Below are 107,121 nucleotides of genomic sequence, written 5' to 3'. Positions count from 1 at the left end.
GACAGGCCGACAGAGGAGCGCAGTCTGAAATCGCACTTACACTAAATGTCTAGAACAGGCTCATCTACAGAATCAGCTGGTGGCTCAGGGGCTGCCTACGGATGGGGAGCGCTGACTGCAAACGGGCATGAGCTTCCTTTTGGGGAAACGGAATTATTCTAAGGTGGATTATAATGATGGCTGTACCACTACGTACCTATGTTAAAAATCACTGAACTGTACACTTTAAACGTTATATAAATCATCCCTCCGATAGCTATTTTTAAAAAATGAAATTACAAATCATTCTGTTAGGCCAACTTTCTCAAGGACGTTAATTTCTGTGCTGAGGGGATCAGCGCCCTGGAGGGAAGGTGAAAACAGACAGAACGTCTTGAGCCAGCACTCGCCCAGAGCCAGCTGCCACGTGCCAGGAGTGCGTCAGATACCCTCTAGAAAGATTTCAGGAAGCTTTAAGGTCAATCTTTTAAAAAATTTAATAGCAAAAAGAAATAAAAGAACACCATCAACAACAGATAATTTGGGCTATTTTAAAAAACTAACTACTGAAATATTTACATTCTGAAAAAAGACGCTTTCTTGTCAAGATATTATTCAGCAGTATGTACACTGACCCGGAACCTATACATCTTGATTTAAAAATAAAACTGAGTCCCAACATGTGATAGCAAGGCTTGAACTTGTATCTACTCTGAACTTGCAGGGAACACCCAGAGCCTTGAAAGGGCCTCCGACATCCTTAGTGCTGTTTCATTTCTCTCCTGCTCTGCAGCGAGGCAACTCTAGAGCCTGAAGGCCTGACGGTGCCCGTTCTGTTGAGGGACACCACAGTGACAAGGGCAGACCTCTGTACGGATAACGTGCTGGCTCTGAAGCTGAAAACCATTGAGAGACAATATAACAGCTTTCCTAAAATAAACCATTTATTGAAAAAAGAACCTTTTTTCTTAAAATTTCATTAATCGGCCTTTTGCAGAACAAACCTGTGGCTTGCCAACAACAACAAAAAAGGTACGGTTTCACAGTCAGTGCACTCGGCAGACAGGAGATTAACAACGAGGCCTGGGACGCCTGATAACACTACGGCTGCTTTGGACCTAGAGAGGTCGACGGTGTTACCCTGATGCCACGGTTCTCCGTCGGCGGGGACACGGCGGGCATGGCGGCAGGGGTCCGTGTACAGTAGTAATGGCACTTGGCACGCAGCTTCTCCACCTCGCGGACGCCCCTCTCAGGGGGGCCCCGGGCCATGGGGCGTGGACAGGAGCAGCAGGAGGCGGACGCTCGTCACCGGGCAGCCGCTGTCTCAGAGGGTCAGCGAGGGCGACGCCGCTTCTGGGTGCGGTCTTTGTGGAAACGTTACGTACAGTAGTGATCGAGGGGACTCTCCGAGTACAGGCGCTCTGCCAGGCCCCAGGCCCGCCAGCTTCACTCTTCATCCGTGCAGACCTGTGAGGAAGGCAGGACAGTGCTGAGCCCCCCTCGTGCGTGCCGCATGCCAGGTTTAAGGGTGAGTCCTCACCGGTGTCCCCTGATGCTCCAGCATTGAGCCTGGCCCAGGGCAAAGGTGTGATCGAGGCAGTGGGACGTCACCGCCAAGCTCCGGCTTTACGAACTGACTACTGACAGCATCTGCCAGGATGTACCTGTACAGGTCACCAAAAATTGTTTGTATACCTTATAAATGATAAACACATTTTTATTTAGTTACAAATCCCTAGTATCTATGCAGCAAACCAAGCTACTGGCTCCTTGATTTCACTCCCCCAGGAATAACGTCACCATCCCCCCAGCCTCATCTCCCCTAATCAGGACCTGTAAATGTTTTCTCAGGGTTCCGCTCTCTTTCCATTTTGTCTCCAAATACTGTCCCAGCAGTATTTCTGTCTCCAAGCCTATCTCCTACCCCAATTTTCTCCTGAGTGCCAGTCCAAAGTATTCACGTGCTCCAGCAGGCATCCCAAACACACCTCAAACTGCTTCTACCAGAGAAAACCGTCACTCTTGGACCCACCCCTCAGCCAGGGGCCCTCCTGACCTGTCCTGGTGAGTGGAACCCGATACCTGGTGACGCGAGCAGGGCCTGGCACTGTCCTGGGCTCCTGCCCCCATGCACCTCCTTCCACACCCCGTCAGTCACACACTCGCGGCCACCTTAACCTCTCAGTTCAGTTCAGTCGCTCAGTCGTGTCCGACTCTTTGCGACCTCATGAACTGCAGCATGCCAGGCCTCCCTGTCCATCACCAACTCCTGAAGTTTACCCAAACTCATGTCCATTGAGTCGGTGATGTCATCCAACCATCTCATCCTCTGTCATCCCCCTTCTCCTCCCGCCCTCAATCTTTCCCAGCATCAGGGTCTTTTCCAATGAGTCAGCTCTTCGCATCAGGTAACCAAAGTACTGGAGACCAGTTTCAACATCAGTCCTTCCGATGAACACCCGGACTGATCTCCTTCAGGATGGAGTGTGTGGCTGATCCCTCACCCTGACCTCCCCTCCCTGCCTATCGGCCGTGTCACCAGCTTCCTACCTAGCCTCCTGCCTCCACAGTCATCACTCAACAGCACAATCACCGTGTCGTGCTTGACAATAAAACTGATATCCCTGCTCACAGTTCCTGCCCACCCTCAGGCGCTATCGCTGGCCGCCATCCTTGCCCTATGCGCCGTCAGCTCTCACTGACACCCGGCTTCACCCCCTCGGGAGGTGGACTCCCTTCCACTCTGTCCCCCCGACCCCTGCCTCTGCTCCCTGAGCTGGCTAATCCCTCCCCCGTGGCTCTGGCGTCTCACTCGGAAGGAAGCCGGAGCCAGGGTCACCTGACGGGTGAAAGTCCTCTCCTCGGTGACGCTGCAGCGTGGCACACGGCCCACCGTCACGGCTCTAACACGACCCTTGCTCGGTACTCGGTCTGTCTCTGCTCCCTCAGTAGAGACTGGCTGCTACCAACCCTGCACTCAAGCAGACTGCATACTCTGAAGGGAAACTGCCTCTCACCCGTCCCCCTGAAAATCCCATTTCACGGTCCCAAGTGCCCCTCCAAGCACCAACATGGGTCAAGGAGAACCGCAACAAACATCTGCCCAAAGGAAAAAAACATACAAAATTCCCCAGCACCGTTCATTTTAGCTCATTTCCATTTCAGGTACAGGTATTTTCTATTTAAGCTTCCAAAATTCATTCACGTGCCAGATGCGAACAGAACACACACACTTATTCAGCACTCTGCCAAACCTTGACGAAGGAGTGGTCGAGGAGCTGGCTGGCTGTCCACCGCATCCGGGGCTCGCTCTCCAGGCAGTGAGAGAGGAAGTCCTTCCCTTCGGGGCTTAATCGTTCAGGGATCGGCGGCTTGTGCCCCATTCCCACTTTGTACATAATCTGAAAGTTGTGTTCATATTCATGCCAAGGTCTCTGAAAACAGGAAAAAAAATCAGTTTTCGACACTACATGACCATAAAGAAAAAGCAGCTGCCCCATCTCTTTTTAGGCATCTCAGTATCGATACGTACCAAGGCTGGCAAACTTTTACATAAGCTTGCAAGCCAGGTGGTCTCTGTCACAACTGTTCAATTTTCCCATTATAACATAAAAGCAGGCTTAGGCTACAATGTATAAATGAATGGGTAGAGCCGTGTGGCAATAAAACTTTATTTACAAAACCAGGCGGTGGGCATAGTCTGCCTACCCCTCAAGGTGTCCTATCGTCTAGCATTACCTAGATGTCATCGTCATCTAAGACATAAAATAATATAAAAAGTCAATAAAACAAAACCCAACAGTTATCTTACTAGGATGTTTAATATGCTCCCTTGTTGAATAATCGGCATTAAATTCTACTAGTGCCAAGCTTATTTTATTACAGTTACAGGGAAATGAGACTCATGGGGGAAAGAACAAAGCCTCCCAATTTATGCACCACTGCTTAGTATTGAGATGTACAGTCTTCAGTGTGAGAACTCGCTCTCTTTCCAATGTATGGCTTGATTGAAATAACAGGTACTGTGGGCACCTATGTCAATGCTAACAGAAATAATACTAGCTAAATATTATTGAGTGCTTATTCTCAGTGGCTGCAAGCTGTATAATAATTTAATTTCCTACTAATAATACTTAAGAGGTTTATAACTTCCTTGCTTTACAACTAATGCTATAAACCTCCCCTGCCAAACACATGACCTTTATACATTTGTACAATTGTTCATCGGCAGTATCTACATTAGAAGACCAATTTTTGAGGATTTTCAGATATTATGTCACATGTGACAGTTTCACTGCCCTTAAAATCGATATGCGCTGTCTGTCCTTCCATCCGTCTCCCAGTGCTCAGTTGCTTCAGTCGTGTCTGACTCTTTGCGGCCCCATGGACTACAGCCTGCCAGGCTCCTCTGTCCATGGGATTCTCCAGGCAAGAACACTGGAGTGGGTTGTCATGCCCTCTTCCAGGGGATCCTCCAGACTCAGGGATCGAACCCGCAATTTCTGCACTGGCAGGCGAGCTCTCTACCACGAGAATCACTTGGGAAGCCCTGGCAACCTCTGATCCTCTCTGACTTGCCTGTTCTGCCTCTTCCGGAACGCCAGAAGGTTCAGAATCATACAGGATGTGGGGTTTTCAGACTGGGTTCGTTCACTCAGCAATGAATACGCGTTTTCAGGTTTCTCCCTGTCGTTTCATGGCCAATTTCTTTTTGTCACTGCGTAATATTCCGTTGTGTGGATTATCACAGTTTATCCATTTATTCAATTATGAATAAAAGATACAGGCATTCACATGCAGTCTTTGTGTGGACAGAAGGTTTCAACTTCTGCTGCTTCTCGTATCTGCTTACTTTTCTGTTTTATTTGGAGTTTTGTGCTTTTTCTTTCCTTGGAGGAGTCCTCTGAGTCATGCATCTGATAAACATTTGGTTCCTAGTCTGGCACTTGTTTTAACTTACCATATCTTTCGACAGGTCATGTTCTCTATTTTGCAGGAAAGATGTTCCCAGTATTCATAATGGGAGTGAAGCCACATGACTGCTCTGTTAATGCAAAGTGCCCCCCTCAAGGCTTTCCACCAGGCATGGGCTCTGCTCACCTTGCCAGTCACCATCTCTATGACAACACACCCCAGGCTCCAGATGTCAGCCGCACGCCCGTGGCCTTCTCCTTTGGCGCGAGTGATGACTTCCGGAGCCATGTACGCTTAAAAGCCACAGATAAGAGAGGAACGGGTTACAAATACAGCATTGTGATTTAACAGAACCAAACAAAACATTAATATTATCTAATATTTCACAGAGAAGAAACAACTAGTTTGTTCAGGGGAAACTTTCTCTCAATTACATAATAAAAAATATTAAGACTTCAAAATAAATATCTCAAAATAATTTCTTGAATGGATATTTTAGGAGCCAAATTAATCTCCTAAAAGAGATTTTGAATGTGCAAATATTCAGATAAATTCTATTTGTGACGAAAAATATGAAATTTAACCTGCAAAAGAGAATGTGAAGTTTTATGACATGTTTCTAAATGATCAAAACAAATAATCACCATTTAAACATAATGCTGTTTTGACTAGGATAGTTTTAATAAACCCAGTGTGAAACACAAGGCTTTTCTGGGAAGGAAATGAGGCCTTTCTTCCCTGCCGTAAGTTTAAGGGAGATATGTGACTTCCCAGTCTGATGAGCACTTTCAGGCGTGGCTCCTCCCGCCTGGCGAGAAGCCCTGACCGCTCCCCATGTCCGCCAACCAGAAGGAGGCGGGGGGGGGGAAGGGTCCCAGCACGCTGGAGGGAGTCCAGGGCAGAGCCGAACCTCGCTGGACCCACCTGCTGTCCCCAGCGTGCTGTTCACTTCACCAGGCATGGTCTGCGCATTGTTCTTAAGCTTTACTGAGCATCCGAAATCCCCCAGCTTGATTAGTCCAGACGAGGTCAGGAAGATGTTGGCACCTAGGGAGAAATGAGCAGTGGTAAGCCTCTGAAACACAAGGCAGGCGCTTTGAAGCTTAGGTGGTGACCTGAACCATCAGGAACTTGATTCGCAACATTATAAAGATTGGTGAAAGTTTACTCGCAAAGCGTTATCATTAGAAAGATTTTAAGCCTCATTCACAAATGGTAATACAAAGTAAAGAAATTTTAATAACAGTGCAGACAGCTTTGACAAATTCTGAACTGAAACACATGCATAAATTCCAACATTAAAAACGCAGGGAGAGGGACTTCCCTAGTGGCACAGTGGATTAGAATCCACCTGCCAATGCAGGGGACATGGGTAGGATCCCTGGTCTGGGAAGGTTCCACCTGCCATAGGGCAGCTGAGCACAACTGCCGGGTCCGAGCGCTGCCACTGCTGAAGCCAATGCCCCCGGAGCCTGCGCTCTGCAAAGAGAGAAGCCACATCCACGAGGCACCCACGCACCACAAGGATGGGCAGCCCCTGCTCACCACCGCCAAAGAAAGTCCTCGAGCAGCTAGCCAAAAATAAAGTAAGTAATTTTTTAAAAACTCAGGGAGACACTTAAAAGAGAAATTACCTATAAATCACAAATTCCTGTGGCAGCAGTTCTGAAGGTGAAAGCTGGTGTACACTCAGCAGTGGCCGTAGCAGGAAGCAAGTGTAATCGAGACCACACACACACACACACACACTCACACACACATGCTCTCACACACACGGTCTCACACACATGTGCACACACACACACACACACACTCTCACACACACACACGCTCTCACACTCACACACACACACACTCTCACATACACATGCTCACACACACACACTCACGCTCTCACACACACACTCTCACACGTGCACTCTCACACGCACACTCACACAAATACGCACTCACACACACTCACATTCTCTCACACACACACACACATACACACTCACACACACACTCACACACTCTCTCTCACACACACATTCTCTCTCTCTCTGCTAGTCTGCAGAGATGCATCCGAAGCCACCATCAGACTGAGTCCAGGCTGATGGAAAGAATGTTCTGTGCGTGTCTCCTATCTCAGGAGCAGTGCACACACCTGGCTCGTACTCCAGTTGGAACCCGGGGTCACTGCTCATCTCCCGGGGTGGCTCTGCCTCCTGCAGGCTACAAGGCCTGAACCCTTTTGACCGAGCCACACGGCTCAGCCTTCTGTCCAAGGTACCTCCCTCCAAAGGCCATACAGAGCCCTCACGTTAGACAGCCAGCTGCACAATGAGCTGCTGACCCTCCCCGCGCCCAGGGCAGGCGGTCCCCCAGAGCACACTGCACTAATGCATGGTTCTGGAGCTGACTCACAGGCCCTCTCAGCCACACTGAGCTCTAAAGATTATCACACGGATGCACAGGGACGGACTTGATTCAAGGACTCTGAGGGATTCTCTTTATGGCCACAGCCAATGACACTAAGGTACCACTTCCTGAGTGTGGTGTTTGTTAGAACAACTGGAAATGGGCTACGCCGTGGCCTCACCCAGAGCCGACGAGGCAAATGCCCAGACAACAAAGCAATGTGGCGGACGGGGTGGGCAGGCAGCGAGACGGGTACGCCGGGCATGCAGGAGCCATTACAGAGCACGGGCAGTTCTTCCACCAGCGAAGCAGGCCCTGGGGTGGCCCAGCCCCACGGAGGCTAATGCCTGGTTGCAAGTCCCGCCATCTACAGTGATGTGTAGGTTGTAGGTTGTAGGTTGGCCTCAGGTTAAGGGAGAGAATGAAATCCTTCAGTCTGGGGTCAGTTAGAGACCAACCTAATTTGTCATTCTACTTATCCCCGAGACTCCCAAATACACACATCAGGGGCATGGTGTGGGTCAGATAAACACAAGGGGGGAAGTTCTGGGATAAGATGGCTGTTCCCCTCACACGAGAAGGGCCAGCACTTCCCTTCAGTTAGTGTGACCAAGCTGACCTCGAGCAGAACTCTACACTGGACGAGGGTGGTGTAAATAAACCCTGAAGTCAAAGTGTTTGTCGCTAGGTCACGCCCCACAGTTTGCAACCCCCATGGACCGTAGGCCCCCAGGCTCCTCTGTCCACGGGATTCTCCAGGCAAGAATACTGGAGTGGGCTGCCACGCCCTCCTCCAGGGGATCTTCCCAACCCAAGGATCAAACCCAGGTCTCCTGCATTGCAGGCAGATTCTTTGCCATCTGAGCCACCAGGGAAGCCCCAATACACTGTCCTCTCCCCAAACTCAGCTGCAAATTTTAACTTAGACCAGCATTCCTGATTCACCATCACTTTACATGTTCACAATGGTCACATTCAGATTCAGAAGGGAAAGAGAGGATGTTCTGATCACAAGCCAAGCTCCTGGAAGGAGATGTGTGTCCTGTACAGCTTCTCAATGTTGGGTTCTTTACAGAAGAATGTTCAAAGTAAAGCTGTTTCTGGAGAAGTGAGGGCAGCCACCCTGTGCTGGGCACGGCTGACGACCTGGCGGGCAGGGGAGCGCGGGATCACCTTTAACGTCACGGTGAACTATGCCGTGCTCGTGCAGGACGTTGATGGCCACGGTGATCTGTTTCGAATACAGCCTGATGACGTGTTCTTGAAGCCCCAGCCGCGACACCTCTTCCAACGTGCCCTCGTCACAGTACTCCATGAAGATGTACATCTCCTCCTGCGGGAGGAACCACACAGGCCCATGTCCACCTGGGCGCTGGGTGCAGAGCCTGGAACGCTCCACTGGCCACGCCCGAGGACGCTTCCTTCTAAGGGTCAGCTACACTGGTCATCCTCAAGTCTGAATTCGTCTCAAAACGGTCATTTCTAACTCCTCTACAAAGAGCGGTGTCTCTGCCTGCCTCCTCTGTCTGGAATTATACAGCTTGTTGGGATAAGACCATCGCCGAATCACAGGTGATAAGTGTCTGTAACCCTCTGAAATTCAGTCTGCTATATAATCTCAGACAGGGACCAACAGGACTGTCCCTATAAACGTATTATCAAGTACTGAAACACATCCTTTTCAGATATGAATTTATCCGTGAAAAACATTCAAAACTGCCAGTATCCAAATTCCCCAGAAGCTCATATTCCACTAAGAAGCTCCAGGTGATCCTCTTTCCCTCCAAGTGTTTATTGCTAAACACACAGGAGAAAGTAAGCTGAAGTCTTCGCTTTCTCTCATTTTACAATGGTTCTTTAAATACAAACAAAAGGGAAAAAAAATTACTGAACAGTGTGTTCAACAGTGGCTCGGCAAAAAAAAAGGGGGGGAGGGAAAAAAGCAACCAACAGCCGTGTCAGGGGGGCACTCGAGAAATCTTCTGATCGGCAGGATGGGTTTCAGTGCTTTATAATGTCGGGTTAATGACTACGGTCTACAACTTACATTTCAGGAAGGACTCCTCTAGTTTCAGAGAGAAGGCAGAAATGGTGTAACTCATGGAGATTTCCTGATAATTAGGCAAAGTTACTGTGCTCTGAAATGAGAAGACCTGTGATGTAGGACAGGACTCCATCTGCGCCCTCACTGACCGCTCACACCACACAGTGTGATCAAAGTTGGCTTACTCTATGTAGCTCCACACCAAAATACCGAACCAGATTGGGGTGCTTGATGCCTTCAAAGATTTTCAGCTCGTCTGCAGTTTCCTTGATGGTTTTATGGTCGTTGGGTTGAAATCGAATCTGGAAAAGGAAACCGGCTGGTTACTGTTGGCACGGGCAACAGTGAAATGTGCCCCCCAACTTCCGGGCAGGCTCTCTTCCCCTTGCTGATGAGCTAAGCTCGCTTGCTTTAGAGTACATGCTCAGACAGCAGCCAGCAGGATCATTTTCGTAACTGCAGACTGAATTAACCAACCTAAGTGCCCCTTGGCGAGGATGAGGAGACGCTGCAGGGGTTGACGGGCGGAGCTGCACATGCCTGGTGCCCCACGACGGCTCGGGGCACTGGCCTCACCCACCACAGCCCTCAGTGTCTCCCAGGGGTCCTTCCTCGGGTGTTTCTGGCTCCTGCCACTCTACCTCCAGCAGTTAACAGGCTGCTCATTTCTGAACCTTATCACAAATGTCCCCCAAGCCCCCCGACCAAGTGCCCCATGGTCCCAAAGGTGTAAATGCCTAGACTGTGGGAAACATCAGTGTTTCAGACATCTGAAACGGTGCACTGGGGGAGCACTCGGGCCAGCCCTCAGCTAGTGAACCCAAGCCTCGGTCCAAGTGTCCAGCACACAGAGGCTGCAGGGCCGGGCACGCACCTCCTTCATGGCCATCAGCTCGCCGGTGTCGACGTTGATGCAGGTGTACACCTTCCCGTACTGCCCTTCCCCTGTGAACAGGGACAGACGTGCCGCTCTCAGCCACCAAAGCCAGGCCACTCCGACTCATTCAAACGTATAATGCCGTCCTCCCGTCCCGACTCCACGTTCACATGTCCAGAACCGTGCTTACCACAGCCTACTACTGCAAGAGCCAGACTATTTCTGAATGTCCCCTGATAACCCAAGTCTCGGGCAATCTTTTCACTCTGTCTTACCTGTAAACACCTGTAAACAAAATAGAACTGACCGGCAAATCCCAGAAGGGGCCTGAAGGCGAGTGCTGAGCCCCTGGTGCATACTCCGGAGCCCCTTATGGCCCTGGGGGAGGTCTGGGCTGGGGTAGGAGGCGTGGCCAGGGTGGGCCTGGCTGCCATCCCAATGGGCCTCCCTGCTGTCCGTCCAGGCGTGTGGGATGCCGGTAGGATATTCTACTAAGACACCTTCTGAAACATTAAACTAAGGGGCCATATGGCTACTTAAGACTGACAATGAGAATTCACACCACTTATAAAGGATCTGATTCTGTTCAGTGTCTTCTGTCCTGACAGCTCTACAAAAACTTCCTGAGGCTCACAGAGTCCTATGTTACAACTGTGTTCGCGTCTTCAGACCTAAATGCTCAACAGATATACGCGTTTGAAAGGGGGAAGGTCTGAAATTTAATCAGCTCCTTCTCCACACAATCTATCTCTAGTTATTTAACAGGAAACTGTTTCATCTGGAAATCAATTAATGTTTTTGAAGACATCGTCCCATTGGCATTTGTATTCAGTCCTGCTTCAATAAGGATTGTGTGGGAGTAAGACGTAAAGAATACAGACTAGAACAAAGGAGTAAGATTTACGCAGTTCTCCACTGGCAATTTCTGGAGTTATCAAGCAGAACTATTCCATTTAATGAATCATTTAAACATCTCTTTTACATTGTTCTTAGAACATATCTTACAAGTGAAACCAAAAAACCAGAACCGTGTGCAAACGAGAGGATGTATACTTGCCACGCCTGTCAGAGAAAAAGACCAACCATGGGAGACTTAACCTAAAAAGTGTGACTGTTGTTATTTCTAACAGGGACCATCTTTGTGTCGTGTTCTTGAGTTTCTTTACCGATTTTGTTTCCTCTTTGCCACTTAAAGGTCACCTTCCTCAAGCCAACGTGCATGACGTTGTCGTAAGACTTGGGGGTGTCACAGACTTGACCAATGATGTTTTTCCTCCTCATTTCTCGATACCGCTTTTCTTCAAACAGCCGGACTGACTTCTGAATGGCTTCTATGGGTCCTTGCTTAGAAGCGGTATCTGCAGGGAGAAGCGTAAACTCAGTCATCCCAACAACCATAATCAAGTCGACTTCCAGCAAATAATCATAAAAACAGAGCAGCAGACATTAGCCCTCCAATCAAGCATCATCTATTCAGCTATATAGCACCTGAATTAAAGTCCCCAAAAGCTAACATCTTCAGAGCATACCATCCACTATAGGGAAGTGCGCACACAGACAGAAGTGACTCAGACAGAACCAGTGGCGTCCTCTCCCAAGGCTGCTGAGACTCTGCAGTAACCACCTGTCTGCCTCTAGTCTCTCCCCTCCACTTGCTCTTATTGCTCAGAATTTTCTTCTTGTTTAGCCACTCAGTCATGTCTGACTTTCCCACCCCATGGACTGTAGCCCACCAGGTTCCTCTGTTTGTGGGATTTCCCAGGTGGGAATACTGGAGTGGGTTGTAACTTCCTTCTCCAGGGAATCTTCCCCACTAAGGGATCGAACTCACATGTCCTTCGTCTCCTGCATAGTGGGCAGATTCTTTACCACCAAACCACAAGGGAGTCCCCCAGAATTCTCTTACTCAAACGTAAAATCTGATCACATTGTTTACCCACATAATTTATTTCATGGTTTATCCCAAGTTGCTGATCAACAGTCCAAGGCCATCACGCAGGGTCTTTCCAGGCTTGCTTCTCCTGGCCACTGCCCCTGGCCCCACTGCAGTCTCCGGACCAGCCTGACTGAAGAGCCTCCATGGAGCACACCACACCGCACCTCACTCCTCGCCCGTGCTCATACCTCCCTGTCTTCCAGCTGTCAGAGCTCTACTCCCCTCCAGGAAGCTGTCTCTGCTATCTGCTGGGAAGGGAGTAAAGCTTTCCTTTCTCTAGAGTCAGAATGGCTGGAACAAAACCCGGGCTTCACCTTTCTCTAAGTGTTTGAAAATCGACAAGCGAATTACCTTCTTTAGCCATCAAATCCCAAAACAAAAATACCTCATTCAGAGATACTACGAGAACTTAATGAAATCACACACATAAAGCATTTAGCCCAGTGCCTGGAACATGAAAATACTGGGTAAATTTCAGCTTCTGTTATTATCTTTCCTTATTTTTCCATCTAGCCATCTCTATTTCTCCAACTTACTTTACCATGATTTATAGAAAGAAGTATCTTTTACATAGAAACCTAAAACAACTGTTTCATGAAACACTATTACTCTTTCTACACGTGACTGGGTCTCCATTCAATGTGTGTGTGTGCTGATTTTACAACAACCCACTAACAGGTCACAATCCATAATGTGAAAAGCTCTCGGCCTCTGCGGTTCTCACATGCAGTACCCTAAGGAGGCATCTAAGAGCCTGAATGTTCTATCGAAGCGATCACTGAGGACTGGGGCGACTGAAAGATTACTCTGAGAAGAGAAATTCCCAGAGATTTATAAAGTTCCAACTACAATCATTTCCTACAAACAGGGATCCCTGTTTCCCTTACCTCACTACATGACACATCGAGTCTACTTGGCAGTGACCGAGGTTTCGTGGCTGTCGGGCCGTGGGCTCCACTGTTAAATGCTTCTGGGAAATAGTCTTTTCTTTTACAGTAAACATTTCTCAAGATTTCCTAGTCTTTTAAGATGTCTGTGCAAACTGTAACTCTTCCAAGAGTTCCCGAGTTTACTTGACCACAAAGTATTTGTTTTGAAAATTATCACAAAGACCTGGTATCCATGGGAACCACTGATGACGTGAGAGGCCCTGGGGAGACCCCGTTCCCCGCCACTGGGCTCGAGCTGACGAACGCCTCCTGACCCCCAAACCCTACAGGCGCCTCACCTGCCTGGTCTGGCGAATGCAGCTTCACGGCTGCTCCTGCCTCCTGAATGCCCCATGGCCAATGTGAATACACTGCCCGCGACGGCGCTCAGGCCCGCTCCCCAGCTCCCCCGCGACCCAGGCCTGCCCCGCCGTCCTCCTCACCCCCTGCCCCCCACTCCCTGAACACAGGAGACTTGCACGCTGCAGAGGCTCAGGGGCCGCCCGTGGTCTGCACGCAGGCCCTGGACCACAGAGCCCACCGCTGAAGACTGGCTGTGCAGAGACCTCCCGCACCCTTTCAGGTCCGCCTCCACTTACACCCGTGCTCGCCAGGCTGGGCCGGACCCGCTGGTCTGCTCTTTAGTCACCGGGCCTCCAGATATGTTTCTCCTTCTGTACTTTCCCTCCTGGCTGGACACAGACCTCCTTCTCCTTCAGGGGCCAGCCCAAGCCTCGACCTTCCCTGAAGCCCCACGTGACCGCTCCGGGCCTGGTGATGACCCTCCTGCTCAGTCACACATGTTCCAGAAGGCACTCTGGGGGCAAGCACGGGCGACCTTGGCCAAACGTCTGGCCTCTCAGAAACTTGGATCATTTAGGAAAAGAGACCAGGATCCATTCTGCCTAGGTATGGCTCAAGACTGTTGTGATGAAGAATACGCGAAAGCATTTTGTGCTAGACCAGGGCCCTTTCTGCTATTTATTCTTCTGGTTCATACGGACCGATCACCTGCTGTGTATGACAAATGCTTTCTCTCAGCTTCTTAACATAATAAATAAGTGGTTATTCATTTCACAAGTATTTATTATATTCCTACCACGTACAAAGGGCTTCCCAGGTGGCACTAGTAGTAAAGAACCCATCTGCCAACGCTGGAGACATAAGAAATGCGGGTTCGATCCCTGGATCAGGAAGATCCCCTGGAGGAGGGCATGGCAGCCCACTCCGGTATTCTTGCCTGGAGAATCCCACAGACAGAGGAGCCTGGTGGGCTACAGTCCATAAGGTCGCAAAGAGTTGGACATGACTAAAGCGACTTAACACACACACCACGTTCAAAGGATTATGCGAAGGGCCCACCCACGTGACACATAAAATGAACATCAACCTGTTTAAAGAATACAAAACTGAGAAACACACATTCCTGCTCCAGAGGAACTTATAAGAAACAGGAATTGCACACACACAGCACAGACAGGAAGTGATGCCAGAGGCACAAAGGGGACCATGAAACGTTAATGCAGAAGGTCGCGTAAGTCATAAGCTGAAGCGTGTTTTAGCTGAAACTGTTTGCTTTATGCTTAAGCATTCACCATTCTTCCTCTTACCCTTGGTCTGACTGATCAGCGTCCGAAGTTCCCAACTTCTTCGAGTTGACCCACTTGAATCACCTTTTGGATATGCTGGTTCTGCAGAAAGTGTTTTTTCATACAAACTAATAAGATTTATAAAACAAACAGGCATATTTGATTCAGAGCCAGAATGAAATGCAGGTGACAGTGATGATTAGTGAACCACCAGCCTGTCGTGCCCGGTGATTGATCTGTTTGCTGTGAGTGTGAAAAGCTGTCTCTACAATCATTCAGAGCAAATGGCACCAAACTAAGGAGCTGTTCATGGGTTACAAGACTTTAACTACATTAAGCTTCCACAAGTAACAGACAACAGAGTACTGAGCAGAAACTGGATTTTGTGGGGGGGGTTGGGTGGGAGGGGTCCCCCCTTCCCAAGGTCCTACGCAAGAGCACAGTAGGGCCACAGGAGCAACGGTGTGGTTTCTGGGCAAAGACCCTAGCTCTGCATCCTAATAACACCTGTCACCCACAAGCACAGTGCCACTTTACATTTTCAAAGTGAGTTAAGAGCGCTCAACAGTTAAAATATCAGCAACAATAATTCTCAAAAATTATTTAGCAACAGAGGGAGAAAACGCACATGTAGAAAAACACCTATATTAAAAGGCCAGCGTGCCCAGCACTGAACCTCTCCCAGGGCTCTGTCACTCCGTGTTCTCAGCGGGAGCCAGTGGTCTGGGACGAGCGGTGAGGCCGGCGGGAGAAGCAGGGGACAACTCTCACTCACCCTCGCGCTCCTCGGTGGGGCTGGAGTGGCGGCTCAGCGACCTGAACTGCAATTCAGCTGCGATGGAAGCCAGGCGGTCATTTTCAGGGACGCTGGAACCCCTGTTTTAACATTTCAAAAATTAAGCTATCAATTTGATAGAACTTGAGAAATCTGTCAGAGTCTTCTAGAGCAGCGATTCTCAACTGGGGGTGAATCTGCCCCCAAGAACATCGGGCATCCGTGGGTAAAGGACTACAGGAAGGACAGCCCCCAAACCAAGACCAATCCACCCAGAGCGACAGCGCCCCCACCGAGACCCCTGTCTCTGGGGCTTGGAAGGAGAACACAGGAGAACTGCCTGCACAATACATGGCTTCATGTTAAAGACAGCAACAAAAATAAAAACAAAACAGTAGTTACTGAAGTATTGCTGACGTGTGTGGAAAGCTCTCTAATTTAGGCCCAGGATGGATTAAAATTAGGAGCCAAATCTGGCTGATATTTAAGATGATCATCACATTATATTCAAGTACTTAATTCTATTTAAAGTGCTAAAATCATTACATGATTCACAAGAGCTCAAGTCTCTTCAGGAGCAAGTGGAAGGGAATGCCTAACCATTTCTTAAGCAGTAGCCAAGCAAAAGGGCAGAAGAGCAGGAAGCTTAACATGTAAAGGGCAAAGCTAAGTTGCGGCTTTTCCAGAAGTGTTCAGCAATCCAGAGTGAGTCCACAAAAGGGTAAATCAAGTCCAGAATTAAATAAGGGCAAGCGTTAAATTATAATTCAAATCATCAAAAATAAATACGGTGTTAGTTTATTAACTAGTTTAGTGCATATTTTTTTAAACGAATGATATAATGAAGTATGGTAGCTTTTATGCTCTTTTTTATTACAGACTGAGTAGGTTTAAAGCAACATGGTCTACTGGACAGACATTCACAAATTATGAAGTGTGCAAGGCTTTTTTTTTTATCTCCCTACACTCTCAAATCTAGTGCAGTCCGTGTTAAGTCTGGAGTGAGGAGGACATCTCCTAACATCAAGAAGTCTTAGTATCGTTTCATGGAAAAAAACACCGATGCTGAAGTGAAGAAAAAACACCCTCCTCCTAAGCTGTGCCAATCCTGGGACCACGGAGAAGCCACCAACATCCCTATCTTCCTGCTTTCCCAGAGAGGAGGTTAGCCAACTCCACATCCTCAGATTTCTCCCAGGGCAACAGGCAAGAAAACACACTTCAACCAAATGGTGTATGAGTGAACGCCTAACGGCTTGCTGCAGGGGGAGCAGGAGTCTGCAGACTTCAACAGTTTCTGTGGTCTAACAACTGACTTGCACAATTCCTGAAAAATAAACCACCGGGTCTCGCAAATCATTAAGAGATGCCCCAGCAAGCAGAGCACTGGAAGACGACTTTCTTGACAATGCTAGGATCGCGGAAGCCCATTTCCTAAGTCAAACCGTATCGAATCAAAGTGTTGATCGGATGCCGTGGGGCAAAGTAAAAATTTCCCTGTGGCTGACATCTCTCTAAGGCAGGCTGCCGAGGTCAGGGAGCCCGGGAACCACCCTGCTTCCCCAAGCCCATCCCGGCCCCGGGTAGTGCGGAGAGCCCGTCTGGAGGCACCATGCGGCCCCTGCATGGAAGCCTGGGAGGCTGCGGCAGAGGTTCAGGTTGGAGGGCTGCAGGGGGCTGGCCCCGCGGCCCCCGACCTCCCGTCACACACACTGCCAGAAGTTCAGACCACTTGACTCCTCGGTGAGGAAAGGCCTTCAGGATGGCGCACTGACGGTAGTAAAACGTCTACATCTCAAGGACTGTCTTAAAGGATAAACGAAGAACACTCCTGAAATGCTGCTCAAAACATGCTTGAGAAACCACCAGGGCAGGGCCTGAGACTAAGGGTGGGCACAGGCCACCTGCACAACAATCTGCTTCGGGGTACGCACCCCTGACTGACAAAAGCCAGAACCCAGAGTTCATGAAACCTTCAGTTCTGGAGACATCGGTGGGAAGCACAGTGCTGGCTGAGTGTTCTCAACTATGACTGTGTTTCAGGGCTCATCGCTTCCCTAACTGAACCAACAAAAAAGACAGCTGCAACCCCCTACACGGCCATGAAGCACACGTGGAAACGTCTGCTGTGAAATGTTCTAAACATGAAAAAGAGAGGGTCAATGGGAATTTGTTCAATGTTAATTGTTAACTTTTTTTTTAGTTGACTGCTTAAGCTGTAACATACTTGGGCTTTTTTTTTTTTAGGTTATAGACAAACATTTATTACTAAAAATTAGGGAATATTAATTATTTTAATGCATGAGAAAATGGGAAATATCTGTAGACATTTTAGACTGCTATAAACTAAGTCTAAAAATATCTTCGTCTTCATGTTGATGTATGGCAGAAACCAACACAATATTGTAAAACAATTATCCTTCAATTAAAAATACCTTAGTCTGTTTTAAATTCTAAAACCACGTGTCACCTTTCTGCCAACACGCTAATGTTTCTCCTTGGGAGCAGGATAAAGAGCACCGAGATCTTTCCCAGTGTCATCGTTTTTGTTCAGTTTTGTCTGACTGTCAGCATCCGTACGGGAAGATGAGAAGACTGACCGTCCGTTCTGTCACCAGGCACAAGGGTTGATTAAGAGCCACCAAATGTCCTCTCTCCTTTAAGCATCTGAGACCTTGATGAGATCCCCTACACGCCGACCCCCCTGCCCCACCACCAAATAACTCGGCAAAAATGGGAAAAGCTGCCACGGCCTCAGTACTGACACACAGGCAAGAGGCTCACGTTTGTCTGGAGCTTGCCAAGCGTCTGACAGCTCTCTCTAGTAATGATCTAGTCTCCATACGAGATGCAAAACAAACCTCATGAAGTGGTTTTCCACACCACTATAAACTACTTCTAATCCACGACTGTGGAAATCAGGAAACTGGATTTGAAAAGTGATTTAAAAAAAAAGATTAAAAAAACAAACACAAATCACCACCACCACTTCTATCTATAACCTAGACAGAAGTCACCTTTGAGTGACCCGAGAAACTCCTCAGGAAGGCACTGCATCTGCCAGAACTCTCCTACCACTGGACCAGGCTCTTTTCACTGATACTCCCTGCATGGTTATTATCGGCAGAAACTCGAGTCATTTGGGTTAATGTTTGTGCCAAAGAAATATAAAACTTGGGCAGATAATCTACTTGTGCTGGAGCTTTGGGGCCACGACATCCCAAGGAGGGCCCCTAAGCATCGCCCGACCGCACGAAAGCAGCCCCACGAACCCTGGACACATCCCAGAGCCGAGGTCACTGTAGGAGTGCGGGGGTTGGGGGGTGGGGGGCGCGGAAGCCACCCAGTCTCATGGGCACCGCACCAGGGCAAGGGGTGGGGCAGACTACCTGGTCTCATGGGCACCGCTGATGGGCTTGGGCGGTGCTGGGTCGCTGCCCGAGGGGCCAGGACGAGCGGCGGCAGGCGCGGGCGCGGGGCTGCCGAGGCTCCGCACATCCGCGGGCACGCTCCGGGCGCTGGGAGGAGAAGAAAAGCTTCAGGAACACAGGCGAGGAAGGGGATGGGCTCTCACGTGGTTTCAGGAAAAGATAACACAGGGTGAGGAAGCAAAAAATCATGTTCAGACAGAAATGCAAATTGCTCTTTGAGATTCAGGTCAGGTAGCTCAGTGGTAAGGAATCGGCCTGCCAATGCAGGGAACGCAGGTTCCATCCCTGGGTCGGGAAGGCATGCACCCCACTCCAGTCTTCTTGCCTGGAGAATCCCACGGACAGAAGAGCCTGCTGGGCTACAGTCCCTGGGGTCGCAAAGAGTCGCACACGACTGAGGCAACTGGGCATGCACGCGCATGAAAAAAAGTAACCGATTTCAAGCTAGCTATTTTTAGCAATAATTGTCCTTTCCTAGCCGAGCACTGTGAAAAATAAAACTAACTTAAAAGCTGCTTGACCCTCAGGGGGAGAGCAAGGCTCACCACTCCCACATGCAGAAAGGCCACCACGTTGGAGGGAAGTGTTCTGAATGCACGAGAGTTTCCAACTCACTCAAAGTTTAAGTTGCTTCATAGTTACACACACACATAGAAGTCAAGACTGGAAGGGTCGCTCTAGTTTTTATCTCCAGCTTTTAAAATGACATTTAGTTCTGCTTTTCAAATGTTTACCACGCTATGCACACTCAAATTTGTTTTCCTAAAGTTATTTTTCAAAGAAAGGAGAAGAAAGAATTATTCCAAAGCTGGAAAGCATTTAGTAGCCGGCAGTTAAAAATAAGCTGAGAAACAAAGTTATCTTGAAAGGTGTAAGTGTGCTTTAAATTTGCAAGTCTTATTCTTTTGTAACTAAGGCAGAGTGGTGTGTCTTCAAGATGAGGAAAATAAGAGCTTTTAAAAATGTATAAACAACACAGAAAACAGTATCTGGTATCAGAGCAAGCATCAGCAGCTCTCAGATCGGCATGCACATCAGAGAAGAATCTGTAAAGCAAACAACCACACAGGCACCAAATACCTGAATCCCTCTGGAGTTGGGATAATCAGGTGAGGGTTAGGAGGGTCGCTATGGCATCGAGGTACCTTCACAGGACGGGGGCTATTCCGATGAATGGCTGTCAGAGAAAAGAGTGACAAAAACAACTTGTTAAAGGAACCAGCAGAAAACTGTCAGAGCAGGCAATTCAGTGGAGACAGGAGGCGGCTTACTTTTGCTGGTGACCAAAATAGAACCATTTAAGTAAGTAGGAAAATCATATTACACATACAAATGCTGGGAAATGTCACTCTTTGGAAGCTAATAAAGTTATATTACACATTCAAACTTTTCTCCACCAAAACCATTTTTTAAATCCTGGAGTGAAATATATGTAATATATGACATGCGACCCATTGAGGAGACAGATGAAAATGTGGTTTATGCAGCATTTCTTTACTAAAGAGGAGTCAAGTCGTCCCCACTTTTAAAGAGAGTCTGGTCGGGTGACTCTTCAATCGGCTCTGAGCTGAGGGCAGGTCACTGTCATTTTCCTGAATACAGGGAGTTTAATTCCTTTAAATCAAACCAGGAGGATGCGCACTGGTTTAAACTGACTATTCTTTTCTTCTTTTAAATATTCTGGTAGAGGGTAAATGGGGATAAAATTTTAAACACAATTTAAAACACACCTTACCTAGTAACTACAAAAATGCTGACAATTCTTATTTTCCCAATAACTAAATGTAACTAGGCATGAATATGATATATTTTGTCTGCTTGTCCCTAACAGGCTTTCTTCTGACTTTTAACTTTGTTTTAACCTTCCTTAGTTTTTAAGTGTAAGTGTGTACGCTGCTCAGTCGTGCCCAACTCTTTGCGACCCCATGGACTGCAGCCCACCAGGCTCCCCTGTCCATGAGATTTTCCAGGCAAGGAGACTGGAATGGGTCGCCATTTCCTTCTCCGTTAGTTTTTAAAAACACCATATTTTCTCTTCATATGCTAACGATTTTAGTCTACATATGTTTTATTCCAGTAGTCATGTACAGATGTGCGAGCTGGATCATAAAGAAGGCTGAGTGCTGAAATATTGATGCTTTTGAACTGTAGTACTAGAGAAGACTATCGAGAGTCCCTTGGATAGCAAGGAGATCAAACCTGTCAATTCTAGAGGAAATCAATCCTAAATATTCACTGGAAAGACTGCTGCTGAGCTCCAATACTTTGGCCACCTGATGTGAAGAGCCGATTCACTGGAAAAGACTTTGATGCTGGGACAGATTGAGGGCTGGAAGAGAAGACGAGAGGAGACAGGGGATGAGATGGCTGGATGGCATCACCGACTCAATGGACATGAGTTTGAGCAAACCCTGGGAGACAGTGAAGGACAGAGAAGCCTGGAGCGCTGCAGTCCAAAGAGCAGGACACGACTTAGTGATGGAACGACAATGTTTTATTCTAAATATGTTTCACCCTAAGTGACATGACTTCCTTTTTCATGGTTTCTGTTTACTTTTAATAACATTACACAGGAAAGAGAAGTACCCAAACTGGAGACATCTAAAGGGAAAATGTGAAAAACAAAAATCAAGGAAATGTTCAGAAGCAATTTGTATCTATGGCTCATTATCTCAACTATTATAACCCTAGATGGAAGAAACTCCAGGCAAATTCAAAGACAAAAAGAAAAAAAAAAACAGATCTGGTAAGAATGGTGATGTCTTTAATTCAGCAGACATACTGAGAACCACTGAGTCAAAAATTACTACAAAAATTTCCCATGAAGGTATAAAAGAGACATCATTAAAACACAGACAAGTTTAACATTCCCCCTGCATGAAACAAAACATTTCTTTTAAGAGTATGTGTATCTCACTGCTATAAAGCTGCTATTTCATTGAAAAGAAAATTCAAATGGCCAATAAACACAAAAGAGATGCTCGGATTTCACAAGTGGTGAACATTTATGATAGAGATGCTCTTCACGGCAAAACTAACAAAACATGTCAGGAAATGATGGGAAGACTTGCAGCAGTCTTTCCCTGATGGATACAAGGCCACTGAAGAGAGTGAGCTGGACCTACACGTGCTGACGTGCAGGGATTTCCACAACTCTCAGAGATTAATATCCAAAGTGATCCAATTTTTACACAGTAAACGAGAAGGGGAAGAAAGCAACAGTGTATATGCTCGTGTGATTACATGAGCGATAAAGAAAGGTGCGGTAGAATGCATCTGTGTACTTAAATGAGTGCAGAGAGAAAAACAGAAGGTTCTACACCAGATTGCTATCATCTGGTTGCGATGACAGAGCATCCGGCCATTCTCAGGGTGACAGAGTCGAGGGGGAGGAGAAAGCAAGGGACGATGGCAGTGATGCACTCTCACACTCATTCATTTCTCATGAGGACAGAGCACACGACCAAAGTGTAAGAGTCCTGCCATGTGCAGAACAGTACAGTTCACAGAATGCCGTCACCTCACCGAACCCTCCTCAGCAACCGATTTTAAGCACTAGAAGAGGAGGCTCAAAGATGTTCAATAAGCAGCCCCAGGTCACTCAACTCCCGTGACCCCTGGGGCAATCTGGCTCTCAGGCCAGTGAGGGGCAGGGAGGACAAAGAACACCTTGTGTCCACAGACAGAGCCACGAACCGACTGTCCCACCAGCGGCGCGGGGAGCAGCGTGGCAGTGACTCACACCGACAGCCCCTGCTCCACGGGGAGGAGCTTTCCTCTCTTGTAACGTTCTTCTACATGTTCATTTTCTACATGCTTTTTTTGCACTGCAGTTTTCTTCTTCTATAAATAAAATGATTCCTCATGCAATAAAATATTTTGAAGAAGTAATTTTTACTTCAATAAATCTGATAAAAATATTTTAGAGAGGTAATTTTTACTTTTGAGCAAACTCTGAGAGATAGTGAAGGACAGGGAAGTCTGGCATGCTGCAGACCACAGGGTCACAAAGAGTTGGACACGTCTGAGTGATTGAACAACAACAATTTTTACTGAATTACTGATCATGTATTCTTATGGAAATGTTTTAGGAAATCAGAAACTCAAAGTATTTATGATAATATGCTTAATGAAAATTTTGATGATAATATGGAATGTTTTATATAAAATGTTCAAATGATTTTACAAATGATAATTCATTTCATAGAAATGAGAAAAAGCCATACAAATTGGGTGAATTTTAAAGATACAGAAATCAAGCATTAAAACCTAGTCTACTAACTTTTAGTAGCTAGCAAGCACCCTTTAAGATAATGCTTTTGCTTAATAAATTTACCATTTATGAATTATTTTACTTTGTGTAATCGAAATTATTAAAAATGTCTAAGTTTTCTTTTCTGGTTATTACACATAAACATAGCTTTGCTTTTGTTTACTATCTCAAGAATGGGGTAAGATAGCTTTTTACTGATATTCTGCTTTAAAGTTTTAACATACACTGCAAGACTATATATTAACTATAACTGAAAACTGTTAATTTGAGTATATTATTGCATGACAATTTTTTTTCTTTTTTAAAACAAAACAGGAGTGGGATAGGGGGTGGGGCAGCAATTAGGAATCTTCTAGTTGGGAAGATGGGTGAAGAATGTGGGTATCTGGGAAAGCTGTTAAGAAAATAAACTCATCCTCCTTCCAAAGGTGAGGAAGCAGGGGCAGAACAATCACACTCACCACCTGCGGCAAGAAATGCCTTGCTTCTTAACAGGAAGTGTTTCTCCAAGTCTCTCCTCCCCAGAAGGAAAGAGTTTAAGGGGGAGAACGGAATGAATGGTGATGTAAAAAAAAAAAAAAAAAAAACACAATTATTTAATACTGCAGCAAGCACGGACCACCTTGGGTTCACATTTTAATTTTCTTGTTAAATTCAGAAAAGCTACTGTGGAGTTCTATATGTATAACCTCATTCCTGTAACTTTCATCGTCATTTTCCTGAATGTTCTTAGTCTCCAAAGCATTTTAAATGTCTGCCGTATCGAGACAATGTGCTCGTCCCAGGAGAGGCGCTTTTCCTGCTTTCTTACCAAAGTACAAACCTGTAATAGGGCTGTGCGGCTTTCCTATCACATGGCCAATGCACTCATTCATCAGGGCTTGCAAACTCTAGAAACCGAAGGAAATGGGGAGGAGAAGAGAACAAAACGTACACTTTCTCAATCATATAAGTACAGGGCACAGATTAAGCATTCGGCATATTTAAAACAAACATGCTTTCCTCAAGTAAACATTTTCAAAATTAGTTTAAGAGAAAACAGGTATGAACACAAATTAAACACACACTGAACGTAATTTAAGATAACACAATACACAATTCCATTTTTATAAGTGAAAGCAAACTGGCGTGCAACTCCCCACAGTGCAATGACATGCACAAGCAGAGGGCTTCTCCTGTGATCGTTCTATGTGGAGGCTGAAATGAACAAGTCTGAACAACGTCTTCTTGATCCGATAGAATTTATTTGAATACTGGTAATAACATTTAACATTTGGCAAGATGCTCTAAAACACCCCACGTGGGACTTTCCTGGCAATCCAGTGGTTAAGAATCTGCACTTCCACTGCAGGGGGCGTGGGTTTGAGCCCTGGTCAGGGAACCAGTGGGCAGCCTGGTGGCTCGGACGGTAAAGAATCTGCCTGCAATGCAGGCAAACTGGGTTCGACCCCTGGGTCAGAAAGATCCCCTGGAGAAGGAAATGGCAACCCACTCCAGTACTCTTGCCTGGAGAATTCCACGGACAGAGCCTGGCGGGTTACAGTCCATGGGGCCACAAAGAGTTGGACAAGACGGGGCAACTAACACTTTCACCTTCAGGGAACTAAGATCTCACAGTAATGCATGGAAGTCAAAATAAAAAAAAGACACACACTGAACTGAAACAGCTATTCCTCGCTCTTCATTAAGCTGCTAAAAAGCAGCACTTTATAAAATACAAAACTCACACATATTTTGTAGGTGCCAGGCTGCATAAACAACTGTATACTGACTTGGTCAGCTCAACAGCACTGTTATAAAAAGAGCAGGGAACGTCCTTCTCTGCTATTAGAGTGCAGTAAGGTCTCAGCATTAATATTACGATTAGGTGAAAATATTGAAGAACCACTCTCTATGTTAATAAAAAAAACTACACAATCAGAAACAGAGAACGATCGACTTGCTTTTTAAGGAAAAACGCTTTAGAATATCCCATACCAGGAAGTCGTCTTCTGGCAGAGCAGAGATGAACGAAGGCTCGATGGCTTGCAGGAAGTCAAAACCTTGAGTTGCCCACCTGTCACGCAGAAAAGTTCAACAGTCACAAAACAACCGAGCGAGCGCCACAGCCGTTTTAGTCTACTCAACGCTGAAAAGCAATCCCATTGGAAAATTATTACCTAGGACAAAACACATTCGTCTCTATCTGCCTTGTGTTCAGTACAATTAGAGGGCCTTTTGAGAAAGACGAATGGCTTCTTAGTAAAGGAACTGGCTACTGATTTCTTTTCCATTTAACACTAAATAATGGGTGTAAACTTTATGAGGAAAGAAGGAAAGAAGATTAGCAATTAAAAAGACCTGTCCAGGAAGAATGTGAACTGCTTAAAGATAACTCATTTTGGAACGATTACAAAAGAAAAAGTATTTCAAGAGTTATCGGAGTTTCTTTGTGGATAGGTTCATTAAAAAAAAAAAAAAAAAACTGATTGTCAAAGAGTTCCAAATGCTTTCCCGTCATGTGCTCAGAAACCCCCATAAGCATCAGAATGGGGTGTCTCCAGCCCATACAGGGCTCAGGAAGGAGCCATCCTGCGTGGTCATTACCTGGGTCTCGTCCCTCTGCCGCTCTCACACTTAGTCAGGACGTAATTCATCCATTTCCGGGCAAAGCTTATATACTTGTCTCCTATCTTCTGTTTAAACTCACCAGACATCAAACGAACAACTTCTTTATGATACTGTAAAAAGATTTCATGTATATCAAAATTAAGAAGAAAACAATTACACAAATACTTAACACACTGTATAATGCTGTTTAATTTTTTTTCTAAAAACAAAAAGCAAAAGCCAGTGAACTTTACATATGGTAAAAAGAGTATGAAGAGTTACAGAGAAAATAATGTCTTCAAGTGCAATTTCAAAAGGTCTTACTCATAAGCTTAAATCTAAAAACTGGGTAACTATCTGACAGTTTAAAAGTAACCCAACATTTCTGACATCCAGCAAGGGTGTAAGATGACATTCTGGACTAAGCTGTGATTACAATCATGGGATCATGAGATGTGCCGTGCAAGATTCCCAGTGCTTTCTGTCAGTAAGTTACAAAGCTGTGGCCAAACTGTACCGTGCTTTGCCTCTTATTTTGTACCTACCTCGAACCCGAAATTGTACCCTTGGATCATGGCTTCTCGGTAATACTGCTGCAGTGTAGCAGACTCAGATTCATCAACTTCAGCATCAAATTCTGAAGTGAACATGTGGTCCACTCGGTCAATGGCATCACTTATTCGGTTGCAGAGCTCTAAGGCATCATTCTAAAGAATCCCAAACCATGATTAATCCGAAATGGAACAGATCACACGTGTCTGTCCTATTTTAGAGGAAGATTCCTTTCATCATCACACAGACACTGACCACTGTGATACGGTACAGTCATATTTATTTTGGTTATTCAAAAGTAATGACAGAAGAAGAAAACAAGTTTGGTGTTTTTACTTGTTTTAGGTATTCTTAAGGCCTGATGAAATACAAGAGCAAAACAACCCATTTGAAATACCATGCCTGATTATATGGTGGTCTTTGAATAGATGCTTACAGCCCAACATTTCTGCACATCAACCACAGCTGTGTCTCCCCTTGGTGCTTGCTCAAGTGTTAGCAGGATTTCAGCGCCATAGAGTAAACTACTGATATGTTTCTAATAGACCTCTACAGTGTTATGAGTCACACTGTCCTTCTCGTCCCCCTCAGGGTGGTTCTCAGCTGGGACCAATTTTGCCACCCCAGGGGACACGGGCGATGCTGGAGATAGTTCTGGCTGTCCAATGTGGGGAGGGGTGGGCAGAGACTTGTGAAACCTACTGGCATCCACTGTGCAGAGGTCTGGGACGCTGCCAGACACCCTACAACACACAGTGTGTGCTGTGCTTAGTCACGCCTCACTCTTTGTGACCCCGTGTACTATAGCCCGCCAGGCTCCTCTGTGCATGGGGGTTTTCCAGGAAAAAATACTGGAGCGGGTGGCCCTGTCCTCCTCCAGAGGATCTTCCCAACCCAGGGATCGAACCCAGGTCTCCCGCACTGCAGGTGGATTCTTTATCATCTGAGCCACAGGACAGTTCCCCAAACAATTACTGACTGGCCCCAAGTGTCAACAGTACGGGGGTTGGAGAGCCCTGCCCTAGCACAAGTTTTGTTGTCTTCCCTAATCAACAGTACAACAGCTCCAAACTCGGTTCCCTTTCCACTCACCCTTCAGTTCAGTCGCTCAGTCATGTGCTCAGTCGTGTCCGACTTTTTGCGACCCCATGAATCGCAGCACGCCAGGCCTCCCTGTCTGTTACCAACTCCTGGAGTTCACCCAGACTCACGTCCATCGAGTCAATGATGCCATCCAGCCATCTCATCCTCTGTCGTCCCCTTCTCCTCCTGCCCCCAATCCCTCCCAGCATCAGCGTCTTTTCCAATGAGTCAACTCTTCGCATGAGGTGGCCAAAGTACTGGAGTTTCAGCTTCAGCATCATTCCCTCCAAAGAAATCCCAGGGCTGATCTCCTTCAGAATGGACTGGTTGGATCTCCTTGCAGTCCAAGGGACTCTCAAGAGTCTTCTCCAACACCACAGTTCAAAAGCATCAATTCTTCGGCGCTCAGCCTTCTTCACAGTCCAACTCTCACATCCATACACGACCACAGGAAAAACCACTCACCCTTAAACACACACAAATGTAATGACCCTTTCCCAACTGGGACTCCAGATGTGCTGTGACACGGGATTTCCCAGTGCTGTTTAAGTCTGGATGTTGGTCAAAATTCAATTTGGTGATGTACTCTCTGCTCTTTCTCTTTTCTTTTAATGTTAGCATATTGAAAATAAGCTAGATAACTCTCTAATGAATATCTGTATTATTTATTTGTACATAACGAGCAGCTTATTTTGTTAACAAATCCTTTGAACTTGAGACGAAAAGTGAATGCTTTCGGCAAAACATTAATTGGCGCTGTGAGCAGGGTTTGTGAGACAAATGCCACTCTCTAAGGAAAAAGAGATTAAGCTTGATAAAGTTTTTATTCCCAGTTGGGATGATTCACCTTATTGCTCGTTAACTAGCGAATGGGACGTATTCACTAGATTATGTGAGAACGAACCTTAAATTAAAGCGGGCCAAACTTTTAAAGGGCTTCCCTGGTAGCTCAGCTGGTAAAGAATCCGCCTGCAATGCAGGAGACCTGGGTTCGATTCCTGGGCTGGGAAGATCCACTGGAGAAGGGAAAGTCTGCCCAATCCAGTATTCTGGCCTGGAGAATTCCATGGACTGTATAGCCCATGGGGTCGCAAAGAGTTGGACATGACTGACCAACTTTCACTTTTCAAGCGAGTCCCCTATACTGTATTCCAAAATCTTCGATGACTCTCTGGGGCTTAGAATATGAAATTCAGAATCTCCCAATGGTCTGATTTTTGCCCACCTGATTTTTTACCAGCCGCATCCCCCACTCCTTCCCACTGTATATATCAGGATCCAACCAAACCAGACTGATGCTCTGTGAGTGTTCTCATGACCCTGATCCATGGACACCACGCCCCAATGTTTCTCTCACTGGTACCTTCCCAACCTACACCTTCAGAAATCCTCCCCAGCTGCAGTGCCTCCACGGCAGCAATCCCCAGCTGCTACTGGGAGGACCTAGTCTCCCCTCCTCTGTGCTGCAGTGTGACAGGTCAGATCCTTAAGGCTACACACTTTTCAAGCCCAAGAATAATCAACATCGTATACAATTCTGTACTCTCCAGAATTCATTAACTCAAACCAAGAGAAAAAACAAAAGTCCCCTGCCCTGGTATTAGAATGGGGTGATAATCTATAAAGGGGCCTTTCCTGGTAGCTCAGTAGGTAAAGAATCCGCCTGCAATGCGGGAGACTTGGGTTCAATTCCTGGGTTGGGAAGATCCCCTGGAGAAGGGAACAGCTACCCACTACTATTCTGGCCTGAAAATTCCATGGACTGTACAGTCCATGGGGTCGCAAAGAGTCAGACATGACTGAACGGCTTTTACTTCACAACGTATAAAGGAGAATGTTTACAGCTAAATAAGGCGAAACAGACTGGCAGAACAAAAACAAACGTTTATCAAACTACTTGTAATTTCAAGAAGCGCTTCTTCAGGAAGCAAAGCTGTGATGTGACAGAAAACTGATGGCTTGTGGGACAGTGATGGATGAAGTACAAAATAAAAAGTGGGGGAAAATGGGAAATAATGGGAAGAAAAGGCAAGGCTCTAGCTTGTCATGAACTCTGAAGGCCTTTCTGCCTGTCCACAAGCCACAACTGGCTTTCTCTATTATCATCAATTTGACTGAATCATCTATTAAGTGAAACAATAAATATTTTTTTAAATTACACATTTTTGACAGACGGTACCTCTAGTAAATACTGGTAACTGCTAAAGGAGAAATAAACTGGGTTAGGAAGGAGGAGACCAGGTCCAATACTAACCAAACACGTGACCTTAAGAAGTCACATAACTATTCAAATTTTCACCCTTTCCAATTCTACTGTTCCACTGTTCCAAGGAAGATGCAGGAAAAATTTTAACTTAGACGCGGGAAAAGTGGGAAGAGGCAGAGAAGGGGGAGGACAGTTTAAGAGTTCAAGTCCCTGGAATACTTAGGTTAGAACACACCAACTCTTCCCTTGCATTGTACCAAATACAAATAAACTACAGCTAAGATAGAGGTGAGGATGAAATACCTTCAGCTGCTGCAAAGCTTTGGCGATGACGGGCTGACTGGAAGTCTGCTCCTGGCGTAGGGTCATGAGTCCTTCGATGGACTGCTGGAAAGCTTTTCTATGGATTATGAGCTGCGCAGAGTGCATGACAACTAGTAGAAGATTGTCCACCTGGGAAGAAAAGCCAGCACGGGGCTCAAACACAGGCCCAGTCAGCTGTCCGCTCTAGTTCAACCCCCAGGCCCCAAACACCACCAGCCCCGGGGCCCCCCAGCCAGCAAGCACCTGATGAGAAAGTACGTCTTTGGACTAGAGCCGTTCCCCCGGAGCAGTGCAGCGGGCACCGACAGCTACACTCTCCAGCACGACAGGGAGAAATCCCACGGGATGGTGGGCAGGCAGTGTCTGAAGTATGCTAGAACGCCAAGACACCACCCTCCTGGAGCAGAGACTGAGAGCGTGTGTATGCACTGGAGCAGCGTGTGAAGATGGGAAATGCAGGAGTAAGGATGGGACAGGATGAGGGGCCTTGTATAAAACAGAAACCAAGACTGAACTACTTGTGCTCTTTTAAGCGACGGTCACCGCGGTATTCGGAGTAGACCTGTGATGAGACGTGTGAGAGTGAGGACCACTCTGGAAGTACCTAAACGAGCGCCAGACGACAGGGGTGGAAGGCGAGGCTCGCAGCAGGGAAACCAGAAGTGGGGCCCCACGCAGTGCAGGAAAGGGGCGGTCAGCCCCCACCCAGGAGCCCGGCCCCACGCAGAGCAGGAAAGGGGCCGTCAGCCCCCACCCAGGAGTGCCTCCGGGGAGGCAGAAGGAGCCCACTGACTGGAAAGGCTTCGGGCCGGGGGGAGCCGCCTAAGTGGAGGAGGGCGGAGGCTGGACGTTTATGAACGGCCACATCCTGGCTTAAACACCGGAATGGATGGAACGCCAGTCACTGAGACAGGCGGACACGTGGTGCTGGGGGCAGTCGGCCGGGCTGTACAGGCTGAGCTCAAGGCGCAGGTGTGCACTCACCGCTGCTCCAGAGCTGAGCACAGAGGTGGGAGGAGGCTTCTTACAGTTTGTGTGTGTGTGTTACCTGGAGAAGAACTGCTGTCTGATGCTGGACGGCAAGGTTCCGCTGCTCGACAGTGTGAACAGCTATGTGTATGCTCACATCCCCTCCCTCTGGGACCTCCACGCCCCTATCCCACCCTCTAGGCCATCACGGAGCACCGAGCTGAGCTCCCAGGGCTACACAGCAGCTCCCCACTAGCTGTCTGTCTTGCACACGGAAGCGAATGTATATCAGTGTGATGCTCTCTGAACACAGCGGCCTGAGAGGCTTCTTACAGTTTTAGTTACTGAGGCACACAGACTGTCATAGGATCACTGCCAGGTAGGCAGCTGACAACCTGACTACACAGAAGAAGGGAGTCAAGCAGCCAGTAAGAAGGTAAAAAGTTTGTCTTGTTTAGAGTGATTAGCCGCTAAATCAACACTTGGAGAGCTGAGATGTCTGCAACGACAAACTAAATGAGGGAGACAATTCCTTCCGGTCACGGGTGGGTGCCTCTAACTTACGTACGTGGCTGAAGTGAGGAAAGATAAAAACATCTCAAATACTTCAGTACAACTAAAGAATTTCCCAGAATATTTTAGTACAGTAAGGAAACAAAATCATCAAAACATCAAAATCTAAGCAATACGTGTTTCTGGGACTTCCCCAGTGGCTCGGGGGTAAAGAATCTGCCTGCAATGCGGGAGACCTGGCTTCAGTCTCTGGGTTGGGAAGATCCCCTGGAGAAGGGAATGGAAACCCACTCCAGTATTCTGGCCTGGAAAATCCCATGGACAGAGGAGCCTGGGGGGCTACAATCCATGGGGTCAAAAAGCATCTGGGACGTGACTGAGCGACTTAAACAACAACAGTGACAATAACAACACTGCCTCCAGGCAGGGCGGGGAAGGCGCGGCAGCGAGACGGACCTGCATGCTTCTCAGGGTGTCCACCGTCTCCACCGGAGGCACGACCTTGACAGGCTGCGCCTCCCAGGCGGCCCAGCTGGCCTCCGAGTCTGGAGTGCGGTCACCATGCTTGGTCAAAAGTAGATAGTCGTCAATTAGTGCTTCATCTGAATCTTTGGAGCAGTCCTTCCCTGTAGCTGCATTGAGTAACTGCAAAATAATGCTCTTCTCCTCAGCAAGAGCGTCTGGAACAAACACCTGCAAGTTTTCTAAGCCAGGAATCTGTACCTGGAAGAGAAACAATCCAAAATCCTGAATTAAAGAACACCATCTATTATAGAAATGTCACTGTGCATGTTTTGGGTTTTTCATCTGTAGCCTTAAAACAAGTTAGTAAGCATGAGGAACTCTGCTTCTCTGCTTATAGTACTGGGAAACCATGGGGCAGCCTTAAAACGGGGCCCACACATCGACTGCAAAGCCTACCACGTTTACTACCTACGTCTTTAAGTTGAATTTCTGTTTAGAGTAAGAAAGGTAAAATAACTCTGCCGCCTGAACTACGCACCTTAACGTACTGCTTTGCTTTCAGAACGTCCAGAAGGTCTCTAACCGGGGCCGAGAGTATGAACTCCGCAGCTATTTCCAGGTCCTAGGATCACAGTTACAGAGAAACTTCTTTAGGGTTAGCTTTTAAAAAAATAAACAGAGTTTGACAGAAAACAACAAAATTCTGTAAAGAAATTACCCTTCAATTAAAAAATTAATTAATTAAAAAAAAAGATAAAAGAAAAAAATAAGTAACAGCTCGTCAGGACTGTGATCGCACCTTTCTCAGCATCTTGGCAAACCCCAGTGCCTTGGAGGCTCGTTCCCTGGCCTCGTGGAAGAGCTCCTTCAGTGCTCGGCTGACCTCTATAACCGACCTCCTGCCAGGCGGACAGAAACCCAGTTAGAATGCACGAGGGCACGCCAAGAAATACACAATAAAGACAGAGCAAATTCCAACTCACGTTAATAAAGACTGAAGATTTTAGAAACAAGCAATTATTACGAATACACTCGAAATATGCTGCAGCTTGCTCCCCCAGTTTTCTAGAAAGTACTTCCAGAGACCAGGTGCACTGAACAACCTGCACAGGGCAGTGTGCCCCATTTCCTCAAAGCTTCACTCAGCTCCGTTCAGTCGCTCAGTCATGTCTGACTCTTTGCGACCCCATGGACTGCAGCACGCCAAGCTTTCCTGTCCATCACCAACTCCTGGAGCTTGCTCAAACTCACGTCCGTCGAACAGGTGATGCCATCCAACTATGTCATCCTCTGTCGTCCCCCCGTCTCCTCCTGCCTTCAATCTTTCCCAGCATCAGGGTCTTTTCCAATGAGTCAGTTCTTCGCATCAGGTGGTCAAAGTATTGGAGTTTCAGCTTTAGCATCAGTCCTTCCAATGAATATTCAGGACTGATCTCCTTTAGGAGAGACTTGTTTGATCTCCTTGCAGTCCAAGGGACTCTCAAGAGTCTTCTCCAACACCACAGTTCAAAATTAACAATTCTTTGGTGTTCAGCTTTCTTTATAGTCCAACTCTCACATCCATACATGACTACTGGAAAAACCACAGCTTTGACTGGATGGACCTTTGCTGGCATTTCATTAGGGTTTCATTAGGATACATAAAATACTTTTGCCACCTGATGCAACTGAGAGCTGACTCACTGGAACAGACCCTGATGCTGAGAAAGACTGAGAGGAGAAGGGGATGACAGAGGATGAGATAGTTGGATGGCATCACCGACTCAATGGACATGAATTTCAGCAAACTCTGAGAGATAGTGAAGGGCAGGGAAGCCTGGCGTGCTGCAGTCCATGGAGTCGCAAAGAGTCAGACACGACTTAGCGACTGAACAACAACATTAGGGTAACTCGTGGAGCAGGAATTAGGTACTGGACTCTCGGCTCATAATCTAACTAAAAAGGAGCAGTGAGCCAGGAAATGTTTAACACCAGCACCCCCTAAACTATTATCTTGGGTGGTGTTTGCCAATTTTCTCAGTGTGGATACACCCATCATAGCAGTTTTCCATCCACCAATAGGACGTCACTGAGCTGTGACTTGGGGGTGTGCACGACCCACAGGGGTGCCCTGGAGCCGGGACAGTCAGCCCCACACATCACTGCGTGTGAACCCCCTTTCTTGATCCATCCCCAGTAAACGATCAGAGCACTGTAAGAGCCATTCTCTAGTTCACCACCCCAGTGACTGAACTCGCTTATTCTGAGTCTACCATGTCAGTGCCCCAAACTGCAAGACCTTCTACGAACTGATTCATTCCATTTCTCAATAATTCAGCATTTTCCCAGGTGAGAGCCTATGTAGTAACTTCTTTCTTTAATCCTGGTATAAAGACATTCCAGTGTTCTGAAGCCCCCAAATGTGTTTTCTATCAAATTCTGGAAGGCGAGAGAAAACACCTCTAGAGAAGTTAGTTCTGCCTTAGCACTTCTTCACGTTGACTCACAGGGTACCGTTGATAACTGGCCACAAACAGCTCTATGAGTGGCACATAAGCCACAAAAACAGCACTTGAACGCGGCTCACCCTCAGCACTGTGCGCACACCACTGAAGAAAGCGCAGCAGACGAGCCGGCCGCGGCTCCACACGCTCAAGCTTCAAGCCCAACAGAAGGGGCGAGGCAAGGACAGAACAACAAAACGCACCAAAGGTCAGTTATGTGTTCACGGACCACTACAGAGGCTTTAAACGACAGAAACTAGTTAACTAAAGACAGTCCGGAACACGTGAATGAATTCTACCCTACCAGTTCTTAGTCAACGTAAACAACACCGTCTCTAAGGATTAAACAACAGTCACCTTCAAGGACAATTTCACGTAAAACCATAACTAACAGATCACACAAAAAGACAATACAGCAGTCGCACATAAATCCCTTTAGACCTAAAACCCACATTCTTCGAGCCCAACATGATTTGGCTTCAACAAGGGGCATATTGTAGGCTCACTGCCAAGAGTAAAACTACACGAAATCAGGAATGGGAGAGGAAAGGAAACGCAACTTCAACCTTATTTCATCTGAAGCGCTGCTGTCGTCGGCACTGGTCCAGAATTCCGCACAGCTCTCCTGTAAGCCAGACTCTAGAAAACTTCCTGTTGATTTCAGCAGCATTCCTGCAATGTCACTAAGGGAACAGAAGCAACAGATGTAAACCAGAGAAGAAAAACCGTCCCCACTCAGTCTAACTGGAAGGAGAAACTGCGAGATTGGGCTGTTACGTCAACAGTTCAAAATCAATGACAGTGAGGCATCTCTTTTAACATAAAATCATGACTAACATGAAAAAGTAGAAATCGCGATTGTAGATGTATCTACGTTTGTTCAACCACCAGTTTTTCATTATAAACCGTAAAGTCTTAAATTACATTCACAGTAGCTATGTAATTATCATGTTACTTCCATCTTAAATGTTTGAAATGGTATAAAAGTGGGCTCAAATATATATCAATGACAAAATATTTTTAAAGGCTCAATAAACTAAATGATAGCATAAGAAACAAAGTGAATTCCTTAAATGCAATTGCTTTTAAAACTTTCCATCACAATTTTCATAGTCAATGAACATGAACTACTGCAATCACTGATGCTTCTCATCAAGTGTACAGTCTAAATATTAGGGTTAAAATGCAAACCCAAATGTATAAAATAAATCTAAATGAGTTCAGTGAAAATTCAACAACAGCTTACCGACCTCTATGATGACAGGAGCTTATAACCTAGTGAAACAGAGCAGGTAAGTCCACAACCAACATCAGATGAGGCAGAAGGTAACTACTGGGGGAGCTGTCTGAGGGTGTGGGTTCAACAGGCCCTGCAGAACTGCAGGAACTAGAACAGCAGAGGGAAGAGGGGTTCTGTCAGGAGGAGCACGGACGAGGGAGGAGGGGGAAGGCAAGTCGAGGAAGAACAGGAAGGATGATCGAAGGGCACGAGGGTGTGTTAAGCAGGAGGCGTGTTCGTGAAGAGAAACTGCAGAGCTGGAAAGAGGGGAGTGAGGACCAGGATGGTAACCCAGCCGTGCCGGGGGAGGCCTTGGACGTCCTGCGACTGTGTGATCGCCCTCTGGTAGGCAGAGAGGGTGGGCTGTAACAGTGACCAAGTGGGAAAACAGCCTGATTAAAAACATGCCTGTGTACCAGGATATTCAGGATCAATTATTCAACAACTAATCAGGATCTGTTATGGAGTGATGAGCAGCGAACAAAAGAGATAAAATTTCTTCAGTAAATGGAGGGGAAAAAGAAGCAATAAATCAAATAAAAAAGAAAAATAGAGTACTTCAACTATTGATATGTGCTCTGGAGAGGAAAAGTTAAGGAAGAACACTAAGGTGCTCTTGCAGGTAGGAGTTTCAACTTTAAATGTGGAGAAGATAACATCTGGCCAAAGACCGACAGGAAGTGGGGAATAAGTCGTAGAAAACAGTCCAAGCACAGGGATGAGCAAGCGCAAAGAGCCTGAGGCAGGAGCAGGCCGGGCCTAGGAAGAAAAGGCAGGAAGCCACTGCGGCCGCAGAGGATGCGCAGGAGAGCCCAGGAAATGAGGACACAGAGCTCGTGAAAAGCGAGACTGTACCTGGCCTCCCGGGCCACTGTTTAGGTGCTCTCACTTTTACTTAAGTAAGGAGAACCACTGGCGTATTTCGAACAGAGGTAAAAATGGTCTGCAAGGAGATCAAATCAGTCAATCCTGAAGGAAATCAATTCTGAATATTCACTGGAAGGACTGATGTTGAAGCTGAAGCTCCAATACTCTGACCACCTGATGTGAAGGGCATACTCACTGGAAAAGACCCTGATGCCGGGAAAGAGAGAAGGCAGGAGGAGAAGGGGACGACAGAGGATGAGATGGTTGGATGGCATCACCGACTCGATGGACGTGAGTTTGAGCAAGCTCCAGGAGATAGTGAAGGACAGGGAAGCCTGGCATGCTGCAGTCCGTGGGGTCACAAGGAGTCAGACACGACTGGGCAACTGAACAACAGGAACAAAAAATGGTCTGATGTACAGTTTAACAGGATCACTGAGAATAAGCCTTAGAGGATGCAGGGCAAAAACAGACTCCTGAGGGAGCTGCTGCAGCAATACAAGAAAGAAATAACAGGCTGGGAAGAGGGGAAGCGGGCAGTGGTGAGCGGAGGTCAGATGCTGGTTACACCCCAGAGGGACAGCCACGGGAATTAGAGATGGCGCGTGAGAGAAAAATGGGGCAGGGTTAACGCCAAGACGGCTCCAACCCGGGAGAAGCAGAACACCGCCGCAACGCGACGAATACCCAGAACAAGAACCGTGCAGGTGGGCAGCCCCTCAGCACAGGCAGTGATGGGGCCCCGGAGCTTCCCAGAGCACGGGACGTGAGGCTGGCAGCCACAGACCGTGCTGAAAAGGAATCGAAGGACAAGCCAAAGATGAAAACGAACACTGACAGGTACATGAGAGGGTACAAAGAAATTAAATAACAAGAATGGGTAGTGAAATGAAACAGTAACCTTTTCAAACATCTTTTTTTTTTTTTTTTCCAGCAAAGCTTGACAGACTGAGAACAGAAGATACAAATAGAAGAAATTATAGGTGAAACAGAACAATGGAAAACTAAGGGGCAAGAGACTTTGAAAATGGCAGTGAATACACGTTTCTGTAAGGCTGACTGTGGAAACCAACATGAATAGGAAACCAGGACAGACTGGGAACCCTGGCCTGAAGCCAGCTGAGCTCTGAGACAAGAGCAAGTTCACTGTTCACTCAGAGATGGAGGAAAGCGTAAAGACCAGGTGGTCAGGGCGGAAGAGTCAACACAACATTCTGAGATACAAAGAGACCTGCGGGCTGAAGACAGTGACTTTCTGCAGGGAGAAGAGAGCTCTGTAACAGCCGAAGTCCTGAAGGGTACACACAGAGCCGGGTGGGGGCGGGGAAGGAAACGTGAGCTGGGTATAAAAGAGCTCCTAAAAAGGCAACAGACGAAACGGCCGACGCGGCAGCGAGAGAAGGGGGCACCACGGGGCGGCCGCAGGTCTTAGAGCCAGGGAGGAGGCCCGGTCCCCAGTCCCTCAGCAGGGGAGCAGCCTACCACAAAGACCACATACCTGACACCTCGCTCTCAACACTCAGGTGCCTGCACTCGAGAAGACACATTCGTGTCCCAGAGCAGACAGACCAGTGAGCACTCCCCCTTGCTTCATGCTTGTCCTCTGTTTACGGTTCGATTCTTTCATCATATATAAACACCCAGTTTATAAAGAGCTTCTGTGATTAGCATAACATTCCCAAAACAGTGTCGGTGAAAACACCTCCTTGGTAGGCTGCAGAAGTGCCCACCAAGACGGACACAAAGACTGATACTTGCAGGCCTACTCCACTCATCAGGAGGCTTTAAATTCTTCCCCTTTTATATAATCAAGCGGGTGCATCCTGTGGCAGGATTTCTCTACTTCAAAACTGCCACGCTGGGTGGACAGCTTTTCTCGGGGGGCGGGGGGGCACACTGTCCTGTGCATCATGGGATGTATCCCGGCGTTCCTGGCCTCCACCCAGCAAACACAATCAGAACCGTTCCGACACCACCACACGTCCCGGGGGCAAGTCACCCCCGGCAGAGAACCACTGCTCTAAGGATGACAAAGCCCAGGACAGGGGCACACAAGAGGTACGAATGTTTGTCATTTTCATGTAATTAGACACTCGCACGTGTAGAACAGAACCGGGGAGCAAACCAGGAGCGAGAAAGGAAGGCAGCCACGCAAGGATTCCTACCAGAAAAGCTTTCCAGCCTGTGCTTCTCCTCCCCGGATGTAATGGGTTATTTCTTTGGTGAAATTCCATTCTTCTTCTAACAAATTTTTTAAACTATGAGATGCTTGAGGTAATTGCTGTAGCATTTGGATCCAGCTTCTCATGTAATCAAAATATACCTTAAGATACAAAAAACGCAAAAGGAGATATTTGAGAACAGGATTCAACAACTCACAACTTTCATCCCTGTTAACATGAAAATTTTAAGTTGGACAAGAGGAAGGGGGACCACTCAGGCATGAAGTGAAGCGAGATTCTCCATCACTACTAACTGAGGTCTAAATAGGATTTTTCTTTAATTGTATAACTCAACTCCTCAGCAACTGAACATATTATTCACAATTGCTGCAAGTTACCGGAGAAGGCAATGGCACCCCACTCCAGTACTCTTGCCTGGAAAATCCCATGGATGGAGGAGCCTGATAGGCTGCAGTTCATGGGGTCGCTAAGAGTCTGACACGACTGAGCGACCACTTTCACTTTTCACTTTCATGCATTGGAGAAGGAAATGGCAACCCACTCCAGTGTTCTTGCCCGGAGAACCCCAGGGATGGGGCATCCTGGTAGGCTGCCGTCTGTGGGGTCACACAGAGTCAGACACTACTGAAGTGACTCAGCAGCAGCTGCAAGTTACTAAGAAAATAAAACATTCACACTGTACAGAAAAATACAATGAAGTAAAAAAAAAAATCAAAATAATAACACAGAAATTTTCATGTTTAATATACTGTGAATAATATTCCTTTAAGAGCGTGGGACCTTTATTTCTTTAATTACTTAAGTTTTAGATGGTTTCTTACATGTTGTTGCTGCTGCTGCTAAATCACTTCAGTCATGTCCAACTCTTAGCGACCCCATGGACTGCAGCCCATGAGGTTCCTCTGTCCATGGGATTTTCCAGGCAAGAGTACTGGAGTGGGGTGCCGTTGCCTTCTCCATCTTACATGTTAAGAGGAGGCAATGAGCACACTTCTTCCCACAATTATGTTCCAAGCATCCACGTTCTCATGACATAATTTTTCAAGGTTTATGACATATAAATTATGATCTATAACCAAAATACTTGATTGTTCTAAGGAGGAGTTCATGTCCACCACAGTTCATCTTCCAACAGCTTTCACAGTGCTAAAATTCTTGTTTTATCTGCTGCTTAGCAGGGTTTTACTATGATGTACTTTTTTTCTCTCAAGACAGGCTCACAACTGTTATTGTATAAAACATCACTGTCTGTGGATTCTTTTACTGAAAGGATACCTTGACTGGGTATAAAATGTTTGAATTACACATCCTCTCCCTCAGAGCCTTGAAGACTTTACCCCGGTAGCTTCTAACACGCGAGTCATGTTAGAATAAACAAAACTGCTGACAGACTGATCTTCACCCTCCCCACCCCCTGAAGGCAGCTTCCTTTCCCTGCCTGGAGGTTTACAGGCTCCCTTCTCCAGGCCTGGATCCCAAGGACCTTAGCAGGCTACACCTTAGGGTTCTCTGAAATGAGGGTTTTCTGAGATCCAATAATAATTTTCAGTAGGCAAAAACTCTGGAGTTTTTCACTTAAAGAAAACTATCTTCTGTTGTATCTTTGGAGTTTCTGGGTCCTCCTCCACCTAGGCACTCGGCATGAATCGCCAGTCACAGGTCCATTATGAACATGTGTAGTGGAACCTGCGACTTAACAGGTCTATGCCCATCTCATCCCAACGAAACAGGTCTTTTGCACATCAGGCTCTGGACCTCCCTTTCCACTCCTGGAGGGCAGCTTCATCTCCCTGGCCTCCCTGAAACTGTGCTGTCCTGAGAGCCTTCTCAAGGGGCAGCTGCCTTACAGAACACCGCAAGGGCTGCCAACGGTCGCATCTTTGGGTATCCCGTTGCTGCTTTCAAACCAGCATCCTCACACAGCCTTATTTAAAAACAAAAGCAACACTCTGCCCCTTTAAGGTTTCCGTGATCAGGAATGCCCTGGACACCCCGTGTCCGCACCATCATCTACTGATTTTCCACGGCCCAGAGGCAGCCATCACACAGCAGCCTGCGCTGCGGCCTTCTCTCCGTCCCAGGCTCAGCTGTGTGACTTAAATAACATCTGGGGCGCCCCCCCCCACCGATTCAGTTCCATTCTCCAACTGCCTCTGGTTCCAAGCACCTTTCCTCCTCTCTGACGAGCTTTCCTTTCTGATCCTAGCATTTACCAGAACCACCCCAAACCCAGTTCAAACGTTCTGATGCTGAAACCTCCTCTCCTCCCTGCAGTCTGCTTGCCCGGCTCCCCTACTACACTGCTCCCCTCACTTCATCGGGAGCTCTGGCGCCCTGGCTCCTCTTCTTCTTCAGACTCACTCCTCTCTTCCTCAGTTCCCTGTCCTCCTGCCACAGTGCTCCTGTCGGCACAGCTGTGTCCCTGCCACCTCCCCACACCCTGCCACCCCTCAATGCCTTTTCATGTGCCTGTCACAACCCCAGAGCGAGACAAGCCCAGTGCCCTTCCCCATGTCCACTATCCTCCAGAAGCTGAGGTCTCCAAGAGCCACACCACGGGGAGGGGCTCTCTTCTACACAGTCACATCTGCCAAGCACAGAGCACACGTTCCTGGTAATACCTGAACCTCTGCTCAGCCCATTCACCTTCTCTCTACAAACACAAGTTTGAAATTTCTCCATTTTCCTCACATGGCTAAAATCCATCGCAACCCATTCTCACAGGTGATGTCACCTCTCTTCATTAAAAAAAAAAAAAAAAAAAAACTCTGTTATTAGATATAAAAGCTCTCCTCATCCTGAGATAAATAACATGAACGTACATACTGTTTTACCATTCTTCCCTTTTTAACAGTAGAGGCACTGGGCTTCCTGCCAAGCCCAACACTTGTGTTTTGAGACCCATTTCCTTGTGGAACCCGAGGAACCTTGCACTCTCAGTCTTCCCTTTCCTCTCATGTACATGAGATTTTTTTTTTTTCATTTCCTTCATTCAACAAAATCAATCCCAAAGGCTTTCAAATGGTCTCAGCTATCTTCAATTTAAAAAGCTCACTGGACCCATCATCTCCAGTACTCATCCGGCTGCAAGAACTAGATACCCAGCAACCTCTCTCTATACCCGCTCCATACCCAACCCATCCCTGAGTTCTGCCAATTTCGAGGGATTCAACCCCTGTGCTTTTCCCTAAATCTATGCTTTTCCTCTGTAACCCAGGGACTAGCGCGCGCACCACTAGACGAGACCCTGCGTGGTCTTTCTCCAGGCTTGCAGGACAGGATACGCTGCAGACAACACGACGGTTTCTGCACACCACACGCCTTCTATCCTCCTCGGGGCATGAGCTCAGGGTGTCCTCCTCGGGGCCATGCCCTGCAGCCCTCCAGCCTGGTCACACCCCGAGATGCCACAGCTCTAATTCATCACTGTACGAGCCCTCCGTGTGGAAAGGAGGGCGGGATGGTGCACTAAATGATGTGCCCGCCTCTCTGAAGGCCACAGTCTCCTTCCTTCTTGACGAAACACTGGTTTTCTTTGGGTTCCACCAGTTCTCAAGTTATGCCCCTGCACTACTTCATCTAGGACACTCTGGGACACAACTTTTAAAATCACTGATAATTTCTAGTCCTTCATCTGTAGGATTACGGCAATGAACTAAGGGACATGATGACTCACACAGAAAACTAGAAGCAAAGTCAAAACTAACTCCCAGTACTGCTAGGGTCCTCTAACCAGCTGAGAGTCTCGGGACTTCCCTGAACCCAGGCTGTCGACCTCTCCCACGCACACGATGACCTGTACGGCACAGCTCACCCACCCAACGCGCACCCTTCCTGCCTCAGTGAACATCCCATAAAAGATGCGGCAAGTGCCTTTGTGAGGCCATCAAATACAGTTTGGAAAGCAAGGCACTTTTTGTCTTTTTAAACTTCTGGTTTAACTACTCACAGAGACAATAACTAATTTGCTTGCTGTTTTATCATAACTATTCAACAATAGGCTTTTCCGACACAAGGCATATATAAAGTATTTCAAAACATAGCCACATTTCATACATTTTCTGTATTCTCCCAAACAATAAAAAAAGTCACTTTATAGTCAAAATTATTTCTTGCAAGATGCCAGATGTAGTAAGTCCTCCCCAGCCATACCCTTTCTTTTCTCCTTCTGATAGAGGCTGAAAAACTGAATCCTTGAGGCCCAGCCTGCCCTAGAGAGAGGCAGCCACCCAGCAGGTCTCGTCAGGAGGATGTAGGGGACTTCTGCTGACTGGGGCTTCCAAGGGAGGTTTTGCTCTTCTGGACCTAGCTGACAAGGAGACTTGTCCCTCTGCCCCCTTCTCATCTCTTCCAGCCTAGAAAGTGAGGGTGGTGTGTCTGGAGGTGCTGCAGCCATCCTGAAGCAGGATACAGGGAGCTGTCAAGCGAGGGTGACGGCTCTCCAAAAACAATATGACGACAAGCCTTGCTATCTTCTATACTGTTTCATCAACCTGCCACGTCACGTAACCATCTGTGCACCTACTCAAGCGGCGCTAACACGGGTTTACTATATACTAACACTCCACCAAACACTACGGAAGGCAGAAGAACCCCAGTCACAACCCCTGGCTCATGCAGCTTTCAGCCTAAACTGGGGAAACCCGAGGACAGATGAGCAGAGCATTACTAAGTATTAGACAGTTACGATCGGAACCACCGGAGGAGTTCAGAGAAGAAGTGCACAGATGCACACTCGGAGTGAAAATTGTCAGCTAACACTCGAAAGTAAATCTTCAATGGAAGGATGAGGAGGAGAGGAGACACTTAGAGCAGGAAGGAATAACAGGAGCACAAGCAGAGAGCTTAGAAGAGCCAGGAGAAGACACACAAGTCAGACATCGCCCGCACCCCGGGCCCGCCCTGACCATCAGCATTTTGTGCAGGTCCTCCTCGAAGGCGTCGATGTTGCAGTCGGTCTTCTCCAGCTGGTCTAGGACCTCGTGCAGCATGAACTGGTAGTACTGCTTCATCAGGAGGCCGCCCTTCAGCACCTCCTTACACTCTCTCACCAGCTGCAAGACAGCAGGCACAGTTCGACCGTCACACACATGCTACCAGACGACCAGCTGGTTCTCACACAGTTCCCGCGCAAATTCTCAAAAAACTCAGAAGTGAGCAGTGCCTCTGAGAACCCTAAAATACTTTCCAGATTCTTTGTCCATTCGTTCACAGTGAAAATAAAAGTATTTAATATCACAGCGAGAGTACACAAAGAAAATATATATGCAGGAAACTGATATGCTAAAATACATTCTTCTACAAATAAAAGTTTTACAGAAAATAAATTCTACAGAAAAAGATTTATTTTTCTTCTAGCTCACATTATGAGACAAGGGATATAAGACAAAAAAAAGTTCCTCATGAGACTGGTCCTTTTTAACAACAACAACAACAAAACATTAATAAAGATTCAAATGTACTCACATACCACAGAGCCCGGGGGCCTTTGTAATAATTTAGCACAGTTAACTACTGTGATTTGTGGCTTTTACCATCAAAAAAACTGTATCATCATAAAAACAAACAAAAAAAAACCACCTAAGATAAATCTGATGGAATTAAATAGAAGTGGTGGGGGGTGGGGGTGGCGCAAGGTGGGGAATTTTAAAGAAAACAAAAGGATGAGTAAAACCCACTGCCACCATGTGCAGGCCCCGGGAGGCACTGTGAGAACGGAGGTGAGACGGAATGACAGGACCTGTACAGTCCTTCCGTTAATAACACGCTGGGCACATTCCCCCAAATTCTAACCAGCAGGGGCTGTGGGACTAGATCACAGTTAACATTAGCCTTAAGATGCATTAATCAAGACACAAAAGGAACCACAGCAGTGCTACAGGGAAAGTAAACTGGTGCAAACTTACCAGAATCCAAAAATATGTGACTCACTAGTTAGTTTTCACAGTTTATACTCAAACAGTAATCAGAGATCCAGGCTAAAACTGGCCCACAAATATACTTATCACAATATCATTGAGAACAATGAAGATCAGGTACACTGGCGCTAATGCGGTAGGGCACCAGGGCAGTCATTTACAGCCTCATTTCTGAACGTTTATGGTGAAAACTCATATTCTTTTCTTTTTAAAATCATTACATGTGTAGAAAGCATGTACATATAGAAAAACAAATGGAGAGAAATATACCAAAATGTTATAGCAGTTACCTCTGAATAGCAGAATAAGAGGATAGCTTTCATTTTTCTCTGTACTTTTGAAATTTTCTGTACTTTTCAGATTTTCTAAAATAAACATGGATTGCTTTATAACAAGATCCCCTTAAAAATGTTTTTAAAATAATTACTCACAATAGGGGAGAAACGGTTAGAAATAAATCTATTAAAAAGTATTAACGTAAATTTCTGTTACGGATGTCACTTAGGTGCTTTACAACTCAATCTGAAATCATTATAGTCACAATTTCTATTTTATTTTTACTCTAATAATGCTACACTGGGCTTCCCAGGTGGTTCAGCAGTAAAGAACCCGTCTGCCAGTGCCGGAGACACAGGTTTGATCCATGGATTGGGAAGATCCCCTGGAGGAGGAAAGGGCAACCCACTCCAGTATTCTTGCCTGGGAAATCCCAGGGAAAGAGAGCCTGGCCGGCTACAGTCCATGGGGTTGCAAAAGATCTGACATGACCTAGCAACTGAGTAGCAACAAAGCTACATCAATCCAAGTATTGGTTTTTTACTTTCCAAAATGTTTTCACATAAATGACTGTTTAATCCTCATAACAGACCCATTAGTAAAAGGTCAACTCCCCCGTCTCACCTGGTTACATTCCCTAAGTTTGTATTTGTTCCGTGGGGAGGGGAGGTAAGGTATTTTTACCAAACGTCCTAAGTAACTGCTGTGATATGGAGGACAAGTGAAAAGAACGGCCCATGTGGACCGTAGCCAGTGACCAGAACCAAGACGGTGAGAAGGAAATAGCACAAAGGAGGACACAGAGCTCGGGCCGGTGCTGGGCGGGAAGAGAGGTGATGAGCTGCAGGGCCGGCCTCCAGTCCTATCAGCCACCGGGAACAGACCACGCCAGGGCCTGTTCTGTACGTCTCGCCCCGCCTGTCCTTCAATCGTCCCCGCTGCCCGTCTGACATTCAGGGCCAGTGAGCTCCCAGACCTAACTCCTGGGGATGGACCATCGCAGGCCACACACACACAAAATCAAAATCCAATGTGGCTATTTCATATAATGAATGTCAATATGGGAACATCGTGAGGCATCAATATAAACGCTCAGTCTGGTAGATACAACTGCTTCCAGCCATTCCTCTATTACCTGTGGAGCAGCAAACTCCATGCAAACCCCACCCAAATTAATAGTAACTGAGAAAGCAGAAGCTGCCATTACTGCTTAAACTGTACCAGTGCCTAAGCAAGCAAAATGTCCACACTCCCCCTCCCTGCATACCTCACACCTTCACCTGTCTACACAAAGCTTCAAAAAGAACAAAATGATAAATTAAAGAATTGAAAGTCTCTCTTATGAATGAATTTTAAGTTTCCAGTCTTCAAAGACTGATGGGATGAGGACACAGAGGGTCATACCAGCGTGGGCAACCCTTTTAGAATGAGGAAGTGGAAGACAGAAAGGGTGGAACCACCACCTCATTTTTAAAGACTGCATGGAAAAAGAACATTTTAAATTACCCAACAGAGAGCAGCTTAGAAACACTAACATACACTAATTTTCACTATTTGCAACAATTAGAGGAGGAAAATCCTAAAAAGAAAAATTTGAGTCTATAGAAAAAATATAGTAAGAACTCGGCATTTTCTGAAAGTCCTTGAGACAAACCTGCTTAATACTCAAGAGGGATGGCTCTCCAGCGGGCCTCTGTTCCAGCCTTAACTTGAGACATTCGTGAATGACGTTCAGAAGGACTCGACAGAGGACCAGGAAGGCAGGCTCGAAGGAGGGTAAATCCATGGACCTCAGCTCCTCCCAGGACACGGTGCTGCACTTCTGCTCCGAGGAAGGCGGCGTCCTGGACAACTGCACATAATCTGAACCCCACATGGGATCTGGAAATCCAGAAAACTGCAACGCAAATGCAACAAAGCGTGAGACAGCATCCAGGAGAACTTCCTAACGCTGCACTCACAAACTACTGCTCTCTCAAATTCGCTGACAAACCAATAAAACCGTAATTTTACAGGAGAGATAATCTTTAGAATAATTCACCATTTTCAACACAGAGCGAAAAAGCTCTGGGAGTATTAGAAAACAGTAACAAGAACTAACGCAGGAGACCTAAGAGGCACGGGTTCGACCCCTGGATCCCTGGAGGAGGGCAGGGCAATCCACTCCAGTATTCTTGCCTGGAGAATCCCATGGACGAGGAGCCTGGTGAGCTGTGGTCCGTAGGGTCGCAAAGAGTCGGATACAACTGAAGAAATTTAGCACACACACACACAAGAACTAAAAATAAAATTGTGTAACACCTTTATCAAAAAAGCAAAGTAGAAAAAGAATCAAGCTCATCTTTTTCATCACACATTTTTTATCGTACTTAACTGGAGCATTTAGTTCTGAGGTTATACACAGTATTATTTACAACTATCTCTAGACTGAGAAAACCAGAGAATTGTTAAATTTGAGAGAAGATTACAAAACCAGATAGCCATTTGTGAAACATAAAAACTGTGGGTTTGATCAAGTCTTTTGTCCATCTGTTCTCCTGAGTTACATCAAAGGCTAAAAAAAAATCATAAAATGAACCTGGTCGGTCCCACTCAGAATCTGTCTGTCTTCTGTTTCCTAGGAATCCTGCTGTTGCTCACCGTTCATACAGTTACCCATCAGATTCCTCACACTCTCCCCCTGAAACTGCAGATCTAAAGCTCTCCCAGTGTTCTTAAACCTCTGGCAACACCATCCTTGCCTTCTCCTTTTATTGAGAAAACTGAAGCCATCAAAATTCGAAAATCTCAACTTTTCTTCAACTTATAATATCACTAATTACAGCTACTCCTCTTAACTGGTCTCCCAACTCACATTCTTTTATTGTCCACACATATTTTTGCATTTAAATTAATACATACTTTTAGTTTCCCGTAACAGGCAACAATTTCTAAAATAGCTGCATAATTTAAAAAAATGATAACTTGTGATAAATGTGGTCAGGGTTAAGACATGTCTGTGTGAACGCTTTTGGCGGTATAAATGCTCGTTTCTTCTGGTGTGGACAATGACATCAGATAAAATGTTTATTTAGAGCTCTACAAAACTCGGCAAACTTTCTAGGATAAAATTCTGAAGAACAGTCTTGGCGTTCTCTGTAGTTCCAGCCTGCTGATTCATCTGCTTCAGGCTCACTGGGAAGGGACAATCCCTCCTTCTCAACAACTGTAAGACAGTCCGGAGATCCAGCGGCCAGGCCCACCCAGCTCGAGGAGACGCATTCCTGCTGGCGCTGCCTGCTGCACCAACCCATCCAGAGAGGAAGAGACGTTACAAAGCTCCTGATCATGGAAGAGGGAATGGCGGTTTTAACGAGGGAGACTGAGGTGAAGAATCAGAAAAGCTGACACTGATTTAATAATGCAGGACACAGGAGAGAACGGCAAAAATACTCCTAATGCAAATCTCACTAAACTCCTCTGGGGGAAAAAAAAAACCCAACCAACCAAGATTCCTTAAATAAAATCCTCGAAGGCAGTGAAAATAGGAGGAATTATGTTAAAATCTGAATATACAAATTAGAAATAATTTAGAAATTAACTGCAGAAATGACCACTACAACCTAGGGCAAAAGAAGGAACAGAAATTTTGAGTGACAAGTAAGACACCTGGAGGGCAGATCTAGAAGCTGTAACACAAGAAAAATGGGAGTTCCAGAAAGAATGAAAGGAAGAGGTGGATGAGAGATTTCTGCAGAGTCAAGCTATCCCTGATTTGTGAGGAAAAAGGAAAACACCCTCTGAATAGGGAAGAACTCGAGTATAACTCATTTACCTTCTCTAAAAAACTACCCGAGGAAGAAAAGGAGATTGGAGTCAAATCAAAAGTGGTAAGAATGGATGCCCAAGGAAGTGAGAAGCCGTGAATCTAAAAGAGAGAAGGTATAGGACAGATACAACTCCATGAAGGTAACTCGGCTAAGGACTCCAATTCAAGTATTAGCAAGGAATACTGGAAACTGCAAAAAAATTTAAAAGCATATATATATATAAGGGAAAACTTGGATCTTAAAATTCCCAATTGTAATAAAACACGGGGAGGGGAAAGGGCAGCGAGGTACAAGAACAGCCTAAACCCTCTCCTATTTCTCTGTTTCCCGAAAGTTCTGAAAACAAACATCATGTTTAAAAATGAACAACAGAAAAGGATCATGTTGGAATCCAACACACAGTTACTGTAAGCTGAGAGAGGAGGGGCAGAAGAACCCTACAGGCCATGACAGGAGCCAGAGAGACAAGCCCACCAAACACGTGAGACAGGCCCGACTCCCAAACGACGGGCGTGTGCAAAGCGGGGACGAGCACGCCACGTGGACAGGGCCGGTGCTGACAGACCTCCCGGGATTTCAAGGAAAACAAAGAATCCAGATTTTCACGTGACTTTTTTTTTTTTTAAACACTGGCCACCAAGTCAAAAAAACATTTAAAGGGACTTCCCTGGTGGTCCAGGAGTTAAGAATCTGCCTTGCAATCCAAGGGATGCAGGTTCGATTCCTGGTCGGGGAACTAATCCCACATCCCACGGGGCAACTAAGCCTGAGTACTGCAACCTTGGGCCAGTGCGCTCTGGAACCTGCAGGCCGCGGCCAGAGGGTCCGTGCACCACAAGGACAGGCCCCATAGGAAACAGCGAAGACTCCCCATGCAGCAGCTAAGGCCCGAATCCACCAGATACACAAGCGTTAGGAAAAACATTTAAGGTGCTGTGTGGAACCAAGCGTAACTTGGGGAGGCAGTACACAGTAACAGTGAGGAGCAGGGAGTGCTGGTTTCACACCTCGACTCTACCGCTTACTGGTCTTGCAACCTTGACCAAGTTACTTGACCAACCCCCCTCTATAAAACGAGTATTCAAGACCAGCTACTAGTCTAGTCACTGTCAGCACAGATTCAGTTCTCCACTACAAGCTGGTGAGTTCTGTTCTTTCATCTTACATCGAGTTTGATTCAGCTGGCTCATGTCGGTCAAAAATAATACATCTCAACTTCCTATTCTGTCTCATGTAAGTGTGCTTCCTTTAAGAAAACAAAACAAAAAACCTATAGGCAAATAAGCAAGCATGTGCTTATTATCTTTCCAGTTATTCAATTAGAAAATTCATGTATGTGGGTGGAAATTGGTACAGCCACCATGGAAAACAGTATGGAGGTTTCTCAAAAAAACTAAAATAGAATCACCTTACAACCCAGAAATTCCACTCCTGGGTATATATCCAGAAACAAAAACACTAATTTGAAAAGACGTTTCTTTTCTGTTCTCTAGTCGCTGAGTCGTGTTTGACTCTTTTGCTACCCCATGGACAGTAGCTCGCCAGATTCCTCTGCTCACGGGATTCTTCAAGCAAGAATACTGGAGTGGGTTGCCACTTCCTTCTCCAGGGTATCTTCCTGACTCAGGGATCTAACCCACATCTCCTATATATTGGCAGGTGGATTCTTTACTGCTAAGCTACCAGGGAAGCAATTTGAAAAGACACACACGCTCCAATGTTCACAGCAGCATTATTTACAATTGCCGAGACACAGAAGCAATGTAAGTGTCCATCAACAGGTGAATGGATGAAGAAGATGTGCTACATATATACAAGAGAATACTTGTTGCTATTGTTCAGTCACTAAGTCGTGTGTGATTCTGCGACCCCATGGACTGCAGCCCACCAGGCTCCCCTGTCCTCCCAGAATAGCATCCAGCCATAAAAAGAGAATGAAATCTTGCCATTTGCAGCAACACGAATGGACATGGAGGGTATTATTCTAAGTGAAATAGTCAGACAGAGAAAGACACACAGTGTACGATGTCACATAAAAGAATCTAAAACATACAAGAAACTAGTGAATGTAACAAAAAAAAGCAGACTTGCAGATACAGAAAACCACCCACACAGTGGTTACCAGTGGGGAGGATGAGGCGGGAGGGGCAACGTGGGGGAAGGGATGGAGAGATATAAATTACTTTGTATAAAATAAATAAGCTATGAGGCTACGTTGTACAACACAGGGAATACAGACAGTATTTTATAAATGGAGCATAACCTTCAAACACTGAAAACCACTACACTGTACCTGCGCAACAGATAATATATACATCAGCTATTCTTCAATAAAAAACAATCTCCTCCACATACTGTAAAAAAATAAATAAAAGTCAGAAAAAATAAGAATAAAAAGCTTTTTTTCAAAGCAAGTATACTCCAATAAAAATTATTTTAAAAATGGGTTAGGGCAGCTTTTCTTCAAAAGTTCCTGTAACTTTACTAACAAAGTCAGACAGGTGATGATTACAACAAATAAAAAATTAGCTATGACAACAGTTTTACTGAACACTGACCTTGGAGATGGGCTACGGGAGTACTGTAGTCTACTTAGGGTGTTTCCAAAGGGCTGACTCTCAGCTGCACTGGGGCTGGTCTGGATTCATATAAAGTTCACTCGAGGTTAAGAATATCAGTGCGTATGTCCTACCATGAGAGAGTCTGACCTGCCCTCTAGCCCAGAAGGGCAAAGGCAAGTGTTTTTAAAAGCTCCTGAGGTAATGCTGCTGTGTAGCCAGGCTTAGAAGCCATTGGCACAGTTTAAAGTCCGGTATCCCCAAATCCTGGGTGTGAAGCCCTCCCACAATCTACAGCTTCTGTGCTTTGGGGCAACTTAGCCCCCCATCTCCTTCTCTGAAAAATAACACCACCATTTCATTTGGTTGTTGTATCTAGCACATGGTAAGACTCAATAAATGATAATAGCTTATATATATCCTAGTTTCTAGTTAAAGAGTTGGACTTCCCTACTGGCTCAGTCGGTAAAGAATCTGCCTGCAATGCAGAAGACCCAGTTTCGATCCTTGGGTCGGGAAGATCCCCTGGAGGAGGAAACGGCAACCCATTCCAGTATTCTTGCTTGCAGAATCCCATGGACAGAGAAGCCTGGTGGGCTACAGACCACGGGTTTGCAAAGAGTTGAACACGACTGAGTGACTAACACTTCCCTAGTTTCTACAGTCTTCTGCCCATTCTGAATATAAAAGAAAACCTCTTCAGGGTTTCTTGTGCTTATGGGGAAAAAAGAACATAATTATAGCCAGATCCAAAAGATAAACAATATTTCATTGGTCACTAAGCTTATAATAATTACATGATCCATTCCTAATACAAAAAAGTAATAAAGTAACCAAAAATCTTCCTGGAATTTGGAGTAATATGCATGGTTATACACAGTCAAAGTCAGCTAATTTTTTTTGTACATTACATTAAAATATAGTTTTTCATTTTAAGTTTCATAAGGCAGAACAAAAACAGAGGAGCATAAAATAACTGTATCACAGTCTAGAGCTTAGACATTTTATAGGTGTTCACAAATTAAATGCACAGAACCCAGAGAGTTATATAAGCGAGAGTTATATAACACAAAGAATGAACTTTATAGTAAACATCAGCTAGGACACCAGGGGACCCCAGGACAGACTGAGATCACTGTATTACAAATGCATGCTATAACCGCACTGGAGAATGTGAAGAGAAAGGTGCTCACCTAACTGTAGAAAACTACATTCCATCTACATGCTCTGAGGCTAAAGACACAGAGAACTGTGCGTACAGTTAAACACTACTCTAGTTGGTAAATTTAGTCCTTGGAGGGGTCCTGGTTAGCAATTCTAAGACTACCTTAATGTCAACTAGGCTTGCACAAACATAATAAATCCACTGCAGTAATGGGAGCCAGGCTTCTCACTGCAAGAGAAGTTACAATAAGGCACGGGCAGAGGCAGTGGAGCCGGATCAGCACCTGAGACTTCAGTACGAACTCATGTTCACTTTTAACAGACAGGCAGAAAGACACATATGGAAGTAACTACAGATCTGTGTGTGTATACATGGATTAGAAGATAGATCTATATTTTTTAACTCGATCACTGACAGCGCCTAGAAGCAATGATACCCCAGTAGTAATGAACACATCTGGGGCCCAGGGCTCCGTTCCTAAATACCATTCTCCAATAAAAGGAAGAAGAGCTCCTTAGAGAAAAGGCTGATTTCAGGACTGGAACAGGGAAAATACAAGATGATGCCAAAAAGCAAGAAACTGCTCAAAAGCAAAACCACACACACAAAAAGGAGGAGCAAGTATGACAAGGATACAGAAGCCGCTTGAAGGAGCTCCAATGGCCAAAGCAGGAACAACCTGAGCAAGACAGTAAGCAGCAATACCACTGAACTACAACCCGAAGTAGAAAACCAAGATTTATGCGTCCATACTGAGGTAAATACATAATTGAAAAGACGGGACAGGAGAGGCAAACCTGCTTTACAGAAGAGTTCCAAGTATACACGCCCATACTCCCCACTCCTGGAGGCGGAGCTCAATTCCCGTCCCCTTGAGTGTGGCTTGCACTTAGTGACCTACTTCCAAAGAACAGAGCGTGGAGAGGGAAAACTGGTCACTTGTGGAAGAACCTGCAGACCCACGTGAACCGAGCAGTCAAGGTCGACATCAGCACGAGGGCACTTCACCTTTGTGATGCTCATACAGAAGCCCGTTACACACAGAAGCTCATCCAGTCTAATCGTGAGAAAACATCAGACAGACCCAAATTCGAGAGTATCCTACAAGCCATCCAGGTCATGAAAAATAAGGAACGTCGAGAAACTGCCACAGATCAGAAGAGACTAAGAGGACCCATTGACTAAATGCGGTGGGGTGGCCTTGACTGGATCCTGGAACAAGCAAGGGACATTAGCAGAAGAACAAAAACACGAATAATGTCTGTAACTTAGTTAACGGCATTTTGCGCCAATGTTAGTATATTAATTTTGAGAAGTGGACCAGAGTTGATGACGATGTCAATATCAGAGGAAACTGGATGAAGAGCATATGAAAATTGTGTACTATCTTTGTAAGTTCCCTAAAAATCTGAAAGTATTCATGATTACAAGTGTACTAAAAAAAAAAAAATGCAATTGCATGTGGGTAGTTTTGAAATGAAGGATCAATCTTTTATATATGTTTACATAGTCTCTTGTTTTACTCTTTAAGCTAAAACTGAATTATAAACAACATAACAAAACCTACAGCTGGAGTAGCTGTAGGAAAGGCTACCTAGGAACTACTGGACTGAGACGATTCCTATTAATTTTTAAGGAAAGCTGGGACAGATACTCTACAAGCAGCATCTGATGGAGAAGGAGCAGAAATCGGAGGCTAAAAAATCTCTACCGTGAAAGGACAGCAGCACACACTGCTATGAAGCGGCCATCAGGACATGTATTCCTAAGACTCGAGATCAACCACACTTAGATTAGAGCAGCTTCCACTGCAGCAAAGAAGGGGAATTAAGTAGGACTGCGATCCTGGGATGGGCTAAATATCAAGAAAAAAGGAAAACCAGGACACAAACGAGTAAGCATGAGAAAGAACCAGGTTCATCTCTAGGTCCACAAGCAAAGTGGGGGGGGCGGGGACGTTTTCTCTCATTTTTGACTCTGACGTTATGTTGTCCTTGCTGCCAGGAATAAAATTTTAGCTGGCCTTGTTAGTTCAGTTACTTAGATTTTCCTAAGTTTTATTTGAAGGCCTGAAGCTCATTTACGGCACTTTCTCTGAATAATTATTTTCGAGATTGAAACAACTGTCTTAAAAACTGAACTTCAGAAATGAACTCATTTGTTAACCAGAGACTGCATATGTAATTAGAAACATGTCCTGAGAAAATGAATTTATGGAACTGGGGAGCTACAGGGGCTTCCCAGGTGGCTCAGCAATAAAGAATCTGTCTGACAATGCAGGAGATGCAAGAGATGCAGGTTCAATCTCTGGGTGGGGAAGGGCTCCTGGAGTAGGAAATGGCAACCCACTCCAGTATTCTTGCCTGGGAAATCCCGTGGACAGAGGGGCCTGGTGGGCTACAGTCCCTGGGATCGCCAAAGAGTTAGACAGGACTGAGCAACTGAGCCTCAACAGCACAACAGGGAGCTGCAACGTTACTTGATCTTTAACAAACCATTAAGGCTATTTATGATATCCGTTTTATTAAAACAATTTGCAAATAGATTTTTTAGTATCACTAGTTACATTTTTTAAACTTAAGGATACTGAAATATGTTTCTTTTTAGGGAAAGCTGTTTTATAAATAAAGCATGTTTACAAGCCAATGAGAATTAAATATTAGATGCTATTTACAAACACAAGTTGCAAATAACTTAATCATGAGAAATAAAAATACAGTCATATACGAGAACAATCAAATATCATAATTCTTCTTTTCTACAGAATCCTTCAGCTGTATTCATCACTATTATCACATAAGCCATAGAAACCGTGCAGAGCAGAAGACACGTACTGGGCGCGGTCTGCAGTGCCAGTCAGACAAGACGTTTCTAACAATTAGAATGAAAACAAAACTGTCCTCAAACCTAAAAGGTCATCCATTGCTTAAAACGTATGCCCTTAAAAATGTACGATTATTTGAAAGAGATTAAAAGCTAAAATTAAAAAATGCTTACTCCTTGGAAGGAAAGTTATGACCAACCTAGACAGCATATTAAAAAGCAGAGACATTACTCTGCCAACAAAGGCCTGTCTAGTCAAGGCTATGGTTTTTCCAGTGGTCATGTATGGATGTAAGAGTTGGACTGTGAAGAAAGCTGAGCACCAAAGAATTGATGCTTTTGAACTGTGGTGTTGGAGAAGACTCTTGAGAGTTCCTTGGACTGCAAGGACATCCAACCAGTCCATCCTAAAGGAGATCAGTCCTGGGTGTTCATTGGAAGGAATGATGTTGAAGCTGAAACTCCAATACTTTGGCCACTTGATGTGAAGAGCTGACTCATTTGAAAAGACTCTGATGCTGGGAAAGATTGAGGGCAGGAGGAGAAGGGGACGACAGAGGATGAGATGGTTAGATGGCATCACCAACTCAATGGACATGAGTTTGGGTAAACTCCGCGAGTTGGTGATGGACAGGGAGGCCTGGCGTGCTGAGATTCATGGGGTCGCAAAGAGTGGGACACGACTGAGCAACTGAACTGAACTGAACTGAAAAGCTAAAAATACACTTAAAAAGTAAAAATATAGACTTGTCTAGCCCCTACTACCGTACAGTCAGCTTCAAGAGGGAAAAACGTTAACAAAACTTCTAAAAAACAATAGTTTATATTTAATTTCTATAGCATTTTACTATTTACACAAATATCTTTTTAAGCCTCACAACAACCCTGTGAGGTAGGAAAGTATTATTATATCCATTTTACAGACGTGAAGACTTGGGATCAGGAAGATTAAGTCATTTACAAAGTTGTGTAGCCAGAAAGCGTTGCATCAAGAAATGGAATCCAGTTATTTGATTTTAAAACTGTGGCTCTTTCCCAGACATACTTCGTAAAAAAACTAAAACAAACCCAGAAGGGGAGTGTACATATTCATATATATACATAAATGTACACTTCCTTTATGGAAATTATGTCCCTGAAATAGGAATAAAAATAAAGTTTTACTTTCCCATTGAGTTCATTATCATTTTGGAGACTTATCTTTTATCAGTTTGGATTAATCTCCAACACAGAATTTTAGCTCTTGGTTATTTCCTCTTTCATTATTTGACAAACACAACATTTTATAAACCAAAATTTAAAACAAGAGGTGTTTCTGTACTTCATTTCTTTTTGAAAAGCAAACGATCCCAAATAATTCTAATAAACATCTTTAATTCATACACTTTGATTTTGTATGTATCTCTTTTCTGTAATAAAGATAACCTTTTCATTCAGTTAAGTCTCAACTGGTCACACCAAAGGCATACAACTTAGAATTCAAAACTATGAGCTACCCACTACTGTCTTTTTTCAATAAGTGTTCTAACAGAAAATGCACTCATTCACAATCTTTTTCTTGTTCCAACGCATCTAAGTGATGCAAAGCTGTGCCAGAAGCAGCAGGGATTCAATGCCACAGAGGTTCCAGGGCAGGGAGGAAGACAGTCTGCGGGCAGGAACGCAAAGCAGTTTTAAGAAGCCCCAACACGCCGCTCTGAGCCCCCCACCATGAACCCTTCTCTCCTATGAGCGCTAATGAATCCAAGGGGAGGTAATAATGCCAGGACTTTTTCACTGATATCACTTCAAAAATAGTGCTTCATGAAAAAAAGATTAATCGGGTTTCCCTGGTGGCTCAGTGGCGAGGAAATTGCTTGCCAACGCAGAAGACACAGGTTTCATCCATGGTCTGGGAAGATCGCACAGGCTGCAGGGCGACTAAGCCCGTGTGCCACAGGTACTAAGCCTGTGCTCCAGAGCCTGGGGCCACAACTAGCTGAGCCAACGTGCTGCAGCTGCCGAAGCCCGTGGGCCCCGGAGTCTGCGCTCTGCAACAGGAGGAGCCACCGTGATGAGAAACCCGCTCGCCACACTAGAGAGGACCTTACTTGACGCAACTAAAGAAAAGCCCACAGAGCCAAAAAAAAAAAAAAAAAAAAACACCAAACAAATTAATCAACCCCATCCCACAGGTGTCCTTGCTGGAACTGAACTCCAGCCGAAAACCCAAACCAAGATAAGCTGCTCACTAGTTGAAGCATATGCCAAATCTTTATTATGGATCTAGTTTTGCTCTACTGACTTTGAAACTTCTACTATAATAAATTATTATTATAAAACAGTTATTCATGGACTAAACGGGAAAAACATCATTTGCCCTAATAAAAAGATATACATAAAAAGTCATTCACAGAGTCAAAATACTGCTCAAAGAAAATTCATTTTTGAGATTTCTAGTCAAAATAATCCCTGGAGAAGGAAATGGCAACCCACTCCAGTATTCTTGCCCAGGAAATCCCATGGACGGAGGAGTCTGACAGACTACAGTCCATGGGGTGGCAAAGAGTCGGACACAACTGAGTGACTTCACTTAATCAAAATAATACTCAAAGTAAACTAACCTCTTACAGCTACAAAATTGATTCATTCTGCAAACATCTTGCTATATTATGTGACTGCCTGAGCCCTTCTCCTAAGAGCTCATAATTTGGCCATCAGATTAAAACTTAGAATTTTGCAAATTGGAGTTCTCTTCCGATACTTCCCATCTTAACGAATAAAGAATATCTTCTGTTTTATCATCTCTGACTCCAAAGCAAGCCAGATGGTGTAATTAAGCTTTTTAAAAAAGTAGATACACACACACACACACACATATATATATGTATATAGCTGTTAAAATTCAGAATCACAGCCTAACTCTGGTAATTAGGGATCTCAAAGAGCTGGGTGCTTTTGCTTTTAGCCAGACGAACATGCAAACTCACCACAACAGAAGAATTCCTTATACTCTTTCACTCTCGAGAACAATATCCAACAATATACCCTCTGCTAGTTTTGCCACTTTTTAACTGTAAAGAATTTCTAAGATATCAAGCTAATAAAACCAAATCTGTACCATTTTCAAGCCACTTCCTCTGGAGACATTTTCCTCTCTCAAAAATCTTCACATGCCAAAACATATTTGATAATACTTTCAATAAACTTCTACCATCTATGCTGACCATCTATGCTTAAGCTTACCCAACAGCATATACTGTTTCCCTATGACCATTCTTAGCCTTCTGTATAATTCATCTCTCTTTATAATCCAGTGATCAAAACGGGACATGCGACTCAAAAGAAGTAAGCTATTGCAAAGAATAGACAAGGAACTACATCTGTGACCTCGGATGCCATACTCATTTAAAAATATTTCAACATCATGTTGACTTCTTTACTGACTCATATTCAGCCTGTGGTCACCCATGATTGTGGCTTTCTTCCCTCTTTATTTATACCTAGTCTGTCCTTCTCCATCCTATATTTAAATCGTTGAATTTTTTTTCCCCCTCCACACACTTAATTTCACCCAATTTCATACAGTTTTCATAGATCCATTTTCCGATTTATCACAATACTTTATAGAAATGTTTATGTCTGCAGTTTATAATAACTACCGTTTTATGCCTTAAAAATATCAAGACTGTGAACACAATACTGTAAATCCACTATACTTCAATTAACAACAACAAAAAATCTAGGCTATGAAAGTACATATGTAATACAACATACACTGTAATTTACAAGTAACAGCAGAACAAAGGCTAAGCTCACTGCCTTCTGGAAACCTACCTCCACTGGACCGTCGCTCTTAACTAGCGCTATACGTGCCCGCTGCAAGGAACCGTCCATCAGCTTGTGAAGCCTTAGAATCAACTTCCTTAAGCCCATCTGCTTCAGCGCTTTGTCTACAAAGGGTCTGTAGATAGAGGTCAGACAGTGCCCACTAACGCCTGCCTCGGCGCTACAGTCTGGGGCTCCCCAGCCGACACACTCGTCCTCCGACTCCAGCCTCTCGAGCTTCTTCGGGACACAGTCCGGGGGCGACTGGACGTGGCGGCTGTGGTCGGCGGGCGGCCTGGGCTCCGGTGCCCTCGGGCCGCAGCTCTGCTCTTCCTCACTCTCCTCCGTGCTGCTGTCCAGCTCCTTCAGCTCTCCTTCTGTGTCCTCCGCCTCATCCTCGGGCTCGTTGCCCCTGGATGATCGCGGGGAGGGGATTTCAAACACCGGCCAGCCAATGTCTGATAAATTCTTGATGCCCAACACGGTGCCCATAATCCTTAATTTCTGATTTAAGTCCTTTGTGATGTTTAACCACAAACAGAGCGCCTGCACCCTGTCCTGGAAGTCCTTTGCAGCATACTTCTCATAATCCTTTTGAAGAGCCTGCAGCGATGGATAAAGTGCCTCTATGTACTCCAGCAGCTCCATTATCCGTTTGACCTGCTCGAAGGACACCCTCTGGCGTTGGAGGTGCTCGTGATAGGTTGAGTAACCCGCAGGCTGCGTCCCGTGAGGGGCTCCGAACTGCCCTTCTACTGAAGTACCGTTAAGACTAGCTCCGTTTCTAACGAAGGCGAAGCTCCCATAGTTAACTTTGAAGGTAAGGATTTCGTTGATAATGTCTGGGATGGCCTGGCGGGCTGTGTATAAAAAGAGGTCCTGGTCGTTAATGGTCCGGCCGGCGTGCCAGGCTTGCAGCTCTAACCAGATCAGCTCGTTAGATCGGTTAAACCAGAACGCGGATGTGCTTTCCTGGCCTCTTTGCTCCCTGTCCTTCTTCTTTGAGACTGAGGTAAGCTTTAGCAGAAGTCGGAGAGTTTCAAAAAATTTTAAGCGATCTGCCGGACAGTCAGTCCTGGAAGTCTGGCGGGCGGTTCTGGCTATCGGCATGGGCACAGAGACCGGAAGCTTAGCATTGCTGCAGCCGAGACTGAGGTAAGGCTTATTGAGATCCACATCCGGGATGGACTTTTTGGGCAGAGAGCCCCCCACTGAGTCCAGCATGAACGAGCACTGCACATTCTTCTTATGATCCCGCTCCGTGGACCTGAGAGCCGCTCGGATCTTTTTCTCCTGCTTATAGCTGTATTCTTCCACATTCTCCACAGTTTTTCCAGTGTCTCTGTGTGGAGGTTGGTTTGATGCATTCATTTTTTCTATTAAAAAAAGAAGAAGAACATTAACGTTACTCTAAAAGATCAAGCTGTTCTCAATATTTTCAGTAAGACTGATATCCACATGTATTTATAGGTGCAGGCTGCCACTGGAGAAAATAATCATACCATGTGCTGAAAATTAAGAGACTACAACACACAAAGCATTTCTCTGTAAACTTTTAAAAAGGTTTTAACCCATTTTTCCTGTTACATAATACTTGCTATATTCTCTAATGTCCTCCACCACTAACCTAAAAGCAGCTGTTTACTTGTCTACTACAAAGTGCAGTCATCCAGGTAAACCAAACCTTCCTGAGTTATCACCTTGGACTTAAGAGCGGAGAAACAGCACAGCAGGCCCGAGAGCACCCAGCTGAGAGAACACATCCGTCTCTTGCCTTGGCCACGAACCGAAGCATCACCTTAGAGCAAATCGGTTAAGTTTTCTGGGTTACTCCTGTCATTTGTAAAATCAAGCAGATGGAGGAAAGAACCCTTAAGGCACCTTAAGATTATTCTCATGAAACACTGAAAGACACGTAAGCAAAAATGCTTACCTTAATTTCTGTTCCTTGATTTCTTCTTTGCCACAAACAAGTGAGCAGTAACATTTCTTAATTTAACATTAAGGAAACTGAAGACATACAGCCTAATTTAGTAAAATTTGCCTAGTCTATTATACTGACACGTAAAAATCATTCAGAATTAATGCAAAAAAAGCAAACATCACAATTCTCCTTCAAAGAACTGTGAATAGTTCTATTAACTGAGTTCCCAAGCTTTGAAACAAACACACGTCTTCTTTCCTGTTGGGCATCTCTGACCCTCTGAACCATCTCTACCTCACAGAAACCCCTGCACTCTCTCATCTTCTAGACGCAGCAGTCTCAGGGCTGTCTTCTGCTCCTGAAGTCACCCCTTTCCAAAGTCCCTCCTGGGACCTCAGCTCGCTCCATGAAAAGTGCGTGTTTCTCCAAGTCCTCCTGAGTCTCTCCTGCCTCATCTGCCTTCTCCCTGGGTGACCTTCATGTGCCCTTCACACACTGATGACGCCCAAGCCTACAGCACCACCCCCATGTACCCTCTACTCTCAAGGTACAGTTTGTCTCCTTGAATCTAGGACACACATTTTGTATTTCAACTGCTTTGAAATTAGAATATGCTTTATAATTAATGGTAACATAAACAACTTTTAGGAAAATATTCACTAATATATTTCATTTACATTTTCCTTTATATACATATGCACAAAAGTAATAAATGGCTTTTAAAAACTTATATCTAAATATCAGAAAGTATAAAAGAGTTCTTTAGATAAATAATTAAAAATTCTAAGTGTAAGAATATACTGTGAATCAACTATAAGCATTTTTTCTTACTATATAATAGCACAGTATGTCTTTAGATTTTATGAAATAGGGTGTATTTATATGATTACAGACTAACATACCCAAAATCAATTTACCGACTAATATACCCAGACTAATATAACTTTGTTAAAGTTAATTTAACAAAGAAAATTTGTTCAAAATCAATATATCTCCAAATCAATTTAATTTAGTTTTAAAGTAAGGATTTTTCAAACAAGTATTTCTAAAAGCACTTCCAATTTGACTTACTTATATTCAATTCATTTTATAATCCATCAAAAAGGATTTTATCTGTCTATAAGATTTGCTATATTTTAACATAAAACTATTATTACTATATTTTAAATTAGCAATACTTTTAAACAATGGAAATTTTATCTGTTATTTTAATCTACTTTACTCTACATGTCTTAAAACTTTTTATACACTCCATTCAAGAAATTTCTTCACTCAGAATGGCTACCATCAAAAACAACACAAATAACAAACGTCGGCAAGGTCGTGGAGAAAAAGGGATCCTCGCATACTGCCAGTGGGAATCTGAGCTCGTGCAGTCACTGCAGACCTTTTCTCAAAAAACCAAAATCAGAACTGCCGCTCGGCTCAGTAATTCCACAGGAGTATAGATGTTCTTCTAATCCATGATTTAAGGATTCTAAGGGAGACAAAGAGTTAACTGGGAGTTGCTGCTGTTTAATCGCCAAGTCCTCTGTCGATGAGATTCCCCAGGTAAAAATCCTGGAGCAGCTTGCCATTTCCTTCTCCAAGGGACCTTCCCAACCCAGGGATTGAACCCATGGCTCCTGCACTGCAGGTGGGTTTACCACTGAACCACCCGGCAGTGCAATAATCTAACAACACAGAAGGCTGCATTATGCACTTTAAGCCCAAATCTGTGCTAAACTTACCACAGAGCTAACAATCATCGCGTGAAAATACCAAGAGATGAAGCTTCTCAGCCTTGATCTTTATTCTAACAATTAAAAGGACTTAAGAAGAGAAATGCTATAATCCCACTTTTCTGTAAATACAGAATCAAATTTTAGCAAGCCCAGAGACCTAAGTTTTGCAGATCACATACACATCTTGTGAAGCCTATCTTATAGCATACAAATGGCATATTAAACATTTTTTTTTTAATTTTGTACTTACAAAAAGCAATGAATGGTTCAGTATTTGGATCTACAATGTGTATAAAGGAAAGTAAATTGGGAAAAGAGGAAGATAAGACAAAGAAGCTATATTTTTTTCCAAAATAAAAAGCCAAATTGGTTTAAAAAAAACACAAATGGAAACTGATATACCATTAAAATGACATAATTTAAACTGAAAATAGATTCAAGCTCTAGTCTAGCTACCGTGCAAAAAGAAAATACCAATCTTTGCTTGTTTAGTTTTTTGCCCATGCTAAATCCCTCTGCAATGAACAGAAAGTCAAACAGAGTTTCTGGAAAGGAGAATGGATCAAAAGTATACAGAATGCTTTATACAAGTTCTAATTACAGTACTACAGAACTAATTCATAATGACTTAAATAAGACTAATGAATAGCGATCTCCCAATTGGCTATAAATTGAGTGCTGTGATTCTGCAGTACCGTTAAAACAAACCTTCCAAGAAGTTTCTGCTTCCGTTGGCCAATTACCAATAACTCCTGCCAAATCAGAAAAACATGAAAGGAAAAGAACAAAAAAAAATTGTATAATAAAACCGAACACAAACAAATGACAAGCAATATGAATCACTGGTTTCAACAGATCTAAGACAATCAACTGAATTCCTTGCAATTCACACCTAAAAATGACTCTTTAGAATATGTATACAATCTAAGTTCTATCAAGCCCCTGCAATTCTTATGTTCTTTCATCTATATATATCAAATTCAAAACACCGGCCCTCTGCAATCTCTCAAATAAGAACACAGAAACAGATGCCTGCTCTTTAACTGAGAGATGATATTTATGGCAATGATGTGCTAGACTGTCAATATCAGCAATCCGAAGGGACTTAAGAGACCCCCTAATCCAAGGTTCTCAAACTTCAGTCAACATTAAAGAATCACTCAGATTCTTCCTACAATTCAGATTCCTGGGCCCACTGCCAGGGCCTCTGATTCAGCCTGGCTAGAACGACACCACATTTGGGAAAACACTGCTTTATTCAATCTCCCCATTTCCGAGGTTAAGGGCTCTATAGAAATTGTCATCATCTTCACAACAAACACGTGCTGGAGAGGACCACATCACACAGATGATCACACAGATGCGAACGTCCCGACGGGGATCCTACTATAACTCACGTTTGTGCGGTCAAACACCTTTACACCTGTCAGAGCTGCTCCCAGGGCAGGACCATGTGACCAAGCAAAGGCTAAGATGCTGAGTGCCATAAAAGACAGACTGCAGAGGGCTACAGGACTCATCTGTAGAAGAGTTAAGCAAGACCAGGTACTTACCTGGCTGACGGCCTTAAAGAATGGGGTCACCTTAAATAAGGGCAGAAAGGAAGGCAAGAGAATATTTTAAGCCAGACAACAAACATGCAAAATGACATGAAGGCAGAGAAGAAGAGACTGTGGCTACAACAGTGAGCCTCCAAGTGTAGGGTAGACTGTAAAATTAAACCAGAACTTTGAAAGTTGGGCTAGATTTGGATTAAAGAGCTGAAATACAGATGCAAATCCACTCTGGTTCACAGTGAACATTCCTCTAACTATAGCGACTGAATCTCATTTATAACCATTTTAGCAGATCAATTTTATAGCAGTATGATTTTTTAAAAAAAACTTGCTAATCTCACCATGTTAGCAAAAAATCACACATACAGAGACACACACCCCCTGAGATACCTGCTAATGGCAAGGAGACCAATGTGTGTACATGTATGTGCACACGTGTGTGTACACGTATGTGCACACGTGTGTACAGCGTGTACAAATTCTGGTACACGGGTCTCTGTAACCTGGCTCTCACAGTGTTACATCACTGCCGCAAAACGGAGCCCATGGCGGTCACAGGGCAGGCTCGCCCTGAAAAGCACTCTGACCTGGTGTCTTCATTCTCATCGAGCCCACTTACGCTACGGGACCAACTCGACTTACTTCCTTTGCTGTACTGAGGGATGTAGTAAACAGTGGGTATGATTCAGGCCTGGGACGGAATTTCTAGTTATAAAAAAATCAGTCTGTAACAGCAGTAGTTATTCTGAGCAGACGATAAGAATAGTTAAACAATCAAATCCATATAATCAGCGCGTGACAACGGTTACTGTCTAAAGAAAACGGTGTCAGTGGTTCCTCTCACCTGCTTCCAGCACACAGGGGCCTCAGTCACCTCTGGGTGACCTTATGTTCCTCCGAGGATGCTCCTGACAGCACTTCCATTTATAAGGGAGTGGGGACGGAAGACGCAAAGACAGCGGGACTGAGCAGACAGTAAGGCCCAAAGCCTCACACGCAGGGAGGAGCAGGTCTCTCAGGACAGCCACGGAACCACAGCTCCAGGCGCGGCCCCACCCGCTCTGGGTGTTGGCTGGCCCCACAGGGCAAAAGGCAGCAGCCACGATGCTCTGGGGCCTCCCAGGCCTTTCAGATTCCACCTGGACCTCTTGAACTAGCTGAAGGAAGCTAGCTGTCACTTAAGAAGTCCAATTATCTGGGACCAGGGTGCTGTGAAGAAGACCAGGCCAGCCAGATGGAAGGTCACGTGGAAAAAAGGACAGTGCCAACCAGCTCTCTGCCCAGGTGGCAGAGTCATCCCGGACATCAGAGATCCTGCAGACACCACGTGGAGAAGACACGGGCGCCCAGCCGGGCTATGAAGGCACGTCCAGTCATCTGCACTGTGCCAGCTAAAGCCCGAGACATCAGCCAGTAGAGGAGCTGCACGCTGCCCAGACACCTGCCCACAGGGCCGTGGGCACAAGAAAACGGGGGCTCCTTCGGTACACCACGCTTTGGCGCGGTCTGTCACACAGCGACAGATGACCGGAAACGTGAAAGGGCCATTGGTGACGTTCTTTAAAGAGATGAGCTCCACTTTCACGCGGTTCTAAACTGAAGGGTATGGTCCAGGCAGCCTTTGCTAGTCACAGAGAGAAAGAAAGAAGGCATCAGTTCCTATTTCCTTGGGAAGCTTTGAAAATCAGTCTGGCCAATCTAATTAACTCTAAAAAGCCCTTGAAAACACTGAGAGACCAATATACTCTGATGAATGACAAATGCATCTGAAATCCTGGTCTCCCAAGCTCAGCCTTCAGGTCACAGCAGGAGTGCCGCTTGTTCCTGAAACCTTCCCAGGCCCAGGTATGCTCGGTCCCTCCTGTGGGGGCCCGCAGGAGCCCCCTCACTCGCCTGCACCCCAGCTCGACCACACAAGGTGGGGCAGCCTGCCCATCTCCGTGGCTGCGACTGGAGATCAGCAAGGGCTTATCCATCGTCCAGCACAACACCAGCCTACGCAGTCACCAAAGTTCTGAGTCAAAGAAAGGAGGAGGGAGAAATAAGGGGGGATGGAAGTGGGGGTGGGGAGAGAAGGGGGCTGAAAGAAAGGAGAGAGAGGCAAAGGCACAAAGAAAGGGAGGGAAGGGAGGAGAGAAGGACCGGAGAAAACGTACCTATGACGGCAACACACGCAGTCAGAGAAGGCAAGGGGGCTGGGAGGAGCTACGGAGACGGGCAATCCAGACAGAGGCCCAGCTCCACGCCGCAGCAGCGGTGACTTGAGACTTGTCCTGAAAGTGGGAGCACCGGCTAACAAGGAAACGCTCAGTGTTACAATTATTCAATTCTACCTTAAAATTTTAAGGCAAACAGTGAGAAGGAAATCTTCAGCTCCCAGTAATAATAATGACAGCCAGTGCTTACTGAACATACAATCTTCACCACACTGGAAGGCATTTATTTCTCAGATGAGACATGGAGGTTGGAAGCTGAGAGAGCTAGGATGAGAATCCAGGCAATCCGGGAACCGAGTCTGTGCTCCCGTCCACCACACTCTGCTGCTGCAAGTTCGCAAAGCAGCCGAGGTCTCGAAGTAGCCGAGGTCTCGAAGCAGGCGAGCTCTCAAGTGCTCTACTGCTCAAAATGAACACCTCATCACCATAAGGTAACACGGCCCACCCGCCCAACGTGGGTGCTTCCTATCCATTTTTCTTTGGTTTTCATGACCAAAACAGCTGACCAGATGGCAAACTAACTACTTTCTAACGTATGCATGACAGGACAGTTAAAACTACACACCCTAGAAACTGTGTCATTTCCTCAACCGTAAGCTGCATAGTAATATAGAGAACCTACATCTCGTTGGGTTATTATGATATTTAAAAGGTAACTCCTTTGAGGAGCCAAGCACAGTGCTGAGAACCGTCAGTGATAACTGGGCAGATGCTTCCACAGACGATTCAGCAGCCATTTAACTGGGTTACTCAGCACGGGTTACTCCATGACACAGAAAGTTCACAACATAGGAAATGAAAACAGAAGCCAGCTGTAAAACAATACAGTACAGCAACACAGATATTGCTATATGTAAGCAAAGAGACTGTGTTATACATGGAGAAACAGTGGAAACAGTGACAGACTTTCTTTTCTTGGGCTCCAAAATCACTGCAGATGGTGACTGCAGCCATGAAACTAAAAGACACTTGCTCCTTGGAAGAAAAGCTATGACCAACCTAGACAGCATATTAAAAAGCAGAGACACTACTTTGCTGACAAAGGTCCACCTAGTCAAGGCTGTGGTTTTCCCAGGAGTCATGTATGGATGTGAGAGCTGGACCATAAATAAAGCTGAGCATCAAAGAATTGATGCTTTTCAACTGTGGTGCTGGAGAAGACTCTTGAGAGTCCCTTGGACTGCAAGGAGATCCAACCAGTCCGTCCTAAAGGAAATCAGTCCTGAATATTCATTGGAAGGACTAATGAAGGACAGCAATCCTTTGGCCACCTGATGCGAAGAACTGACTCCTGGGAAAAGACCCTGATGCTGGGAAAGATTGAAGGCGGAAGGAGAAGGGGACGACAGAAGATGAGATGGTTGGATGACATCACTGACTCAATGGACATGAGTTTGAACAAGCTCTAGGAGCTGGTGATGGACAGGGAGGCCTGGCGTGCTGCAGTCCCTGAGGTTGCAGAATCAGACACAACTGAGCGACTGAACTGAAGCAAAAAGAGACTACAGGGCAAAGATGGCAAAAGTTATGTTTACATGTTGGGTTTACGGCTATTTTTATTTTCTTTTTGTCAGCATTTTCTAAACTCCCTAAACATGTCATCTTTTGCAACAAGAAAAAAAAATAAGTTGATGCCTGAGGTCTGCTTTCAGGTAGCTACAAGTCAAAGGTTAATGAGCATTCCCTCTTCACCTGCAAAATGGCAGGAATTAAAGTGGTCTCTGACATCTTCCAGACCTAAAATTCTGTCATTTCATGAAATAAACAATTGAAAGAAGCTGAGGAAGAAGACAGACAATCTCTCCTCTACCTTCTATCTCTGGCACAGCCCAGAACAACAGCAGGAGCTCAACAACTATCCAGTGACTGGTTTTCTGACCGATAAGGGACAATGCGCAGTAATCTCAATGGGCTTCCCAGGTGACTGCATGGTCAAGCATCTGCCTGCCCAGGCAAGAGATGCAAAAGACGTGGGTTCAATCCCCGCATCGGGAAGAGCCCCTGGAAGAGGAAATGGCAACCCACTCCAATATTCTTGCCTGGAGAATCCCGTGGACAGAGGAGCCTGGTGGGCCACAGTCCGTGGGGTGGCAAGGAGCTGGACACAACTGAGTGACTGAGCACACACAGCCATCTCAAGCAGCACATTCAGAGCTTAGCCCCTGCTGCTCGAACTGGGAATAAAGTCCAAACTGAGGCCCAGGAGAGCTAGCGCTGAAATCAGTCCTGGAAAGTCCTTGGCACCAGTGGGTTATCATTGCCGAAGACTTGGGTTCAATACCTCGTCAGGGAACGAAGATCCCACAAGCTACACAGAGTGGTCAAAAAAAAAAGCACCTAAAATCAGTCCTGCCGCTATCTCAAGCCTTCTGGCCGTTCAGTCCTGCCGCTATCTCAAGCCTTCTGGCGGCTAAGAAGTTGCTTTAAAACCCTGGGCCCCACTTTCTTAATCTGTACAGAGGGGGACTGTGTTCTCAACTCCTGTTCCAAAACTGTTGCTGTTGTTTAGTCACTCAGTCATGTCCAACTCTTTTGAGACCCTACCGATCCATGAGATTCTCCAGGCAGGAACACTGGAGTGGGTTGCCATTTCCTCCTCCAGGGAATCGTCCCCGCTCAGGGATAGAACTCGTGTCTCCTGCACTGCAGGCGGATTCTTTACTGCTGAGCCACCAGGGCAATGCCTCCAGAACTGTATGAACCAACCAGTAAAGAAAAAGCAGATGTCCTGTTGGCATCATCACGTTTCAGCACCACAAAGCAAGTCAGTCATTAACAATACTGATCAGGAGATGCTCCTTCACTAATACTACTTTAGATAAGGCCCTTCTGTAGGCATCTGAGAAATTCTTTTGAGAAAATGGATAAGGACTGATTTTAAAGATACTATACTGCAATAGAAAGCTATTACTTTCCAAACGGGGTAAATACAGGCCATAGGTTAATATCCTACTACAAATAAAGTTTTAAAACAAAGTAAAAAAAAAAAAACGTCTTCCTCATAGGAAAGAAAGGGTATTTACTGCCTAGGAATTCCTCCCTGGACAAGAAGTCATTCAAGCACACAAATACAATAAAGTCCACCTCTCCTGCCTCTCTCCTTTCTGGGAGAAGCTATATATAACAGGGACCCAGAATGGACTTGCGGACATCAACCATGAGAGATCAGTGTACGGAAGAAAGGTGTGGGACAGGGAAGCTGACCAAAAAGGGCAGAAGAACGCAGGCTACAGAAAGAGGGAACCAGAAATGAGGCTTTCCAGTAAGGAGAACATGTGACAAGCGGAAATTTCTCAGAGGAGACAAGGAATGAAATCTCGACCTTGCATAGTAATAGGTGGATGAATTCTAGGAAGCTAAGAGATCAGCTTTAGGACCAGTGGTTTTCTGAAATCAAGACAGTTTCTAAAACCGTAAGGCCTTGGTGACCCGAGGTTCCGCGTTAGAAAGTATGTACAAGGTAGCCAGGTCTGCACGCTTCAATTCTTCCACCTCAGAAATGAACAGCGGTGACGTGCTCCGAGGAAGGAAGAAATGAAAGCAGAGAACAGTCTCCGTCTCCAGGAGCAGGACGCTATCTGGGCTTTGGGATTTCAAAAACAGAGAAAGGCGAGACAGAAGTTCTGAGCCTGGTGACAAGGCACCATCTGGTGCTGTGCTCAGGATGCAGGAGGGCCCCACACACGAGGGAACAGCGCACGGGGCTCAGGCCGCCCAGAGAACCCTGGAGGAGACGCCGGGCCCTGCCTCTCCCCACCTGCCCAGGACGTCACACCCGGGAGACAGATACGAATCCCCCAAGAGATACGAAGAAGGAAAGAAGGCCACAGATCCGCACACCCGCAGCCAGCCGTCCGGGACGCGCACGCCGACGGCATCCCCACCGCCTCCTCCACATCCTACAAGGAACGCGAATGCCTCACACGCTGACCTGAACGAACACTCAGGACAAGCCTTTCCACCTCTGGAGAGTCAGTTTCTCCTTTACTAACAACGTTGCTAATGATAATAACTCAGAAAGTATCAAAACAAAACTTTCAGGCAGCGTAAGATCAAACTTAAAGGAAGGGGAGTAACCACCGCTACTGTAGAAGGCGTGCATCACAGCGCCCTGTGGCACAGAGACGCTGAACCGCGCCACGCCCTCGCACGTGTATCTTCTCCAGTGCAAGACTGACCTTTCAGATTGGCGCGACCGGCGGGCCTCCCGACACTATTCCTCTGGTGCTTGGAGGACATGCGTTTCATCTGCCGAGGCGTGCTGGGAGGAGAGGTGCCATAAAGGTTCTCTGTGTTGGCTTCATCTGAAAAGTCCTCAGGATCGGATTCGGAATTCTTGCAAGCTGAGTCTCCCAATACGCACTCTTGCCTGATAAAGACAACAAGCGAAGAAAACACTCAGTGACAGAGGAAGCGAATTCAAACTTAAACCACTCCAAGCTCCTTTTAAGAACTCTCTGTAACACTTTTCCATGGCTCTGTCATCTCCTTAGCCTGGTGTATGTTGCTCCTCTATTGTAGCTGCAGAAACTCACAAGGAGAACGCAGCCACTGTGTTCCTGCTCTCAGCACGCACAGAAACTAATGTGCAGTTTCTGTTGTTTGGAGAATTCTTTCCAACATAAATGAAGTTTAAAACTAAATACTTGAGGATTGGGGGGAAAAAAAGAGCAAAGAACTGAAAGATACAAATCCGACTGAACTGAGCATTGCTCACGTGCTAGGTGCGGACAAGCTAAACCTGAGTGGACAAGTCCTGCCTGGACTTCAGAGGCCCGCTCCTTCCTTTGTGAAGCACACACAGACAGAACAGAGAGCAGGAGCTGAGCAGAGAGCTCTGATGACGTGGTAGGGACCGCAGTGCAGTGCCGGGGAGGGGCGTGCGGGGAAGATGCTGTGCAGGAGAGAAGGGAACGACTTTCTCCTGACCTCCAAACGGCAGTTCCCCTTAACCTGGTCTCTGGAAACTTCCTGCCAATTCTCTGTCCCCAGGAGACTTCCTCAACAATACCACTACTTGGATAAAGTTCTATTTTTTGCAATGCTAACGAAAATAAAATTTAATATATGAACTGAGAACAGATACAGTTCTCAAACAGCAAACTGTAAAGACACAATCATGAAGTTCCTTTCAAATAGGGACCCTTACAATCTAACCTATTCTGAATCTTCTTTATAAAATATACTTCATATTTTAAAAATAGAACTCTAAACTAAATTCAAGATACAACCAGTTTTCTCCCTGGAGATTTACACATCCTGTTAGAAAATCAAAGCTATTTCAAAATCATGAGGGGGAAAAAAAAAATCCCACCCTAAAATGTATGATAACATTATAATTGAATAGACTGACAAAAGATCCTTATCTTTCAAAAATAAAAATGCTGCAGAATTATTCAAATTTACAGCACTGAAATATTTAAAGAATCCCTGGGACAGGTCAAAAACTGATTTTTAAACCAGACAAGACCACTCTAGATACCGTGAGCGCACACGCCCTCCACACACACAGGCCCACACAATCAGACACACAAGCAGAATATTCCAAAAGCTAACTGAATCAAATTAAACCCATAAGCAAATTTAGACATAAGTTTTAAATGTACCTATTCCCTCAGGCTAGCTACCTTTATTATTTAAGACTTACGAAGTCACACAGCAAATAACAATGTGGGATTCCCAGGCAGCACTAGGGGTAAAGAATCTGCCTGCCAATGAAGGAGACATAAGAGACATGAGATCCATCCCTGGGTCAGGAAGATCCCCCGGAGGAGGGCATGGCAACCCACCCCGAGATTCATGCCTGGAGAATCCCATGGACAGAGGAGCCTGGCGGGCTAGTTTATAGGGTCGCAAAGAGTGGGATACAACTGAAGTGATTCACATGGACATAAATTATTTTGAAATTTCCCATATTCATTTCTTCCGCACTCACTACAAAATAGTTGATTCAACTGATAAAAACAAACACGGCTATCACAAGGTTGCTGATTTCATTCCCATCTGGTGTTGTGATTACTAGCACAAGCTTTCTAATGAATAACACAGGCTTCCTCACACAAGGGACTTAGGTTCAAATCCTGACTCTGCCAGCTACTAGCTGTGTGAGCCTCAGCCAAATTATTTAAAATCTCCGCAATGCACATATATAAAATAAGGATGATAAGTATTTGAACTCCATACCTGTAAGGGCTAAACCCTATAAAGCATGCTCAACAGGAGCAGTGTGAGCAGTATCACTAAATGATTGACATCACTCAGCATGCATCTGCCCAACTTGGAAAGAGAATCTGCCTTTGACTTCAGCATGAACACCACCAGAAACAATTCTAACATTTTAACATCTTCTGAAAGTGAAAGTGAATTCGCTCAGTCATGTCCAAATCTTTGCAACTCCATGGACTGTGGCTCTCCAGGATCCTCTGTCCATGGGATTCTCCAGGCAAGAATACTAGAGTGAGTTGCCATTTCCTTCTCCAGGGGATCTTCCCGACCCAGGGATCGAATCCAGGCCTCCCGCATTACAGGTACCGCTATAAACTCTGAGCCATCAGGGAAGCCCCTTTAACATCTTCTAACTCCTTTCAAATTCAATATTATAACTCTGTTTTTCCCCCATTAAGATAAAGTCAGTGGTAAGGAAGGACTTTGTATTTTACTATTTTTGTATCTCCAATAGTTTTCAGGACAATGTTCAAAACCATTCATTGTTTTTCCACGATAATACATCTCATATATTACTGAACAGAGTCAGGTATGAAAGAGCAAATCAGACCCAGCTCAGAACACCCCTCTGCGGTGGAGAGCATGAACCTGGAGGCAGAAGACCCAAGGCTGAGCCCCAGCCTTCCTGGATGGGTGACTGCACATAACGTAATCTCAGACTAAGAAGAAACAGTAATTCAGAATTTCTAAGGTCAATATTCTAAAATATTTCAGGAAATTCAGTTGTGAAGACTCAAAAAACAAAACAAAATAATGGTAGTAAAAGGCTATGCAGAAAATACTAAAGCATCAGACAGGCATAAAGAAATGGAACGTTTCACTCGCATCCAGCAGTATTATGTGGATGAATGAACTAACGCAACGTAACGTGCAGGTAGAAGAGGAATTTTTGAAGAGGGACTAACAATGTCCACACGTCACTAAGCCAAGTCTCCAACGGCAAGGCCCCAGCCCTGAGGACAGAGTCAAACTCAAGACAGGAGAGGTCATTGTTTTATCTACAAGGTCCAGTGCTTTTAGCAGATAAAAACAACCTAAGAAAGCACTGCTGCTGCTAAGTGTCACTTCAGTCGTGTCCGACTCTGTGCGACCCCACAGACGGCAGCCCACCAGGCTCCTCTGTCCCTGGGATTCTCCAGGCAAGAACACTGGAGAGGGTTGCCATTTCCTTCTCCAATGCACGCATGCACGCTAAGTCACTTCAGTTGTGTCTGACTCTGTGCAACCCCATGGACAGCAGCCCACCAGGCTCCTCTGTCCACAGGCTTCTCTAGGCAAGAACACTGGAGTGGGTTGCCATTTCCTTCTCCACTAAGAAAGCACATATTTTGAAAATGTTAACTTTTATGAAAAATTTTATTTGGGGAAACAGAAAAAGGTATCTGTGCTGTACTGTTCTCCAACTGTATTTCTCTACACATGGAAAAATTCATTTGGCTGCACTTTCCAAATCAGAGTAGAAGACTAAGTCCTTGTAATAATTCTACAGAAGCTGAATATCTCTTGTTTTCAAATCTACATCTATTACAAAACAAAAAGTCACAATAAACTACTGATTTCAAAGCATCTCCAAACTTTAATTATTCTAACAGCAAACATACAGAATGACAAGGAAGTGAAGATGAATACTGTCAAACACTATATTAAAATCAATCAAACATAATATAGTTTATCCCTTATTCATTATGCACCATAGAAAATGAGGTAGGAAAAACGCCATGTGCTGCCAGATACTATATTTATTCATAATTAAAATAAATCTTAGGAGAAGCATTATACAAAGATGAAGATATGCATTTAATACTTTCTTAAGGTTTACTTAACTCTGTTAAGATGGTGGTCACACCTGTCAGAAATGTTATTGGTTTACATTCCATCCAAGTAACTGTAATTTAATTAAACGTTAGAACAAAGTCCAACATTACCTAAAAGAATTTTAAGTCTAACACCCAATAAATAAAATTCACAATATCTGCCATCCTATGCAAATTTACAAAGAAACAGGAAGATGCAACCCAAACCAGGTGAAAAATCAATAGAGACAGACCAGAAATGACTCAAGTGGATCTTGCAGAGATAAAACACACATGAAATGAAAAATACTCTAGAAAAGATAAAAGCAGATTAGCTACAATAGAAAAAAAAGATCAATAAACTTGAAGATATAGCACTAGAAATTACCCAAAGTTAATCAGAGTGAAAAAGATTGAGAGAAAAAAAGGGAAGAAAAAGAGAAAGACCAGAGCATCAGTAATCCACAGGATAAACATCAAGCAGGGTGATACACACAGGCTTCCCTGGGGTTCAGCTGGTGAAGAACCACCTGCAGTGCAGGAGACCCGGCTTGAATCCCTGGGTAGGGAAGATCCCCTGGAGAAGGAAACCACTCCAGCATTCTTGCCTGGAAAATCCCATGGACAGGGGAGCCCGGTGGGCTACAGTCCACGGGGCTGCAGAGTCAGACATGACTGAGTGACTGACCCTTTCACGTTCACTTTAAAATTGATATAAGTAGAGTAAAATTAATACTCTAAAACTAGCTAATGTAGTCTAAAACTAGCTCATCAGAAAAAAAATCCAATTTCTAAAAATTCTATTCCATTTAGCAAGAGTTGGACACAGCTTAGCGATTGAACCACCACCAGTGTAACATATGTGTTATTGGAGCTCAAAACAAGAAAAGCGAGGAACAGAAAAAATTCTCTGAAGAAATAAGGCCTGAAAATTTTCCAAATCTGAAGGGAAAAAACAACAAACGCAGCAGCTCAAAGATACAAGAATGTAAGAAAACTACTAGTTTTTGATTATGAGTATCATAATCAAATTGTTAAAAAAAAAAAGTGATGAAGAGAAAAATCTGAAAAGCAGTCAGAGAAAAACAACTTAATTTGGAAGTTTTAGCTAAGAATACAATGGGGGGTGGGGTAGGAGGGGAAATTGAGCAAAAGTTCATTCTTTTTTTTCTTTAAAATAAATCATGTAGACACAAAATCTAGGAAAATAAATACTAGTGTAAGTTCAAAAGAACTTGCATCACTTCAAGTAATTGACCAAAAGCGTCCAAAACCTCACTTGGTATTAGCTCATGTGAGATGAGCTCATGTGGCCAGTTGACTGGTTTAGAATGTTTCCATGGATACCAATTATTTTGGATAAGGAAAGTAGTACAAGGTCTACATCAGCTGCCCTGAAACATTTTTTTTCTTTGTGTTTAAAACATACAAATGTGAAATGTCTTTCTGGTACTAAACATCTGACAGTCACATAAAACAATGTTGCATTCTTTTAACATGAAACCTTGCTCAAGTACCATTCAGGTTGACCAGGAATCCGGTCTAAGAAAGGCACCACTTAAATTCAACCCAAAGGGGTTTGGTGTAGTTTTTAAATGAAGTATGTGAAAGACAAAAATTCAAATAACTTGGGGTTAAATAGTTCTGCTCTGACATCATAGGTGAAACCACATGGTGCCTGAAATAGCTCATCTATAAAACGATAGAGCTGGATTAGATGAGCTTGAAAACATCTGTGGTTTTGCAAAAGCCCTTAAAAAAAAAAATTAACTTCACTGAAAGTTCTTTAGGAAAGTCCTTAAACATAAAATATTTTATTCCATATTAGTACAGTTCTCACCTGTGTGAGTTTCTCTCCACATCGTCACTGACCTATTCTCTGTGAAATAATAATTAAAGGAGGGCTTTTACTACTGTTGGCAAAGGGGCTAGATTTTCTAGGTTTCTTTTTTAGATACCTTACATAGTTTGCTTGGCCTGCACTATAAATTAAAAGGAGCTAAGTTTGAAGTGGCATGGTTGGCTTGTACTGTAAGCGCCAATTAAAAGTTAGCTGACCAATCAATCGGCTTGTAGTTGAATGTCTATCATCAGCTTACATACAGGTAAGCTGTTATCAAATCTCAAGTTTGTCCAACATTCATGACTTTACTTTTGCATTGACTCAGAGTGTAGCTCTGTGCAAAACCAGCAAGCCTTCATTATTTTTCAGTATAGATATTCAAATTCTTTTTAACTATAATTCATTTTTTAAACACAAGCAGACATTCTAAAACAAGATTTCCTATGGAAATGGTAAGAAACTATCCCCCCAACTAGACTCAAAGCTTCATGAGGGCAGGGACCTCATCTGTCCTCTGTTTGTCCAGGGTGGAGAACAGTGCCCAGGGCAGATTACGTGGCCACTACTATCTGCTGAATAAATGGATTTGCGAGGTTAATAATTTTATCTTTTGATACTTTAGACTTAATTATCTAAATTCTATTTTAATAAAATCACATTTAATAATCTGAAGAATGCAAATTTTTAAAGGCTGTAAGAATTAAAGATTGCTGACTTCTGACAATGTTGTTGAAGTGATAGCGTTACCCCAGGTGCCAAGATGACTATCTCCTGACCACAACAACGGCAGTGGAGTATGGGATAAGGGAGGGTTCTGGAGTCAGAACACCATGCGCTGAAATCCCTGTGTCCCCACACTTATTAGTAAGAATACAAGTTTTAAACAAAGTATTATGCTTGCTTACACTGTCACTTATTTGAAGTCTTCTGTCCAGTATCACTGGGTAAGTGATACTGGTGAGTCAGTTTTTAAATATATATTAAAAGCATTAAAAATGAGATCCGCAGGTAAAAAACCTGCCACGCCTGTGGTGGCTGTTGCTCCTGCTGCTCTGTGGCCTCCCAGTATCACATCCTTGAATAATCATCTCCTCTTAATGAAGGTCAAAGAGGACAGTGAAAAAGCTGGCTTAAAACTCAACATGCAAAAAACTAAGATCATGGCCTCCAGTCCCATCACTTCATGGCAAATAGATGGGGAAACAGTGGAAACAGTGGCAGATTTTATTTCCTTGGGCTCCAAAAATCACTGCGGACAGTGACTGCAGCCATGAAATTAAAAGACTCTTGCTCCTTGGAAGAAGAGCCATGACAAACCTAGACAGCGTATTAAAAAGCAGAGACAGCACTTTGCTCACAAAGGCCCACAGTCAAAGCTATGGTTTTTTCCCAGTAGTCATGTCTGGATGTGAGAGCTGGACTATAAAGAAGGCTGAGCGCTGAAGAAATGATGCATTGAACTGTGGTGCTACAGAAGACTCTTGAGAGTCCCTTGGACTGCAAGGAAATCAAACCAGTCCATCCTAAAGGAAATCAACCCCGAATATTCACTGGAAGGACTGATGCTGAAGCTGAAGCTCCACCACTTTGACCACTTGATATGAAGGGCCGATTCACTGTAAAAGACCCTGATGCTAGGAAAGATTGAAGGCAAGAGGAAAAGGGGGTGACAGAGGATGAGATGGTTGGATGGTATCACCAGCTCAATGGACATGAGTTTGAGCAAGCTCCAGGAGACAGTGAAGGACAGGGAAGCCTGGCGTGCTGCAGTCCATGGGGTCACAAAGAGCTGGACATGACTTAGCAAACTCAACAACGACAACTTGAATGTGGGCTGACCCCGTTATCTTTTTAGTCATCAGAATGTAGCGGAAGTGACTCTGGGCCAGTTCTGGGCCTTAGCCTTACGAACACCACCCGTGTATCCAGGGCACGCTAGCCACCAGGTAAGAAGTCCAGCCACCCTGAGACTGCCAGGGTCTTCAAAGCCTCATAAGCCAGATGGAAAGGCTGCATGAAGGAGAAGCCAGCCAGGCCAGAGGCCTCTGAGGTCCCACCCCAGCTGACGGCCGGTGCCAACTTACCAGCCTGTGTGTGAGGCTATTTCAGACCTTCCAGCTGTCCCTGAGACCAAGCCAACACCATGAAAAGCAGAAGAAACATTCAATACCACAACAGATAATAAATGGTTTTAAGTCACTGAGCTTTGGTATAGTTTGTTAAGTTACAATAGAGAATTGATACACATACAATACTTAAACACTTTATTTTTGCTTGAAGCCCAATAATGGGTTTAAATTAGTTAAGACTTTGATGAGGCCACAGCCTTGTCTTTAGTGTGGGTCCCGAGAGAAGCCAGGAGTCCACTTCATCAAATACACCACAACCAAAGGACAGCATCTGCCATCTCCACTCTCTGGTTCTTTAAAATGCAACAAAATTTAAAGGTTTTCATAGGGTAATTTTTATGGATTATCTAAACCTCAACAGTGCTTTCCTATCCCTAACTTAATGCTAATTTTCTTTTGGTGACCTATCTTCAGACTTTCCCAGGCAGTCCAAATTAGTTTATACAGAAACTGCAATTCCCTTTTGCAGTCACATCTCATATATTTATATAATCGTTTACTAAATTCTGCAATTACAATTAAAATGTACAAGAGACCTAAAAAGATTTAGGAACAGATGAGGAACTCTTGATAAATATATAGGAACAACTGGTGGGAACAGAAAACCACAGGCATTTGAGAGAGCAGTCTATCAGTCACAATCATTCATGATGCTGTGAGCATCAGCTGATTACAGAAGAAATGGGGAGGGAGAGGTCTTGGGAAGGGTTAGGCAGATGAGTGTGCAGGTCTAGCTGGCTTAGATCTTCTAGAAGTCTTACTTCAGTCATGAAAAAAGTAAAGTGTTAGTTGCTCAGTTGTGTCTGACTCAGGGACGGTCAGTCCAGGGACTGTCTTCCACCAGGCTCCTCTGTCCATGAAATTCTCCAGGCAAGAATGTTGGAGTGGGTAATCATTCCCTTCTCCAGGGGATCTTCCCAACCCATGGATTATACCCAGGTCTCTTGCACTGCAAGCAGATTCTTCACTGTCTGAGCCACCAGGGAATTAGATTTTTGCAAAGTATACTTTATCAGTCCTGAAGTACATAGAATAAAAAAGAACACAAAGATAGAAAACAAATATACGAAGAAAAATTACCCCATATGGATAAAGTTTATTCATCATTAGAAATAAAAATAAGCTATTTTAAAAATACTGTCATATGAAGGCTTTCAGAAAAAAATCATACAATCATATAACAAAATGCTTTAAAGATTTCACGTTATTATTCTTCACTTCTGGTTAACCAGAAGACTATCCAAAAGGAACTAGACCCAAAAAAAAAGAGAGATTTTAGGTAGTTAAAAATATATGAGTTGTGATACAGATAAAAGATAAATGTGATTATTTCTATAGTTTCGGCAATTTCACGGCAAACAGGTGAGTACTTTAAAACAATGGGACAAAGAATAAGACATTTTCAAGTGTGCTTTCTTATTTTTGCCAGTTCTAATGCCTCCAAAAAAATGTGAGCGCATCTGTATCTTTATCCCAAGCTTTGCAAATTGATCTCCGACTGTATGTGTACAGATTAACAAGCAAACAATCAGAAGGGAAGAAATTCCTGAGGCGCACCCGCTCATGCCGGGGTGGTGGTGTCAGTAGGGAGCACGTCTGTAAACACAAGAAGTGAGGATAAGCAGCCTGTGCTTCTCGTCACAGGTGCAATTTACCATGAATGCCGACCACGGATGTATCTAAAGAAAAGCAACGTAAAACCCATGATTGCTGCAAAGCCTGCTTCAGGCTTAAGTAAAGAGAACTCTGGAGCTAAGGCAGGGAAATTGCAAAGAAGAAAGCTGTGCCAAAGCTGGGAGGAAAAGCCAAGTGGTCCACACCATACCAAGAGCACACAACACATTTAAGAGTTTAAAGAGAAACAAGACCAATGTTCAAAACTTTAAAGACAACAACAAAGAACTGTGACCTTCTACTTACTCTCTTCCTTACAAGTGAGAATATTTTCAAAACCCCCTTATTCTAATCCAAATTTATATGTGGAAAAAGTGTTGTATATCATGAATTAATTCCCATGTAATTCTCAGAAATCAAGTAACTAAAGAGCTGCTTTCTGTAGCAAACAGATGAGCTGTCTCAATTGCCTTAACTCAAGTTATTTTTCTAAGTTAAATTTTAAAAATTGTTAACTATAAATATGCTCTATGACACACATATACTTTCAAAAGATGAACTCCAACTGTTGAAGGGATGAATTGAGGAAATACAAACATATGAGATGCTCTCCCAGGGTCTTCAGTGAAGAAAAATGGAAAGAGAAGTGGAATAAGGACAATTTGGACATTAAACCTCTGACCTCGGCTTTGACATTAACAGAGAGAGAGCTCATTGACTTGGAGACCAGATCTTGGTTTCCAACACCACACTCTCAACAGAAGAACCAGGACTTCTTGGTGAAACAGCCAATTCCTGGACTGACTGGAGTGAGGAAGACATAATATGAGCTGGGTGTATCTTGTACGTGCAGCACGCTGAGGAAGTGTTGAAAAAACAAAAAACCAACAGGAGTACCTTAAAATGACCACAGGAGCAACTGAAAGAATCCCCACTGGCCAAAGCTGGAACAATATGAACAACAAAATAAATGACAAAGCACTGGATTTTACTGCTGTAAATAATTACTATATAAATAAACAAGAGAAGGGACAAACCTTTATGGAAAAAAATCCAAGTAATTTACATAGACAAATGATCAAATAAATCAACATTATCAGTAGTAAGTCAGGTTGAGAACATGAGCTTTCAAATGACAAGGGCACTTCACCTCTGTGGTCACAGTCCCAGACTCCAGTCAAAACATGAAAAAAAAAGTCCAGACAAACCCAAACTGAGCGACAGTATACAGAATATCTGACTGGCCCTCCTTAAAACTGTGACAGTCATCAGAAACAGAGTCTGAGGAACAGTAATAGCCAAGACACGGATGAGGAGACATGGTAACTAAATGTAACGGGGTGTCCTGGCTGGGATCTGGGACATGACGTGCCACGCCATGGGATTCCATGACAACGCTTAAGAAATTTACTATACAGGCATAAAAGACTACAAGCCAGGACGAAAAGAAAAATGTTAACGTTAATTATAAAACTAAGCCGTTCTGTATCACTCTAATTGATGATTGCAGTTACAGAGCAATTTTTAAACAGCAGATGAGGAAATCCCACTTAAAACAGTGACTTCCAAAACTGGGACACGCATCAGGTTTGTATGTTTTCCATCAGCTACAGAATGCATCACACAGTAACAAACAACTCCCACTGCGACAGTGTAACTGCTGCCTTACAGACTGAACACCAAGGTCCGTCAGGCACCACGGTAAACACCCCACAGGAGCGCATTTAATCCTCCCCAGAGCTTTCTGGCGCCATTTTCAGAAAGGATACCTTGCCCACAAGGCCCATTCTTGTTGATTATGGAAATTATCACACTCTCGTTATCAAATACCTATCACATAGCAGGGAACTCAGTTGGGCAATCGACAGATGCTGTGCCATCTCGTCCTCCCAACACGCCTCTCCCAATCCCTATTCTGCACAAGAGGAAAAGCAGACGTTAAGGTAACTGACTGCTCCCTGGAATGTGTCTGGGCAGAACTGGAGCCCTGGTTCGACCTCAAAGCCGAGGACTCTCCCACCTTGGGCCCACCTCCTGTCCCAGGTCCCTGGGGTGTCCACCTCCTCCCAAAGGCAGACACAGAGCCCTGCACCCCCTGGGAAGGAGGTCCCTGTCGGCTGGAGAAAGCGCCTGCAGGGAGAGTTCAGGGACCGAGCTCTCTGGCCAGCGCTGGGGTTCCCTCCTTTGGCGAAGCCTCTTAGCTATTCTAGGTCTACATTCCTCACCTACGGGCATGGGTAAGAGTCTGAACTCCGCCCTGGGGAGACACAGTGTGGCTACGATATAGATGAGGGGGGAATCATGAGAATTTCATCTTATTTCTGTATGTCAAAAACAAGGTGTAACTCAACTCCACTCTCCTTCAGGTAGCTGCCTACCTGCTTGAGTATTATTAACTCCACCCTGGGTAGACACTGTGTGGCTACAGTATAAACGGAAGGCAGAGGGGGGTACGGGGAGATGAGAATTTCATCTTATTTCTGCATGTCAAATGTAAGGTGTAACTCAACTTCACTCTCCTTCAGGTAGCTGCCTACCTCCCCTACCAAGTACAGGAGTCACACCCCGTCTTCTGGGAACATGGTTAGGGGAACCGAGAGCACTCAACAGATCAGGCTGGGGTTTCACTTTCATATAAATCTGTGTGTTTATGTCTAAAAAAGAGCGTAAAACCACCCCCTGGAGGGACAGGAAATACAGGCCTTTTAAATTAGAGACCAGTTATTTGAAATCAACAATTAACTTTGAGAATGGGATTCTGTGTAAGAGCTGAGACAGAAGAAGAAATAAAATTTTAAATGTATGTTATTTCATTGCCTTTAGGTTTTTTGTTTCTTAGGTCTCCATTTCAATGATTTCCTTATTTACAGTTGAAAACTGCACAGTAACTGCTTCATACTGTAGTGTAACTACACCATCAGACCCTCAGTTCACTCAGCATCGGCTCAGCCAGACAAGGGCTGCGCTAGCAGTTGAGGAAACACACATTACTGAACAAGAGACTCACCCTGCCTGCCCTCCTAAACTTTTCGATCTACACAGAGAACTAGGTATTTAGCAGGTCAGTTCAGTTGCTCAGTCGTGTCCGACTCTGTGCAACCCCATGGACTGCAGCACACCAGGCTTCTCTGCTTCACCAACTCCCGGAGCTTGCTCAAACTCATGTTCATCCAACCATCTCATCCTTTGTCGTCCCCTTCTCCTGCCTTCAATCTTTCCCAGCATCAGGGTCTTTTCCAATGAGTCAGTTCTTCTCATCAGGAGGCCAAAGTATTGGAGCTTCAGTTTCAGCATCAGTCCTTCCAATGAATTTTCAGGACTGATTTCCTTCAGGATTGACTGGATTGATCTCCTTGCAGTCCAATCGACTCTCAAGACTCTTCAGCACCACAGCTCAAAAGTGTCAATTCTTCAGCACTCAGCTTTCTTTACAGTCCAACTCTCACATCCATACATGACTACTGGAAAAACCATAGCTTTGACTAGACAGACCTTTGTTGGCAAACTAATGTCTCTACTTTTTAATATGCTATCTAGGTTTCTCATAGATTTTCTTCCAAGGAGCAAGCATCTTTTAATTTCATCGCTGCAGTTACCATCTGCAGTGGTTTTGGAGCCCAAGAAAATAAAGTCTCTCACTGGTTCCATCATTTCCCCATCTATTTGCCATGAAGTGATGGGACTGGATGCCATGATCTTCGTTTTTTGCCTGTTGAGTTTTAAGGCAGTTTTTTCATTCTCCTCTTTCACTTTCATCAACAGGCTCTTTAGTTCCTCTTTGCTTTCTGCCATTAGGGTGGTGTCATCTACATATCTGAGGTTACTGATATTTCTCCTGGCGATCCTGATTTCAGCTTGTGCTTCATCCAGCCCAGCGTTTCTCATGATATACTCTGCATAGAAGTTAAATAAGCAAGGTGACAGTATACAGCCTTGACGTACTCCTTTCCCAATTTGGAACCAGTCTGTTGTTCCATGTCCAGTTCTAACTGTTGCTTCTTGACCTGCATACAGATTTCTCAGGAGGCAGGTAAGCTAATCTGGTATTCCCATCTCTTGAAGAATTTTCCAGTTTGTTGTGATCCACACAGTCAAAGGCTTTACTGTAGTCAATAAAGCAGAAGTAGATGTTTTTCTGGAACTCTCCTGCTTTTTCAATGATCCAATGGATGTTGGCAATTTGATCTCTGGTTCCTCTGCCTTTTCTAAATCCAGCTTGAACATGTGGAAGTTCTCAGTTCATGTACTGCTGAAGCCTTGCTTGGAGAATTTTGAGCATTACTCTGCTAGCGTGTGAGATGAGTGCAATTGTGCAGCAGTTTGAATATTCTTTGGTATTACCTTTCTTAGGGATTGGAATGAAAACTGATCTTTTCCAGTCCTGTGGCCACTGCTGAGTTTTTCAAATTTGCTGGCACATTGAGTGCAGCACTTTCACAGCATCACCATCATCCAGGATTTGAAATAGCTCAAGTGGGATTCCATCACCTCCACTAGCTCTGTTTGTAGTGATGCTTCTAAGGCCCACTTTGCATTCCAGGATGTCTGGCTCTAGGTGAATGATCACACCATCGTGGTTATCTGGGTCATGAAGATCTTTTTCGTATAGCTCTGTGTATTCTTGCCACCTCTTCTTAATATCTTCTGCTTCTGTTAGGTCCATCCCATTTCTGTCCTTTATTGTGCTCATCTTTGCATGAAATGTTCCCTTGGTGTCTCTAATTTCTTGAAGAGATCTCTAGTCTTTCCCTTTCTACTGTTTTCCTCTATTTCTTTGCATTAATCACTGAGGAAGGCTTTTTTATCTCTCCTTGCTATTCTTCGGAACTCTGCATTCAGATAGGTGTACCTTTCCTTTTCTCCTTTGCCTTTAGCTTAACTACACACAAAGTCCTTCAAGCACAGTTCCTCATTATGTAGTGAAGGAAAACTACAAAGCATACCAGCGGACAGGATCTAGCCTGGAGATCCCTTAGGGTGACAACAAGGAAGACATCTCCAAAGAAGGACGGCTGAAGGCACTGACCAGGAGAGGGAGGGGGAAGGTGGCTGAGACAGAAGAGCCCACAGCTCCTCCGAGAACCACAGGCCATGCCAGCCTGGGCTGAGGACAGAGCAAAGCAGAGTACACAAAGGCGCCGGCAGGCATCAGACCTAACAGAAAGGTGCAGCTGCAGAGGGCGCTAAGCAGAGGCGAGGCAGGGCTGAACCTACCTTTTTCTTCAAAATGTTTCCCACGTCTCCTTACACAAGCAGACCGGTACAAAGATACGCCCATTTTTCTAAGACTACTTTGACTTTTTCACACATAAAGCTCAACTATTCAGTCTTAAAATCAACCTAAACAGCTATTCTGTCTACACTAGGCCAACAAACAAGACCAGTTCACCTGCAAGGAGTCAGCAGAGAAAAAAATAATTGTTCGCCTGACAGGCACGCTGCCTACAGGAGTTGTGAAATTCTTAAAAATGGCAAGTTAACATCTAAGAAATAAAACACTATGCAACGTCAAAGATGCACTTAGAGATAAACAAAAAGTCTGTCTTGTGAAAAATATAACTATCTTTTAATTAAGAACGATGTAAACTGGGAGAAAACTTTTATTGGATCTAAAAACTTTTAGAAAAAAGCTATTTCTAATTTTATACCTCTCTTCACTAAGGAGAACATAATTGGTAACTGTGGTTGAATACGTAGGCTAATGTGAAATTTGCTGGAAATGTGAGGCCTGAAGTCCAGTGCATTCCAAAGATAAACACCACTCACAGTTTCAGAAAGGAAACCGATCTCACAGTATGTAATTACATGCAACATGTACAAAATATAGGGAATGTAAAAAATAAAGTATCAGAACTATGTTATTACACTTTGTGTCTCAGTCGTGGGGACTACGAGTCCCGAAACTGAATGTAGATTTTAATTTACACGCATTTTTGGAGTCAAGAGTCCATAGTTTTATCAGATTGTCAGATGGAGTCTCTTACCCAAAAGGGTGAAGATGCACTGACCTAGACAATATTTGCCCAACATTTAGCAGGGTTCTTCTTTCAAAATGTCTCATTCTGACATACATTAGACACTCAAAGGATAAAGGTATCAGATGCATAACAAATTCAAATCAGTATTTGAGCTACAAGGTTGCTTCCACATTAGGTAAGAACAATGCCTTTCCGACCACACAAGCTGGCTTTGCACAAAGCTGACTTTTAAATCACATACATGTCAAGAAGTTAACCAAATAAGGCCGCGGTGTTCAATCTTTTGTGACGCTCTGTTGTTTTCTGTTTAGAAGGACACTATTCTCCATACTCCTTGCAAAAGTGGTCAATTAAAATAAATTAACATTTAATTGAATAGCACAGTTAATTTAGGAATAATTAGAGAAAGCCTTAAACGGTTCATAATCAAGGCTACAATTAAAAACAATAAAGGCAAAGCCTTTGGAGGGTAAAATTAAGCAAATATGGAACACCATGGTTTGGTGAATGAGATAAAAGGAGAATGTTCCACATAATACAGTAACAGAAATGTGAAAGCAGAAGAAAAAAATATTACAAGAATAAAGTTATTTATAAGACTGACACACAAGGGTAGAAACCATGGAAGAACAAGGGATTTAATAAGTGATTTTCCAGTGAGAACTTTGTGTTTATCTTTCTTGGGGTTCAATGAACTGTTTGAATCTATAGGCTTACTGTGTCTGTTCATTTTAAGCCGTATTTCTTAAAATCTTTTCTCTGGTTTTCCTCTTCCAAGAACCGCACTCGCAGACACGCTGAGTGCTGGGCAGGACCTCGCCTGTCCCCGCTGCTCTGCGCGCGTTTTCTGGCCCGCGTGCTCCCTGTACCGCTCTGTGCACGCTTGCGGTTGCTATGCTCACAAGGCCAGGTTTTTTTTTTTTCTCAGTGCCTGTGTGTAATGTGACCAGTCGCTCAGCCGTGTCCTACTCTTTGCGACCCCATGGACTATAGCCTGCCAGGCTCCTCTGTCCATGGGATTTTCCAGGCAAGAATACTGGAGTGCACTGTCATTTCCTTCTCCAGGGGATCTTCCCAACCCAGGGACTGAACTCGCATCTCTGGCATCCTTTGCACCGGCAGGCTGTTTCTTTACAGCCACATTTTTCTTGTGTCTACTCTGTTGATAATCCCACCCAATATATTTGTCATTTCAGACACTGTATTTTTCATCTTCAGACAGTCCATTTGAGTTTTTTTTTTTAATGTCTTCTATTTTTTCTTCAATGGTCATGTTCTCATTTAAATACCTGAACATAATTCAATAATAAAAAGACAAACCAATTAAAAATGGAGAAAGGATCTGAATACACAGTTCTCCAAAGAAGACATACAAAGGGCCCTGAAAAGATGCTTACCAACACTAGGAAAATGCAAATCCAAACCCTGAGACAGGACTTTCCATCCGTAAGGATGACCGTCCTCAAAAAGTCAGACAATAATAAGCATGGGCAAGGGTGGGAAGAAATCAGAACTCTCATACACAGCTGGCGGGAATGTCAAATGGTACAGCCAAGTTGAAAAATCTATGATCCAGCAATTAGACTAAGTATATATGCAAGAAAAATGAACACATATGTCCAGACAAACACCTCTATACATCTTTGAACACTTACAACATCACTACTTGTAATAGTCAAAAGGTGGAAACAAGCCGATGTCTATCAAGTAACAAGTGGATAAGCAGAGCACAGTACTGATACATGCATTTAGTGGGCCGCTATTCAGCCAAAGAAAAGAATGAAGGACTGATACATCGTACAAAAGGACTGAAACTTGCTAACATTAGGTTATATGAAAGAAGTCAGTCCTAACAGACCACATATCACATGATTCGATTTGTATAACACGCTCAGAACAGAGACAAAAGTAGATTAACGGTCACTTAGGACTGGGAGGGATGAGGCTGGCAGCCAGCAGCAGCGAACGGGCACAGGGGACCTTCCTGAGGTGATCACGGTGTTCTAAAACTGACCTGGTGATGGCTACACATATCTTTGAGCACACTAAAACAATTGATTTGGATACTTTAAATGGGTGAATTGTTTGATACATGAATTGTATCTCAATAAGGGAAAAATGGGCTTCCCTGGTAGCTCAGCTGGTAAAGAATCTGCCTGCAATGTGGGAGACCTGGGTTCAATCCCTGAGTTGGGAAGATCCCCCGGAGAAGGGAAAGGCTATCCACTCCAGTATTCTGGCCTGGAGAATCCCATGGACTGTAGAGTCCATGGGGTCGCAAAGGGTCGAACACAACTGAGAGACTTTCACTTTCAAGGGGAGAAACACCAATAACCTCAGATATGCAGGTGACACCACACTAGTGGCAGAGAGAGACTAAAGAGCCTCTTGATGAAGGTGAGAGAGCAGAGTGAAAAAGCTGGCTTAAAACTCAACATACAAAAAAGGAAGATCATGGCATCCAGCTCCATCACTTCACTGGCAAAAAAGAGGGAAACAATGGAAACAGTGACAGACTTTATTTCCTTGGGCTCCAAAATCACTGCAGATGGTGACTGCAGCCATGAAATTAAAAGACGCTTGCTCCTTGGAAGAAAATCTATGACAATCCTAGACATCATACTAAAAAGCAGAAACATCAATTTGCCGACAAAGGTCCACAGGGTCAAAGCTATGCTTTTTCCAGTAGTCACGTACAATTGTGAGAGATGGACCATAAAGAAGGCAGAGCACCTAAGAAGGGATGCTTTAGAACTGTGGTGCTAGAGAAGACTCTTGACAGTCCCCTGGACTACCAGGAGATCAAACCAGTCAATCCTAAAGGAAATCAGTCCTGAACATTCATTGGAAGGACTGAGGCTGAAGCTGAAGCTCCACTACTTTGACCACCTGATGTGAAGAGCCGACTCACTGGAAAAGACCCTGATGTTGGGCAAGATTTGACGGCAGGAGGTGAAGGGGGCAAGAGAGGATGAGATGGCTGGATGGCACCACCGATTCGATGGACATGAGTTTGAGCAAACTCAGGGAGATGGTGAAGCACAGCAAAGTCTGATGTGCTGCAGTCTATGGGCGTTGCAAAGAGTCAGATACGACTGAGCGACTGAACCACAAAGGTTATTTTACTTTCTTTTCCAAAGGGACACCTCAATATGAACCAGGGATAAGCAGGATTTGAACAGAACGCAAGCTTACTTTTACCAAAACAAGGGAATGGGGATCTTATGATAGGTTCTAGGTCAGCTGTCACCCAAAGAGCAATTCCAAGAGGAGAGCTCTTACCAGGCATTAAGATGCAGAACACAGTGATGCAGAAAGGACTTGACATCTTGCATAAGGAGTCTAAAAGAAAGGACACGCCTTTGTCTTTTATTCACAAGTTCTCAGGAAACAAGAACACAAAGAGAGTACAAAGGAAGAGGCGCCGAGAATCAGTAAAATTATTAAAGTCTTGCCAGTGGTAATTCATTGAATTAACTCTTATGTATTCCATCAACAGATACTTATTCAGTATCTACTAGGTGCATGGCTATTAGAAAAAGATTTACAGTGATGTAAAAACACAGAAACCAGTACTATAAGCTCCTTTATAGCTTACATTTCATGTAAGCTATGGTATTTTTTCCCCACAAAATATCACAGAAAATGGTACTTATTGCATTTTTCCAGAAAAATGGGTCTGAAATTATTTTCCCTTAATTACATGTGTTGGTCTTCCTAGCTTTAAAGAAATGGAAGGAAACTTAAAAGAAAATATTTAACTATGTGAACATTTAAAAATATAAAATATAATAACACTCATTTTAAAAGTTAAACTGGAGAAAAACACTGTCCTTAATTTATAAAAGATTCATTAAAACTGGAAAGAAAACTCCTGATACCAATAGGAAAATAATAATTGAAAAATACAAAAAAAGAGATAATTCACAAAATAAACTTAAATACCAATAAAACATGAAAGTAGTTCCACCTATTATTAGTCACCAGACACTCTAAACAAGATAGCTCTTTCTGGGCTATTAAATTAGCAAAGGCTTTAAAAAATCCTCAAAACTAGAACGCTCATAAGGTAAGCACTATTTGTGGCCTGTACGTTTTTATAATCTTTCCAGAAGAAAATGTTTAACGATAGATATTACAACTTTTAAATGTGTTCAAACTCCTTTCTAATTCTGCATTCAGAAAATGATTTCACAAAAGCCCCCAGAAGAGCCAACAGAGCTGTGTTACCAGGGGGTTCATTGTAGTGCTATCTGGAACAGAAAGAAACTGGTAATAACTTAGATGGTTTATGGCAGAACCATAAAATGGAATGAGAGAGCCAGTTTTAAATGACGGTTTAATACTGTTACTAAGATGGCAAATGCTCACAGTATATTCGGACAATGTATCACACCCACCTCTGTCGAGAGGGACCCCCTATCACCCCTGTATAATTTACTTGGGAATTATTCATTTTTGTGAGATCTCTTATTGCTACAGCAAACCATTATTTAAATCATTCATCACATTCTTTCACATTCATGACTAAAAATACAGTATATAAAACAAAGGACCACAGACTCTGAAGTATAACAAAGCTGAATGAGCCCTGAGTCCAGGTATTCTGAACTAACATTGGTACGTCTCTTAAAGACTCACTTTCTCCATCTGAAAAATATGCACCCAGTTTGCAGGCTCATTACAGAAAACACGTGATACTATTTGAATGATGGCACACAGGTGACAGATGCAAATTTATTACCATTTCCACAGCAGATCACAAATTATAAAGTTTCCATTTACCTTATCTCTTCTCAACTAGATTATAAATTCCCTGAAGACAGGGGATGTTTTATGTTACACTCCTACATAATACAAGTATTACCGGCCTAGGGGAGTAAGAGAATATTCAGAAGGTAAGTGCTGTCTGAAACACTGCAGGAGAAAAGAAAGGAAAAGGGCAGCTGATGCTCAGAAACCAGTCCACTCGCAGGCGAGAGGCTCCCAGAAACCAATCCACTCACAGGCGAGAGGCTCCCAGAAACCAATCCACTCACAGGCAAGAAGCTGAGAAAGACGTCGTGTTCGGGAATGGGAAAATGTTCATTGTGAGTGGAGACTAAATTCTAAGATGCAAGTTCTCCCGGGGTCTATTCAGCCTGGTAGTAGTTGTTTAGTCACTAAGTCGTCTCTGACTCTTTGCGACCCCATGGACTATAGCCCACCAGGCTCCTCTGACCATGGGATTCTCCAGGCAAGAATACTGGAGTGGGTTGCCATTTCCTTCTCCAGGGGATCTTCCTGACCCAAGGATTGAACTCCAGTCTCCTCCATTAGCAGACAGGTTCTTTACCACTGACCCACCAGGGAAGCCTGTACCTTAGGTTGAAAGGAGTCTCAAATTTAGCTACCCCTGAGTGGCAACTTCACTTTCTGCCATAAAGGGTGGTGTCATCTGCATATCTGAGGTTCCTGATACTTCTCCCCGCAATCTTAATTCCAGTTTGTTTTCTTCCAGCCCAGCGTTTCTCATGATGTACTCTGCATAGAAGTTAAATAAGCAGGGGGACAATATACAGCCTTGACGTACTCCTTTTCCTATTTGGAACCAGTCTGTTGTTCCATGTCCAGTTCTAACTGTTGCTTCCTGACCTGCATACAAATTTCTCAAGAGGCAGATCAGGTGGCCTGGTATTCCCATCTCTTTCAGAATTTTCCACAGTTTATTGGGATCCACACAGTCAAAGGCTTTGGTGTAGTCAATAAAGCAGAAATAGATGTTATTCTGGAACTCTTTTGCTTTTTCCATGATCCAGCGGATGTTGGCAATTTGATCTCTGGTTCCTCTGCCTTTTCTAAAACCAGCTTGAATATCAGGAAGTTCATGGTTCATATATTGCTGAAGCCTGGCTTGCAGAATTTTGAGCATTACTTTACTAGCGTGTGAGATGAGTGCAATTGTGCGGTAGTTTGAGCATTCTTTGGCATTGCCTTTCTTTGGGATTGGAATGAAAACTGACCTTTTCCAGTCCTGTGGCCACTGCTGAGTTTTCCAAATTTGCTGGCATATTGAGTGCAGCACTTTCACAGCATCATCTTTCAGGATTTGGAATAGCTCAACTGGAATTCTATCACCTCCACTAGCTTTGTTCGTAGTGATGCTTTCTAAGGCCCACTTGACTTCACATTCCAGGATGTCTGGCTCTAGGTCAGTGATCACACCATCGTGATTATCTGGGTCGTGAAGCTCTTTTTTGTACAGTTCTATTTTTTCTTGCCATCTCTTCTTAATATCTTCTGCTTCTGTTAGGTCCATACCATTTCCGTCCTTTATCGAACCCATATTTGCATGAAATGTTCCTTTGGTATCTCTGATTTTCTTGAAGAGATCTCTAGTCTTTCCCATTCTGTTGTTTTCCTCTATTTCTTTGCATTGATCGCTGAAGAAGGCTCTCTTATCTCTTCTTGCTAGTCTTTGGAACTCTGCATTCAGATGTTTATATCTTTCCTTTTCTCCTTTGCTTTTTGCTTCTCTTCTTTTCGCAGCTATTTGTAAGGCCTCCCCAGACAGCCATTTTGCTTTTTTGCATTTCTTTTCCACGGGGATCGTCTTGATCCCTGTCTCATGTACAATGTCACGAACCTCATTCCACAGTTCATCAGGCACTCTATCTATCAGATCTAGGCCCTTAAATCTATTTCTCACTTCCACTGTATAATCATAAGGGATTTGATTTAGGTCATACCTGAATGGTCTAGTGGTTTTCCCTACTTTCTTCAATTTCAGTCTGAATTTGGCAATAAGGAGTTCATGGTCTGAGCCACAGTCAGCTCCAGGTCTTGTTTTTGCTGACTGTATAGAGCTTCTCCATCTTTGGCTGCAAAGAATATAATCAATCTGATTTCGGTGTTGACCATCTGGTGATGTCCATGTATAGAGTCTGCTCTTGTGTTGTTGGAAGAGGGTGTTTGTTATGACCAGTGCATTTTCTTGGCAAACTCTATTAGTCTTTGCCCTGCTTCATTCCATATTCCAAGGCCAAATTTGCCTGTTACTCCAGGTGTTTCCTGACTTCCTACTTTTGCATTCCAGTCTGGGAGAAATATCAATAACCTCAGATATGCAGATGACACCACCCTTATGGCAGAAAGTGAAGAAGAACTCAAAAGCCTCTTGATGAAAGTGAAAGTGGAGAGTGAAAAAGTTGGCTTAAAACTCAACATTCAGAAAATGATCATGGCATCTGGTCCCATCACTTCATGGGAAATAGATGGGGAAACAGTGGAAACAGTGTCAGACTTTATTTTTTTGGGCTCCAAAATCACTGCAGATGGTGACTGCAGCCATGAAATTAAAAGACGCTTACTCCTTGGAAGGAAAGTTATGACCAACCTACATAGCATATTCAAAAGCAGAGACATTACTTTGCCAACAAAGGTCCGTCTTGTCAAGGCTATGGTTTTTCCTGTGGTCATGCATGGATGTGAGAGTTGGACTGTGAAGAAGGCTGAGTGCCGAAGAATTGATGCTTTTGAACTGTGATGTTGAAGAAGACTCTTGAAAGTCCCTTGGACTGCAAGGAGATCCAACCAGTCCATTCTGAAGGAGATCAGCCCTGGGATTTCTTTGGAAGGAATGTTGCTAAAGCTGAAACTCCAGTACTTTGGCCACCTCATGCAAAGAGTTGACTCATTGGAAAAGACTCTGATGCTGGGAGGGATTGGGGGCAGGAGAAGGGGACGACAGAGGATGAGATGGCTGGATGGCATCACTGACTTGATGGACGTTGAGTCTGAGTGAACTCCAGGAGTTGATGATGGACAGGGAGGCCTGGCGTGCTGCAATTCATGGGTCGCAAACAGTCGGACACAACTGAGCAACTGATCTGATCTGAGTGGCAACTTTGTGCAGGGATATATTGACAAGTCTTCTCACAAAGTGACTTGCATTGAAATTCAGGGCCTCCGTCATTCTAGCCAAATCTGAGTCTGGGGAGTTCACCACCTCAGAAAGCTTCCTACATCAGGGCTTGGGGTAGAGGAGATGGGAGTTGTTAATTACTGGGCACAGAGTCTCCTTTCGCAAGATGAAGAGTTCTAGAGACTTGCCACACAGCAGCCTGAATGAATATACTTAAACACTACTGAGCTGAACACTTAAAAATGATTACAATGGTGAAAAAAAAAAAACAAAATGAAAAACAACCCTCCCCAAAACCCTGAGTGAATAAAATACACTGTGACACATTTACACAATGAAACACTTTAAAGCAACAAAAATACAGTAGCTCAGAATCCACCTGCGATGCAGGAGACCCCGGTTCCATTCCTGTGTCGGGAAGATCCCCTGGAGAAGGGATAGGCTACCCAATCCAGTATTCTTGGGCTTCCCTGATGGCTCAGACAGTAAAGAATCTGTCTGCAACGTGGGAGACCTGGGTTCAATCCCTGGGTTGGAAAGATCCCCTGGGGAAGGAAATGGCAACCCACTCAGGTATTCTTGCCTGGAGAATCCCACAGACAGAGGAGTTGGCAGGTTACAGTCAGACACGATGTCACAAAGTCAGACACGACTGAGCGACTGAGCACAGCACATCACTCAGAAAACAGATGAATCTCATGAACATCACGTCTCATGAAAGATGTAAAATGTCGCTAGGTGTCAGGGCGACGAGGAGAGGAGGGGCAGTGGCCGGGCAGAAGGGATCTGTAGGGCACTGCTCTCTGTCACAAAGCTCATCTCTGCAAGAGCACATTCGCTTCTAGATGCCAAATCCTGCTTCATGTGTCATATGTATCAAACGTCCGCCTTACACAATATAAAAGCAAATGTTGCCCAAAAATCTAAAACTAAAAAAAAAAAACCTGAAGGAATCTACCAGGTCACACCTAATTGGTCACTAGCCTCCCTTTCTCTTTTATCTTTGTATTATCAAACTCTGCCAACAGCCTATATAGTTGCCTCTATTTTATATATAATTCAATATGTAAAATTCTGTACTTAGAGAGGAACAGATTATACCTAACATAAATATATGCATACTCTTTAATAAGGCGATTCCATTTCCAGGATTTTATTCTAATAAAATATCTTGGGTATACACAAAGACTGAGCCAAAAAGAGCACTCATAATATTGCTGCTTATAACAGCAAAAGAAATGGAAACACCTCAAATAGCCGGACAAAAGACTGGTTAGATTAACTGAGATCAGAAGCACTTCCGGGAACAGAACCCTGACGGAACCCTCAAGGGGAGGCAGGAGGCAGCAACAGGGGTTGCCCCTGGCAGACCAAGACCACGCCAAGCGCCCTGTAGGAAGGATCGCCGCGTCCTTCTCTTACGTTTCCACCCACAGAGGGGCTTCTTTCCCTGAGCTGCTTCCTCGAGAGCACAGGGCATCAGCTCCAGGCCAGGGTGCCTGTCTCCAGCAAAGAAGGGCCACCTCTGGGCCTGAGGAGAAGGACTCTCCCATGTACTTTCAGGGACAGGCTCCCGACGGCCTGTTTAAACCACTCTGAGATCATACCAGTGGGTTGAATCAGGACTGACAGAACTGTTGTGAAAGTAATTCAAAAGCAATTAAATTACAGCATACTGATAATGAGGAATAGTGCTTGCCATTAAATATGTTTATAACATGGGAAAGTGTTCATGATATGCTAGCTACTAATGGGGCTCAGATGGTAAAGAATCTACCTGCAATCCAGGAGACCTGGGTTCGATCCCTGGGTTGGGAAGATCCCCTGGAAAAGGGAAGGGCAACCCATTCCAGTATTCTTGCCTGGAGAATCCCATGGACAGAGGAGCCTGGTGGGCCACATACGGTCCGCAGGGTCGCAGAGAGTCATACACGCCTAAGCAACTAAGCACACCAAGCTAAACTGTACGGAGGAAGGACTTACACATATAAACTTACATAGGTAAATCTCTCTCACACACACACACAGATAAGAGATAAAGCCCAGGAAAGAAATATGCCAAAATGTTAGCGGTGACTATTTCTAGACAGTAGGATTATGACTATTTTCTTCTTTATACTTCTCAGACTTTTCTACAATTGACATGCATTGCTTTTATAATCAGAGATTTCTAACTGATTAAGAAAAGTAATCTCATTCACTTTTCTAAGGCAATAATAGCTAGATCAATTTGGAAAGCAATACTTTTAAACATAATGCACAACATTTTAAAAAATGAAAACGGTACTAACCTAAGTCGTAAAGACATGTCAAGTTAAACCAAAAACCTAAAAAGAAGTTCTAGAGAAAAAAGACTGAGCTATACCTAATGACCTCAAGGAGTCATTCAACCTATAGTATTACACTTCTGATTTTAGTAGCGTGATTTATGATCCTTGGGTCAGAATTCCAAGTACCTTTAGGAGTACTACGCAAAATTTTTATAGCTGAAGCAAAAGAGGGAATCTGGAAAAGCCGGGTCCCCAAATCCTCATTTATGACTTCCACAGACACAGAAAAACAAATGTTTCCTGGATAAAGATTATTGCAACTGTTTTAAAATATATGTAGCCTCAAAGCACACTTGATGGCCTTTTATGAAAACTAATTACGATGGACTTCCCCCCTTATCACTTTAAAAGAAAAAAATTAAAAGAAGAAAAAAAATGTAATAATGATAGCTAAAAATTACTGGGTACTTTTTGTAAAAGGTGATTGGCTCTTCTAGTTTAGTAACAACCTAGGAAGTAGGTGCTATTATTATTTGCTTTTCAAATACAGAAACTGAATCGCAAAGAGGTTAAATAATTCCCCAGTATTTAACAGGCTGGTCATCAGAAGGTAAGGCTCAAAGCCTGTCTGTCTAGACTAATATACACTCACTCTAGTACCAATGCCCATGTGCTCTCCCCACTACAGCCACTGCCTCCTCCACCCGACAAGAGGGCCAACTGACCACCACGACACTACGCCAGGAGCTGAGACCCGAGATGAGCCAAACAACCACGCCTCTGCCCTTCTGCAGTCTGATGTCTACTAAGGCCAACAGACAACAAAAAAAACATTCACACAAATGGATAATCACAAATGCTGAGACACTAGAACATGGCAGAAAACCATGGGGACCAGGAAGACTTTTAACAGAAGGACCTAATCTAATCAATGCCTCAAGAGGTCAAGAATCCTGTCTGCAATGCAGGAGACACAGGAGACCTGGGTTCGATCCCTGGGTTGGGAAGATCCCCTGGAGAAAGAAATGGCAACCCACTCCAGTGTTCTTGCCTGGAAAATCTCAAAGAGACAGAGGAGCCTGGCGGGCCACACTTTAAAGGGTCACAAAGAGTCGGACAGGCCTGGGCAGGCACGCAGACATGGGTGGAAGGGTACAAGGTCAAGGAAAGGCTGACCCTGTGGTGAGCAATGCCTCAGAGAAGACCAGGGACAGGAGGAAGAGGTGACCGGGTAGAAATAACACCCCAGGTCACCGTTTTCTTAAAAATACACTTCACTGCAGTGAAAGCTGCTGTACCCTAACACACACACACACACACACAGAGCAGGAGACAATGAGTTTCTTTTTTACCTTTTCTTGAGGACAAGTCCATTGGGAAAAATAAATAAATAAATAAATATATGTTAGTGTTTCAGAGAAAAATGAACAAATTATCTAAAATATTCATATATTCCAATCCCAATATTACTCCAAAACTTACACTAAATTTTAAACTCATCTTTACAAGTCTTATGTTTAAGGATAAGCAACCAAGAGAACGACCTTGGGAGACAAAGATTAAGATGCATTCTTATTCTTGCCTGTGGGAAACAACACTGTTTTCAAGGAAGAAAATAGCCAGATCCTAACATGCCTGGCTTCTTCAAAATGCCTTTAGATCACTCAGTGGCAAACACTGCTGCTCTCCTGACTCAGTCTCAAGGGACAAGGCATAATAGCAGCTTCCCTTAATTTCGGTGGAGCCATGCTTTTCAAAGTGAGGGTCACAACCGACTTGTGGATGATAACATCAATTTAATGAGTCATGATGAACAATCTTTTTACAGAAGAGAACAAAAACGAGAATTACTAGAGTATATTGTATAAGGTCAAGCACTGTTCCATAAGTTTTTATTTCAGTTACACAGCACCCACACGCTGTTGTAAAATACACTTCCTCCCACAGGTCACAACTGCAGCCAGAATCACCACCCCAGGACAGAAATTACCATCTTACAGCCGCCTTGGCCTAAAGACCAAGTACTGGAAAGAAGAGTGAGATGTCTAAAAAGGTCTGAGCACTGGCTCCTCTTTATTCTGGGAGCCTGAAAGACTGAAGTAAAGCTTCACGGGGGAAAAAGTTGTGTACAATGAGTTTGGGGGAAAAAGTTGTGTACAATGAGTTTGGGGGGAAAAGTTGTGTACAATGAGTTTGGGGGGATTTCAGGGTAGGGTTTGTTCCTTTTCTTTTTTTTTTTTTTTTTTTTTCCCCCTAAAAATCCTTCATCGCTGTTCCATCCTATAAAGTCCAGTTAATCCAGAAAACACAGTATTTCACTGTGTTTGGTGTGCAGGTCTGAGGTGAACAGCACCTTGAGCTTTGGACCTTAAAGGGAGCACAGTCTGACAGAAGCAAAGGGGAGCAAGAGCAGGGAGACCTCGGGGAAGCCGCAGCCTCTCCGGGCTGGCCTTCTCACCTCTAAATAAAGGGCACCGCCCAGATGATCCCCAAGCTCCCTTTGGGCTCTAACCTCCTGAAAGTCTACAAGCAATGCAAAGCAGGACTAAATGCACACCAAGAGTCCCTCCATCTGTAAGACTTGCAACAAAACAGTAAGAGCTCGATTCCGTATTGGAGTAAGAACTAAATACTTAAACATTCAAAAGACTAACTATAACCACTTAGTGAGGAAACCAAGTTACACCTACATTTTTATGTTCCCACATAAAGACTTCAGAATGTTTAATGGTACAATAAAAATAACGCATGTATTCAATCTTCTTCCAAAATATTTCTGAAAGACTAAAAAGGTTGACGATTTGTTAATTTTACATCTCTAAACTAGCTGTCCTCTAATAAGCCCTGTTCAGAACATTCTACAGTTCAGCAGTATCCTCAAATAGCCTGCTCATGTACAAAAAGGAAAAAAAAAAAAAAAGTTCCACTGAAAACAAAGCTTAGTATCCACTTTTTTCCACAGAAGGCTTATTTCTTTTGAAATTACGCTGAAATGAACTCCACTTATAAAATGCTTTTAAAAGAATGCCTAATATATTCTTAATAGCTTTCCCTGCTACCTTATAAACATTTGGCATCCACATGATCCATGAGACTAGTAAGTCTATCAATGTCTGCAAAATACAACAAATGATCTTAGAGGTCAAAAACAAATTTGCATACTGCCTATGCCATGAGTACTTAAAGAAAATCAACTGGATACAGTCCTCTCAGATAATTCATATATTCAAAATTCTTAAAAAGAAAATTTAAATTAACTTAAAATTTGGCCACAGCACTCCCTTTGTATAGCATATAGAATCTCATCAATTTCAATTTTAGGAACAATGCAAAGTAGAGAGACTTAAACTTATAAATGTACAATAAGTTAGGTTCTCTTTTTATTGTGAAATAAAAGCATGCAACATTCCTTATGAAAAATTTTAGGAAAAAAGTACCATGTATCCCTTTGACCTATTTTCTAAACACATATACACTTTTTGTTTTAATAGGATCACACTAAGTATAAAGGTTTTAATTCAAATTTATATTAACAGTTTAAACAAAAATAAAGGGATTTATTAATTCACGTTGAATTCTCAAGAGAAAATGGGAATGAATGTAGCAGAAGAGGACAGCGGCCGACGACTTCTCTTGGTTACTCTGAAACCAGACTACTTCTCTCTGAGACAGTGACTAGAGTTCCAGGGAGCTACCTCCAGGCTCATGACTGCGCAGGAGTCGTTTCAGTTACTATAAAGAGCTTTTCCGTCCTCCAGCTCCCATCTGAAAGATCCTAGTAAAGAGCTCCAGGGGCCTAGCTCTCATCAAGTGCCATCCCTACAGCCAGGCAGTGGAGGACAAGGGCAGCTCCGTCTCTGCCACGGGGTCACGAGAGGGGCGGCCACGCGGGGTGGCAAGACAGGGTGGACAGGCCGAGCTGGTGGGGAAACGCGTGTGACCTGAGCAGACACCTCAGGGTTGGCTGCCACACCCGGCTCGTGCTGCTGTGTGCCCTGCCCTCTACTGAGCACAGCATAAACCAGAAGTGCCCAGGGAATCTTTTTAACAACGGTAACAGGTCCCACTGGTGTGAAGACTTACAGGAATTAGATCACGAGCATTTCCCCATGTCACTGAATACACCTTAAAAACGTGGTTTTTTAGTAATAGCTGCACAGAATTTTTTTATGTGGGTCTAAGGTTTTTACACTTAATTATATGACTTAAATCCAGAAAAACCACATGCCATCATGATCTTTTTTAAACACAACACTCACAAGAGACAAAAAGCATTTTAGGAAAGCACCAACAATCTTTGCCACACCTTTTCCAGAAACTAGCCACAGGGCTCTTTGGGGCGGGGGAGCGGGGCTCCGGGTAAGAGGAGTGGATTATGGGGAGGGTGGAGAAGGTAGGTGATCCTCTGAGGCTTACCATTAGCAAAAATCTACCACTGACAGTTTTTAAAAACCCTTGTCTTTAAGGGACAAGGATACAATATACTTCAAAGTAAAGTAGGAAAAGCAAGATTTGTCATAATCTAATTAAAGGAAGACTAAAAGTTAAAACCTCAGATATGCAGATGACACCACCCTTATGTCAGAAAGTGAAGAGGAACTAAAAAGCCTCTTGATGAAGGTGAAAGTGGAGAGTGAAAAAGTTGGCTTAAAACTCAACATTCAGAAAACGAAGATCATGGCATCCGGTCCCATCACTTCATGGGAAATAGATGAGGAAACAGTGGAAACAGTGTCAGACTTTATTTTTTTGGGCTCCAAAATCACTGCAGATGGTGACTGCAGCCATCAAATTAAAAGACGCTTACTCCTTGGAAGGAAAGTTATGACCAACCTACATAGCATATTCAAAAGCAGAGACATTACTTTGCCAACAAAGGTCCGTCTTGTCAAGGCTATGGTTTTTCCAATGGTCATGTATAGAGTTGGACTGTGAAGAAGGCTGAGCGCCGAAGAATTGATGTTTCTGAACTGTGGTGTTGGAGAAGACTCTTGAAAGTCCCTTGGACTGCAAGGAGATCCAACCAGTCCATTCTGAAGGAGATTAGCCCTGGGATTTCTTTGGAAGGAATGATGCTAAAAGCTGAAACTCCAGTACTTTGGCCACCTCATGCGAAGAGTTGACTCATTGGAAAAGAGTCTGATGCTGGGAGGGATTGGGGGCAGGAGGAGAAGGGGACGACAGAGGATGAGATGGTTGGATGGCATCACTGACTTGATGGACGTGAGTCTGAGTGAACTCTGGGAGCTGGTGATGGACAGGGAGGCCTGGCGTGCTGCGATTCATGGGGTCGCAAATAGTCGGACACGACTGAGCGACTGAACTGAACTGAACTGAAAAGTTAAAAACAAACACACTATAACTTAACCAACTGAGGGAAGTTAGTGATCAATGAGTCCCCTGGACTGCAATGAGATCAAACCAGTCAGTTCTAAAGGAAATCAACCCTGAATATTCATTGGAAGGACTGATGCTGATGCTGAAGCTCCAGTACTTTGGCCACCTGATTGGAAGAGCCGACTCACTGGAAAAGACCCTGATGCTGGGAAAGACTAAAGGCAGGAGGAGAAGGGGACGACAGAGGATGAGATGGTCGGATAACATCACTGACTCAATGGACATGAGTTTAGCAAACTCCAGGAGACAGTGGAGCACAGAGGAGCCCAGCATGCTGCAGTCCATAGGGTCACAGAGTCGGACACAACTTAGTGACTGAATAACAAGTGATCAATGGGGGAAAAAAGCAGCATGTGTGAAGTCTAGGGTAATGAAAGCCTAAGAGTAAGACTCTGTCACATGCCTCTCATCCTGGGAGCAGGGGGTATGCCCAACAGGGGTGCAAGCCAACTTGGTGTGGTAACATCAGTCGCTAAGATCATTCCACTAATTTCCCTTGCTGACATCATGCTGACCAATCTCTTAATTATACTTTGGCAAGAGGGTACACTGAGCCACCAGGCACAGATGAAGCCAGGTGGGAGCTGAAGCTCCATGCCTGGACCTTGCTTACCTTATCCTGCCCAGGGAACGCCAGCTTTTAAAGACCCACCGCAGTCCCTGGCCAAACTCCCTTTCTAACATCTCCTCCACTCCTTAAAGAAATCATTTCCAATGGCCTACCCGCTGGTGGCATCAAAGTGTCTTTAAAAAGAATACAAACCATCTGGTCAAACGAGAAGGCTGAAACAACAGACTGCTATGAGTGAAAAACGATCATCTCTGAGGAATGAGGAATTATGACGTAACAGGAAGTTATTAAGGCAAACGCATGCAGTAAGCAATCAAGCCTTTCTATTCCCGTATTTCAGCAGGGCTCAGAACCAGATCTACAAGACACCCAGAGAACACAGACGGAGGAAGCAGAAGAGGCTTCTGAGGACATGACAATCAAAGGGAACCACAGAGTCCTTCCCGAGAGACAGAGGTCCCCATTTCAGAACATGAAGGGGGAGCTTCTGCATCGCTGGAGTCCTTTGTTAACTGCTTCTCTGCCTAAAGCCACCCCAGTCAGTGGTTAGCGCCCCCTGTAAGGGTCTCATGCCACGCCCATCACTGATGTGGCCAGGAGAGCCTGCTGCTAAACAAGGTGGGTTCCACTGGCGAGAACACATAGGGAGGGACATCCCATGTCAGGGCTGAGACAAGCAGGCTCCAAGGGCGCACTGAGGTGGAGAGACAGGGTCAAATCACCTAGGAGTGATGGGACAGCCAAGTACTTCTTTTTTAGCAACGAGACCTATTTTCTTCAAATAAACTTATGAGAACTATATTACAGTAAATAATAAAGTCACTGGTTTCAAAAAGTTATTTCAAGTAACCTACACTTTACACAGTCAATAAACAAGAATAATGGGGCTATTTTTAACGTAAATATTTTTATGAAAGCTTACAGAATACAGCAGCAGTCTCCAATCAGCTTTTAGTAGCTAAGATCGGTGCTTTTTAAAGTGCTGATTCAAGAAATCACAAAAGTAAACCGTTCCAGATCAGTTTTAATAGCTCTCCTGATAATTTCGGGATCCTCCTACAACTGACCCAGAAGCTTAAAAAAGAAATTGTTAAGAAATGCTTATTTACTCCTAAGTTTAATCACTAACAATAACAACTGCTCTATCCTTATCATGAATTATTTATCAAAAACAAGGACAAGAGGTATCCACGAATGACAATAGGCAGTAACACTGTAAGCGCACGATCACCTCTCAACCTGCCTGTGTTCCCCGGTCATTGCATAACTCTCACGTCAGCAGGCGCTGAGCAGATGTGCTGGGCTGGCACCTGCCACCCTGCAGCCCTGGCCAACGTGTGCAGGCCTGCTTTCCACCAAAGACCTGTGCATTAGATCAGCCTTCCTGATCAATGACACACCGCCATGAAGGACGTGAACAAAGATGGCAGACGGTGAGCTTCACTCTGGTCTGTCCCCAGACCAGTTAACCTAGTAGCACAAGGCACGATACTGGTCCCCAGTGTGGCCAAGTGTGGCATCCTACATTATTTGAAAATGCACACCAAGCTTCTCTGAAATGGCTAAAAACACAAACAGCAGAGATTCAAACAAACAACTGCAGAAGCCCTGAAACATCATCTACTAATGATCTACAGTAAACTGGTCAGAGGTCAGCTCTGCACACTGAAGAGGTGGTGGTAACAATGAGAATGTACAGAAGAGAAAATAACAGCTCTGTCAAGTAATGCTTTACAGATTTGCTATTGTAAAATTAACTGCAATGTTGCTAAGAAAAATATTTCTAAGATCTGCTTGTTCCGTACACTGCTGCTCACTTGAAGTTGGATGAAGCCCATTATCCTGACCTATTTCTACTATAACAAAGACAGAGACCTGGCTGAAAACTCAAGGTTTCTTTTCATCATTAGAGAAAGTCATTTTTAACAGCACATTTTCAATTCTCTCTGTTCCTTTTACTTTTACTTAAGAATGCTCACATCCATTTTTTCCCAGAGTACAGCTGCACAGACTTACAACTTCTGATTTGCTCATTTGTATCATGAAATCACATCTCCTTTTTATGGGGATCAGACACAGGGAAAGTGCAGCCAGACCTGAGCTCAGCACTAGCTGTGAAAGCCTGGACAAAACAATTAACACTGTGCCTCAGTTTCCTCATCTTGAAAAGAGACAGTAATAGGACATACCTCATAAGGCTGTTGGTCAAGATTAAATGATTAACATAAACAAAAGAAACAGCATGTTTTAAGGGATAAGGGCTCGCTACTATTATTTTTAAAGAGAACCTTACAGGGGTCAAAATACTCAAGAATGACTCTACTAACAAATGCACAAACTTTCTGACAAAAGCTCTAAAAATGTTAGATACATTCCAAAGGACCCAAACAAATTCTCATTGCACCACGTATCATGACTTAGAGAAGCTGTTCCCTAAAAGTTCACCAGAGTATCTCAGGAGTTTGGAATGAAGGAAAATGAAGGAGGACTTTCTTCACAGCTTATAAAAAAAAAACACATCTGTTTGGGCCGACTGGGTCATAACAAGCACGAATGTGGTTCCTGTATTCGGTTCAAACTACAGCTACGGACTTTTAAAACTTCTTTAAGGAGGAAAAAGGACACTTAACTCCTTTATTCCTGCAACTATACAGCAAGACAGTTAAGATGCAGGAGCAGATGTGGAAGTTATTTTCCTTACAGGGACAGGGGGCAGCAGTCTCCAAGTTTATACGGGGCGATGCAGAGGACAGGGGGTAAGAGGGCATTTGAATGGACAAACAGAGGCACGCAAGAGGAGCGGAGTGCTCCTGGGTTATGGTGCGTTTCCATCTCCCAGTCACTAAAACGGCATAATCATTGCGGAACACAGTCTCCAGGGGAACCGAACGCCACATGCACGCTTTGGGTACCAAAGTTCCATCTTGGAACTTTCCCGCGGGGGTGGTGGCGGGGGAGCCAAGTTGGGCACAAATCGGTCCTTTACTTGATATGCACGTGCGAGCAACCGCCTGCACCGGGCTCCTACCGACGGCCGGGGAAGGGGGTGCCCTCGGAAAAAGAAAGCAACCTGTTTGCAGAGCTTAAATGCAGTTTCTCAGCAGGCACCCTCGGGGATGGCGGGGCGGTGGACAAAAACGGACGGCAAGAGGAGAACGGACACAACCAGCGTGTATCTGCTTCGCGAGCGTCCACCCTGCCTCGGAGAGGGGCGCAGGGGAGGCAGCGTTTTCGCTGGAGACGAGGGTCGCGGCTGCAGCACGGGGCAGGGGGTGGGGGGTCTCCCAGCGCGCCCCCCGCGAGCATGGGAAGCCGCAGCGAGGCCGGCGGGATGGGCGCTCCCGCGGACCCCGCGGCGCCCCGGCCGCGCGACTCGGCCGCCCTGCCCGCCCGCCCCGGGTACCGCCCCGGGCTGCGCCCCGGCGGCCCCCTGGATGCTCCCGCAGCACCTGGCGGGAAGCGGAGGGCCCCCCAAAACACCCCGACACCCCACGCCCCCCTCGGGCCAGGGCGCGCCCGGCTCTGGGCGCCGGGCCCGCCGCGCTCACCTCGCCGCCCGGCAGCGCTCGGGCTCAGGCTCTGGCGGCGGAGGCGGCGGCGGCTCCTCCATGGCGGCTGAGGTGACGGCGCAGGCGAGCGGCGGCACCGGCGCGGCGGCGGCGGCGGCTTCTCTCATCCGTGCGCAGGGCCCCGCATGGCCGCGGCGGGCAGCGAGCGGCAGGCGGGCGCGGGGGGCCCGGGGCGCCCCGGGGGTGCGGGAGGGGCTCGGCTCCGCCCCCGCCGCGCTAGCCCGCCGCGGGAGCCGCTCGCGCCGCGGCCATCTTGGAGACGGCGGCCGGCCAGCGCCGGGCTACGGCGGTCGGCGAGGGACACGCTTCCGCGGGCGGCGGATGGCGAGGGACAAGTTTCCCCGGGCTACGGGCGCGGCGGCGGCGGCGAGAGCAGCCCTGCGCGGGAGGGCGGGAAGGCGGGAGCCCGGGGCAGGGCTGCGGGCGCGGGCCGGCCGGTCGGGGTCGCGGCGCCGCCGTCTGGCTTCGCGCAGCTGATCAGTGTGCTGCGGGCGGTGCGCGCCGGTGCGCCCAGGTGGTCGGTCAGCGTTGGGCGTGCACCCCGCGCAGGGCGGCGCGGCCTCGGCGAGGCGGCGGTTCCAGACGTTCCAGTGCTTTGTAAACTTCAGCAGGGCGATCGTAGCCAAACAGGCCGTCGTCCAGAGACAGGGATGGATGGATGCAACGCTGGTCATTCATGCGCGGGCGCCGGAGCTTTGGGGGTCCTGGGGGTCCTGGGAGGGGTCTAGGGGAGCGCTATGCTTTGAAAGCGCCGTCTTCAGCACAAGTAAGACTCTGGAAACGCAGAACCTTCAAGTCGCCCCGCTCTCTACAGGGCGGGAAAGAATGCTTATCTAACCTCCTGACCTCAGCATCACAAGAAGGGAGTATGGATCTTGCAGACACTGGCGTTGCAGTGCTCCTACACCGAGGAGATGTTCCAAAGATTATTTCAGAGTCAAAGAAACAACTGTTGAAATTCCACCGCATCTTTTGCTCACAGAGCATGTCAGGGTTCACGGTTTTAAGTTGCAAGGCTTAACAAAATAAATGTCCCTAAAGGTGAAGTTCAGACTTAACTCAAAAAAAGCATCATTGAAAATTAAGTACATGTCTATTCATTCAAATGCGCTGGTGTTCAGAAGCTCATTCGGTGGAGCTTGACTATGTAAGATACACTTATTGACTAAATGTTGGTAAGAAGAGTGGCCAAGATGAAAAATTTTAGATACAATTAAAGGCCAGTTAGCTGTATCACATTCAAAAGTTCATTATATTATATATACATATTTGTGAATTTCGCATGTATATGTGAAATTAGCTAATGTGCACTCAGTACTTTACAGAAATTTCTCTGTAGTTTAACAACTGTTTCAGTCTATATCCTCTGTTTTGTTGTTGTTCAGTCACT

At 44.8% G+C, this 107,121-nt stretch overlaps 1 protein-coding gene across 6 annotated transcripts; it reads right to left on the bottom strand.

Annotated features, from left to right (window-relative positions):
* Window positions 1-898: 898 nt before the first annotated feature.
* MAP3K4 (mitogen-activated protein kinase kinase kinase 4) lies at window positions 899-105,987 on the bottom strand. Of its 6 annotated transcripts, none has more exons than XM_070376985.1 (27): window positions 105,711-105,987; window positions 70,618-70,808; window positions 59,029-60,395; window positions 46,512-46,754; window positions 43,571-43,717; window positions 38,646-38,803; window positions 34,901-35,017; window positions 32,651-32,750; window positions 32,390-32,473; window positions 31,843-32,109; window positions 29,884-30,033; window positions 26,285-26,446; window positions 25,737-25,870; window positions 25,128-25,206; window positions 23,962-24,040; window positions 19,958-20,054; window positions 18,836-18,964; window positions 15,447-15,547; window positions 14,693-14,773; window positions 11,384-11,575; window positions 10,215-10,285; window positions 9,526-9,642; window positions 8,470-8,629; window positions 5,821-5,943; window positions 5,083-5,189; window positions 3,237-3,416; window positions 899-1,449 (listed from the first exon to the last, which is right to left on the bottom strand). In XM_070376985.1, exons 1-27 carry the CDS (start codon window positions 105,836-105,838, stop codon window positions 1,429-1,431), a joined length of 4,785 nt encoding a protein of 1,594 aa, XP_070233086.1. In that variant the 5' UTR covers window positions 105,839-105,987; the 3' UTR covers window positions 899-1,428. The 6 variants fall into 6 exon arrangements, with proteins under 6 accessions (XP_070233086.1, XP_070233088.1, XP_070233087.1 ...); XM_070376987.1 differs by having other exon boundaries at window positions 9,556-9,642; XM_070376986.1 differs by having other exon boundaries at window positions 23,974-24,040.
* Window positions 105,988-107,121: the final 1,134 nt, after the last annotated feature.

This window comes from Bos mutus, chromosome 9 (genome assembly GCF_027580195.1).
Source record: "Bos mutus isolate GX-2022 chromosome 9, NWIPB_WYAK_1.1, whole genome shotgun sequence".
Lineage (NCBI taxonomy): Eukaryota > Metazoa > Chordata > Mammalia > Artiodactyla > Bovidae > Bos > Bos mutus.
The sequence above is the reverse complement of the archived record's forward strand: the minus strand, read 5'-3'. Positions and strand labels throughout refer to the sequence as shown.

Excerpts from the sequence above, each read along its gene's own strand:
- MAP3K4 (XM_070376985.1), bottom strand. The coding sequence starts at position 105,838 with ATGAGAGAAGCCGCCGCCGCCGCCGCGCCGGTGCCGCCGCTCGCCTGC. Across the intron at positions 38,804-43,570 it reads ACCTGCACAAAATGCTGATG|GTATATTTTGATTACATGAG; the intron begins GTCAGGGCGGGC and ends TTGTATCTTAAG. Across the intron at positions 5,944-8,469 it reads AGTTCACCGTGACGTTAAAG|GTGCCAACATCTTCCTGACC; the intron begins GTGATCCCGCGC and ends ATTTCTCCCTAG.